This window comes from Bubalus bubalis, chromosome 3 (assembly GCF_019923935.1).
Source record: "Bubalus bubalis isolate 160015118507 breed Murrah chromosome 3, NDDB_SH_1, whole genome shotgun sequence".
NCBI lineage: Eukaryota > Metazoa > Chordata > Mammalia > Artiodactyla > Bovidae > Bubalus > Bubalus bubalis.
This window is the reverse complement of record NC_059159.1, coordinates 19,349,345-19,491,528: the sequence shown is the minus strand read 5'-3', so window position 1 is coordinate 19,491,528 and position 142,184 is coordinate 19,349,345. Positions and strand designations below refer to the sequence as shown.

The 142,184-nt window shown below is 48.3% G+C and overlaps 4 protein-coding genes across 6 annotated transcripts; 1 reads left to right on the top strand and 3 right to left on the bottom strand.

Annotated features, from left to right (window-relative positions):
- Positions 1-65,989: 65,989 nt before the first annotated feature.
- On the bottom strand, positions 65,990-71,675 carry SOST (sclerostin). The gene is made up of 2 exons (XM_006046841.4): positions 70,627-71,675; positions 65,990-67,993 (listed from the first exon to the last, which is right to left on the bottom strand). The coding sequence occupies exons 1-2, from the start codon at positions 70,841-70,843 to the stop codon at positions 67,572-67,574; spliced, it is 639 nt and encodes a 212-aa protein (XP_006046903.1). The 5' UTR covers positions 70,844-71,675; the 3' UTR covers positions 65,990-67,571.
- A 7,812-nt stretch (positions 71,676-79,487) lies between these two features.
- On the bottom strand, positions 79,488-92,838 carry DUSP3 (dual specificity phosphatase 3). The gene is made up of 3 exons (XM_006046842.4): positions 92,627-92,838; positions 89,221-89,447; positions 79,488-83,176 (listed from the first exon to the last, which is right to left on the bottom strand). Exons 1-3 carry the CDS (start codon positions 92,749-92,751, stop codon positions 82,971-82,973), a joined length of 558 nt encoding a protein of 185 aa, XP_006046904.1. The 5' UTR covers positions 92,752-92,838; the 3' UTR covers positions 79,488-82,970.
- Positions 92,839-94,198: 1,360 nt separating this feature from the next.
- On the top strand, positions 94,199-97,959 carry CFAP97D1 (CFAP97 domain containing 1). Its single transcript, XM_006046843.4, has 6 exons — positions 94,199-94,443; positions 94,995-95,065; positions 95,324-95,442; positions 96,382-96,505; positions 97,009-97,065; positions 97,572-97,959. Exons 1-5 carry the CDS (start codon positions 94,320-94,322, stop codon positions 97,063-97,065), a joined length of 495 nt encoding a protein of 164 aa, XP_006046905.1. The 5' UTR covers positions 94,199-94,319; the 3' UTR covers positions 97,572-97,959.
- A 9,866-nt stretch (positions 97,960-107,825) lies between these two features.
- MPP3 (MAGUK p55 scaffold protein 3) lies at positions 107,826-135,879 on the bottom strand. Of its 3 annotated transcripts, none has more exons than XM_025280052.3 (20): positions 135,726-135,879; positions 135,334-135,418; positions 134,461-134,517; positions 134,098-134,216; positions 133,853-133,930; positions 132,552-132,632; positions 132,170-132,307; positions 128,271-128,352; positions 126,678-126,763; positions 124,862-124,936; positions 121,380-121,576; positions 119,271-119,335; positions 117,633-117,653; positions 117,024-117,065; positions 115,418-115,582; positions 115,242-115,322; positions 113,794-113,887; positions 113,153-113,261; positions 111,401-111,523; positions 107,826-109,274 (listed from the first exon to the last, which is right to left on the bottom strand). In XM_025280052.3, the coding sequence occupies exons 3-20, from the start codon at positions 134,483-134,485 to the stop codon at positions 109,098-109,100; spliced, it is 1,758 nt and encodes a 585-aa protein (XP_025135837.3). In that variant the 5' UTR covers positions 134,486-134,517; positions 135,334-135,418; positions 135,726-135,879; the 3' UTR covers positions 107,826-109,097. The 3 variants fall into 3 exon arrangements, with proteins under 3 accessions (XP_025135837.3, XP_044794841.2, XP_044794842.2); XM_044938906.2 differs by having other exon boundaries at positions 135,334-135,410; positions 135,726-135,844; XM_044938907.2 differs by lacking the exon at positions 135,334-135,418 and having other exon boundaries at positions 135,726-135,821.
- Between the last annotated feature and the right edge of the window lie 6,305 nt (positions 135,880-142,184).

The following is a 142,184-nucleotide window of genomic DNA, read 5'->3' as shown; positions in this document are numbered from 1 at the left end:
AGCACACAGTGACGCATGTCCTCAGCCTTTGAATTCCTTTTGTTGGTTTCATTTTCAGACAGTAACACCACTCATCTTCTCTGTCAGCTTAACCCACAGCCCAACTCCCACGTTCGGCACACAAATAGTTAATGTCCCAGTTCTTAGACCTTCAAAACATCTCACACTCGGGTCAAAGGGTCCTGCCTTATAATCTCTAGAGGAGCTTATACCTACAAGGAAAGGAAGTTAAAAAAAAACTGGTTCAAGGGCTTTACAAGGTTGAAAGATTTTCGCAGAGGAACGAACTCTGGTCATTACGGCGCCATCTGGTGGTTATAAGCAGAACTGCAGGGCATTCTATAAGGTTCGCTCAGTCGTGTCAGACGCTATATGGGCTGTAGTTCGCCAGGCTCCTCTGTCCATGGGATTTCTTGGGCAAGAATACTGGAGTGGGTTGCCATGCCCTCCTCTAGGGGATCTTCCTGTCCCAGGGAGGGAACCTGCATCTCCTGCATTGCAGGCAGATTCTTTACCTCGGAGCCACCAAAGAAGCCCCGTTCTACAATGGTGGTCGTGGTTTAGTCGTGTCCCACTCCTGTACCCTCTGGACTGTAGCCTGCCAGGCCCCTTTGTCCATGGGATTCTCCAGGCAAGAATATTGGAATGGATTGCCATTTCCTTCTCCACAGGATCTTCCCAACCCAGGAATTGAATCTGGGTCTCCTGCCTTGCACTCAGATTCTTTACCAACTGGACGATGAGGGAAGATCATTCTATGCAATGAGCTCAAGCTTAAGCTTTAACCTCTTCCAGAGTGTAAGGACCTGCTTTTGACCCTAGATTGGTGCGAGAGGGTTGGGATGTCAAGTGCCTATGGTCCCTGTGGTGTCTGTGGCCCCATAGCTGCATAGAGACAGGGAGTATGGGAAGACAGCTCCCCGTGGGTTACTGAACCTCTCCCCTTCAAAGCACCCCAGGCTTGTGTAGGTCCCAGCTTCTGTTTTCTGGATTTTAAATGGAAGGTATATGAAAGCCAGTGGGCTGGACAGTTGTCCACTCTACAGGCCCACAGTGTCCCCTTCCAGTGGCAGAGTTGGGAGGCAGGCGCGCTCAGGGCCTGAGTCTGCCTTGTTCACCTGCCCAGGCCCAGCAAAGCACCTGGCCCAGCACCTGCCTCGGGTGGGGTCTCTAACATGGAGCAAAGAATTCGCATCCTACTAGGTTCCAGGGCCAGGTGGGGGTGGGGCAGGGGACAGGCAGGACTCTGGGAGCCACCAAGGGGCTGTAAGGACAGGAGTGGCACAGTCAGATCTCTGTGTTGGAAAAACCCCTTTTGGTGCTGTTGCCGAGAGCGGTTCCATGCAGCAAGGTGATGATAACCATCACGCTGCAGTTCAGTGTTCTGTGTCAGGGTGTGGAATTCTCAGGACCTGATTCAACTAAGAATCTGAAACGATCAAATAGCTCATCACCCAGATGGTCAGCACGTCGGGGCAAGTGTGGGTAGTGCAGGCAGCGTGCACAGGCCGCCAGACCGGGAGCCGGGTTGGCCTGTGTGCAAGTGCTTGGCCTGCCTCAGGCAAGCCACCTGAACTTGGGTTTGTAGTTTAGTCTACTTAAGGTCAGTTTTCTTGTCTAGTGAATGGGGATAACGGCTAAAACCTAGATTAGATCATGTGGGTAAAAGTGCTCTGCCAACTGTACAATTATGAAGCCTTTTTTCCTATTTAAAGGTGTTTATTTGTTACTAGAGTTTTCCTTAGATCTTATCAACCGCCAGGTACAGACATGGGTTAAGCTAACAATTTCTCGCCGCGTTTCACAGGCTCTGGTCCCTACTGGCCACACAGGCTTCGAGCAGGGTGTCACTCTAGCTGTCCCTGAAAGTCCACGGGGAATGTCCTAAACTTTGGGCTTGCTCTGCTTTTACTCGGGAAGGCATTTGAGGGCTTGTATTGTCTTACAACACTTTAGCCACCTGATGCAAAGAACTGACTCATTGGAAAGACCCTGATACTGGGAGATATTGAAGGCAGGAGGAGAAAGGGATGAGAGAGGATGGATGGCATCACCAGCTAGATGGACATGAGTTTGAGCAAGCTCTGGGAGTTGGTGATGGACAGGGAGGCCTGGCGTGCTGCAGTCCATGGGGTCGCAAAGAGTTGGACATGACTGAGCGACTGAACTGACTGATCATCTTACAAAGGGGTGGGTAGGGATGATCTTTCCTAAAAGGTGACATATGAGCAGAGACCTGATGGAAATGAGAAGGGGAGAGAGGGTTTTGAATCCAGGAGAAGAGCAATCTGGGGCAAGAGAACAGCCTGTGCAAATGCCCTGAGGCAGAGGAGCACAGAGAGAGCTCAAGGAATGGTAAGAAGGCTGGAACACAGTGAGCAAGGTGGAGAAATGTAGTCAGGGACATAGCTGGTGGAAAGGAGCACACAGGGCAGGCCACTAGACATCGGGACCTGTCTTGTTCCAAAATGGAAATCAAGGCTGCTCTGGGTATTCTCCATGGAGAAGCTGCCAGGGACTAGGTACCACCTTGAACACTTGATGATACAAAATGATTAGCCTGGTCCCTCCGACTGTCTGCCACGAAGTCTGATTTCAGGGATGAGACATATACATCTAAAGCAATAACAAAGGATATAAGACACACAAGTATATAAGACACACACTAAACAGTGTGGCATCCATAGGCATTGGATGCCTGGTAGGTCATTTGGTCCTGGAGTGGTCCCGGAAGTCATCATGGAGGTATGAGCCCGGCATGGCCATATGGAGGAGAGGGAAGAGGGCAATCAGGAGCGGGTACAGTCCTGGCAAAGGATGGCAGGGGATAGGAAGTGTCATTCCAAGAGTAAACATGCCACGTTTCAGGAACAATGGTGTCCTGATCATTTATTTAACATGTATTTATTGAGCCATGCCCTGTTCCTGAGTTGAGCCACTTATTGAGTAGGTGACCCATGGCAAGTCCCCAAATCTCTCTGAACCTTAAGGCAGTGTGGTAGCTACACCACCATCAAAACCAAGTGCACACATGGGGCCCACAGTGATGGCCCAGGGGTTGTGGTGAGGGTAAGGAGGCTCGCCTGGAAGGAGTTCATAGTCCAGAGGAGGGAAGGTGGCAGCTCTGTTAAGTGCAGATTATGCCTTAACTCAGTCTCTGGTGGAGACTGAGACTTGCTGCTGAGAATGGGTGACCAGAGTGGGCCTTATGGAAGGACAAATGGCCTAGCAGGACAGGGCTAGCAGGACACACTCAGGATGAAGGGCCTGCCTCTCCTGAAACACATTTTCGAAGCAGACTTGTGCCTCCAAAAATTCAGGAGTGAAAATTTCAGAGAACCTAGCTCATTCTCCCTGTGTTGCTCAGAGAAGACTGTAAATGAGAGAAGACTTGTCAATCCACAGACAGGCGCTGAGCACCTCCCTAGGAGATCAGAGAAGAGAACCTGGCCTGGGAGCTCCTGCAGGGGGTTCTTGGGGGGTCCAGCCAGGTCTTGAGGAAGAAGAGCCAAGGGGGTGAAGGAAAGGGTGCCGGGACCCTTGTTCAGAGGAGAGAGGTCTCGGGGCAGGGCTGGCCTGGGAAGGTGAAGGGAGTCTGGGGTTGGAGTGGGACAGGAGGGAGGTGTAGGACTCGGGAGGCTCGGAGGAGGGAGGCAAGTGTGTGAGCAGGAAGCGGTGGAGCTGCCTGTCAGGAGGGACAGGAAAGAACAAACAAGAATACGCACTGGGCATCCTATAGTCAGGGCAACAGGGAACAGGAACAAACCGGAAGGGAAGGTTCTGGTGGAAAACAAGGAGAGAGAATGGTGGAAGAGTCTCTGAGAGTCAGAATGGAGAATTCGGGGTGGGGTGGGAGGAGGAGTCAGAGGGCGCATAAGGTGCTGAAGTTGCACACATGTGTGTGTGTGTGTGTGTGTGTGTGTCAGAGTGGGGGGCATGATGGGGGGGCTATGGTGGAATCCAGGCGGTGGGTGGTGGCAGGAGCAGGAAGGGATGGCAGCGGGGAGGCCAGTGTCCTTTCACGCTCCCACGGGAAGCAGCTCTGGCTTCGGTGGATCTCTGGGATTTGCTGCTGGAACTCTCCTCTGGCTGCAATAAGCTCCTTGAATGAGTGCCTCAGGCCCCCGCCCCCGTCTGGGGTCTCATAAATTCAGTGGTGGGGCACACCTGTGTTTGTGGGGAGCAGCCCAGCCCCCCTTGCCTTTTGTCACTGAACAGGTCACTGAACTTGCAGAGCAATCAGACCCCAGGCAGGAGGGGCTGGAGGGCAGAGCAGACCCTCCTTCCACCACCACCCCAAGGATGGGTGTCTGCCTGGTGCTTCTCTGGATGCAGCTAATGTGTCTGCTTTTCTTTCGTCACTTGGGGATCAGAAAAGAAGGTTCGAGGCCTGGCTTTGCCCCCTTGCTGCTCTGGGACGGGGGTCACCTCGGAGCCTCCTAGCTCCTGTAAGCCCGCCATTCGAGGAAGCAGCTGGTAACATTACCTTCAGGGCGCTGATTTCTCTGGTTTAAAATCCTTTCTCCTCTGACAGGGACCCCCACCCCTTGTCCCCCTGTACTCATTTTCACCTCAGAGAGGTCAGACTGGGGTGAAAGGTCATGGTGAGAGGTCATGAGACCTGCTGCTTCCCTGGGGTGAACAGGATTCCCAGGGGCTTCTTCCACCCCCCCTGACTCCAGGGAGGCTCTGAAGCCCCAGGCAGCCCGTGCAGAGCTGCCCCAGGGCTCGGTGGGGGACGTTTGTGCTCTTCCCTCACCAAAGGAGGGCATAGCGATGACTGCTCTCAGGTCCCAGGCTACAACGAGGTCCCTCCAGCTCCCACCACCGTGCACTTGGCCTCTTCCAGGTCCCTGTCCCTGCCCTGAAGAGAGTTTGCACCAAGAGTCCCTCCTTGATCAGGGGAGGCTGGTCAAAGTCACAGCCACGGGGGCCCTTGCCACCGTGTCCCAAGCACTCTGACTTTTTTTTTCCAGAGGAAGCAGAACCTATGAGGCCTCACCCTTCAGCCCCATTTCATTCTTAGAATAAAGCCCTGTTTCCGGTAATTACGTTTGATGGCTTTGGCGGGGGAGGAGTGGGGAGGATACAGAATACCAAGCTAGGGTAGACTCGTGACAATTTCTCCTTAGGGAGAGAGGAGTAAGCTGGGCACGAAACACTGGCAGGACTGGAGAGCTAGAAGGGAAGGCTGACCACTAACACCAGCCCTCCCGCCTCAACTCCCATCGACTGTGAGTTGACATTTATCAAAGGAGCTGCATGTACTCGCATTTAATTTCTTCTCCTGTATTGATCACTGGGGACCTTTCCTAGTTCGGGATCACAGAAAGCACCAGTGTCTGCCAGGTGGTCAGCCCTTGGCACGTGGGTCACTCTGGGCAACTGTCTAGAGGGTAGATGAACCTCTTCCACTGGGTTTTCTGAGATAGCTGAGGACAAGTGCCCTCCCCTTCACACACACTGCCTTCTGGGATTCAGGGATCTCAGGTGTGCTAACCCTGCGATTTCACAGATCTGGAAACAGAGGAAATACTCAGCCTTTCCACCAACTGGGACCAGATCTCTGGAGGCAGGCACAGGGAAGAGATCCTGTTTTCCGCCTTGGCCTGAGCGCCGTGGCGCTGTCCAGGGACTCCCAGGTTCCCTGAAGCAAGAGAAATGCCCTGGCAATGTTTGGCCCCCACCTGCCCACAAATTTTGGCTCCAAGGAGCCTTGAAGGGAGAGGACCCGCCGGTCCCGTTGGTCCAGGGCTCTGGGGGCTGAAAGCCTACGCCTGGTCCCAGTGCAGCCTCGCCGGCCGCCCACGGGCTCCGTACTCCCCCTGCTGACCAATCCCAGAACTACATCATCCGCTTTGCTGCGTGCAAACCCCTCAGAAAGCAGCGGGAAGTGCCCACTGGTACCAGGAGAACCAACCTCTGTCTCACTATGGAAACTGGCCTGTTTTGGTTTCCTTCCTTTAATTTACTGATTATTCTGGGGGGGGTTTAAGGTGAAAGGAGGGCATGAGTCCAACAAGGTTGGTTACAAACGCTTCTCTCCTTCCAGGGAGGATTTGAAGACCAGTCCTCTCTATTTTTAGAAGGGCAACTGTCTGTCTCAGGTCTTCCCTTGTGGCTCAGCAATAAAGAATCTGCCTGCAATGGAGGAGAGGTGGGTTCAATCCCTGGGTCAGGAAGATCCCCTGGAGAAGGAAATGGCAACTCACTCCAGTATTCTTGCCTGGAGAATCCAATGGACCGAGGAGCCTGGCAGGTTACAATACATGGGGTCGCAAAGGGTCGGACACAACTGAGTAAAACTAAACAAAAACAACAGCTGTCTGTAGCTAGTGATTTAGATTTGACTTTTAATGGGCCATCAAGATATATCATGAAGGAAAAGTGAAGGCGAGTTTTTTTCTGTGAAGGACCGAGCAAGTGTAAGGTGGGATCCCAGGGGCGAGTGAGGGGAAGAGTAAGCAAGGGGATGATAGGGGACCCCAGATTTAGGGACAAATCTGGGGAAGGGGTTCATGAAGCTCCTGAGTCAGGAAGTGCTGCTGAGTGGACAGTGAAAAGGGTCATTGAGGACACTGTCTACCAGAGTCATCATCAGCCAATGCCCACAGCAGAGACAGCCCCACAGTCTGTGCCCAGGGACCTGCCATTGGATCACCAAGGCTGCACCCAGGATGGGAAGTTACTCTATCTCCACCCCATTACCTGGACCCCTGGAGTGCTAAAGGAAGTCTCTGGACCCCTAGGCAGGTGTGGAGAAGAGTTCTCACGCTTGTACTTGGGAGGGAGTTTAAGGGGAACACAGGGAACCCCCGACAAGAATCTGCTTGCAATGCAAGCAATCCTGGTTCGATCCCTGGGTTGTGAAGACCCCCTGGAGAAGGGAAAGGCTACCCACTTCAGTATTCTGGTCTGGAGAATTCCATGGAATGTTTAGTCCATGGGGTTGCAAAGAGTCAGACACAACTGAGCGACTTTCACTTTTTTCACTTCACAGGGAAGCCCCTTATACACAAGATCTTCTGGAGGGTCTTGTTCAAGAACTGAGCCCCCTGGGATGGAGGGGTCATGCCTTCATTTGAACTGCTCCACAAGTGGTCACACCCCAGGGAGGGCCTGGAGGGTGAGGGGGAGTAGCTGGGTGAGGCTGGGGGAAGTGGAGAGGGGAAGAAGGAGGAAAAAAGGGAGGGAAGGGGGAGGGGATTTATGTTAATCCTTGGCAGAGAGTTGAGGGGTCTAGAGGTGGGGGGGGGGGGGTTGCAAGGCAATTTGCTGCTCCACGAGGGTTTCCCTAGCTCTGGGTGTGTTGAAGGCCAGATGGCCCAAGGTTGGGTCACACCAGAGTGGCCTTACTGCCCCTCCTCTGTATTTCTCAGCATTGCTGGTCCAAAGAGACTCTCCTTCAGAGAAGAACATGGCTGGCAGAAGGCGAAAGATACTGCAGAGGGAAGGAAGCGCAGCCCTGCTGCCCTGAGTATTAATATGATTTAGTAGATACACAGGTCACCCTCTCATGACTGAAAGCCATCCTGGAATGCAGGTTTGCAGCCATTTCTAGGCAAAATGGTGTGATGAGATGAAATAGCTCAACTCCTGACCATTAAGTCACGAAGGCCGTGGCCGTCGTAAATCTCAGTGTCTGCAGCCTTCTCTATCCTGCATGGAAGCACAGCACAGCCAGTGCCAGCTGCCTTGGTGGGATTCTTATGGTCCTGGCAGTGTCTCTGAAGACTGGGCAGGCTTCAGAACCAAGGACTACGAGGGGACTTGAAAGCCACACTGAAAGTTAATTATTTTTCCTGGGTGATCTGGAGTTTTTCCTGATCTGTACTAGCTCAAATCCTCTACAACTCACATCAGACAAGCTGGCCCTGCCACTTAGATATCTGATCACTTTGGGCAGGTAAGCTTATCTCCTTGAATCTTTATTTCCTCATATTAAAGGGTGAGCAAGGTAGTTTTTGAGTGTGAAATGATATAATAATCATAGTGTGCATCCTGGTGCAAAATATGCTTTGTATCCTTTTCTTACAAAGCCTGGCTCATTTCTGTCCCCTCTTCCAGGGGTTTCTTTCCCCTGTTGTCTTCCTGGCTAATTTTTAATCCATCCTTAAGGCCCCCCTCCGCAGGAGGTCCTTCCAACTCAAACAGAGCTGATAGCCTGCTTCCTTCTGTGACTGTATTTAGGGCCGTTTCACATGGTGGTTTTAAGATTTAGAGGCAAGATAACTGAAGCACAGAAACGGCTGGATTTGCTCTGTGTTTAAGGAACTAGAAAAAGGGAGATGGATTAAAGAAGGTAATGGTTGAGGAAAACTTCAGACTAATGGGTTTGGGATTAAGGGAGATGCAATTATTGGAGTTAGGAATATAGTTCCTCCCCCTGGCTAGTGGATGGAGGAAGAACGTGCCTTGTCGCTCCCAGATACTAGGCCTGTAATTCCACTGGTGGCCACAAGGTGTCAGTGGTGTCCCTAGGATTGCTTGAGTGTTGAGCGAGGCTTCCTCTTAGCACTCCTCCAATCCCGTAATAACGAAGTCAGAGCTGCAATTCTTGCTACTCCTGCCCTGCCACACCTTGTGATGACATTTACTGGCATCCCTAAGAATCTACCTCAAGGACTATGAAGAGCAAGTTCAGTTCTTCACAGACTTAGGTACTTTAGAACTAGAAATATGGCACCTATGACATACTTCAAGATGGTGTGTGGTGACAATGTAGTTGAAAAGCACTGGGCTAGAAATACTGAGAAGCAAAAACCCCAGGGAGGAGGTTGTCCCTGTTGAGATTTTCCTGGTATCTTTTCAGAGAGGCAGCAGAGGGGAGTTATTAAAAGCATGACTCTGGAGCCAAACTGCCAAAGCCTGTCTCCACCACTTATCAGCTCTGAGAACTGAAGCAAGATTTACCTTCTCTTTGCCTCAGTTTCCTCATCTGTGAAATGGGAGTCCTACTAGACCAATCTCTTCTGGTTGTTGGGAAGATTAAATGAGTTAATACAATGCCAAGTGCTGAATCAGTGTCTGCCACATGGCAAGGCCTGAGCAAGTATTAGCTCTTAGTATTATTAGAAGAGGCCCCAACTTACCCAGTTGCATCAGATATTAGGTCAGAGTGTTGTTCTTTTAGGATCAGACACGGGAGATTTCCTTGGTGGTACGGTGGATAAGAATCTGTCTGCCAATGCAGGGGACATGGGTTTGATTCCTGGTCTGGGAAGATTCCACATGCCACAGGGCAACTAAGCCCACGTGCTGCAACCAGTGAAGCCCACACGCCTGGAGCCTGTGCTCCACAGCAAGAGAAGCAAGCCACTGCAATGAGAAGCCCGAGCACCGCAACTACCGAGGAGCCCCTGCTTCCTACAACTAGAGAAAGCCCACGTGCAGCAACGAAGACCCAGAACAGCTGGGTCTTTTTAAATAAATAATAAAAAATAGAAATAAGAAAAATGTAAAAGAAAGATCAGACATGGAGAGATGGTAGGAAAGAGTTGATCGAAATACAACTCTCATCCCAGCAGACAGGGCTTCATGGGTGGGCCCTGCCTTAAAAGGGCCTCGACTTCTCGTTTCAAGCTCTTCTGTTGCTGTCTTGATAGTCTTAGTCAAGCATGAAGAAAGGACCTTGCATTTTCATTTTGCATTGATCTTGCAAATAACAGAGTGATTCCTGCAAGCAGCTTCCTTTGAATGCAGAAAGCCCTTGCCCTCCTCTTCCTCTTCTCACACCAATTTCTTTCTCCTCCCATCACAGGCAGACCCCTTACCTGGGGAAGATTTGCCTCAGACTGAGCCTTTTTCCCCCTGCAACATTTTAAAGAAAAGGTCTCAAGAATCTAGCAATGCTGAAAGAATTTTAGAGTGAACACTCGGAACCTGCCACCAAGAGCATTTCCTCTGTTTGCTTCATTATCTCTTGCTAACCGTGCTAAAGCTTCTAGCTTTTAGTCTGGACCAAGAAAGGCCTCTTGGGCTTCGGGGTCAGAGGATGGCCTGCAGGAAAGGACACTGGGGGTGAGAGGGGAAAGCGTTGGGGGTTCTGGAGAATCTCCTGGGGAAAGGCCCTGTGGAAAGGAGGTGCAGCAGCAATTAGGGCAAGTTCTAGAAAAGCAAAAAGCAGCCATGTACTCACTCGTGTCCCTTTGCAGCCCCATGGACTGTAGCCTGCCAGTCTCCTCTGCTCAGGGGATTTCCCATGCAAGAATACTGGTGTGGGGTGCCATTTCCTCCTCCAGGGGATCTTCCCAACCCAGGGATCAAACCCCGTGTCTCTTGCGTCTACAGCATTGGCAGATGGTTTCTTTACCACTAGCACCACCTGGGAGGTTAGAAAGGCAAGGAAGGTGTCATTCTGGAGTTTGTGGACTGAGATTTCCCACTTGTGGCCATAGTTCTGGTTAGTTCATTGTATAGTTTCTTCCACCTTCCATGCTCTTCCAAGTGTTTCTCACAACGAGGTCTGGTGGGCAGACCCTGGCAGCCCTGGGAGTGGGCAGGGAGGAGAGTCTTCTCCCCACATTGCAGATGGGGAGACTGAGCCTCAGGAGTTCCTGGCATCACCTGCCCAAGGCTCTAAGAGGCACCCTGGGAACCACGCCCAGGTCCTCAGACCCAACGATGGGTCTCTTTCCTTTGATCCCATGGAGGTGGGGGGCGGACAGCAGCAGCATCACATTCCCCTGTGTAATTTGAGGGGAAAATCCCCAAACTTTCTCTCTTGAAAATAGAGGGTGTCTGAGCTGTGATTTACCTTTGAGAGTGTAGTTGGGCCGGGAGAGATCCCATTTCAAAGGGCTTCTCTGGACAGTGCCGGCTTTTCCCTGCCTGCCCCAGCTCCCCACCCCCCTCCTGAGTGCCACAGGCGGGTGAGACCTGTATTATTGCTAAGGGTTAAAAAGCCCCCGAATCAATAAAACCCATTAACGAGTGTTGGTACCTCGAAGGCTACAGATAAACCCCTTCTGCTCGGTGAGTTCAATCCCATAAAACAGCTCTCCCCTTTCGATCCTGGCATTCATTTGATAGAAAATGTGGAGAAATTTTTAAAAGGTGACTTACTAATTGCCTGTAAAATAAAAGGCAGATGGAAGCTTTATTACAGTTGAAGGAAGTCGGGAATATTAAGGTAAAATGTCAAATAACAATTGATTTTCTTCAGACATAAAGGGACGATTTATGGCTTCCTAGTTACTACAAATGAGAAATTATTTGAAGTTCTAAAAAGTATGAGGCGAAATAAAGATTAAGTAGAAGATGAAATCATAGGAATTTCTCGGGGAGGTGACTTCAATGCCCCTGGGACTAGGATTCATGTGGCTAGGGCCCCAGGCAGCCGGGGCTTCACGTGGTAGTTTCAAGATTTGGAGGCAAGATGTCTCTAAGGAGTGTTTGCTTTGTTGGAGGAAGTAAGAAAGGAGATGGGGCAAGAGACAGTGCTGGTTAAGGGTAATTTCAGATGGAGGGGGTTTGGCATCCAGAGAGATGGGATTATTGGAATTGGGAGTATAGCTCAGCTCGCTGGCAGGCAGATGCTCAGATCTAAGAAAGGATAGTGTGGGGACTACAGTGGCTTTCTTCCGGCCAGCCCCTCCTTGTTCTTCCAGGCCACAGCACAGCCCAAGGCCCTGCACTGACTTTTTCTGGTCTGGTCTAACCTGATCTCCACACTGAGAGCCAAGGAGAATTCACTTCCTGGCTGCCAGACCCTATTCTAGGGCTCATCTCCACCTGGAGTCCCCCAGAGACTCCTTGCCAGTAGAATAAGGGCAAGTTGTTTATTTGAGAGTTGTGTGTGTATGTGTATGTTAGTCGTTCAGTTATGTCCCACTTTTTCCGACCCCATAGACCATAGCCTGCCAGGCTCCTCTGTCCATAGAATTCTCCAGGCAGGAATACTGGAGTGGGTAACCATTCCCTTCTCCAGAGAATCTTCCCAACCCAGGGACCGAACCTAGGTCTCCTGAGTTGCAAGCAGATTTACCGTCTGAGCTACCAGGGAAGCCGTTATTTGAGAGGTGGTCACAGCCAACTCCAGCAGGAGAGTGGGAAAGAGAGGCAGGGAAGGGAAGGCAGCTTACGAGGGCTGTGTTATCAACCTGGAGAATGTTATCACGCTGTGGATGATGGGGGTTTAATCTCTCTGGGGGACTCAGGGAGCCAGTGGGGGAGCCATACCTCAGAACGATCTGCCTGAAGGACGAGGGAGCTGGATTTATTTATACACCAAGTCCATTCTGTCCTTGGATGAGTGTGCTGAGGGAGCTGGGAGCATTCATGCTGTGGCACTTCTGGGCCCTCAGACAGTCACAAGTTAGGTCTTTTGGGGCTTCCCTGGTGGTTCAATGACAAAGAGTCAGCCTGCTGATGCAGGAGACATGGGATCGATCCCTGGTCCTGGAAGACTCCACGTGCCTTGGAGCACCTAAGCCCATGAGTCACAACTTTTGAGCCTGTGCCCTAGAGCCCACGTATTGCAACTACTGAAGCCCTCGTGCCTTGATTACTTACTGCTCCGAAACAAGAGGGACCACTGCGATGAGAAGTGCATCTAGCCACCAGCCACAGCAACTAGCCGGTACAACAACGAAGACCTAGCACAGCCTAAAACAAATACTTTTTTTTTTTTTCAAGTTTTCTAAAAATTGTTAGGTCCTTTGGGCTCCAAGATGATGGGACCCCGAGGCATATGGGCAGGGTACCCACAGACTCTGCCTCTGTGCTTTATGTGTGTATATCAATCTTCAGCACTCCCATTATGTGCAAATCAGAACCCCCACTTTATGGCAGGGACACGGGTGGTGTGGGGAGGTCGCATGACTTCCCCAAACTGGTAGGGCTCAGCCTGGAGTGGCTGAGCTCACACCTTTTCCTTAATAAAAGAGAAGAGTCCAGGAATATGTGCCTCAATAAGCTGCCAGACAGGCTAGGCAGGCCACCAGCTAGACTTCGAGAATGACCGCCACAGCCACTGCCCGCCTCTTTTTCACAAATTTTCACTTTCCCTCTTCTCCTCAATTTGGATCTGTTTCCCGGGAGCTCTCCTGGGAGCTCCCTGAGCCACCTCCCTGTCCCTGAGGACCCAGGATGGAGAGAAGAGTCACTAGACTGGAGCAGGACCTCAAAGAGCCATTGGGAAGAAGCCTTCCGGCTCTGTGGCTCCTGAAGCCAGAAGGGGTGGCAGGGGCTGGTGGCTGAGAACAGGAGACTCTGCAGGGGTGGGGGTGCATTTTAGGGGAGGGGGGATGCCCTGGAAACCATTTCCTTAGTTTCTCAGAAAAGAGGAGGGGATGGGGGGCATGTAGTGACAACCCTTGGAGGAGAGTGGCTTCTTCTCCTAAGACTGGGGTGGGTTTGTGATTGCTGTTGTTCGGTCACTCAGTTGTAAAGAATCTGCCTGCAATGCAGGAGACGCAGGAGATGTGAGTTCAATCCCTGGGTAGGAAGATCCCCTGAAAGAGGAAATGGCAACCCACTGCAGTATTCCTGCCTGGGAAATGCCATAAACAGAGGAGCCTGGCAGGCATAGTCCACAGGGTCGCAAAGAGTCAGACACAACTGAGCAACTGAGCTCGCATGGAGAACGACAAAGGCATAGAATGGAATCCCCAGTCAACCCCATGATGATCACATACCATGAGTGAGAAATAAATCTTGGTTATTAAAAAGAAAAAAGAAAAAAAAGCCCTTACTCCCTCACCTTTTCTGGCTTCTAGAAGCCACTGCACTATTCTAACCTCTTTTCTGTTCTTAGTTCTCTTGACTCTCCTGCCTCCCTCTTTCATTTACAAAGATCCTTTGGATATTGCACCCAATGAGGATAATCTCCCCATCCTTTGTTTAATCACACCTGGAAAGTCTCTCTTCCCATGTAGTAAGTAACATATTCTCATTAGGGCAATGAAGGGATTAGAGCATCTTTTGAACTTCATTTTTTTTTTCAGCCACCCATACTGCTTGCATGGGGAAGCCTGATGTGAAGAACTGACTCATTGGAAAAGGCCCTGATGCTGGGAAAGATTGAAGGCAGAAGGAGAAGGGGATGATAGAGGATGGATGGCATCACCGACGCGAGGGACATGAATTTGAATAAGCTCTAGGAATTGGTGATGGACAGGAAAGCCTGGCGTGCTGCAGTCCATGGGGTTACAAAGAGTCAGACACGACTGAGTGACCGAACTGAACTGATGTGGCTTGCATGTTTCCCAACATGATCTTAGTTTCCCAACCAGGAATTGAACCCGCACCCTTGGCAGTGAAAGAGTGGAGTCCTAACCTCTGGACGGCCAGTGGTTAGTCCCTAGGACGTGGACATCTTTTAGGGGTTGGAATAAAGACCAGAGTTTCTTGTCTCATTTATTGGCCTTGGGCCGATTTTGGTGACTGTGACCATGAGTAAGGCATGTCCCCTGTCTGGGCCTTGGTTTCCCCACTTGATTGCAATGAAGATGGACCTCTCCAGCTCCTTCAATCTGATTTTTTCGCTGGGGGAGTACCTTGGGTGCCGGGGTATAGTCATTCTATTTTAAGACCCGCCAAAGGCCCACAGCGGTGTGTGCTATGCCATGTGTGTATATGTTTAATTTTTTATATTTGGATGTGGTCCTAATCCAATAAATGCTTAGGAGGTTTCTACAGAAGAGATTAATTTTTACTAGAAAAAATATAATTGGTGGATGTTAAGGCGACTGCCCTGACAAATCCGCCTTGGCCATATATCTGAGAAAGTAAAAGACCCGATACGCTTGCACATAAATATGCCATCCTCCCCGCAGGCCCCGGTGAAGCACTCCGGGGAGGTTTCCCTCGGTGATTTATTCTTCATTAATAAGCTCAATGCTATATTAGGATCAGATTTATGACTCTGCCTTTCCAATATTTCTGACACTTCATCAGCCAAGAATTACAAATGAAATCTTGAAACTTTGTCGCTTCTCCCAGCTGGTGTCCAGGATGGGGAGGTCTGAGGAGCAGGGCACAGAGGCAAGTTTTAGAAGGAGGGACAGTCAGCTTGACTTTGGATGACTTTATTTGGTTTTAATTAATTGGTTTTTGGCTGTGTTGAGTCTTCACTGCTGCGCGTGGGCTTTCTCTAGTTGCGGCGAGCAGGGGCTCCTCCTGATCACAGTACACGGGCTTCTCGTTGTCTTGGCTTCTCTTGTTGCGGAGCATGCGCTCTAGGATGCAGGTTCAGTCACTGTGGCGCATGGGCTTAGTTGCCCCGCAGCATGTGGAATCTTCCCTGACCAGGGATCAAACCCATGCCCCCTGCATTAGCTGGCAGATTCTTAACCACTGGCCTACCAGGGAAGTCCTGGGTGGCTTCAGGATTGGATGCAGCTCGAGACGCGAGCAGTTCAGGCTGGAAAGTTGTGACCAACCACAGCAGCTGCAGTGACGCCGGTGACATTTAGCGGAGTCCAGCCTTGGTGCCAGGCACAGTGATTCATTCATCCATTCGACAAATATTTATCAGGCCTTTACTGTGCCAAGTGCTATGTGAGTTGCTTGATGACTGGGATCCAGCAAAAGACAAAATGAAGCAAAGACAAAGATCCTGGCCCTGATGTGGACGATGCCTAGCAGAGGTAGGGGAAGCTAATCAAAGTGTGAACTTGATACATCTGAAAATATATAGTATGTTTGCAGATGATAAGGGCTTTGCCATAAAGCAGAGTAAAGGGAGCCAAGCATGCCGATCATAGTGTTAGTTAAGGAAGCGCTTCAACTCATCGACTCAGGGGACTGCGATCATTCCCATTTCACAGATGAGGAAAGAAGTGGCTCAGGTGGACAAGGAGCCACACAGGGAGATGTAGGGACAGTTTGCAAAATGCTGTCTCAGTCTTCAGTGTCCATTCTTCCCTTGGCTGCACACCAGAATCCCCTGGCAACCTGAAATATACTGTCAGCTGGGTCCCACCTACAGAGGGTCTGGGTGCAGAGTGGGACTTGGAAGTGTTTAAAGGGCCCACCCGTGATGCTATTGCACCATGAGGACTGAGAAGCACCAGCCTGAGGGCCAAGTTCAGGTGTTAAAGGCAGAAGGGACTGCCATAGAATTTCATTGCTGCCCCTCCACCCTCCATTTTCTCACCTGTAAGACGCAAGATGTGGGTTTAAATATTTGGTTCCAGGACGTCCCTGGCGGTCCAGTGGTTAAGACATCACACTTCCATTGCATGGGGCGTGTGTTTGATCCCTGGTCAGGGAACTAGGATACTGCATGTTTCAGGGTGCAGCCAAAAAAGAAAAACCTTACGTTCCTGCCCTGAGGATGGCAGGAGAGTGGCATGTGGCCACAGTGCTCCAGTCCCCTTGGCCCCTCCTCCATGTCAGCCTTCCACTCAAGCTGGCCCTCCTGACCCTAGAGGGACTCTGTTATTTCACTCCAGGAGCCAGAAAGCAGACCCGGGGTCACTCCATCGTGCTGACCAGTGAACGCCTTTAGTGGTCACAGTAGCCTGCAGTGATTTCTGCGGATGCCCCCCAGCATGTAAGGTGGCAGGACGGGGGCTGTCAGTCACCCCCATTCTGTTCATAAATTCATAGTGGGTTCCAGCATGGATGGTGGCAGTCTCTTATCTACCCACCCCCTCCTGTGACAGAAGGGATGAACAGAAATATCTCAAAAAGTTTAAGGTGCTGGGCAGAAAGGGCAAAATGGTGGGTATATGTGTGAGGTATGTGTAGGGAAGGCAGTGAGAGTCTGTGACTGTGCTCCTGGACAGTGGATATTCAACCAAGGCCGGGGAGGCTTCCTGGAGAAGGAGGTTCTGGCAGAGGCTAAAGAAGTGAGGCCAGCTGTGGAGGTTTGCAGGGTGTTGTGAAGGGGACCCACCGCCAGCATCCCCCACCCCGAAGAGGACTCCTTCTATTCCTCCCCTCGTTCTTTTCCCTCCAAGGGGTGCTCGCTCTGCAGGGGAACAGCTCGAATACCAGCAGGGAGGCGGGGAGGGTAAGATAGATCCCAGATGGGAAGAGCCAGGAGATACAGGTGGAGAGAGAAGATGGTTCCAGGCTTGGTGGGCCTGGATACCAGGCCTGTGTGCACTTGAACTTGCTGGGGAGCCAGAGAAGCTTCCTGAATGGGGAAAGGGCAGGATGACAGCCCGACTAGGGGGCGAGGGGGGAACTGAGTGGCAGCAGGTCACATGAGGACCCTACACAGATGCTCCTGTCAACGCGCTTTGTGGCTTGAGGTGTCATACCCGCCCAAGCCTCAGACCCAGGCTTATTTGTTTAAAGGGACGTTATGGTGATTGGGAAGAATGATTAGGTAAATAACATGAAAAGTGCTTTGGAAAGCATAAACCACAGTGTGAGTTCTGTTGCTAGTGTTTGAGGGACTCATTGAGCTAGTCTCTGCTGGCTGAGAACCACTGCAGTAAAACAGAAAGAAAAAAAAGATGTTTGTATCTTCTGCTCCTGGACTAAAATTCATTGACATTGATCTAAAATGACCAATTCCATATGAACATTTTCTTTATTAGCTGCCATTATATATATATATATATATATATATTATACACAGACACACATATATGTATATATAATATATTATATTATATATATATATACACACACATATTTGACTGCAGCAGGTTTCTTAGTTGGGGCATGTGGGACCTAGTTCCCTGACCAGGGATCAAACCCAGGCCCCCTGCATTGGGAGTGCAGAGCCTAACCCACTGGACCAATAGGAAGTGCCTATTAGCTGCCATTTTATTTCCTAATCATGGACTCAATGGACACAAGTTTGAGCAAACTCCAGGCGACAGTGAAGGACAGGGAAGCCTGGCGCGCTGCAGTCCATGAGGTCCCAAAGAGTCGGACATGACAGCAACTGAACAACAACAACAACAAATCAAATTTAAGGTGCAGGTAGATTTACTCCAGTACTCTTGCCTGGAAAATCCCATGGACGGAGGAGCCTGGAAGCCTGCAGTCCATGGGGTTGCTGAGGGTCGGGCACGACTGAGTGACTTCACTTTCACTTTTCACTTTCATGCATTGGAGAAGGAAATGGCAACCCACTCCAGTGTCCTTGCCTGGAGAATCCCAGGGATGGCGGAGCCTGGTGGGCTGCCATCTATGGGGTCGCACAGAGTCGGACACGACTGAAGCGACTTAGCAGCAGCAGCAGCAGATTTACTTTTGTAAATAGGACCTAATGGATTTAGTTTTGCCAGCAGCCTAAAAAGTTCCACTGGTTCAGATAGGAGTGAGACACCAGTTGGAGGTGCTGCAATGGACAAGGTCTTCTGACCAGCACTCTGGCACCTGTTTCTCAGCTAGACTGCTGTAGAATTTCCTGAGCCTAAAAACCAGATTCCCCCCTCTCTTACCTTGAGCTTATGTTTCTCTAAGTCTGGTATGAGGCCCTGAAGCCTGTGTTTTAAAAACTTAACAAATATCTTAGATGACCACCTAAGTCTAATATTTATAGTATTTCCCCCTCATTCTTCATTGTCCTCTTAAACCACCCTGGAAATGGTCCTGCTGGGGCGCAGTTCTAAAACTGGACACAAGATGTCGCTTTTCAGCCACAATTCCCCAGTGTGACCGGGCAGGGAGGCAGGTGCCTTCTGCGGAGAAATGGTGGCCTTCCCCGAAGGACCAAGGCCTCGATGTCCTGGTTCCTTCTCGAAGTACAGCTTCTCCATGGATGTGAACTGTCTTCGCTGCCAGCCTGCCCTGCCTCAAACATAGACTCTCAACAGACAAGAGCTGGGAGCAACCAACCAAGCTATTACTAGTTCCTTGTGTTTGTTTGGGCTGGAGAAAGGAATGGCAACCCACTCAAGTATTCTTGCCTGGAGAATTCCATGGACAGAGGAGCCTGGTGGGCTACAGTCCATGGGGTGGCAAAGAGTCGATCATGACTGAGTGACTAACACTTCACTTCACTTCATCGTGTTTGGGGCTTCCCTAGTGGTTTGGTGGTAAAGAATCCACCTGCCAGTGCAAGACTCTTGGGTTCGATCCCTGGGTCGGGACGGTCCCCTGAGAAGGGCATGGCAACCCATGCCAGTATTCTTGCTTGGGAAATCCCATGGACAGAGGAGCCTGGTAGGCTACAGTGCATAGAGTCGCAAAAAAGTCAGACACAATGACTAACAAGAACAAAATTGTGTTCGGAGCCACCAAAGACAGAAATATTAGAGCTAAAAGGGACCTCAGAGCAGTGCAGTGGGTTTTGAACTTAAAACAAAAGATGTGGTCTTGAATAATATACTTGGTTGTATATTGTTGTATCTCTGCCTCAATTTCCTCTGTAAAATGGGATAAGAATATACACTGTGTGTATAGTCGATACGAGGCCAAAGAGAATGATGCATGTAAAGCACACGGTCATGGCCTCCATCAGTGGACGCTTCTGTTCTCACTATAGTTTTACATAGGGGTTCCCTGAAGCTCCATGAAGGGAGGTGACTTGCCCAAGGTAATAGAGTCAGGGCGTGCTGGATCCGGGGGCTCCAGCTCAGAATTCCTGTTTCTCATTCTACCACTACTCTCAGTGCTCTGATTCTTCCTTTAGGGAAAAGTCAAAACCCCAGAAGATCATGATTCTTTGCCACCCCATGGACTGTAGCCTGCCAGGTTCCTCTGTCCATGGGATTCTCCAGGCAAAAATACTGGAGCATGTAGCCATTCCCTTCTCCAGGGGATCTTCCAGACCCAGGGATCGAACCTGCATCTCTTGCATCTCCTGCATTGGCAGGCAGGTTCTTTACCACCGAGCCACCAGGGAAGCCCAGAAGATAGCACAAAGGCTAATAAAAGATGGCTTTTGAGGCAGTTGAGTTCTACCTGAAGAGGGGAAACGCCCTGATCATGGCTTGAGGACAGAGTGGTGAGTTCCCCTCTGGCCTTTCTCTGGTTTGTGGATAAGAATGAATCTCCATCCCTGGGACCATGAGAAGCACAGGATCAGACCAGAACATCAGAAAGACTGGTCAACGTTCAGTGTGATCACAGAGCCACTGACCCTTCCCCTGCACCGCTGCCCCATCCCTAAGAGAGGTGGACCCTCTCAGGAGGCCATGAACCCAAGACATGGCACCAAACTGGGATCCCAGAGCCCTCAGCCTAAGTCTGGTTCTACTGCAATTTGCTTTTTGTCAAATCACTTCCTTGTTTGTCAACTGGAGGAGTTGAATGAAATTATTTGGGGGGTTTCCTTCTGGCTCTCGTAATCCCTACGTGCTCACCATGTCCTCTTCAATTTAGTCCAAGAAACAGTCCAAGAAAAGGTTAAGCCGTGGCAGTCCCCTCCCAGTGGTGGCAGCCCCTCTCCCTCTTTGGGCAGGAAGGTCAAGGGTGAGGCCAATACAAGAGGCGGCCACTGTTGCCGGAAATGATAACACAGACTCCCTAGACTCACACTTGTTCCCTCTGCCTGAAACCTTGCCTGTGGCACCCTCATGAAGACGTTGGCCAGGCACAGGAGAGCGTCTCAGCCCTTCTCTGAAATGGATACGCTGGTCGCATCCACGCCAGGCTGGTCTCATTTGCCTTCTTCATTTTTAGACACATTCCAAACTTTTCAGCAAATTACAGTGTTTGCCAACTGGCCGTCTGGAGCCCAGGAGAGATGCTATTTATAGGGCACTGGGACGCCATCCCAGAGCAGCCTGTAAGAAATTGAGCCAGAGTGGCTGGGGGTGGTGTCCTGCACCCTGGGGACAGGCTGGGGCTCTTGGAGCAGACTGGCAAAGCTGAGAAGCCTATAGCAAGGCCCACCGGCACAAGTCCATACCAGGGCCCTGGGGTCTGCCCGTTGTGCCCTGCACATCCGAGGCTCTTTGGAGAGTCCTGAGAGCCTCGGAGAGACAGAGGTACTGCTATGACTGCTGAGCAAAGTCAAGGTTAAATCTCATTATGGATCCACTCTTGTTCATGCTGATCGCTACCCCATTTCACTCCATTCACTCCCTCTCTCCCCCATCCCTCAGGGCCTGGGCGTCAGCTCCGTCACCACCTGGGAGCATCAGGTCACCTTGGTGAGCCTTGATTTTCCCCATCGGTGCAGAAGGTGGATCTGAGCTCCAAGGGTCATTCTAGCTATCAGTGTGAGACCCCAGCAGGTGTCTAGTACACAGCAGGTGCATAATAAATGTGTTGGTGTTCCCACCCTCTCCAGTGCTGGGCATAAGGGCACACAGAGAAGAAATATGAATAAATGTGGTCGTTGTCCTTGAGAGGTGGGGCACAGGTCAGCTGGACACGCGCAGGACAGAGCAGCCCTCATGTTTGTCCTGGACGTTGCGATTCACAGAGGACTTTGTGGCACGTGCCACTCCCTATGAAGTGTGGCCATGCCCTTTCTTGCTTTCCTTCTTTGGCTGCATCGGGTCTTAGTTGTGGTATTCGAGATCTTTGTTGCAGAGTACAGACTCTTTAGCTGCGGCACGTGGGGGCCATGCCCAGTTTCACGGGAAGCACTGCATCTCAGAGAGGGTGAGGATTGGCAAGTGTGGAGGTAAGTGGGGAAGGGGCTGAGGCCTCCTGGTGCTTTTTTGGGGCTCTGTGTCTATTTTAACATACTCTCTTGGAACTTCTGGATGCTGGGTCTCGCCTCTGCAGGACTCCCCGCTTTCCAACAAGAACTCAATTTTCTTATGCTCTTTCTTCTCTCTTCTCACCCTTGGAAAACTCTTCCTGCTACCAGAAAAGGATTTGGTTTGGTTGTTTGCACCATAGCTCACGCCCAAATTACTGTGGGGTCCGAGGTGTTCAAGAGACTCGGCGTGGTGCTGGAGAAGACCCTTGAGAGTCCCTTGGACAGCAGAGAGATCAAACCTAAAGGAGATCCTAAAGGAGATCAACTCTGAATATTCACTGGAAAGACTGATGCTGAAGCTGAAGCTCCAATACTTTGGTCACCTGATGCGGAGAGCCAACTAATTGGGAAGACCCTGATGCTGGGAAAGATTGAGGGCAGGAGGAGAAGGGAGTGACAGAGGATGAGATGGTTGGATGGTATCACTGACTTAATGGAAATGAGTCTGAGCAAACTCTGGGAGATGGTGAGGGACAGGCAAGCCTGGTGTGCTGCAGTCCATGGGGTCTCAGAGTCAGATACGACTGAGTGACTAAACAACAACCCAGGTGCTGGGTCCATTTCCCACTGGGGAAATCGAGGCTCTTCTCTGCTAGGAAGGGGTGTGGAAAGGCAACTGTTAAAGATTTCTTTTTTGTTCCAGATAATCTGATATTTTTTTTTTAACCACACCATGTGGCATGTGGGATCTTAGTTCCCTGACCAAGGATCAAACCCATGCCCCCTGCATTAGGAGCCTGGGTCTTAACCACCAGAATGCCAGGGAATTCAACATCTATTTTAAAGGGAAGCTTTAACTATTCTTACATTATAAGATTTTTTTCTTTTATCTTTTCTGTGTTTTCCATTTTTCCACGATGAGTATGCATTATTTATTTTGCCAACAAACTTGACAACTTAATTAAGCTGAATGATATCAAAGACAAATTATAAAAATTAACTCAAAGAATAACATCTGAATAGCCTAATATCAATTAAAGAAATTGAATCAGTAACTAAAAACTCTGAAACAAAGTAAAAGCATGCATTACTTTTACAATTAAAAAGGAAATTTTCATCTAAAAGAACAATCAGACTCAAGGCAAGATATGCTTAAGTGCCAAGCAGCCAAGTGGCAGGAGAAGCCACTTGGTCACTAAGGCTCTGAGTGGCCCCACCTGGAGGGAGGGGTGGGAACGAAAAGATAGGGGAAGGTGGTGGGGGCTTCCTGGGGGGCTCCAGGGGCTGTAGGCTCCAAGAAGAAAGAGGTGGATTATGCTGGGTACCCCTCTGCTCCTCAGCACCCTGGACAGTGCCTTGCACACAGTAGGCCCTCAGTAAATACCTGTTGCATTCAAGGCAAGGCGAAGACAGAGGTGAAAATGTTCTGGAGGTCATGGTAAAGGAGAGGGTCCCATTAGGCTGGAGGGGAGGGTCTACCCAGGGAACAAAGGTGACCTGAGACCCAACTGGAGAGGCTATTCAGTGCTGGTCCGAGGAGAGTTTCTCCATCTCCAGGAGAGAGCAGCCACCCAAGGTGGGGGCTAAGGAGTGACATTTTGAAATTGGCATTTTATCAAAATGGAACCGGTGGTCCAGGGGTGCTGACCTGTGAACTTGAATGGACTCCAGGGGTGGGAGGGGATCTACGGATCTCCTAGGTCTCAGACAGTCTCTGAGAGCCTCTCCCCTGGGGATGGCCTCAGTTTAGGCCAAGTCTGGAGTGTGAGGCTTCCTTGAGGGACATGGCTAAGTAGGGAGCTCTTGATGGAATGCCCAGGGTCCCAGAGAGAAGATGGGGTTGGACAGCTGGGAGTCATTCCCACCTTGAGAGCTGACTGAGGGGAGGAGGAAGTGGAGGGGTGGGTGTTGGGAAGGCCCAGTGAAGGGCTGGGGGAGCAGAGAAGGCACTGGGGGTGTTGGAGACGTCGGAGGGGAGTAATCGTAGGGCAGGGTCACTGAGGCAAAGGGTAGGGAGAGCCTAACAGAAAAGCAGGAAGATGAAGCTGGGAAAAGGCCCCCGGACACTGGCTGGATTGTGGCCTACAATGGTCCTTTCCTTGCAGGTTCAAAGCACGGGGCTCAGCCAGTGACTTCCCCAACCCTTCTGCCTTTGCACATGTTCTCGAGCTCTTTCATCAGACAGCTTATGAGTTATACTAGATGATGAGAATAAAAGTCCACATCCTTCCCACAGGGTCTGGCCCCAGCACCCTTCCTGAGCCGTCTTGTGTCACCCCCACTCTGCCCTTCCGTTGGCTCCTGCTCCTCCAGCCTCAGACTTGCTCCTCCAGGAAGCTCATTCCTGCCTCGGGACCTATGCACTTGCCATTTCCTATGACTGAAATTCCCTCCCCTAGATAAAGCCACATGACTCATCCCCACATCCTTCCCCCAGCCCCCTTATCAAAGAGCCTTCTCTGGCTGCCCTAGCTCCGTGGCACCCACTGCCCTTTCCCTCTTCTCCAGCTTTCCTTTTCTTCCTGTCTCTATGACCCCCTGACACAGTGCATTTACATGTTGGCTGGTTTCTATTGTTGCTGCCCATCTTAGTCAGCTATTACTGAAGCAATGCTGTGTAACAAACCACCCCAGTACTCAGGGGCTTAAAACAACAGCATTTCTTTTGCTTATTCGTGAGTCTGTGGGGCCGCTGGGCAGCACAACTCCAGGTTGTAGCTCCAGTGCAGATTCAAGTAATTCTTCATTGTCCTTGGACCAGTGGGACTTAGCCTTTCCATGACGGCAAATGGCAGGAACTTAAAAGCCAAGTTAAATGTCACAGCATATTTAAGGATGCTCACAGTACTGTTGTTCAGTTGCTTAGTCATGTCTGACTCTTTGCAACTCCATGGACTGCAGCACACCAGGCTTCCCTGTCCTTCACTATCTCCCGGAGCTTGCTCAAACTCATGTCCATTGTTCTGATGATGCCATCCAACCATCTCATCCTCCGTCACCCCCTTCTTCTGCCCTCAGTCTTTCCCAGCATCTTTTCCAATGAGTCAGCTCTTTGCATCAGATGGCCAAAATATTGGGGCTTCAGCTTCAGCATCAGTCCTTCCAATGAATAGTCAGGGTTGATTTCCTTTAGGATCGACTGGTTTGATCTCCTTGCTGTCTAAGGGATGGACTCTCAAGAGTATTCTCTAGCACCACAGTTAGAAAGCATCAATTCTTTGGCACTCAGCCTTCTTTATGGTCCAACTCTCACATCCATACATGACCACTGGAAAAACTGTAGCTTTGACTATATGGACCTTTGTTGGCAAAGTGATCTCTCTGCTTTTTAATACGCTGTCTAGGTTGGTCATAGCTTTTCTTCCAAGGAGCAAGCTGCTAACATTCTACTGGCTAAAGAAACATCACGGGTAAGTCTAATATCAGCAAAGTGAGGAAATATATACCCCTCACAACAAATCTGTGGATGTATGGTTGTGGCGGGTGGGGGTGGGCGGGAGGGGAGTGACTCTTTCCATAACCTCAGTCCAAACTATCACATCCCCCGAGGAACTTCCCTGGTGGTCCACTGGCTAAGACTCCAAGCTCCCAGTGCACGGGGCCCGGGTTTGATCCCTGGTCAAGGAACTAGATCCTGTATGCCACAATAAAGATCCCATGGGCCGCAACTAAGACCACTGCAGGCAAATAAATAAATATATTTTAAAAACTCCTAAACTGTCACATCTTTCAATAGAATATAAACAGGGGCTGGAGCTGGGGCCCAATCCAAGTTTTATCCCCAGCATATAGAATAGTTCTCGGCACATAGCGAGGGTGCAATAAACACTTGTTGAAGCAATGTATAAACTATCCGTTTAGCGTTCAGATGACAAAGCTGTCCATCTCCTCCCAGCTCCTGTGCCTAAATGTTGGTTGTCTCCCTATCTCCCTAACACAGCTCCCCTCCCCCCTCCCCCGCCTACCTGGGCCCAGGGATTGGTGCTTTCACAGGAGACATGAGAGCCTCCTGTCTCCCTTAGGCTCCCAATACCTTTGAGAACCAGTATTCTCCTTCCCCAACGTACCTGGACTCCATCCTCCGGGATCCCCTGGAAGAAGCTTTCAGGGCTCCCCAAGTTTAGCCAGATCTTAACATCTGGCCCCACTTGTCCTCCCGAGCTTGGCCTTGTTTACTGATCATAGCTTCGTTCCTCCTGTATGGACTGCCGGTCCTGGCCAGCCGTGAGGCAAGGGGCAAAGGGGATCTGTTTCCTGGGTCTTTGACTATTGAAGAGTTTGTTCAGCTGGATTGAAACAAAGAGCTGCTATAAAGGATGGTATTGAACAATCAGTGGAATTAGAAAATGGACTGGAAATTAGATCATAGTATTGTGTTAGTATTCAACTTCTTGAGATTGAGCATTTTCCTGTAGGGATGTAGGAAAATGTCCTTGTAGTATTTGAGGAAGGGGCAGATCATGATCTCTGCAACTTACTCTTAAATGGTTTCACAAAATAAAAGACTAAGAAGAATAGCAGTGTATTTTATTATATTAGATATATATATGCACAGCAAGAAAGAACAAAAGCAAATATGGAAAAATGCTAAAAATGGGAAAATTTAGGTGACAGGCGTTTGGATGTTTTACAACATTCTTGCAACTTTTCTGTAGGACTGAACATTTTCAAAATAAGTTTGATAATAAAAACAAAAGCTGACAGGTGGAGCCTTTCAAACATTCTCTGAGGGAGCTGCTTCCCCCTTTTTCTGTCCTGTCCTTTTCTCTCAAGCATCCCTACTCCCCACCCAAGGGCCCAGCATTTTGTTTACTAAACAACTCAGCAATGAGCTCTCACCCCCTGATTCCATCAATTATAAATGTGCTTGCAACTCACCACAGGGCAATTTGTGATGGACTGTGGTTTGTGGTGAGGGTAGCACCATCCAAGTTCACCGCAGCCTCGGGTAGAGGCGAGGGCTGGGGCCAGACACAGGGCTGTGGGGGCGGCAGGGGCAACCAGGCAGCCCTGCCACCTTCCTGTTTGTCGGCCGAGAGAGGCTGAGGAGGGCAGTGTGCAAGTGGGTCGCTGCTCAGGCTGGCTACTGCTGCCAGGCCAGTCTGGGCAGGTCTGTGCCACCAGAGCCAGAGGCTTCTCCAGAACCTTCTGAGGTGTCCTGGCTCCTGGGAACCACGGAAACACTCCCTCCTTCATGTATCAATCCGTTTAATCTGCACAACAAACCTAGGAAGAGCTATTGTTATTATACCCATTTTGCTGATGAGGAAACTGAGGCATAGAGAAGTTAAGAAACTTCCTCAAAGTCATTGGTAAGTGACAAAACCAGGTTTTATTCTCTTAGCCATTATGCCATATTACTAAGTGGTTTGCATTAATAGATACTATGTATGTTTAACTGACACCTAATGATTCTAAGTCATGAGTAGCAATAATTTCACTGCTGCTATTCATGATTTATAATAAGGAGGGACTCACCTTCCTGCTGATAATGTCTTTTCCCTGGGTCAAAGCACCTATTAGCTCCTATGCTATGCTAAGTCACTTCAGTCGTGTCCGACTCTGTGTAACCCCATAGACGGCAGCCCCCCAGGCTCCGCCGTCCCTGGGGTTCTCCAGGCAAGAACACTGGAGTGGGTTGCCATTTCCTTCTCTAATGCATGAAAGTGAAAAGTGAAAGTGAAGTCGCTCAGCCGTGTCCGATTCTTCCCGATCCCATGGACTGCAGCCTACCAGGCTCCCCTGCCCAAGGGATTTTCCAGGCAAGAGTACTGGAGTGGGGTGCCATTGTCTTTTTCACTATTAGCTCCTACTGTCTCTTTATAAAGTAGAAATCCATGATCTGTCATACAAAGTCCTCTTTCCTATCGAATTTCCTATTTCTTCTTTCCCCTTTCTGGTAATAGCCTTTTCCCCGCCAGCCTTACAGGGAGTTTAAAGGAAGCTGACCCTGCTTTGCCATGCCACAGACCAATCACGTGACCAGGCTTGGCCAATCAGGTCACAGAATCCCCCAGCCCTAGTGGCTGGTGTAGGGAGGGACACATGACCCGCCAGAGCCAATGAGGGTCTATTCTGGGACTTCTCTCTGAACTCTTAGGAAGGGAAAAGATGGGGGGTCTGGGAGACTGAATGTGAGCCAAGAGCTCCCACAGCCACTGTCTGTTTCAACCTCCAAACAGTTTTCACTCTTTTGAACAATTCCAGATCTTAGTTTTCCCCTACATTCTTCCTTTCACCAATACTGTCATGGCACTGAAGGGCTTATGTGGTTTCTCAGAGTTTCACCCTCTGGCTTCCCTGGTCACAGTGACGGTCTGAGCCCTGCTTGCTTTCTGCAGATGGTGGAGAAGGATTTAGCCCGCCTGCCCTTCTTCCTCGGTTAGTTCTCAGACTGCAGTGCTCTGCCTTGCTCTTCTCCCACACAGGTAACAAAAGAGAGAGTCAGATCATGGCCCTAAATATTCCAGAGGCTGGTGGTGAGGCAGAGAGAGTCCAAAATTGGGGCTAGAAGACTTTGGTTCAAGTCTAAACTTTGTGATTTATGAACAGAGTGTTATTATGCATGATAGTTAATCTCTCTGAGGCTCAGTTTTCCCATCAGTAAAATGGGTAGTGCTAAAGGTTGAAGGAGATGTGGTCTTTTGAAGTATTCTCTAAACTACAGGGCACTATGTTTCTTGATTGTTGCCTCAATAGGATAGAGTTGGGGTTCCCTTACCCTGGGTGTTTTTGCACTTCTGGTCATTGTGAGATGCGTGACTGAGCACAGGTCTTTGAACACCCAGTTGAGGCTGTCTTCTGTGTTTCTGGAGCATTCCCAGCCAGTGCCAACCACATATGGACCCTGGATCAGAGTTTGCAGAATGAGTGAGTATGTGAGAATGTGTCAGAAGACAAATGTAGACACTGTCTTATTTTCGTTAACATTACTCCAAGGGGCCATTCCTGCTACAGTAATATTGCACAGAACCCAGAAATTCCAGCATGTAAACTGAGATTATGTTTGTGACTTAAAGTGACCTTAGAATTCTCTCTTACCTAAGAGTGGACAGAAAAATCATGGGCCTGCAGGTTTTTCATTCAGAAAGAAGGGAGATTCTCTCATGAGAGAAAATTGAAAGGAAAATGAGGGACAAAAATCAAGTCGTGTTTTGATGATACTAGGAATTGTGCTTGTTCAGTGTGCCATTTACACCTGCCATTACAGAAGTTAGGAGGGCACCTGGGAGTCTAAAAATTATATTCATAAAAGCCTCTGAGGCCACGGGAGCAGGAGGTGAGGGGGTCCCTTGGCTAAAATTGTGTCTGAAACCCCAAGAGTCTTCCCAGCCTCTCAGCCCCTATCTCTAGGGACCCTGTCCTTCAATCTCACTGCTGGAAGTCTGAATTGGTCCCCACAACCCCCTCTCCCAGGGCCCAGCTGTGGAAAGGGGAACCCCCAAGCAGTAGGCCAAGCCCTATTCGGCCTGGACCCAGATTCCCATCCATGGGGTGGTCTTGGCAGTGGCCAGCCCAAGTGGTAATTACTGCCAAGGTACAGGGAGCTAAGGTGGATCCCCCAGGCCCCCACCTCCATGTGGGCAGTGAATGGCCCTGGCCCCGGATAAGACGGTGTCAGCAGGTGCCTGCCCAAACCCTGCTGGGTTCCCAGGCCCCTGGAGCCCTCTTGTAATAGGAGCCATTTGCCCCATAACCAGTGGGTGACCAGGTTTTTAATCTTGGAGGCCCCTTGCATCTCAGCTGGGAAGTGGATTTGTCATTCGGGGAGGGGAGAGCCCGTCTGGGAATGCCAGAGGGCTTCTCAGCAGAAGGGGGTCGTCCTGGAGCATTATGTCTCCATTCCAGACCAGTCCCCCCGCATCCCTCCAACCTCCTCCAAACCCAGAAGATGGCTCTGCACCTCCTTGGTGTCTCTGACACACCCAGCAAATGCCTGAATTCAAAATCAGGGAGGCTTATTTTGTACTAACTCTGATACATGTCAGATTGGGCTGCCTCTTGGCTAAATCCTCATTCTCCCTTCCTTGAAACTCTCTCTGACCTTCTGTCTGTCAGCAATTCCCCTGTAAAGACCCTCTCCTGGGCCACTGAGAAGCTGCCTCCAGGCTGTCAGGAAAGGTGAGAAGAACACCAGGCCAAAACCTGCCTACTCTCTGCTACAACTTGCTGTGTGATCTTGGGCAAGTCACGTCCCCTCTCTGGGCCTAAGTTTTTAAAAGTAGGGGGACAGGGACTTTCTTGGTGGTATAGTGGATAAGAATTCACCTGCCAATCCAGGAGACACGGGTTCGATGCCTGGTCCAGGAAGATTCTACATGACATGGGCAACTAAAACCTGGGTGCCGCAACGACTGGAGCCCGTGTTCTAGAGCCTGCACTCCATAACAAGAGAAGCCACAGCAATGAGAATCCCATGCACTGCAACGAAGAATAGCCCCACTCGCTGCGACTAGAGAAAGCCCAAGAGCAGCAACACAAACCCAGCTCAGCAAGAAGTAAATAAACAATTTTTTAAAAAATACGGGGACAGACTTGGAACTTCTTAAGTGTCCAGTATATACCATGTTCTCGACATGCATGATCCCGCACAAGCCCTTGCCAGTGGCCTTGTGACAAAGCCTTCTTGTTCTCAGTTTATAGGGGAGTGGATGCTGCCTGGCAGAGATGAAGCAGTGTTCACGGGCCACACAGCTAGTTGGGCGGTGAGGGCCAGGATCTGAAGCCAGGTCTTTCAGACTCCACTGCCTGAGCACTTTTTCCTCCTCAGTGACCTCCAGGTGATCCTGAGGACACCTTCCAGCTGAGATTTTAGCACCTCGGGTCTTCGCCACCTCTCCGTGGCCTTTGCAGTTTGACTACCTAGTTCCTTTTCACTAAGAAATTGCTCCTCCCATCTCATTTTTCCCAAATTTGGGGGGATGTCCAAGCCACCCAGGGTTTCACCTCTAAGCCTCCGTTTCCTAATCTGTAAACTCAGCTTTCTAGGAAGCGTTGATAACCTCAGATACCACCTCCTCAGTGAGGTTTTCCCTGACTATACCGTGTGAACCCAACCCATCATTCTTGCAGGGATGAGATTGTTTTATATTTATTTGCTCCCCACCAGCTGTCTTCTCACTACAATGGAAGTTACACAAGGGCAGCAGTTTGACCTGGTACTTTCACTGTTATTTCCTGTGTGTGTGTGTTTGTGTGCTCAGATGTGTCTGACTGTCTGCAACTCCATGAACTGTAGCCTGCCAGGCTCCTCTGTCCATGGGCTTTTACAGGCAAGAATACTGGAGCAGGTTGCCATTTCCTATTCCAGGGGAATCTTCCTGTTCCAGGGATCGAACCCAAGTCTCTTGCATCTCCAGCATAGGCAGGTGGATTCTTTACCACTGCACCACCTGGGAAGACCCGTTATATGCTATATCAGCACCTAAACCATGCCTGGTACCTACAGAGCTCAGCATGTATGTGTTGAGTGGACAAATTAATGAATTTATAATAATACACCTACCAGTTCTGGAAGGTTTACTATGTGCCAGATGCCAGTCTTCACAACAACTCCATAAGGAAGGTCAATTATACCCATTTTAAAGATCTTGAACCTGAGTCACTCAGAGGGTAAATAACTTGCCCCACATCCTATGGTCTGGCTTTGAACCTCTGCATGTCTGACTCTAGTGCTCATCAGGTTGCTTTGTCAACTCAAAAATGCCCTAAAACTCAAGTGACTTATATCGACAGAGCTTCCCTCAGCCTTGCTAAGACCTGGACCTCTGATATCCGTGGAACCCTGTGTGTACCTGGCTCTCTGCTAGGCCTCTTGCTCTTGCCAGAGGAATAAGCACTGAGGCCCCACAGAAGTCCCGAGTACAGCGACCTGGATCTTTTCCTCTCATGGGCAATGGTCCAAAATTGAAAACAAACACTTTAAAATACAAGCCATATTAAAAAACAACCTCAAATTTCTGCCTTAAAATATGGTGAGCCAGGGGGCAATTAGCAATTATGCTGTATTTTATTATGAGAAGATGAAATTCTAATTGGACTGATTTGAATTCCACACACCTCCACAGATTGTTTTGGGAATTAAGGTATCAGTTGTATCGGTAATTATGGTTTACCATTAAATTACCCCCCCATAGAAAACTGTTAAATTGTCTGTGACAGGGTTTAAATTTAGCCCAGACCCATGTCCAATGAAGACTGCGCGAGTCAATACAAGCCACCCGGAAACCACTGGGTGCCCTGTGCCAGGCGGTAATTAAGGGTTGAGGTTTCCAAAGTTTTACCTGAGACAGCAGGGACAAGCCCTGGGCTGCAGGACACTCACGTGGAGGGCTTGGCCACCCCCCAGAGCAATGTTCTAGGAGCCTGCCAAGCTCTGCAGGGCCAATGCCTGAGCTGCAGTAGGCATTCTGGAAAGCAATGTAGTTTCAGCTAATGGGTAATATCGATACTTTGGTGAGGTATACCAGCACAGAAGGAGCCCAGGGGCAGTGGAGGACAGTGTATGGCACAGAGACATTGCAATCAGACACTCTAGCGTTGAGTCCCTGCTCTACCTTTTAGGGAGGAAACTCAGGCTAGCCACTTCATCTCTTTGAGCCTCTGTTTCTTCATCTGTCTAATGGGTATACTCCCCTGCCTCATGCATGGGTTATTATGGAGATTAACTGAGAATAGCATGGTGACAACAACCATCTATGGTCCCCTTGTGATGTGCCAGCCATGTGCATTCATCTTTAATCTGTATGAAAAATCTCTGAATTGGATAAAAGTGCTGTGTTAGAAGGACTGTTTGACTGAAAGTCATTGACCTGGGATCCAGCGAACTTAAACAAACTAGAAACTTATTGGAAGGGCAAAAGGGAGTTCATAGAATGGAGAGGGAAGTTGGAGAAGAGGCTCTGAGTAGTCAGACCCAGTGAGTGCCATGGGTCTCAGGACCTGGAATTGCTCATTATATTCTCCTGAGTGCCCTAAAGGAACCAAAAACTCTGGTTGCCTCCCCCATCCCTGGGCTCCAATTCAAGATCCTAGTTGAGCTGTAGAGGCCCCTTGGCTCTATGGGGTGGGGGGCAGAAAGAGGAAGTTCCCAAAGGGCAGGCACCTGGCTGGGTCTCCTACTCCTTAAGAAAATACAATGAGTGTGAGGGCACACTGGGATGCTGGGAAATGGATACTGGGCACAAATCTTACCATCCCCATTTTATAGACACGGAAACCAAGGCTCAGAGCTGTGAAGCCACTTGCTTAAGTTCACATGAAGAGTGAGCAGAAGAGTGGAGACTTAGATCCACGGCTTTCCTAGGAAATGGCTTCCTCCCTTCAGTCCCCAGTCTGGACTTTTCCAGGGCAGGACTGGACATTAGCGTCTTTATACGGTGCTGTGAAGTCTCATGCAGATGTCAGCCTGGGTGAGAAAGCCTCAGGATGGAGGGGCTGCTACCCTCACCCAACTCATAAGACCAGCCTGTCAATGAAAGAAACTTCTCTGATCTTTCTATGTTCAAACACACGGCTGTCAGGAAGCATCAGGAAGAAAGAGATTTAGAGGCTTTCAGATGATCAGGACTTATTTTGAGGTGCAAAAGGGCTCTCCCCTCTCTTATCTCCAGCCCTTGACATCTGCTGTTTCTTCCACCTGAACTGATGTTTCCCCATCAGAATTTTACAGTCCTACATGTTCTTGAAAGCTGGGCCCAAATTCTACTTTATCGAAGAAATTTTCCTGATTCCTCAACCAGAGCAGACCTGTCCTTCTTCTGGCCCTTACAGATTTGCTCTCACAGCTCTGGCCATGCTCTGCACAGAGGTAACAACACTGGATGTGCATTAAATTGTACTGAGTCTGTTCCATATTCTGTTCTATAAATGAGGAAATTGGGGCACAAAGGTTAACTCCACTTGCCTACGGTCATGATACTATTAAATGAGCTGGCTGGGTTAGCACAAAACCAGCACTCCAGTACTCTTGCTTGGAAAATCCCATGGACGGAGGAGACTGTTAAGCTGCAATCCATGGGGTCACTAAGAGTCGGACACGACTGAGCGACTTCACTTTCACTTTTCACTTTCATGCATTGGAGAAGGAAATGGCAGCCCACTCCAGTGCTCTTGCCTGGAGAATCCCAGGGACGGGGGAGCCTGGTGGGCTGCCGTCTATGGGGTCGCACAGAGTCGGACACGACTGAAGTGACTTAGCATAGCATAGCATAGCATAGCATGATAGATGCCCTCTGCATCTGTCCCTCTGTCTGGAAGTCTACCTACTGTATCTTAGACCCAGCTAGATGGTAGCTTCTCTGTGATGCTGTCGTAACAACTTGGCCAACCTACTGCTCCTTTGACCCTTAGTCCCTTTAGTTGAGCTCTGACCACAGTGAAGATTAAATGGGATGAGAAAGCCCGTGGACAGTGCCTGGCATGGAGTGGGTGCTCATAAATGACTAACAGATCTGGGATTGCTTTCCCAGCAGCCTCCCTGCCTGGCTGGTGCCTGGCTTCCTCATGTCCATATTCCAGCACCAGAGTAACACTTGGCAGGTTCTCAGTAACTTGAAGTGAAAGCTACTCAGTCATGTCTGATTCTGTGTGACCCTGAGGACTATACAGTCCATGGAATTCTCCAGGCCAGAACACTGGACTGGGTAGCCTTTCCTTTCTCCAGGGGATCTTCCCAACCCAGGGGATCAAACCAAGTCTCCCACATTGCAGGCGGATTCTTTACCAGCTGAGCCACAGGGAAGCCCTTAGTGACTTAGACATTTGTCATTTGGTGTGCTGCTCAGCATCCCACATTGGTGGGTGGAGTCTCCTATGGAGTAGGCCTGGTAGGGTGAATCGGGGATCCCACCCCAGAAACTGGGGAGACCACATCCCCCTACTTCTGTCTGGGGTTGAACATGTGACCCAGGTTTAGCCAGTCCAACCCCCTCTGACCCGCCATCTTGCCCAGAATTCACACTTGGCAGTGATTTCCATAGTGGTGACAGGAGTGGCCAGTAGGGGTGGTAACTGGGCAGTACCCTCCTAACCCCAGGTTCCTGAGGTGTGATGCTGGCTTGCTTCCTCTGGCCTCCCTTGCCCGTTCTCTCCTGGTATCCAGCCTTCCTGAGCCTCCTGTGCTCACTAATAACCTTCCAATTAACTCCTTTGCTGCTTCTTAGCCAGTATCAGTTTCTATCACTTGCAACCAAGACCCAGGTCAGGTTTAGGAGATGGACACACAATTGAAATGGATCGATGTGCGTTTTTGTGCATGCTCCAAGAGGCAGGCCCTGGGCTGGGGAGCACCATGTTCAAGTGATGCGTAAGACACGGGCAGCACCCCAGGGGTCCTGATGTCCCAGGGAGACAGATGATGCACGAGACCGCGAACAAGGTGATGAAGTGAAGCTGGGTTTCACTGGGCCTTTCAGACATTTGGAGGAGGGACGTGGAGTCCTCATCAGGTGGTGCCATCACAGAGTACAAAATGAGTTAGACTGTGAGAACTGGAGGCACTGGGACAATGTTCCAGGTTAGGGACTTGAGCTGAAGGGACTGAAAACAGCTGAGTAAGATGGAGGGGGAGGGGTGCCTGCTAGCAGGCGGTGCTTGTGGGAAAACAGGCCACAGCAGGAAAGGACTGACCTAAGAGTGAGCACCCAGGTCCCCTATTTACACCCATTTTCACCCAGCAGGGACTAAGGGTGAGCCCATTACCAGTCTATAGAGTCCACCTCTCTGTGAGCTTCTGCTTTACTGAGGATCATCAGGGAAGGAGCCGTGGTGGGATCCCATGAGGTACCAGCACCGTGATCTCCAGGCAGCTGGAATAATAATAGTTTCCCTCTGTCCTCTCAGGCAGGGCAGCCCATGAGCATGAACTTCACCTGAGGAGATGGGGATCAGAGGCACAGCTGGATCTCGGCATCCTGGGATGGAGAAATGTAATTCTGAGTGTGACACCCTCTGGGATAATGTGGTGACTTTCCAGCGGTCCTTCAGGAAGCAGGTCCTGAAGACAAGAGCTGTGGACCTGCAGGGTCAGAGCAAAGCACAGCATTACCTGGATCTGGGCTCTCCCTGGCAGGTAACAGTGTATCCCAGGAGTTTTCTGACTCCCTGTCCTGCCCTCTCCCTCCCCCGTCAGGTGTTCAGATCTGTGTCACTTCCAAGCCTCTGCCTCACTGTCACCTCAGGGTCCCTCCCTCCTGCCAGGACCACCTTTTGTCCACTTCTCCATGGTGCAGCCATGGGAGGAAGATGTGGGAGCATAAACAATACTTTGTCAAGAATTTTAGGGTTTTAAGGACAGTAACGATGTGGCTGATCCATCCAGAATTTGGTCTTGGTCTTGTTATAAAAGTTGGGACCTGCGTTCTCTGAGTGGCTTGTCCCAAGAAAACATGGGTTACTACAGAGGAGAAGAAATCAAGTCTGTCTTCCCTTTGTCCAACTGGCCCCTACAAGTGCCTTCTTCTCACAGTGTTGCCAGGAATGTAACTAAACAGTGCGAGGATGTCAGGTGGGGTGACACCAAAAGCGACTGTGGGAGAATTGACTTCAGTAAATCGGAGAGTTGGGGTGGAGACAACATGTTTTGTCTTCCTCTCTTCGTCTTTGTAAACACAGAAGATTCCACCATCACTGAACCCAGCAAGGACCTGGATGGACCGTAAGATAGGAGGTTTCTCCTACAAATTCCCGCTGTGCGCCCCCTCCCACCCCAGACTGTCACAGAGGCGTTAGCTCTGCATCATAGAAAACAAAGATGCCAAGAAGCCAAAGGTGCAAACAGCTCCCATCTCATGATAAAGCTGGCTCAGCAAATCATGCTGATTCAGGGCTGAAACTGGGCCAGTTCCCAGGTGGCCCTGGCAGGAAGAACTCTGAGGATGGACACTGAGGTGCGGGCTTGGGAGTGACAGCTCTGAACAACCGACAGAGGGAACAGACAAAGCAGGAGAGAAGGTCCAAAATCCAGGAAGCCTGCCCTTCCTGAAATTACCGACACTCGGTGAGGCTCTCCTACCCCTCACTCCTCACCTGTACTTCTACCCCACCCCCACCTGCAGCTGCCCCTAGGGACCTGCTTCCTGACCCTCAAGGTCATGTCCTTTGTATGTGGCTAAGGAAGCACAGTGTACACCTTTGGTGAGCCCCTCCTTTTGAACTTGTAAATCATCAGACACAACCCTTTTGGAAATCAATTTGGCAATAACATCAAGTGACATAAAAATGTTCATCGCCTTTGGCCCAATAATCTTCCTCCTGGGAATTAAGCCTAAGGAAATAATTCACCAGGAAGCGAGAACAAATCTGTATCTACAGAGACATTTACTGTGACATTATTTATGATAGAGAAAATTGGCGCCAACATAGGGGGATGGTGCTATAAATTATGTCGCATCCATCCACTGAAATATTCTGCTACCAGTAAGGATGGTACACTGAAAAATTGTGTAACCACAAGAAGCAGTGTTTAGAAATGAAAAGCAGGTGGGGAAAAGAGCATAGGATTGTATACATGCCATGATTATTCCAAAGCCGACAAGTGTATATGTAGGGGTGAAGATTCGCCCCAAGCTACACATTACAGTAGCTGTTGAGGGACTTCCCTGGTGGCTAAGACTCGGTGCTCTCAATACAGAGGGCCCTGATTTCATCCCTGGTCAGGGAACTAGATCTCAAAGAAGGCAACTAAGAGTTCTCTGGCTGCAACCAAAGATCCCGCGTGTGCAGCTAAGACAAGTGCAGCCAAATAAATAAGTAAACATTAAATAAATTAATATTTTATTTAGTTTTAGTAGCCGTTGTGGTGCATATAGGGGAGGGGACGGCAGGTGTAACGGTACTTCCATTGCCCCCTTCCATGGATGTAGAGTCCTACTGAGAAGTCATTTTTGGAAAAATTGTCATTTGTCACTTCGGGTTTTGGCTTTCTTTCTTTCCTCATGGGAGGTAGTCGAAGAGCCCCATCTCAGACCAAGTCTTGTTTCCCGGCCCTTCTTCCTCCATCCCCCTTTCCTCCCCCAAAGGAAGATTTTGTAGCCGCCCCCACCACCCCAAGTCTCCGTTTGCAGAGTCTCCCACTTTGCTCTGAGTTGTCGGTGGCAGACAGAGCCTCGAGGCACTTTTTCATGATCATAATTCAAATTACCCGTTTAAGTCGGTCAAATGAAAAAATAGCCGCTCCGCCCGCACGCGGGCCCCGGCGGGGGCGCAGGGAGCGCCGGGGCGGCTGCAGCGCGCTCCCCGCGGCGGCCCGGCCCTGAGCTCATTTCCTGGGGCGCGCGCGCCGGGCTATTTCAGCCTGGCGCTGTGCAAACAGGACAATTTACTGCGGCCAAAAGGCGCCCAAATTACAATCGTATCACAGACAAATATCCGCCACGCCAGGCCTCCAGAAGCCAGGAGGGGCCTCTCTCCCAGCGCGGGGGCCGGGGAGGTGGGGGTAGGCGGGGGGTCAAGCGGGTCCGCGGGGCTCAGCCGGGCCCGGACCGTGGTCCCTACTGCGCCCTGGTAACATTCGCCAGCAAGTGGGCCCCCTCTCTGGCGGCAGGAAAGGAGACCCGGAGAGATCGTTCCTACCTGGGCTCCAGTACAGAAAACCTTGCCTCGTGTGTGTGTGTGTGTGTGTGTGTGTGTGTGTGTTTGTGTGTGTGTTGGGGGGAAGGTTGTTCTCCCTGATTTAGGTCAGCTTTTTCGGCTGCTTCTCTGCGCTTAGGATGAAAGCGTCCTTCCATCCAGCCACACGAAGGTTCAAAATCGTATCTGCAGGACTTCCTTGGTAATGCAGTGGTTACGGCTCTGCGCTTCCACTGCAGGGGGCACATGTTCAATCCCTGGATAGGGAAGTAAGATCCCGGATGCCACACAGCACAGCCCCCAAATCAAAACGAAAATCGTTATTTCCTTGCTCAGTACCTCTCTAACACCCTTGGAGAAAAGTTCCAAATCTCTATCGTGATGGTCAAAGAGCATCCCTGTCCCCTGCCCAGATCACCTATGCAGTTAGCAACCCCCGTGCCCTCCCCCGCCACACACACAGCAGGCTTTCCCACAATCCCATGCCTTGTCATTTGCCTTTCCACTCCGCCAAATGTTTCCTGTTTTCTCTGCCAGGTGAACTCTTGCACATTCTTCAAGATCCAGCTCATAGGTCACCTCCTCCAGGAAGTTTTCCTTGCCCTCCAGGCAGAGTCAGCCCCTTTCCCTTGCTAGCTGTGTAGAAGTATACGCTACTTCTCCCAGCCTGTAATTATCTGCTTGCTGGCCTGGGCTCCACCGTCCTGTTGTTCACAGATATTCCCTCCTCCTTTCTGGAGAAGGAAACTACTTCCCTGACTCACTGGCCTCACTCAGGCTTGACCATGTGACTTGCCCTGGGCTGTGAAGTGGGACTCATGAGTCAGTGAGGAACAGAAGCTTCCAAGGCTAAGTATGGTTCACCATGCTCTCTTTTCCCTTTGCTGCAAAGGATGGCAATGCCCCATCCAGAAACCGCGCTGCCAGCCTGGCACTGGAGTAAAGGAAAGTGGAACTGACTCATGACATACATGAAGCATGAGAGAGAAATGAACTTGACTGTGATGCATGAGGCCTCTGGGACCATGGAATCATGTGTTACTGCAGCATAAACCAGCTGATCTTGGCTTCTCCAACCTTTGCCTCTCTGCCCTGGCTTTACCAGCACAAAATCAGGAATCTCATCTTACTCACATTACAGGGCAGACCTTCAGCCCATGTTCTTTGAGTGGCTGATAATATTAATAGGTCAGGTTTGTTGAGCACTGATCGGGTGCTCGGCACTGTGCTGTCCTCTTGCCAAATGTCACCCCATTTCATCCTTTCAATAGCACTAGGTAACTACTCTTACATAGAATTTGCAAAAGAGAAAAGGGGTGGGACTTCCCTGGAGGTCTCGTGGTTAAGAGTCAGACCTTTCAGATGTGGATGAACCTAGAGTCTGTCACACAGAGTGAAGTAAGTCAGAAAGAGAAAAACAAATATCGCATATTAATGCATATATGTGGAATCTAGAAAAATGATACTGACAAAACCTCTATGCAGGGCAGAAATAGAGACGCAGACATAGAGAAGAGACTTGTGGACAGAGAGTGGGAAGAGGAGGGTGGGGCGAATAGGGGAATAGCACTGACATATATACACTATCATGTGTGAAATAGACAGCCAGTGGGAAGCCGCTGTATACAGCACACTGTATATAGCACAGCTCAGCACAGGGAGCTCAGCTCGCTGCTCAGTGATGACCTACAGGGGTGAGATGGGGGTGGGAGCGGGAGGGAGGTTCAAGAGGAAGGAGATATTTGTTTACATATAGCTGATTTATGATGTTGTGCAGTAGAAACTAACACAACAGTGTAAAGAAAGCAATTATACTGCAATTTAAAAAAAGAAAAATGCTGCAAAAAAAAAGGACTTCAATGCAGGGGGCACCCATTCAATCCTTGGTCAGGGAACTAACAGCCCTCATGCCACGGGGCACAGTGGGATCTAAGAGTCCAAGGTGCACGATTTAATCCATGGTAGGGTTCCAGTTTGCAGCCCCAATGGGAACCAATACCCAGAACACATTCCGTTCTCTCTTCTTCCCATGGGTACCACACCATACAATCCTTTGCTGAGATGTGACAGGGGAAACAGAATCATTGATGCAAACCCCCTGCTAGCTGCTGCAAAGTCCTGGCAGAAAGACAAGATTGGCCTCAGAACAAGAGGAGAACAACATGCGGCAGCTGGGCGGCAGCTGCCCCCTGAGATGGATGGGCATAACTTTAATTTATGGATGCAACTTGTTTGGAGAGTGTCTCCTGCCCTGTTGGCTGCCCCTACCCTCTACCTCTCCTCTTTGGCTAATAATGAATGACAAGCAGTGGACATTATTAATTAAACTGCCCCCAGTATCCACTGTAAAACCCAAGGCCACATGCAGAGGAGGCATTCAAAGTATTTTTGCTGCCCCTGCTCAGGGCACAGGCCACAGACTCGTTCCTGCCCTGGCTAGAGCAGGCCCTGGAGGCCGCAGCCTCTCACAACAGGACTTCTAGGAACTCTCTGGGCTCTGCTTGGTCAAATAGAAATCAGCAAGACAGGCCACACAGTAATTAAACTCTTGGCATTCTTTTGACAAAAATGATTTCTCTTGGGATATTCCCACAGGCCACTGAAGGACTGTCTGGGGCCTCCAAGCTCCCAGCTGATTACCAAGGGATTTTTGAAGTTGGCCTTGACTGGGGATCAAAAGCGGATGGGGAGTTCAGGCTGTGAATAGAGGGGTAGGAAATGCTTATAATTAAATTTGTCATCTGGTCATTCAGCTCAAAGCACCAGCTCCTGCTTTGCCAGGACCAAGATAAAAAAGAGGCCTTCAGGGCCCATTTATTTATACTCCTATTGTTTGTTCACTCATGTTTCCTTAGCACCTAAGAGCCTGGCATATAGTAGGTGTTCAATAAATACTTGTTGACTAATCAGCCAGTGATTTGTTGATGCCAAGTCTTCACAAAAGCAGCAATCAGGAGCAATTCATAATGAAGGTCCTAGAGCCGGTGGCTTCTGTGTTTGAAGCCACAAGATTATAAACGTGTAGAAGATGAGGCCTATGTCTTATTCAACTGGCTGTCCCCAGAACGAGGCATGATGCCCGGCCCAGGACTTGCATGCAGTTGCTTCTTTCTTTTTTTTAATTGTATTGAAGTATAGCTGATTTACAACAGTGTGTTTAATTTCTGCCATACAGCAAAGTGACTCAGTTTTGTATATTCTTTTTCATATTCTTTTCCATTATGGTTTATCACAGGATATTAAAGATAGTTCCCTGTGCTATATAGTGGGCCCTTGTTGTTTATCCATCCTATATATAATAGCTCGTATCTACTAATCGCAAACTCCCAGTCCTTCCCTCCCCCATACCCCCTCCACCTTGGTAGCCACAAGCCTGTTCTCTATATCTGTAAGTCTGTTTTTGTTTTGTAAATATGTTTGAGTCCACATTTAAAGTTCCCATATAAGTGCTATCATATGGTCTTGGTCTTTCTTGTTTTTTGAGGAACCTCCATATCATTTTCATAGTGGCACACAGTGGTTTCTTAACAGGATCTGTTGGCTGAAAGACTCACATTCCAGATCTGGTCCGGCAAAAGCCTGCTAGACATGCCCTGTGTTTCTCTGGGTAGTTCCTTGAGCTGTAGCAGCAGTGGCAGCTACAAAGTCAAGAAGTCTGGGAGGTCAGACCCATAGCAAATGTGATCGTTGGAAAGGCCCGAGACCTCAACCAGCTCCTGATTGAAGAGAAAGAAGAAATGAACTAGCTGTAATTGGGGGGGGGGGGGGGGAGGATGCTTCTAAAAAACACAACTTTATTTTCCTATATCTCTCTTTGAGAGCCCATCCCACCTGGTAGCAGCAAATTTAATTTACTTGTAATCAATTTCAGCTGAACTCAGAAATTTCAGATTTAAGTTTACCTATTCAGGATTTTCTCATCTGTCTCACCAGAGCTGCTCCTTAGTTCCAAGGGCTTCTGTGGCCTGGGACAGGGAGCTGGAGGACAGAGGGTGCTGAGCCATGGCCTTTGGTATCTGTCTCCATCAGCTCCGGGGGCATGGTCACTCCACCTCATTGCTGCTGCTGCTGCTGCTGCTAAGTCGCTTCAGTCGTGTCCGACTCTGTGCGACCCCATAGACAGCAGCCTATTAGGCTCCTCTGTCCCTGGGATTCTCCAGGCAAGAACACTGGAGTGGGTTGCCATTTCCTTCTCCAATACATGAAAGTAAAAAGTGAAAGTGAAGTCGCTCAGTAGTGTCCGACTCTTAGTGACCCCATGGACTGCAGCCTACCAGGCTCCCCCGTCCATGGATTTTCCAGGCAAGAGTACTGGAGTTGGGTGCCATTGCCTTCTCCGACTCCACCTCATTGGTGTCTGCTAAATCCACATCCTTTTTTCAGTGACCATCAGTCCATGAACTCAGCCGCCTCCTTACACTGCCCATAAGACTCTCCAGGACCACTGCCTTCCCCAGCATCTCCCATGGCCTCCTTGGGACCTTGGGAAAGCCAGGTGACCCCTTATTACCCCCAGGGCCCAGGGAGGCTCCCATTGCCTCTGGATGCCATGATAAAGCAGGGTTCCCAACAGACAGTGGATGCACAGTCCCCTCTGCTCTGGTGGTTTCCAAACTGGTTGGGGCCCACACTCCATTTTGACCTTTGTCCCTGTTGTGAGCTGTGGCTGCACATAAAGGCAGGGTCACCAGCAACAAAGAAGGGAAGAAGTTTGATCCTGTAGCCTTTTATACCCTGAATGTCACATGGGGAAATGGAAGATTTAAAAAGCGGAAGACTCACACTGATTCCCTGTAATGTGAGTGAGTAGCGGTATCAGGCCAAGATCCTGGGACTTGGTAAACCACTTGTGAACCCTCCTCCTGAACCAAGCCCCATCCCAGGTTCTATCACAAGCTACTGCAACTGACAGGATATGCACAATAGTCTTAAAACATGGCCGCAAATTCTTTGACATGCTTCCTCTTGCCATGTAGGGTCTATGTCTCTTTTCCTTGAATATTGGCAAGCTTGTGATTGCTTCAGCCAAGAGTATAGAGAAGCGATGCTATGTAACTCCCAAGTCTGGGTCATCACAAGCCATCAGCTTCTGGCTTGTTAACAGGGGAAGGGAACCCTTGTGTTTGCAGCCCTGAGACTTTGTGTAAGTTCAGTTATCCCAAGGCCACCATGTTGTGAGGAAGCCCAAATCATATAAAGAGGCCATGTGTAGACACTCTGACTGTCATCAATGAATCATCCTAGCCCAGGCACCAGACGTGTGAGAAAAGCCCCCAGATGACTTCAGACCTCAGACTTTCGAGCCACCTCCAGCCATTTGAGTCTTCCCAACTAAGGCCATTGGCATTGTCGAGCCAAGACAAGCCACCCCATTGGGCTGGAACCCAGTTCCTAACCCTCTGAATCTGTGAGCCTAATAAAATGGGTATTGCTTTATGCCACCAAGTTTGGGAGCTTTTGTATGTAGCCAAAGATAACTAGAGCACTGTAGGATCCCCTACTCTCTGATATCTATGCCTCTGCCTCCCATTAAGCCAGCCTGCAAGAAGGCCACTAAGAAGGTCATTGAGTGTGTGGTGGCGACCCTTGTATGGCTGGTAACAAAGGAATGTATATTCTAGACAGAATATATATTCTGGAGAAGAGACCCTGGCAGTGTCTTAGGGAAGTAAAGGAAAGGAATAATGACTGACTGACAACAAACTCCATTCCTGGTCCAGCCCATCCTCATATCATTTATTCAACAAGGGACAACTGCGAAGTGCTAGGCCCCTCTGGGCTCTACAATATGAACATAGACTGGAGCCTCACAGTTCTCATATCCAGCAAGAGACAAACATTAAACAATTATTTAATGCATGCACTTTGAGTGAGAAGTGTGGGGTGTCCTGAGAGTTGGGCAGAGATTTGTTTCATCCTCATAAAATCCTTCTGAAGTGCCTACTATCGTTTCTCTTTTGCAAAGGGAGGCTAAGGCTCAGAGAGGTTAAGTGACCTTCCAAAGGCTACTCAGCAAAGGAGATATCAGACTGAAGAGAAGCCTGAGTAAAGCCCTCAAGTGCAGCCAGAAAAGCACAGGCACAGATGACCAAGGCAACTGGCTAAGTGGGAGAGATCTGGGCCAGTGCCCTCAGACTGGCAACCCCTAAAGGAACAGCAATAACCCTGGGAAGGCAGGGGTGCCTCTGAAGCCAGCAGTCACTCCCATCTTCCCAACAGGAGGTGGTCTTCTACCATGAAGGATGGACAGGGGCTTCTAAATCACCTTCAGGTTCCTGGGCAGCCACGCTCATCACCTGTTAAATGGGGCAGGAATGGCAAGCTGAGGTATCACCATCCAGAGGCAACAACTGGGACCACTAACCCATGTCTTATTATCAAGAGATCAGGAGCCAAGGGAGAAGAATTGGAAGATGACACAGAACACCCAGAATCTCCTGGAGATACCGTGTGTGCTCAGTCATGTCCTATTCTTTGAAACCCCATGGCTCCTAGCCTGCCAGGCTCCTGTTCATGGGGTTATCCAGGTGAGAAGACTGTAGTGGGTTGCCATTTCCTCCTCCAGGGGATCTTCTAGACCCGGGGATCTTCTAGACCCAGGTATCAAACCCACATCTCTTGCGTCTCCTGCATTTGCAGGTAGATTCTTTACCACTGCACCACCCGGGAAGCCTGGAGATGCATAAAGAAGTGAGTTCCATTCCCTGGGGTATGGAAGAAGCATCTGGAGAACAGATCAAATGTTTGGCTCCCCATCCCTGCCCTTGCTGCTACTGAGAGATTTGAATTCAGTAGGCCTGGAGGGAAGCCCAGGCATCTAGATTTAAGTTCCTCCTGGTGTTCTGAAGCACAGCACACATACCCCAGCATTTGGGAACCACTGCCTTAGAGAATACTCTCCTGTGCCCTTGGCAGACAGAAGAGAAAACTGAAGCCAGAGAAGGGATCATCAGCACAGGCTTAAGGCTTCCCTCCGCTGGAGAGGGCAGATGGGAGGGTCTTGTATGGACATTTAGCCTCTGCCTCTGCCTCTGCCCCCGCCCCAACTCCAGCTTTGTCAGATTTCAGGGGGAATCCTGTCTTCCTCCTTTCATTGAAAGGGGAGCTTAAACTCATGGGCAGGGGGCTCAGACTGGCTGGGTGTGAGTCCCAACTCTGCTACTTCCCAGCAGTGGGACCCAGTAGCTTTGAAAAATAATCAGCAGACTATTTTTGAAATATATTCTGAGATGAATTTTTAATAAAGCCCTTAGAATACTCAAAGAACAGGGAGAACTAGGACACTCAAAGATGCATGCAGGTGATTAAGCAAATAAATCATTAGACAAATTGGTTTCAGGATAATGATCCCCCTCTATTCATGATATTGGGCAAATTACTGATCCATGCCAAACTTCAGTTTCCCCACCTGTAAAATGAGGTTAAGAAAACCTATTTCACAGTTTTGTTGTGAAAACATTGTAAGGAGATAAATGCCAGGTAAATAGTAAACGTTCAATAAATTTGACTTCCCTCCGTTCCTGAGCTTTTGGACCACACAGAGGCTGCCCCTGCCCTTGACTTTGGCTTTAAGGAGCCTGTGGTCACAGAGGATTTCATACTGGAAGTACATGCGTTCCAAATTGACACCTAACTGTATATTTTCTGGTGTAAACTATACGTCAACTCTAACTTTAGCCTGGGGGAGCGTTATTATTTGTTTCCCTTTCATGAAAGCTGTAATAGAGGGAGAGAAAACCCTGCCTCATACATTCCAGTTTCTAAAATACACAGTTTTCTGGGATATTATTTAAGTCTATTTTAGCTCTGGAGTCTCACCATCTCAGTGGGGTGCTTATTTAAGATTTGGGTGGGCTCTGGAAAGGCCTGGAATGTCTCAAAGATGGGGAAGAGATTCTTTCCATTCACTGACTAGAAGAGTCTGGGGTCTCTGCCAGTTCTAGAAGATTCTGGAAGCTTCCCTAACATCAGCTGAGCGATCCCAGCAGAGGGGCTGAACTGACACCGATTCCTACTTCTCGTGGCCTGAAACTTTGACATGACCCGGGCTTCTTCCTGTCTTTTCCAACTTCTGCTTTGGCTGAAGGCTCCAGCTTCCTCTCCTTCTTATGATGGACATAGGGCCCGGCTGGGCCTCCAGAAGGATAAACACCATCGGCCAAATGGTCAGTGTCTACCTCCTTCTACCTATTTCCTGCCCTCCAGTGCTGTTCTTGGGTCAAGATCATCCCAGGACCCTAAGAAGGTCCTGCCCTGCTAAACATCCTCCCTAGAGGACTTTTTTTTCTGACCCTGTGGCCAGGGCTGTCCTTAGCAGTGGAGGGTAGAATGGGGCAGCATGCTGGGGTTCTTCTCACTTGTTCTGATTACAAGTTGTAAACTCCTGTTCTGGAATGCCACACTAGGGTTCTCCAACTTCAGCGTGCAGAAGAATCAAGTGTGCTTTTATTTTATTTATTTGGCTGTGCCACCAGCTAATGGTGGGATCTTAGTTCCCCAACCAGGGACTGAACACAGGCCATGGCAGTGAAAGTGCTGCATACTAACCACTGAACCACCAGGGGAAGTGTACTCTTAAAAGCACCCCAAGGGATTCTGATGCAAGTAGACATTTGGAGAAACACTGGTTGATAAAGTTGCTAGAAAGATGTTCCAACTTTCTGGGTGTCTTTGAATTGTTCAAAGTGAAAACCAAGTAGGCACCCTTTATGAAGGCAGACTGGAGGATAGAAGAGCTGTTCCCAAGGAGTGTTGGCCTCTGAGCTCATTAACAGTAGCAGCCAGGGACTTGCCTGAAGATCCCATGGTTAGGATTCCAAATGTCCACTGCAGTGGCTGCAGGTTTGATCCCTGGTCAGGGAACTAAGATCCCACATGCTGCACGGTTTGAGGGGGCCTCCCCCCACCAAAAAGAAAACAAAAGAGCAGCTGACTCAGAACAGCACTGAGGGCCAGGCACTGTTCTCTGTGCTCGTGAACCACAGCCCAATGACGAAGGTACTGCTCTTGTCCTCATTGTATATGTGAGGAAACAGGCATAGAGAGGTTGAGAGCTGTACACAAGGGCACACAGCTCCCCAGGGGCCCACAGACACCAGCAGTCTGGCCTCAGAATCCCTGCTCTTCCCCACACTCCAGAACCAGCTCAGGAGCCAGTGCCTCTACTTCAAGAAGGGCCATTCGGACCCTGCAGGAGGGTGAGAGGGCGAGGGCAAGCAGAGCCGGGTAGGTGACGAGGAGGACTGTGTGGCTGCGCAGAGATTGGGAACGCTTCAAGACCAGGAGATGTAGTTGGCAGAGTAGTTCCCCTCCCTCAGAGGTCCACATCCTAACACCTGGAACCTGTGAATATGTTACCTTCCATAGCGAAAGGGACTTACAGATGTAAGGAAAGATCTAGAAATGTGGAGAGCATCCTGGGTTATCCAGGGAGCCCAAAGTGACCACAAGGTCCTTGAGTGTGTGGAAGAGGGAAGCAGAAGGGTGAGAGTCAAGGGTTGCAGTGTGAGAAATCTCACACGGCCATTGCCGACTTTGAAGAGGGAAGGGGCCACGAGTCAAGGAACATAGGCCACCTCTGGAAGCTGCAAAGGGCAAGCAAAGTGTTCACCTGCAGATAGGAATACAGCCTCGCTGGCACTTTTTAAAATTTTTCTTTATTTATTTTTTAATTAATTGATTCAACTTATTTATTTATTTGTGCCTGTGCACGGGCTTTCTCTAGTTGTGGTGCGCAGGCTTCTCATTGCAGCGGTTTCTGTTGTTGCGGAGCATAGGCTCAGTAGTCGTGGCGCACAGGCTTAGTTGCTCCAAAGCATGTGAAATCTTCCCAGACCAGGAATGGAACCCAGGTCCCTGCATTGGCAGGCGGATTCTTAACCATTGGACCACCAGGGAAGTTCCCCTGCTGGTATCCTGATCCATTGTGGACTCTGACCTCCAGAACTGTAAGGTTATAGATTTGTGTTATTTTACTCCACTAACTTTGTTACAACAGCCTTGGGATACTAATAACAGGAAGAAAAGGAGCTGTTAAGAGAGATTTAGCACTTTGCTTTGAACAGTGGCTGAAAATAGACAAGAAAACAGGAAGATGATACCCTAGAGTGGAAAGAGGGAGAGACAGTCTCCCCCAGGACTGGAAAAGAGTGGGGCTTCCAAACAACTCTGAGGAGTTTGTTTTATAATACCTTTCAAGAGAGAGTAGAAATAAATCAAATTTCTGTGCTGTGTCTTCATATAGAATATTTCTTGGGAAGATTTATAATGAGTCATTTGTATGTTTTCTGAATACTTGATTCTCTTGGTCTTCCAAATATCTGTTGGAAACCTGGGGTTCAAATCTCATTTAAAAGCTGACATCATTTACCTGGCACATTCTTTAAAATGTACACAAAATACCTAGGAAGACTTCATTATGACAGTTAACGGCAATCAATTGCTAATATGCAATGAGTGTTTGCTCTTTGCCAGATGCTGTTCCAGGCACTTTACGTATATGTTTCATTTTAGTTTTTAAAATGAAGGTTTATGAGAAGATGAACGACAGGATGAGTAACTGGGATTCTGGAAGAATAATCCAGCAGCAATGGAGACTGGCTACAGTCCCTGACTCCAAGGGCCCCTGGGCCATTCAGTTTCAACCATAACCTGTAATCCTGGGCACCAAAGATGAGAAAGAGCAGCCAGAGAGCATCCCTCATATATTGGTAGGATTGAAGCCATCTCAAAGTAGGCAGCCAAGGAGCTGCAGAAAATATTCCCTTCCGGGAACCAAAGGTCAGTTGGTTCTTCCTGGTTTACCCTCTGCAGACAATCAAGCATCTGGAGCCCCTTTTCTAAAGCTTCCTGTGCTCTCCAGCTTTTCTTTCCAGCAATAAACACTGGGAAATTGTATTTCGACATTTCTTCAACACCCCTGGTGCTGCGTGCTCTTTCTCTCTGGATCTGATTTAGCCTTCACTGAAGCCCTACCTGGGGTGATGACTTAATCCCTGGGCTGCCTGACTGGAGCCATGAAGTTCAGATGGATTTTGCAAGACAAAAACCTAAATCTATTTTGTGGTCGCCAATACACATTCTGACTTTACCACATCCGCGGTCATTCCAACCACAAACACAAAAGGTGCTATAAATTCTTTTCCATGCGGTATTTGATTGTCTCTGGTATTATTCACTTCTTGATAAGTCAGCCAGTCAAAACAACCAGTTCAGGTCAGTCATTAATCCCAAGAGCCCCATTGTGGTGTCCTTGATGCTGTTCCGTCTTAATTGTTAGCAGCAGTTTTTGTGTTTTTTCTCTCGTGAGCTCTGTTTTCTCATTGACTTTGATGAGGGGGAAAAGTTGAGAGAGATATTACTGAAAGAGTTTAATTGCACTCAAAGAACCAGCAGTCTCTTTTTTTAAAATACTTTTATCAAATAATGGGCTTTAGAGAAAAGAACACAGAGTACCTATAATTTCATGATGTTTTGGTGTGTTTTCTTCCAGTCTTTTTTTCTCTGCACACACAGATGCTGAAACTTAACTGGGATTATCTGTTACATGGTTTTATCCTTGGTTCCAGCAAGCAGCTTGAACTACTACTACTTTTCTTTTTTTTTTTTTGGCTGTGGCTGTGCCAAGTGGCATGGGAGATGGCTCCCTGACCAGGGATTAAACATGGGCCTCCACAGTGAAAGCAACGAATCCTAACCACTAGGCCACCAGGGAATTCCCTACATGGCTGTAAATTTTGTAGACATTCTTTTTTTTCTTTTGTGTAATTGAAATTTAATAGAACATTGACACAAGGGCAGAATTTAACTAAAAAGCAAAGCTTAGGAAGTTTTACAGACACTTCCATAGAAACACAAATCTCTACTGGGGAGCTGTGAAACTGCTTTCCACAATAACTGTGTTCACCCTTTTACATTCCAACCAGCAACGTGTGACAGTCTTAATTCCTCCACATCCTTGACAACACTTATTATTATGCAGCATAGCATCACCTGGGAGTTTGCTAGAAAATCTTTGGCCCCATTCCTGATGCAATGAATCAGAATCTCTGGGGCTGGGGTCCAGGAATCTGTTTCACCAACTCTCCAGGTGATTCTTTGATCACCAAAATTTGAGAGGCAGTGAAATTTTCCTGTAAAGAGTCAGAGAGGTCATCGATGGAATCAGAGTAAATATTTTGGGTTTTGTGGGCCTAGAGACAAAAATCAAGAATGTTATGTATGTACTTTCATAACAAGAGAGTAAACAAATTTTCCACAAATTTTTATTGACAAAATTTAAAATATAATCATAATATTCTGGAACAATTTTTTGTAGTACAGGTTTACTAATGAGAAGAATGGATTTTGAGGGGATAACTTTCACTGGATTGGAATTCATCAAATCAATTTCATATGTTCATCTGTATAAACCATTCGTAGCTCACAGGCTGTTAAAACAAAAAAAAAAGCAAAAAATAGGCAAAGGCTCAGATCTAGCCTGTGACCATACTTTGCCAACCCATCCTAGCACATGGTAATCTCCAGTGTGTTAGTAGTTTGGCTAGTATTGCTTGCTTTCATCCTAGTTTTAATTTTTTTAATTAATTAATTAATTTATTTTTGACTGCACTGTGTCTTCATTGCTGCACACAGGCTTCCTCTAGTTGCAGAGAGTAGCGGCTACTCTCTAGTTGCTATACTCGGGCTACTCATTGCAGCGGCTATTGTTGGAGAGTGCAGGCTTCAGTAGGTGTGGCTCCCAGGCTCTAGAAGGTGGGATCAGTAGCTGTGGCGCACGGGCTTAGTTGCTCCAAGGCAAGTGGGATCTTTCCAGACCAGGGATCGAACCGGTATCCCCTGAATTGCAAGGTGGATTCTTCACCACTGTACCACTAGGGAAGACTCCCTAGTTTTAATTAAAAAAATATATATTTTTATTTGGCTGTGCCAGCTCTTAGTTACAGTATGTGAGATCTTTAGTTGCAGCTTGGAAACTCTTAGTTGAGGCATGTGGGATCTAGTTCCCTGACCAGGGATTGAACCTGGTCCCCCTACATTGGGACCACAGAGTCTTAGCCACTGGACCACCAGGGAAGTCCTTCTAGTTTTATTTGAATAGTTACCTCGCTCTTGTTTCGTGGAATTCTGATGCGACTGTTGCCCCAGCTAAAGCAATCAGACTTGTACCCCAGGAATTTGAATCCGGAAGAAGTCATCAGTGGGGGAGAGCAGTGGCCACAGAAGCCTTCTGATGGCAGGGCCCTGAATTAATTCCTGCCAGGAGGATCACACTGCAACATCAAGGCCTTGTGGGATTTCTGAGAATAAAACCCCATCTGCCCCTGCTGTAAGACCTTTGAAGAGTGTGCCGTATCCATTTTATCGATTTCGTTTAGCAACATCTACTAATGACCTTTAAATCCTGTGCAAATGTGTTTGAAGTGGCCCCAGGGGTTACAAATCCAGATGTTCTCCCTCCAGCAACAGCGTGCTGCCCCACTGCCTTTGGGATTTTCCATTCTGCTTGCTATTAAAAATTTATTTATTGCATATTAATATGTGTCGGGACAGGGACATTTTTCTCGGTCTGTTTGGGTCATGGGATTGTAAACTGGTACCTGTCAGCTGGAAAGCAATCAGGCAATCTGTTAGGGAACCACTGAAAAGTCCCTCTCCTGGAAAAAAATAATCCTAAATAGAGAAAAACCCACCTGGGCAAAGATGTTCAATGTCCAAGGTGGGCACGACCACCTGCCTTGCATTCCCTCTGTCCTCTGAGTGGAGGACCCTTAACATAATCAGACTCTCTGATTATGGTGGATTCTCAAGGTATCACTGTAATGATTTATGATGTTAAAAGACTCTCTCTCTGGGACTTCCCTGGTGGTCCAGTGGTTAAGATTTCATCTTTCAATGCAGGGGGTGCAGGTTTGATCCCTGGTCGGTAAACTAAGATCCCACATACCTCCTGACCAAAAAAACACAACATAAGACAGAAGCAATATTGTAACAAATTCAATAATGACTTAAAAGCAATTTGTTTTAAAAAAACAAAAAAATAAGACTCAATCTCCAGTAGGGATGACGACAGAGAGGGGAAAGAGGCTGACAGGGCCAGAGAACCCCATCCACCATATTTATAATAATGAGAATATTATAAGCCATCAGATGTTCCAAATGCTGACTTGCACAGCCAAAGGTGTGACCCAGTACAGCATCCCAGGATCTGAGCCTCATGGGGGAGATACTCAATCAAAAAGGCATGAGATCTGAGGATGGATGCCATATCCAGCCTGAGAAGGTAGGTCAAAGGCAAGTTCTAGAGAAGCATTTTGAATTACCTTATTTTTTTTTTTAACTGTGTATGAGCATGGGGGCTGTCTGGAGAGCGGTTGTTGCAGGTCTAATATTCTCAATGAGTCTCAAATTTAGACTTCTGCTATTATTTTCAAATGCGGTTGCATGCTTAGTCCCAGAGAGCAACTGTGACAAGACTAAAAGAGGACATTTGTCACTTGGCCTTGATCTTGTCTTCCACCCCTGGACAGTCAGTACCACCTGTGATGCCTTATGGATTTGTACATTCCTTGTGAGTTTCATGACAGTGTCCCAGCATATTATTATCTGATAAAAGTATCAATCTGTTCAGTGTAAACATTAAAATAGTTGGCAATCTTTATAATCCTCTTGTGTCATAGCTTCTGTTTATAATATAGTAGCAGTCTCAAATGGATGAGAATTCAGGTTTTTCCAATCTTTGAGAAGGCATTCTCTGAGTTGTCGGTTCTGAGGGGTGAGTATGACATACCACCTGGGAGATAAAGGGAAAAGTCTCTAGCAGTGAGAATTCAGGAAGAGGTCAGAAAGTAAGGGACCAGATTGAGAGGACCAGGGTTTGGGGCTAGAAACAGATAGGACATTGTGACTAACGGGTGAGTCAGAGGACAATAGTCAATTTTTAAGGAAACCATTGCCCACCATCCCAGTGGTCTGGGCAGCCATTAGGAGTAACGGTTATGAAGACTATGCATTGGGACTTCGCTGGTGGCCCAGTGGCTAAGACTCCATGTTCCCTATGCAGGGGGCCCAGATTTAATCCTAGGTCAGGGAGCTGGATCCCGCATGCTGCAACTAAGTGTTCGCGTGCCACAGCTAAAGATCCCGCGTGTTGCAACTAAGACTCGGCTCAGCCAAATAAATAAATATTTTTTTAAAAAAGAAGACTCTGTAACAACATGGAAAATGCTTACGTTGTCATGAAGAATACATAACTTTATGGACCTGCAATCATACACACATATACACAAGAAGCAAGACTAAGGAATTACACCTGAATGCAAGCTGTGCTTGTGTTGACTGGGAGGAGTGGGGTTATTTGCTCTGTGTTTAATTTAATTTATTTATTTGCTGCTTCAGGCCTTAGTTGCATGATCTTTTGTTGCAGTTCACCCACTCTCTAGTTGTCCCACAGCATGTGAGATCTTAGTTCCCTGACCAGGGATCGAACCAGTGTCCCCTGCACTGGAAGGTGGATTCTTAACCACTGGCACCATCAGGGAAGTCCCTGCTCTGTATTTTAAATAAAATAATGGCCCAGGCTGGGAGATAACTGAGTCAGCATCCCATCCAGCAGCCCCCTGGAAGAAGCCAAGGACATGCCAAATTCCCACCACCTGGCTGAGAAGGTCTTGAAGGGCAGAGAGTCTCCTCCCCTTCTTCTGGGGCCCTGAGTCACTTTCTTTGAAGGACCAGGCAGCTGTTGAAGCTGGCAAGGCCCGGCTCTGTGGGAGCCAGCATGCTCTGGCTCCTGCCCTGGTGCCAGCTCCTTCACTGTCAATCTTCTGCAGCCTTGAGGCTGGCTGCCTCCACCCGGCACATGTCTGCATGCCCAGCCAACTGGACCCAAGGTGCCTCCGGGACACCAGATCTTTATTCCTGATGTGATGGGGAAAGAATTTACTTCCTGTCCCATCTCCCTGGGAGACCCGCAGAGGAGGTCCTCAGATCCTGTGCTGCTGAGCACGTGCTCTGGGCCCCACCCATGGGCCTGAGTCCACCCACCATCCCCTCAGCTTTTCTCCACTGATGCCTTCTCTGAATGTCTCAGCATGGGTTCCCAAGTCGGCAAGAAGATTTTCTTAGGGTCAAGATGTTGTTGGGCCTCTGTGCCCAGGCTGGGCCCCTGGTAGGGCTCCATACAAACTTTACATGTGTCCCCACCACCTTTTCCTTGGCGCTCCCATCTCCAACCCTTTAGGAAACATGGGAACTTTTAAATCATGTAGTCTGGCGTCAATGCTTTCAATGAAAGCTGAATGTGACCTGTAGGGATTTAGAAATGTTTTGACAGTAAGTGGCTTTTCTGGTGGCTCAGATGGTAAAGAATCTGCCTGCAATGCAGGAGACCCAGGTTCGATCCCTGGGGCAGGAAGATCTCCTGGAAAAGGGAATGGCAATCTACTTCAGTATCCTTGCCTGGAGAATCTCATGGACAGAGGAGACTGGCAGGCTACAGTCCATGGGGTCGCAAAGCTTTGGACACGATTGAGTAACTAACACATGCATTGTTAATAAATTCTGTAAAAGTCATTTATTTTTCTGTTACAAGAAACAGAACTTTCCTCTATAAAAAAATCAAACTTCTTTTTAAAAAAGAGCCCAGGGATGTCCCTGACAGTCCAGGGGTTAAGACTCTATGCTTCCACTGTAGGGGGCACAGGTTCAATTCCTGGTTGGGGAACTAAGATCCAATATGTGTTGCAGGATGTGGCCAAAAAGGAGGAAAAACAAAAAAGCTCAGCCCAAACAGAAAGAGTCAACCTCATGTGGTAGGACTGCCAACATCAGAATCACTCACCATGTTAGCTACAAAATGCAGGTTCCTGGGCCCAACTCCAGAGCTACCCAGTCAGAACTCAAGGAGGTGAGAACTGGGAACCTGAATTTTGAACAAGCTCCCCAGGTTACTCTGAAGCACAGCAAAATAAACCAGTGGCTGAGTGGCTTCTGTGCTGGGGTGCCCGGCTTCTCCCTGGAGCTCCCTCATACCCTACCCTGTGCTGGACACAGGCTCACACTGCAGGCTCCTTGTTCCTTAGATACTCAGTGACCTGGGATGAGAAAGACACTGCAGGCAATGGGAGGTGCAGTATGGGTTGGTCCCAATGTCCTCTGGGAGCCCAGAGGAGAGTAGGGATCTCAGAGAGGAAAACCTTCTCAGGGATCTTCAGATTCTGAAATCTACCTAGAGTGAACCAGCTCAAGAAGAGAGCAAGCATGGGCTTTGCAGATCAAGGCCACAGGAGGGGCAGGACACGATGGGGAAATGTAAATAGGGGCCAGGGCACCGAGGGGAGGTAAAGGAGAGGAAGCTGGAGAGATGAGGGGCAGATCCTTATGCTGGCTTGTATTACGGCAACTTGGTTAGTCTGGGAATGAATGACACTTTCCAGAATCCCTTTCTCCATATAGGTCTGGGGTAGAGTAGGTCAAAAGGGGAAATTTTGTGAGATTTGGAAAAGTGCAGTGAAGCTGCACTGACTCTCAGCACTGTGACTGTCAGAAACGAGAGGGACAGGTGTCCTCTGGTCCCTGGCCTTGTGGAGCCACGGCTCCCACGGACGTCCACACTAGATCGCATCAACAGCCCCTTTGGCGGCTGGACATGCTTGGTTTCTCAAGTTTCCCTGCAAGCTCAAACTTGTCAGCCACTCAAACTTGCCACAGTCTTGGTGGCAAGACTGGTGAGTGATATTTTCTCTGATTGTCCAATTTCCCTTTCAGAACGTCATTTCCCCAGCTCCTCCCACTGTGGGGTCTCAGGCCTATAATAAACCCCTTATTCCCATATATGCTGCTTCCTTGGCTGGATCCTGATCAATACAATCTTTATCATGAGTCCCTTTTTAGGAGCAAATAAGAGAAAAAATCTCCATAAGCATCTCCCCCAACACACACACACACACACACACACACACACACAGAGCTCACCTGGGATAGACCTCTTAATACCCAGGGCTAGAGAAGGAGTGGACCCTCTCACACTCAGATGATAGGAGAGCTGTGCCCTCCTCAGGCCACCTGCCAGGAGGAGGGGGAGATGGGTCCAGGCCCTCGGCTCCAGGTCTTCTTTACAGGTCTCAGAGGGCTGTCCCTTGGTTTGTCTTCCTGGAACGCAGTCATGCTGCTTGAAGACAAGAGCAGACCACAGGATGCCTGGGCCTCCACCTTTCCTGGGGATCTCAGGACTCTGATTCTGGGAGATCAGAGCCTCCTGGCTGGGCTCCCGAGGCAAACCTGGGTCAATTTTATATCCTTCCAGTTTGACTGTTCCTGCACGTCCGAGTCACAGGATTTTCAAATCAGGGTCTTCTCTGCAGCCCTGAGCAAGATAACCTGCCCCTGTCCTCATGAAGCTTCAAGTCTAACAGAGAAAATAAGCAGTAAATTGGCCATAAGAGGACACTATGCCAAGGGCACAAGAAGGGAAAGCATGATCTGCCCTGAGAATTCAGGGGAGGGTCCTGGCCCAGGTTGGGAAACTTGGTGGTGGGAGAACTTCTAGGAGAAAGTGATGTAAGCTGAGGCAACAGTGGCAGGTGCTGCAGGAAAACGCTTGTAGGTAAGCGACCAACTACTTAAAGGTCAGAGGTGTGAGAGGGTGTGGGTCCTATGGGAACTGAGAGGGGCCCAGCGAGGCACCTGGGAGGTTGCTGGGCTGTGGGAAGAGAAGGAGCTGGAACTGGGAGGTCTGATCAGTCTGGCCCAGGGCCTGCTGGGGTGAGGGCTCACCATCATGAGTGGTAAGTAGAGGAGGGGCAGGATCAGATTCCAAGCCTTTGAATAACTGACTTGGAGGAGGTTAAGGCCAGAGGCCTGGAAAACCTTGGTGGTGGGGACAGGGAGAGGGTGGCTAGAACAGGGGGTGGTACTGGAGAGAAATGAATGGATTCAAGGGCCATTAGGCCTAGAGAAGGAGGTAGAAACCACATACATGGTGGTCGTGGGTTGGATGGAGGGAATGAGGGGGTGGGGATGTCCCAGGTGTCTGGCTGCCGCTCCCGAGGGGCTGGAGGTGCCCAGCTGGTCAGCCAAGCGAAAGCTACAGAGTGAAGGAGCCCCACCCTGACTTCAGAGGGTACTCCTGGGTCTTCCCCAGACAACACACAGGACCAGGAGAACCATGAAATGGATTCTATGAATGGTATTGTTTTAAAATGAAGTCTGATGAAGGAGTGAGTACTGGGAATGGGGAAGGGAAATACAGTGATTAAGGGAAGGAAAGCATCTTGTGTTAAAGAAACAAAGGATGAGAAATAGAAAAGCTTAAAACATTTTTCCAGGTCTGGGTCTCTTACCTGCTCTCGGGGAGGAGGGCTGTGTGAGCTGACAGCAGCTCGGCTGTGACTGCGATCCAGTATTTAAACAATGCCTGCAATAGTCCTCTTAACATGGGTGGTAGAGGGTGTGTGCTGGCGGCCCCCTTGCCCCTTGCCAGTTCATTCATTGGCAAACATTTTCTGAGCCCTGCTGTGTGCCAGGCTCCTGGTCCCAGCATAGGACACGGCGGGGAGCAGGCCAACTCAGCCCCTGCCTGATAGAGCTTACAACTGGGCAGCCAAAGCAGACGCGACGTGACACTAATGTGAAATGACACATTGTGAGAAGGGTTTGGAAAGAGACCAGCAGAGTCCTGTTCCAGATGGGGAGGTCAGGGCAGGCCTCTGAGGAGGTGGCATCTGACCTGAGACTGGAGTGCAGAGAATTCAGGAAGAACATTCCAGGCAGAGGGAACAGCATTGTCATAAGCTACCAGCAGGTGCTTTTGAGGAATTCAGTGTGGGTGGAGTGGGGAGCCGGGTGGAGTGGGGAGCCAGGTGGAGGTGAGGGAGAGCTGGAGAGCAGATGGGAGCTGGCTGTGCAGGAATTGGAATATTTCTGCAAAGTCTGGACCAAATGATTTTTCAGGGCCTTTATTACCCAGGATTTCAGTGACATTTTTTTAAATTAATTTTTGCTGATGTATAGTTGCTTTACAATGTGTTAGCTTCTGCTGTACAGCAAAGGGAATCAGTTATACGTATACAAGCATCCCCTCTTTTTTAGATTCCCTTCCCATTAAAGTCATTGCAGAGTCAGTGACATTGTAGAGAACCATCCTGACCCCACTGGTCATAAAAGGCTTGGGAGTCTGTTTCCAACTCCAGCTCTTCTTTTAAGACAAAGACACCCAGGCTATCATGAACAGGTGACCCGGAAAACAACCCTTGGTGCCCTACAAAGTGTCCAGCAACATTTTTAGAAAATGTTCCCCTTTAGATCCAATTTCTCCTAGCCAAATTAAACAGGGAAAAATAAGTCCCTCCAAATAGCGATCACCAGCCAGCCAAGAGAGTCATTATCTTAAATTGAAGCTGGTTTCTAAGAAAAAGGGGGAAAAACACCCCAAATGCCACTCGGCCAAAACCTCACACCCCACCCACCCTCAGTGCATACGTGAGGACCGGTGGCCCCAGCATTCTCTTTGCAAGGACAGGGCTCAACACCAACCTCTGTGTGAAGGAAGGAAACAGGCAGAGGAAGGCAGGCCAGAGATTAGAGAAGCTGACAGATGTAAATAGCCTCAGAGGAGCCACGCTGTCCCGGCGTTCCTCCCCAGGGAGTCTTTTGTACCAAGGAATCTGGTTGCCTGAACGAAAAATGATATCATTTATTTCTTTAGTCAGAGCTGAGCTGTTTTCTTCAGACATAGAAATAACCTCACACCACAACACCAAATTGTTGGCCAAGTGATAGAGGTGTCTGTAATTTGCATGCTTGATAATTTCCTGGGTAAACAACCATGGCCTTGGTTCTCTTGGGAGGGGCCCTGCTGCCCCCAACAACATTGCAAAGCTACAGAACTTGAATGAAGGAAATGCTTTTGGAAAGGTTGTCCCAGAGCTCTTGCCTGCTGCTCAGCTGGAAAGATGCTGGAGTTTTCATTGCTGCTCAGATCGTGCCCTACTGTCCAAATATCCATTAATTCAATAAACAAGTATTAAGCATCAACTCTGGCCAAGCCTGTGCAAAGGCACTGGGGCTACAAATGTGCAAAGCCTGGGACCCTGCCCTCCGTAGACTCACATTTGATAGAAGAGGTAGCCAGGTTCAGCCCATGTGATGTTCTGTGATGAGGTGTGTATATGGCATGGTGGTCTGCCCCCATAAGGAGGCAGCGTTTGAGACTTGAGAGTCAAGAGGACTTTCTAGACCAGAGACGTGGAAGGAGAGTGTCCTAGGCACACTTACCAGCATGGGTGAAAGCCAGTGTTCTAGGAAAGGAGTTTGTAGTGGATGCTGCCACAGGAGTGTACCCCTTGATGGGAACAGTCTTGTCCAGTTTCGAGAAGTAAGAACAAATCTTTTGGAAAGGAATTAATTTCTAGACTCCTACTTCCCCTTCAGATCTCCATCCCCTGATCCAGGGTCTCAGAATAAACATGTATGCTTCTACACACATGTATATGTCTGGGTTAGAGCCAAGGCAGGAAAGAATAATCAACATTTACACGTCTGCATTTTCCCAAGCCCAGCCAGTCCTTGCTTTCAATCCCGGCTGAATTTTGTGGGCATCCACTAAAAGAAAGCTGAGGACTTTCTTATATATGAATTTCATAACATATGTGTGTCCTAGAAAGAAGGCATCTGTCCAGTGCCCACAACTTTAATCAAACCTATCTTGTGCTTTAAGAATAAAGGCTTGAATAGTTAATTAATTAATAGTTAATTTTAAAAGATTTTTTGTGGACCATCTTAAAAATCTTTATTAAATTTGTTACAATATTGGTTCTGTTCTCGGTTTTGACTTTTTGGCCGCTAGGCATGTGGGATCTTAGCCTTCCTGACCAGGAATTGAACCCATAACCCCTGCGTTGAAAGGTGAAGTCTACCTGCTGGACTGCCAGGGAGGTCCCATATGTGTATGTGCTCAGTCACTCAGTCATGTCCAACTCTTTGTGACTCCATGGACTCTAGTCAGCCAGGCTTCTCTGTCCTTGGAATTTTCCAGGCAAGAATATCGGAGTGGGTTGCCTTTTCCTGCTCCAGAGGAATCTTCCCGGCCCAGGGATCGAGCCCGCATCTCTTGCATCTCTTGTATTGGCAGGCAGATTCTTTACCACTGCTCTACCTGGGAAGCTCAAACCGCTGGACCACCAGAGAATTCTCTACATAATTAATAATATGCAAATTATTCTTGACTGGGAGTCACTTGGTCTTTAACATACAGAGACAGGAGAACATACAAAGAGAGAGTCTCTCTTTTTTATACACACACAAACACACACACACACAACAACCCCCCCCACCCCGCTTCCTACTATAATTATAATTACCGTGCTGGCTTCCAGATCAGGGGTTAGCAGCCTTGGCATGGAGACGCCTGAAAGGCACCCAAGGCAATTAGTGGTGTCGCTCCTCCACCCCCTCCATACCTTCAGGGCCTTTGCACTTGCCGTTCCCCTCCAGGCACACACACCTCCCCCCCGCCCCACTCCATCCTTGTGTGGCTCACTCCCCCACTGCATTTGGGTTTCATCTCAAATACCACCTCTTCAGGGAGGCCTGGCCTGGCCACCTCCACGGTGCTCTGTCTACTCACCAGCTTTATTTTTCTTTACAGAACTTTTCACTCCTGGGCATCATGCTGTGTATTTCCTTGTTCTCTAACATCCACCTCCCTGCCAGTAGGGAGCTTTGAGAGGCTCCGTGATGGCGACCATGTGCCCAGAGCCTAGGGTGATGCCTGGTATGCTGCCGGTACCCAGTCAATTTCAGTGGAATGAATGAATGATTATTTCTCTTCTTTCCATGTCCATCTTCTCCTTTCTCCTACTTCCTCTTCTGTCCCCATCTCTCCTGCCTCGGCCTTCAAACTGCTGGCAGGATCAGCCCTCAGGAAGGTGTCAAGCAAGTGAGGTTTGTGGTCTGGGCTCCTCTTTTTCCATCTCTCTTTCCTACTGTCCCTCCTGGATACGAGTCTCCCACCTGCAGTTGCCCACTGCCAGCTCTGGCCTTCTCAATGGGCAGAACCCAAGCTCAGGCAACCCAGGCAATTGGAGGGAAATTGGGAACTGGGGCCAAGGGAGGTTGTAAGAAAGTCAGGACTTGGTCTCCAAAGCAGCACTGCCAGGCTGTGGAGAACAGAATATCACTTGGGGCACCCTTTGGCACCTGCGATTCAGCTCCTTGCCTTTCCCCCGGGAGTCAGTGCCACTTTTATGGGGACTCAGCCCCTCCGCCTTGCCAGTGGATGCCCCCTCTCTCCTGCCATGATAGACAGTATCTACCCCAGCCCCCACCCTTCTCTCCTTCCTGGCTTCTGCTTCCGTATGTAATAATCTTAGCTAGAGAGAGCCCACTGCGTGCCAGTTCCCATGCCAGCATCACCGCCTCTCCCCTCTCATCTCCTTTGGCTTCCACTGCCTCTCCTCTCTGAGTCCTCACAGCCTTCACAGCTCAGACGGAGCCCACCCCTGCCTTGTTTCTTCAAGCCCCCCACCCCATCCTGACTCTGCCACTCTGGTGGCAAATGGTCACATACTCCACAACGGTACCTAGTGCTCTCGTTTTCCACTTGACCCTGAGCAAGGTTAGAAACTGCTTGAGGGTAAGAGCTGTGTCTTATCCTCAGAAACCCAATATGAAATAACCTGGTCAAGCCTCTCCCTCCTCCCACCATCATCCATACATCCCAGTCCATTCCATCCACCTAATCTCATGCATGTGTGTAAGTCGCTCAGTCTTGCCTGACTCTTTGTTACTCTATAGACTTTAGCCCGCCAGGCTCCTCTGTCCATAGGGATTCTCCAGGCAAGGATACTGAAGTGGAAGACTATGGAAGACAATATAGAAATTCCTTAAAAAACTAGGAATAAAACCACCATATGACCCAGCAATCCCACTCCTAGGCATATACCCTGAGGAAACCAAAACTGAAAAAGACTCATGTATCCCATTTTTCACTGGTTACAATAGCTAGAATATGGAAGCAACCTAGATGTCCATTGACAGATGAATGGATACAGAAGTTGTGGTACATATACACAATGGAATATTACTCAACCATAAAAAAGTGCATTTGAGTCAGTTCTAATGAGGTGGATGAACCTAGAACCTATTATCCAGAGTGAAGTAAGTCAGAAAGAGGAAGATAAATATCATATACTAACTAAATATATACGGAATCTAGAAAAATGGTACTGAAGAATTTATTTGCAGGGCAGCAATGGAGGAACGGACATAGGGAATAGACTTACGGACATAGGGAGAGGGGAGGAGAGGGTGAGATAAGGAGAGAGTAACATGGAAACTTACCTTACAGTATGCAAAAAAGATAGCCAGTGGGAATTTGCTGTATATCTCAGGAAACTCAAACAATGGCTCTGTGTCAACTTAGAGAGGTGGGATGGGGAGGGAGATGGGAGGGAGGTTCAAAAGGGAGGGAATATATATATACCTATGGCTGATTCATGTTGAGATTTAACAGAAAACAACAAAATTCTGTAAAGCAATTATCCTTCAATTAAAAAAAAAAAATTCTGGAGTTGGTTGCCATGTCCTCCTCCAGGGGATCTTCCAGACCCAGGGATCGAACTCGCATGCTCTTAGGTCTCTTGCATTGGCAAGCAGATTCTTTACCATTAGCACCACCTGGGAAGCTCACCTGATCTCATGAGGAAAGAAATCCTATAGAAACTGAACAACGACTATGCAACCATGATGCATATGAGGTGCCTACTGCATGCTGGGTACTGGGGGTGCCCTGGGGAGCAGCCCAGGCAAGGGACCAGCATTTAGAAATGGGTAACCCCAGGCACTCCATAGAAAGTTGTGTCTCTTAATAGCAGGGGAGCCATATAGTTTATTGTCCAAATCAGGATATTTTTGAGACTAAAAGGGGGAGCTATTAATAATTACATTGAGCCCATAGGTGTCCTGGACAAACCAGGCACATGATTGCATTAAGAGCAACAGTCCCCCTGCCTTCTACCCCTCTGGCCACTAAAGGCACTTCGGCTACTGGTCAAAGCTGCCAGATCCGACCCCCTCTGCCTGCCCTTGGACGAGGGAGAACACAGAGGATGCGCTCCAGGAAGCGGCAGAGGCGAGCAGGAAGGACTGCAGGCCCCAGAGCTCAGTGATCAAGAACTAGGGCAAGCCTGAGTCTGGGATCAGGTAGGAGGGGTATGGGATACGGCACCACTCCAGCTGCCACGTCTGGGAGCTCAGCTCACACGCAGGTGGCTTTTGCAGGTTCTCCACCCTCCCCAGCTGCCCAGGTCCTGCCTGCTTCAAGGAAAATGGGTTCCTGTGACTTCTTTGAGTCTTCTGCTCTACCCCCTTGTGCAAAGGTCGTCTGGTCTGTACCTATGATATAGGTAGAGCAAGAAATGTGTGTGTCTGAGAGACGAAGACAGAGAGACCTATTAATATTTCCCTCTGTCCCTCTGTCTGTCTGACTCTCAGACTATTAATACAAGCCCCATGTCTGGCTGCACCCCTAGAACATAGCACTCCCACAGCACAACGCTGCCCTCCCAACTGACCCTGTTGTCTGTTCCGTTTCTGATCGGCGCCAGGCTCGTAGACCCCATGTAGGTAGAATATAACTTTCCATAAATAACCCTTAACCCGACCTACAATTTAGCCTTTGGGTTTTTTTTTCCCCCTCATGGTAATGGGATTATAGCCTGGGTCATCCCTCCCAAATCTTCGGGTCCCAGAAGCAGACCCTAGGTGTTAACTCGGGGTTAGGGGGTTGGTTTGAATTCTCTGTTCCCCCACACTGCCTCGCACATGACAAGGACTCAGTACACATTAAGGAATTGAGTCTCCTCCGCCCGTGAACCTTCAGCCTCAGTGTCTTGGCTGGGGCCGTGCCCTCTGCCTAGAATGTCCATGCTCCCTTCTTTACCTGATGCTGCTGCTAAGTCGCTTCAGTAGTGTCCAACTCTGTGCGACCCCAGAGAGAGCAGCCCACTAGGCTCCCCGTCCCTGGGATTCTCCAGGCAAGAACACTGGAGTGGGTTGCCATTTCCTTCTCCAATGCATGAAAGTGAAAAGTGAAAGTGAAGTCGCTCAGTCGTGTCCGACTCTTCACAACCCCATGGACTGCAGCTTACCAGGGTCCTCCGTCCATAGGATTTTCCAGGCAAGAGTACTGGAGTTGGGTGCCAATGCCTTCTCTCCCTTCTCTACCTGGTAAACTGCTAATCCACCTCTCTGAAACCCTCCCTAAGCTTGATCCCTCATTCCCACCCACCACAGAGCAAACTACTGCCATCCTTGGTCCCTGTAACACTTTGTACAGAACAGTGTGACCTGATTATTTGCCCACGTGCCCACCAGGCTCTGAGCAGCTTGAGTGGGTGTAAGGGTAAGGATCTGAGCCCACGGCTGGCTATGGGCAAACCATTTAACCCCTTGGTGCCTCCGTGTCCTCATATTCAAACACCAACCTGGCTCCAGAGCCCATTGCCCACCCAACCGTGCCACATCACCTCTGGGGGGCTGAACGATGTATCCATCTCCCACCTGAGCCTGTGTTCTGGGCCCTGGGACTCTCCTCACTATGCATGGATTCTCTGCAGGGTCTCACTGAGGTCTCCTTGGGGCCTGGAGGCAGCAACATCCACTGACACCTATCAAAGGCTTGCGGATGATGATAATGGGTTTAGGAGGGCTTATTGGGAGTTAAGGGGGAAAAGTACAGAGAAGATCTTGGGGTGGGGTTACCCCAAGATGGGCTGGATTCAATCCTTTGCAAAGGGTCATCTTATGGCAAAGGGAGAGTATTTCTTGAGCCTCTGTTAGTGCCTAGCACTATGAAGTGAAACAAGGGTTTTGAAAAAAGCCCAAGTCATGGTCCTTGCTTGTGAAGAGTTTACATTTTCATCACGGAGGCATTAGATTTACATTTCGGAAAAAGCTTGACTGAGCTCCTGTGAGCTGGTCCTGACACTTGACTTTGTGTCTATTCTGGTACTAAACATGGCTTGGCTGGGTGGGACAGGTGACCCATGAAGGAATGCTAAATGGAAGACATAGATTCAGAAGTCAAAGGAGTAACAGGGACAAAGGGGCTGGACATCTGGGGAGAGGGGATCAGCAGGAGTTGGAATATTTCTGGAAGGTTCAGGGAAGAGGTGACAAGGAACATGAACCCCAAAGAAAGAGCAGGAGTTGTTGGGGGTGGTAAACGAGGGCAGTAAACTACAGGTTGGGACAGTCTGGGGCCACTTGGGAGTCATTAAAGGAGTTTGGGAGAGTGGGGGATGGGGATCAAGCAGTCTTCCATGTCAGACTGAGAAGCCTGAACTTGATCCTGGATAGGAGGAGCTATTGGAGGATTTAAAATATTTGTATTTATTTGGCTGCACTACTGAAGCGACTTAGCAGCAGCAACAGCAGCAGGTCTTAGTTGCGACATGTGGGATCTTTGATCGTCATTGTGTCACTCGGGATCTTCCGTTATGGAATGCGAACTCTAAGTTGTAGCATGTGGGATCTAGTTCCCTGGCCAGGGATTGAACCCGGTCACCTTGCACTGGGAGCAGAAGTCTTAACCACTGGACCACCGGGAAAGTCCCGAGGAGTTTTTGAACAGAGGTATGACACGAGGAGAACAGTGTTTTTGGAAGACAGTGTGGGGCCAGGTTGTCCAGAAGGGAGACTAGGCTGAGGTTAATACAATGGTCAAGGTGAAGGGATGAAGTCTAGGTTTGGAAAGGAAGGGATGAACATGACCTTTCAAAGGAAGGATGTAATTGCCACAAGGGCCACCATAACACTGTCAAAGGTGCCTCCCAGGTTTGAGCTCTAGTGACCAAGAGAAGAATGTTAACGTTGACAGAAATGACCACATGTGGTTGACAAAACAAGACCACATCCTCTCCGCAACAATTGGTTGTCTTTATTAACAATGCTTCTGGATTCTGAAAGAACAGACTGGTATTTCATAAAGCAATATTAACGTTGTCATTCTCTACAAGAAAAGTTTTTGCATAAATAACTTAAGTGAGAAAATAAATATGTAACTTAACTCTTTAGAAAAAAACACAAAAACTGCTACTTTCATTCTTGTGGACAAATTCCACTTGAAAAGATTGCAAAAACAACCAGCTGGGCAGGCTTTCACATGGCATGTGCTTCTGTTTAAAAAAAAACTTTTTTTTAAGCAATTAAAAACTGCATAGAAAGTAAGTGGTGCCTGGAAATGATTTTCCAAAAGATTTTTGGATGGCAGCTATTAAGCTTTGCGGTTTCTCAGCATATATACAGCACTTGTAAGTTTTTCCCCAATAATATTATTTTAATGTAAGCTATGCCATCACACGTAACAGCAGTAAGATGCTCTTTTCCAAACAGAAATGTGTCCTTGAGTGGTAGGCAGGAGGAGGGTCTTGAAAGGGACCCTCTGGTCTTTGAACCAGTGGTGGCTGCTCCCTTGGGCCCACAAGCCCAGTGTGCTGTGACCTTGGGCTTCTCTACAGAAGGTGACCTTAAATAAAATTTGGCCATGATGGGTGCGGGTTGGGGGCGAGGATGCGTGGTGCTCTTTGAGTACAGAGAGTAATCTCTGTGCCTCCTGCCACCCTTGGGACCTTCCTCTCTATTCCAAAGGATGACGCTGTTTCTGTGTCCTTTGTGATGGAAAGTGGAGGTAGCGAAACATCTGGGATCCCAGGCTGGGACACACCACAGCTTCTCCCACGAGTCTGTCAGCCATAAATAGACTCTTTTCCTTTTTTCATCTTTGGCTGTCAGATCAGAGGATTACAACTCCGAATTCTGGAAGCGACCCCATAAATGATTCAATCCAAACTCTCTCTCCTCTGCCCATTCAAAGGGCACCCGAGTCCATGGAATCACGTAACAGCAGATCGCTCCAGATGCTTATCCCACCCCACTTCCAATTTACAAAGAGGAACTCGAAGTCCAGGAAGACAAGAGCGTAATATCCGAGATCACCTGGCACCCTGGGGGCAGGGGCAGGACTAGAAACCCCATCTAGGGACCCAGTCTTGTATTCTGGGCACAACAAGGCACTCAAGGCTTTTTTGCCTGGCAGAGAGGTGGGGGAGGGGGAATCCTATCGAACTCTCTTAAGCAGTTCCTGGGCTTCCCTCCACTGCTCCCTTAAAATTCCAGGGCAATGAAATGCTTCCTTTTCTGCCTCCGCTCAAGTGGAACCATCAAAAGTAGGCGGCCCCAGCGGGGCGGGGCTGCGTGGCTCAGTGTCTGTGACTCTCAGCGACCTCCCCTGCCCCCGGGACCCCCTCGGCGCGGGCGGGAGGTGGGATGGTTGCTGACCCCGGGATCCACAAGGCCTGCAGCCAGGAAGGTCTCAGCACCCCGCCCCGGCCCCGGGTTGCAGGTATTAAAAATGAAACCCAACCGATCAAACCGCGTGCAGGGGTCGGAAACCTGGGGCGCCTGGGTTGGGGGCCGCCCGCGAGGCGGCGGGCCAGCTCTAATAGGCGTTCTCCAGCTCGGCCCGGTTGGCTTTGGTGCCCCGGGCGCGGGGCCGCAGCTTCCGGCCCGTTTGCGGCCGCGCGGCCTCGGGCCCGAAGTCCTTGAGCTCGGACTGGTTGTGGAAGCGAGTGAGGCGCTTGCACTTGCACGAGGCCACCAGGCGCACCTTGCGCGCGCGCGGCGCCGCGCCGCCAGGACACAACAGCTGCACCCGCTGCGCTCGGTAGTGGTCGGGGATGCAGCGGAAGTCGGGCCCGCTCGGGCGCCACCACTTGCCGCGGCCGATGGCGTTGGGCAGCAGGCGCGCCGGGCCGCACTGGCCCGAGCACACCAGCTCGGTGACCGGCTTGGCGCTGCGGCACGGCCCATCGGTCACGTAGCGGGTGAAGTGCAGCTCCCGGCAGCTGTACTCGGAGGCGTCTGCGGAGAGAGGCGCGCGTGAGGGCGGCCACCCGGCCAGGCTCCCCGCAAACCACCCCTGCCCGTCATTTCCAAACCTGCCTCTCCCCAGACGCTTTTGCCCCTGGAGGTCTATTATGGGAGGGGCCCAGATATTCTGGAGCTGGTGGAAAAATCACTGGTCCACCCTCTCGCCCTAAAACTTTGGAGCCAAGTGACTGCTTCAGTTCGAATATCAGTTCCATGACTGTGTGACCTTGGACAAGTTGCTTAACCTCTGTGTGCTTCTTATCTGTAAAATGGGTTGTCTTGAAGATTCAGTGAGCCAATCCTTTACATATATAATTCAGGGGACGCTGCCTGGAACATAGTAAGACTGGAAGTGTTGGTGTTATTACAGTTATTATTCCTCTCCAAAGGGGCCCTCTTCACCAGACTTAAGTCACATCTGTCCCACAGGGCCCCTGGCCTCAGCAGGGTAGTTATTAGCCACACCTTCTGAATGGCTCTGACTTCTCCCAAATTCCTTTTCTAGCAGGTTGGGAGGGGTGACAGGGTGCAGAGGGGATGGAGAAAGGAGTAGGGGTTAATTGACGGTAATAAATCAGAGCAGCTACTGAGGAGGAGAGGGATGGAAGGAGAGGTGGAGAGGAGACTGAAGTCCTTAGACTTGAAAGGAGCCGATGGCAGCACCTCCAACCCCCTCATTAACACTGAGGCCCAGAGAAGGAAAAGCTCTTTCCCGAAAGGCAGAGCTGGTCTCCTGACTGCGCCTCTGAGGCCCCTGCACCTCCAGGCTCCCGCAAAGTGGAAGTTGTGTGCCTGGGCACCATGGGATGTTGGGCGAAGGGGTGAGGGGGGCCAAAGGGCTGCCTTTTACTACTTTTACCACTGTTCCTTCCCTATCAGGGGGCTGAGATCTGACTGAAAACCTAAAGCTTCAGTTGCCACAAACATTTATTAAGTACCTGGTGTGTACCAGGCACTGCGCTGGGCACAGCTCTTCTTCTGTGCTATTCTGTGGACACCCAATGGTGGCATAGACCTGCTCCCTGGGCAGGGGAAGATTGGGCTCTAAGGTCTGGCTTGATGCCTGAAGATACCTTGATCATGTCTCCTACTATGGACTTAGACTGGTAGGAGCTTTTTTAAACAGCTGGTCCTCATGTGAGCACCTGTCCATCTCCAAGGGTCTCATAGGGACAGTTTCAATGTGACACAAAGAGATGAAAAATAGTCCTATGACCAAAACCAGAGAGGAGACAGAGAAGGCCAGCCCCCCACGCCCCTACCTTGGAGAACAAGCACAGTAGCGGGGGGTGTGCGGGGTTCCCTTCCTCCCCTGGCTGGCCTTTTGGTTTCTGGTCTGGTTTGGCACTCTTGCCCCTCCCTGCTCCTAGGCCCGCAGGGGTGGTGTGTGGGGGCGGCCTGTTTGCCCAGGGAAGGAGGCTTAGGGCTTTCCAAGAATAGTACCCCTAGGTCAGGTGCTTCCTCTGCACAGGGTGACTCTGGAGCACGTGGCTTCCTCTGCGCCTGTGGCTTTCATGGGAACCCAGAGAGGTGGACGTCTTAGGTTCCTTACAGCCCATCTCTTGAGTTTACTTGATCTTCCCTGGGCAGGAGCAGGGGAGAGGCATGGCTCCTCTGGGGTACCCTCTGCAAAGCCCCCATTCCCCGCTGGTTGGGAGGTGGGGCAGAATGGGATCCCAGGGCTGGGGCCGTGGACTCCTCTCCCACCTGGACTGTGGCCAGAGGGCCTTCCTCTGAAGCATCATTCCGGCCCCCGCCCCCAGCCATTCCTGCCAGCTGCAGAGCCAGCTGCGCATGCTGCCCTGCAGGCTTCTCTGTGCAGACCCAGCCAGGGACCCAGGTGGGGTCTCTGGCCTTCCACTAGGGTCAGGCTCCCTCCCAGGAAGGAGGCAAGGCTGGGTCTAGGGTGGGGATTCAGGACAGAGCGTGCCACCTGTATCCATGCCCAGCCTCAAGGATGCTGCTTCCCCTCCAGGGCCCCCACCCAGGTAGCTGCAGCGCCCATTCCTTCAAGGGGTAGATCGTAGGTGGTGGGGCTGAAGGGATGCCCCTCTGGCGTCCCTTTCTCACTGCTTTGCCAGGATTTGCTGTGACTTTTGGCCTCCAACATCCCCCACGCAGTCCCCCGCCAGGGCTGTCTTGTAATTGGATCAAACTGGCTTCAAATCTCAGCTGGCTTAACAAGCCACTTGATCTCTGAAGCCTCTTGGGGAGGAGGACCTTGGGAGTTCCCTGGGGTACGCTCCGGGCATAGTCCATGTAGCGTCTGCATCTAGCGGGTGCTCACAGACGCGAAGCTCCATTGCCTTGTCCCCTCCCCAGTGGTGTCAGCAGTTGGACCCTACTCCTCTCTTCGCAGGAGGGGATTCTTTGAAATCTCCTTTCTGAGCCCCTGAGCCTGTCCCAGTGCTGCACTCACCACCGCAGCCTCCTTCCTGCTCTGGGCTTTCACTCCCAGGACCCTGTCAGCCCCACACCCTCGCACTTGAGTTCCAAGGATACAGCTGACATGCCATCTTTCCCTGGCCTCCTGGCAAAGTTGTCTGTCCACTGGTGCTGGTAACAGTCCCAAAGAGAACCTTCCCAGGACCCTTATGCTAAAAATACTCTCCTGTGTCACATACCTTTGGTCTCAAAGGGGTGGTGGGGAGGTCTCCCTCCGTTCTCCGCCCGGTTCATGGTCTTGTTGTTCAGCTCTGGCAGAGGCTCAGGGTACTCGCCCAGCTCAGGGATGATTTCTGTGGCATCATTCTTGAAGGCCTGCCACCCCTGGCCCTCTACCACGCGGAAGGCTGCATGCACCAGCAGGCAGATGAGACACAGGGCAAGAGAGAGCTGCATAGTGCCAGCTGGAGGAGGGCACTCAGCCTTCCTAGTAGCACAGGCTCCGGTCCCCAGCCTGGACACGTTTGCCTTTTTAAAGCCCCCTCGGCCTCATGCCAGCCAATGAGGACAGGCTGGGGCAGGGCTGGTCCCATGCTTCCCTCAGCCCAGGAGGAGGGAACGGGGTGTGCTCCAGGCAAGCCCTCCCCAAAGACTCCTCCTTGAGCTCAGAAATCTCCCAAATTGCTGCTGGTGCTCCCAGGTGACCAACGGTGAGGGGGGCGTGTGAGGCAAGCCTGCTCTCAGCGCCTCCCACGTGCAGGCGGCTGCAGTTTTCGGATATCAAAATGAGCTCCAGCTCCTCATCTCTACCTCCCTGGGCCCCTCGGGCTTTCTCAAAACAAACTCGGCACTAGCTTAATGAAGCAAACTACAGCTCTGAGTCCTCTGCAGGTCTTACCCCTGCTGATCCCATCTCTCAGGCCAAGTTCATTTGTCACCCCACCAAAATGAAACAGCCCCTAGCAGTGTCTATTTGGCCCCCACAGACCCAGGTAGAGGCAGAAGGCAGCTTTTTAAGAACTCTCATTGGTCTACATATGGCTCAGCATCAATTATCCTGACCAAGAAGGCCCCTCTTGTCATCCCTCTGGAAGGCAAGAGGGAAATCTGGAGGGTCACAGCAGGGGCTTCTACTTCCGAGGGGGCAGGGATTCTGGTTTCCAGGCCAGGGTGAGAGGTCAACAGCCTCTGGTGATGGAGACAAGGAGGAAACCTCGGCTCAGGCTCCTTGGGGATCTTGTGCTTGGTGACAGGCACTTCTTGGCAGGCTGATGTGCCAAAGGCAGTTATTTCCCAGGCCAGGCTGTGGGTAGAAGTGGAGAGCACAAAATCCCTTTTCTTAGCAGAAGTGGAAGCCAGCATTTTTAGTGCTGACATTTTTTTTTTCTTGTTTCCTAGACCATTACATTTTTTAAAACCAGCTTTGAGTCCTATGTGGAAAACCTTATTGGTGCAGAGCATGGGATGGATGCATTCGGTGAAGCAGTACCAAGTCCAGCTAGCCACAGAGAACTCAGAAGGAATTGCTACGTTTCCCTGGTGGCTCAGATAGTAAAGAATCTGCCCACAATGTGGGAGACCTGGGTTTGATCCCTGGGTTGGGAAGATCCCTTGGAGGAAGGTATGGCAACCCATTTCAGTATTCTTGGTCTCCCCTGGTGGCTCAGACAATAAAGAATCTGCCTGCAATGCTGGAGACCTGGGTTCGATCCCTGGGTTGGGAAGATCCCCTGGAGGAAGGTATGGCAACCCACTCCAGTATTCTTGCCTGGAGAGTCCCATGGACAGAGGAGCCTGGCAGGCTACAGTCCATAAGGTTGCAAAGAGTTGGACACGACTGAGCGACTGAGCACACACATACACCCTGGAAAAGAAAGAGGGCCCGGGGAGGAGGAGGAAGATTCACACCTGAGGTGCAGGAAAAGAAAGGAGCACCCGCGAAAGTGTTCATTGCAGACGGATTGTTTGAGGAGGCACACTCGCTCCAGGCTTCGAAGAAGGCTGGGAAGTGGACTGTGGTATTTGGTATTTTCACTGGGCAATGAATCAGCACACCCCACCTGCAGAGCCTCTGCCACCTGCCTCAACTTGTAAGTCACTGTCCATCTGCGGCCGTCTGTCCCTCCTTTCCATCGTCCATCACTCGACACATAAATGCAGCTGCTCTGACAGTTTTACAAGCCAGACAGAAGCCCCTGCAGGAAGGGCCCCCTCTGATACCTGCTTCCTAAGTCAGTTTCCTTCAGGGCAGACGAAAACAGCTGTGGCCATTGTTGCGGGTGATCTATCTCTCCCAACAGAGCTGGCCGTGTTGTGAGAAGGGGGCCCTCCGAACCCTCTCCCCTTGTCTGTGACCTTCCAGCCTCCTTTTCCCTGACTCTGGAATGTGGACCGTTAACCCTATTGTGGCCAGACTTCTTGCTCTGGAGTTCTGAGAGGGCAGTTCTGATGTCCGGATTCCTTGAACTGGAGGGACTTGATGCTGGAGCGCCACCTGCTGTTGGGATCTGAAGCTCATTCCTAGGAAATGGAGACCGAGGGGACCATCCTTGTAACACTTCTGCCATCTGCTGGAGACGGAAGGAGGAGCCAGCGATCAGAGAATGGCGAGGCTCAGGATTTCATCATTTGAAACAGAAGTAATGTTTTAGAGAGAGTGAGAGGGAGAGAAAAGGAGAAGGAAGAGAAGGATCCAGTGGACTTGAACCTGTAAATTAGCTCCATTCTTTGAAGTACTCTCCGCCAAGGTACAGCCATGCTTTTCACAGGATGGCTCAGCGAGAACCTGCTGTGATGCCATCTGCTTTTTCACTGAACACTGATTCAGTTTTATATTTATTCAGTCCACAGACCTGTCATCGTTCAGAGCTAGACAGTACTCCCCAGAGTTAAACCCTCAGGGTTTTAGCTGACTTCTGTCGTTGGCAGTTTAGGTTATTTCTGATGTTCCTCTATCCTCAGCAGGGATGCTATAACATCCTTGGACAAAGTCATTTTTTGAGTTAAATTTTTTATTTTGGAGTCATGGTAAATTCACATGCACTTGTAAGAATATAGAGAAAATTTCCTGTCCCCTCTGCCCATTTTCTCTTGATGATAACATCTTGCAAAAGCCAGCATACTGACACTGATACAGTTTACCAGTCTTATTCAGATTTCCCCAGTTTTACTTGTATGTGTGTGTGTGTGTGTGTGTGTGTGTGTGTTAGTTCTATGCAACTTTATCATGTATTGGTTCAAGTAACAACCATCATGGTCAAGACAAAGAACAACTCTGACTACAAAGATGCCTCTCATTGCCCTTTTATAATCATGCCCTTCTCCTTCACTTCTAACCCTATGGCACCACGAATCTATTCCCCATTTCTACAATTTTGTCATTTCAGGTATATAAATAGAATCAGTCAGGATGTAACCTTTTAGGACTGGATTTTTTCACTGAGCCTCATTCCCTGGAGATTCATCTGAGCTGTTGCATGTATCAACAATCTGGTCCTCTTTATTGCTGAGTAGTCAATCCTAAAGGAAATCAGTCCTGAATATTCATTGGAAGGACTGATGCTGATACTGAAACTCCAATACTTTGGACACCTAATGAGAAGAACTGACTCATTGGAAAAGACCCTGATGCTGGGAAAGACTGAAGGCAGGAGGAGAAGGGGACAACAGAGGATAAGATGGTTGGATGGCATCACTGATTTGATGGACATGAGTTTGAGCAAGCTCTGGGAGTCGGTGACGGACAGGGAAGCCTGGTGTGCTATAATCCATGGGGTTGCAGAGTCAGACATGGCCAAGCAACTGAACTGACTGATTCCATCAAGTATTTTTTTACCTGTAGGGTTATTTCTGAAGTGAATGCTGGGTCTGAGAGAGTAAACAGTCCCCAGTCTCAATAATGATATACAAATGGACATGTGTCTAGTTTGCTAGCGCTGCTGAAACAAAGTACCAGAGACTGAGTGGCTTAAACAACGGAAATTTATTGTCTTATAGTTTCTGGATGCCAAAGTCTGAGATTAAAGCATTAGCAAGGTTGGTTCCTTCCAAGGGCTTCAAAGAAGAGCCTGTTCTGTGCCTATCCCCTCATTTCTGGGGGCTCACTGGCAGTCTTTGACATTTCTTGGTTTTGCAGAAGCTTTGCCCCAATCTCTGTCTTCATCTTCACATGCTATTCTCCCCGTGTGTGTGCATATGTCCTAATTCCCCCTTTTTATAAGGGCATCAGTCATGTTGGATTATCACCCACCCTGATGACCTCATCTCAACTAATTATATCTGCAACAACCCTACTTCCAAATAAGGTCACATTCTGAGGTCTTTGGATTCAACATATGAATTTTGGATTCATAGTCAATCAACAATTCAATACATAACAGCATGTTTCTCCACAAGGCTGCCATCCCTGAGTGTGGGCTGTTAAATTTTTTTTAATTGAATTTATTTATTTGGCCACATCACGCAGCATGTGAGATCTTAGTTCCCTGACCAGGGATTGAACCTGTGCCCCTTCAGTGGAAGGGCGGAGTCTTAACCATCAGACTGTCAGGGAAATCCCTTAAATTGAATTTAATAATTTAAATTCAATTATTAGTAGTTGAATTTCTGTCAAGGCTGTTTTTCTACATGATGATTTAGTGGTTTTTGTTTCTATCAAGCTGCCTATTCTTAAGTTCACTTGTCAAACATTTAATGAAGCAAGACTTCAGGCACAATGAACTGATACATACTCCCCACCCGGGAACTCCAGTATCAGGGAAGGAATAAATTCTTCATCCACATAACCCCAATACCAAGTAGAAAGTGATTGGTGCCACTAAGGAAAGGTCCAGATACATTCTTTTAAAAGGACAAAGTGTTTGGGGCCTTTAGAGAAAAGAACAACCTCTTCTTGTTGGGGTGGATCTGGGAAGATGTGGCATTTGGACCAGACTTTGAAGGACAGGCCAGATCTGGAAAGTAAGTTATGCTCCTCTGACTCCTCAGGCTTGTAGAATGTTTAATCCAAAAGTGTTGGCAAAGCTAAGTTAGTTTCAGTCTCTACTTGGTTCCCAAGCCCCGTCTCTATGCATTTTTATTTATATTTTAAAAAATATTTTTTCCTTATCTGTGTTTCTCTAGTCTTCTAAAAAATATTTATTTTGATATATTTGGTTGATCTGGGTCTTAGTTGTGGCATGTGGGACCTTTGATCTCTGTTCCTGGTTGTGGGATCTTTAATTGCGGCATGCGAACTCTTAAGTTGCGGCATGTGGGATCTAGTTCCTCGACCAGGGATCAAACCTGGGCCTGCTGCATTAGGAACATGGAGTCTTAGACACTGAGAAGTCCCTTGGCTGCATTTTTTAAACAGATTTTGCTGCCACTGCTGCTGCTAAGTCGCTTCAGTCGTGTCTGACTCTGTGTGACCCCATAAACGGAAGCCCACCAGGCTCCCCCGTCCCTGGGATTCTCAAGGCAAGAACACTGCAGTGGGTTGCCATTTCCTTCTCTAATGTTTGAAAGTGAAAAGTGAAAGTGAAGTCACTCAGTCGTGTCTGACTCTTAGCGACCCAATGGACTGAGCCTACCAGGCTCCTCTGTCCATGGGATTTAGCCACCGCCATTTTGGACTCTTTTTTCCTATTCTACCTACCTAACATTCCCCCCTCAAGAATTCCCAATTCTTTGGGAATAGGGGCGTCGAGGTCTTTCTGGCTACTTCCTGCTGAACTGGGATGGTGAGGGGTATTGGGCCTCCCCCTCTTGCTAGTCTCAATCTTCAGAGTCCTTATAGCAGTGTCCAAGGGTGTGTGATATTTTCTGTGGTCAGTTGTAGTTTTATATCTTTGTTGAACTGGCACTGCATGTTGTAGCTGGTTGACCTGGTGGCAGAGGTTTAGCCTCTGTGGTCTCAAAATTGGAGATTACTGCATACCCGGCTCAGATCAGTGCCACAGATGTGCTGCCACAGATCAGTGGTAAAAATGGAGGATCTGGATTAGGAGGGCAATCTCTGTTTATAGACAGTGTCTGCCCTGAGGGAAGTCCAAATCACCCTGTCTTTATTCACAGTTGAGAAATCATTCTCTGTAGAGGGCAGGGTCTCAGGACAGGTGGAAATCTACTTGTTGGTTCCGCAGCTCCTGAGGGATGGCACTAAAGAGCCCGTGTCATTCACCCTCCTGCTTAGAACAGGCCAATGGCTCCCCAGCCCCAACATGACTAAACCTCCACTTCCTTCTGCCTGGCAGACCAGGCTGTTTAAGGTGGGGCCCTGACTCATCCCCAGAACCTAACTGCCACCCTTTGCCTGCAGGAAGGCCCCTCTCTGTAAATCCTTGTTTCAAATGATAAATAAGGGACTTTCCTAATGGTCCAGAGGTTAAGAATCTGAGTGCCAGTGCAGGGGACTCAGTCCAATCCCTGGTCTGGGAAAATCCCATGGAATTAAGCCCATGCGCCACAACTACTGAACCCACGTGCCACAGCTACTGAAGCCTGCGTGCCTAGAGCCCGTACACAAGAGAAGCCACTGCAATGAGAAACCCGCACACTGCAACTCCAGAGTAGCTCCCACTCGCTGCAACTAGAGAAAGACCATGCGTAGCAACGAAGATCCAGCACAGCCAAAAAAAAGGAAGAAAGGTAAAGACGGAGTGGGAGACCATCATAATAGGTATAGATAGGGACCACAGCAATGGGGTTATGTAGTGGGGAAGACAGATTGGACTTAACTCTGAATATAACAAGGAAAGTGGCAATTCATAGCCAAACAGCAGGGTAGGGGGGGTCAGTGAATGGAAAATTACCAACAGGACACATCGGGGGTGAGGGAGGTTTCTGGCAAAAGGAACCTAATGAGATTCTTGCTGAAGGCAGGCCGGGGTGGTCAGACATCACCTGGGGATGCTGGGGGGTGAGACACCTGATCAGGTATTGAAGGTGACCAGATATAGAGGATGGGGAATTCAGGCTAAACTGAGTTGGCAGGATTCTTGCTAAAATGAAATAATACAGAGATGACCATAAAAGTCTAAAAGACAAGGAAGGCCTAGCTGCAGAAGAGTTCAGCGGGGCCTGACTAATAAAGTTGACCAAAGAAGACTGTCACCCTTTGCATTCAGAAACGTCTATCCCCTCAGAAGCGATTCTTTCCCTTCTTTCTGCCCTCCTCCTCCTCCTCAGAGTGGCCCCCCAGGCGCGATATGCAGTCTTCTGGTTCATGGGCCTTCAAACTAGATCCCCCAGAACCCCAGCTTCCACAGAGATGGTTCATGGCTTAAAAACCATGTACATTTTAATTAGTTAAAAATATAATAGGGAATTCTCTGGTGGTCCAGTGGTTAGGAATTGGTGCTTTCACTGCCAAGGGCTCAGGCTCAATCCCCAATTTGGGAACTAAGATCCCACAAGCCCCATGGCCAGCCTAAGTACATAAATAAAAACATAATAAATACACACATTATAACAATGTGGTATGCATATGCTTTGAATGAATTGGAGATGACCCACTCATGGTATTGCCTGCAAATTAACTCATTTTGATGTAGACTTAAAAACTGCAGTCTTCGTGCATTTGAACCTCTTATAAATGGGATCATCAATTCAGGAAGCCATAGCTCAGAGACGTCTTTTTTAAAAAGTTAGCTTGGACATTTCCACACCCATGAAATTACACAAGGGAGCACAGAACATCCGTCCTTAGTTCTGAGTAGCAGGCTGTGCCTGACACTGTTCCACCCCAATGGACAACAGAAATTAACCAGATACAAAGCAGATAAAACACTGTGATTATCATTCATGAGTCTCATTTTATATTTGGTGCTCATTAAAGCAGACTGGACCTTGAAAATAACAGTATACAGAAATCACAGTTTGTCCATACACAATGGATGCTAGGTAGCTGATAAAATGAATGGGAATATAAGAAACAGAGGGTACAATATATTGTTTAGCAAAAAAAAATCAAAGTGTAGAACATTTTCCATTTATGGGTTAAAGGATATCTGCATACACACATGTACTTCCCTGGTGGCTCAGTGGTGAAGAATCCACCTGCCGATGGAGGAGACTCGGGTTCAATCCCTGGGTTGGGAAGATTCCCTGGAGAAGGAAATGGCAACCCACTCCAGTATTCTTGCCTGGGAAATCCCATGGGCAGAGGAGCCTGGCAGGCTACAGTCTATGGGGTTGCAAGAGTCAGACACAACTTAGTTGACGAAACAATAACAACATACACACACGTATCCAAACATGTGCGCTTACACATGCATGGCACTTTTCTAAAAGGATATACTTAGAACTGGCTTCCTCTGAGGGAGAGGTATTGAAGGTTTGGGGTAAGGTTTACTAAACCTTTTTGTATTGTTTGAATTTATTACTGTTCCTATACAGTATTTCCTTTTTAATTAAAATGTTTAAGTTCCACTTTAAAAACATTACCCATTTTATACATCAGTGCTTTTGTATCAAAATATGAAGATTAGGTTGCCAAAGAGGTTTGATTATACTGAGCTAGTCTAATTGCCTCCTGCTGTAGATGAGCTGGAGACCAGGAGGCTCTTTTTCCTCCCAGGCTCTTTCTGTCTGGAGGAAAGTCACTCGGTTTTCTCTCAGTTTTTTATTCAGAGGGGGAAAAAAGCAATGCTTCTTATAAAAGAGTTAGTGCTAATAGAGGAACTTATAAAACATCTAGGGGCAGGAGATGTTTAGGGACTGCCCGTTTGCAGGATTACTCAACTCCTAAAATGCCACACAGTCATCTTCATGGGAGGTGACCCTGAGACTCACCCCATCCCCCCTTTCTTAGGAACATAAATCTTATCTGCCTCATTGGCAGTGGTGGGCCACTCCAATCAAGAATATTCCAACCAGTTACACAATCATAAAGCTGGAATTTTAAAAAATTAAATAAAAAGATTATTCCTAAGCCAGGAATTTTCTGGTACTGGAGAGATGTTCAATAAATATTTACTACATGACTATAATCATCACAGAACCTATAACTAGATCAGGAGGCTGAATTTTTAAATGATGATCATTAGAAAAAGCAAACATAAAAGCTAAGCATAAAAGTATAAAAGAAAATCAACTATGATAAGAAGGACAAAAAAGACCATTTCTTCATAATATAAGACATTTATTTTGGTTACAGTTTTAGTGTTTTAACACTGATTTGTGATATGACAGACATTAAACTTATTTTTTTAAAACCAGTTTAATACCTTTCCCTTTTCTGTCCAGAAAATTGATGCTTTCACAGTCAAATTACCCTAAAAGCTGACAGCAGTAAGTTAAGCTTCCAACCAATCTATTCTCTCAACCGGAGATGGCCTCCCTTTCCAATCAGGATAAAATCTGGACTTGGAAGGACCATCGTTGTCAGCTCTTCAGTGATTCTTGATGCCGGTTTTATGACAGAAAATTTCCTACGAAAAAAGCTAACATCTTCATATTTTAAGATCAGTGCTTATTTCGATTAAAACATTAGCATCTTAACATTGTGACACAAAAGGCACCAACATTTTCCCAAGCATCCATCACCATGAGTGGAACACAGCGCCACCTGCTGGTCATCATGTTGTTACACACCCTATAATTTCCAGGTGGCGGTCCAAGTCAATGGGGATTCTCCTAACAACGCAATGGTGTCAGAGCCAAAAGGGACCTTAGAGGTCTTCAAGTTTAGTCCCCTTGTTTGAAAAATGGTGATTTCTGCTCTCCAGCTAACTTGGAGTGGCAGGGAAACAGACAAGCCAGTGGAAGATGTACTGCTTCAGAACTGAGAAGAAAACCATTTGGTGCTCTCATCTGGTCTAGATGGGGGTCTCCCAGTCAAAGAAAGAGACCAGGTCACAGGAGGGGATAGAGGCACCCTGAGTTCCTATTCCATCACTTTCCGGTGGCAGAGGGGGAAGCTGTCCAGATGAGCATGTGTTGGGTCTTACACAACAGAAGTTGATTTTCTTTTTACTCAAAGTAGGAGCCACATCTCGTGAAGGAAATATAGGGTTTCTGGGACTAAAGACTGAAGAAATCCCAAGTTATCAGCAGAAAAGTAGCCCCAAAGTGATGGCAGTAGTTCTCCCCATGGCCTTTTCTCCAACATGTCCCCACACAAAGAGGCTTTTCAAGAGGTCCTGTCAGCAGACCTAAGTAGCTGAGGCTGTCTCGTGTGAGGACCACCGCCTGGGCGTGGGAGAGGGACCCAGCCCCAGCTCTCGAGCCTCTTCCGCAAGTGGAGCAGAAAGCTCTGACTTAGGGATGCTACGTGTTTCCGAGAAGAGCCACACATCCTAACCCAATTGGGGACCCACACTTCTTATTTTTCCTGCAGCAGGCCCCCCTCCCCTCCCCCAGCACTATGGCTTGAACTGTTGTCCTCTGGCTACAAAGCTAACTGGCCTCGTGCACAGGGGCTGGGTCAACAGCATGCGCAGCGCACTGAGACCTTCCCGAGGGCTCATTTCTTGAGGAGGAGTGTAGTAGGAGAGGAAGAATTCAGCTTCAGAGAGCAGTCAACCTGCAGTTTCACCTCAGCTCTGCCTTTGAGCTAGGAAGCCCTGAGCACCCCACCCCTAATCACTCTGAACCCCAGTTCCTTTTCTTAAAGGTACCAATACATGAATGAGCCCAACACCAAGTTAATAAGGTTATTGTGAGGATCAAGTTAGATGAAGTGGAAGAGTTATCTGGCCTCTGTGAGGGACACAGTGGGGGAAAAGGCCGTTTCACTTGGGTGGGTCTATGGGGGCAGCCTGGTATCTGAAAAAGACAGATTCTAGTCTGTTCGGGGCTGCTACGGTCACAGAGCAAAGGGGACATCCAGGCTGGGCGGTGCTGCTTCTGTCAAGATAGAGATCATTACCCCTGGGTGTAAGGCATACCTGCCTCTCCTCCACCTAGCTGGAAGCTTCTGGTCAATTCTCGAAAAGGCACATTTCCACCTCCACATGGTCAGAACCACTGCCTGAACTGAAACTTAAAACTGAATTTTAAATATTCAACAAAAGTCCCTGATATTTCATTTCAGGTAAGACTCCTTTGCAAATCCTTGCAAGGGATCCTACCACCAAGTCAGGCTTCTGGGAGCTTGGTAGACCCACCAGAACAATGCCTTGCATATATTTGGTGCTCAAGAAAAGAAAAAAAAAGTTTAATTCCACAAACTTTTATCAAACATCTATGTGCTAAGTGCCAGGGGGCAGAGCTGAGGACCACCTCTCTGCCATTAGGGAACCTGAAGACGACGGCACCGCATCGCTTGCCCTGATGACAATTATGCCAAGTGCTAACAAGACTGTGTTCAAAACAAAACTCCTCTATTCTGACAAATGTGTACACACGTGTGAGTGTGAGTGTTCATGGCTTCCAACATCATCCTAAAAAGTCCTTGCAAAGGCTGTTTCTTTTTGTTTCTTTGCTCTACCATCAATAAAGGCGCCATTTGGACATTCCGTCATGTTTCCTTTCTGCCTGGCTGAATCATTTTTGCTCCCAAGGCTCCAGAACCTTTTCTGGCAGCAGAGAGCTGTAAGAACTACCTGTGAGTGGGCAGGGTGTGAGCCTGGGCCCGTTCAACCCCCCGTTTGTCCAGCCACTGGCTATGTTGCTCTCTCACACACACGCAACACATGCGCTATAATTGGCCAATTTCCTCCTCCTGTTCTTGGAATAGCAACTGAGACAAAAAGCAGTGAGCACGAGTGGCTTGGGCCCGCCAACACTATAATTTAGGACAAAACCCTTGTAATTCTCCAAATGGTGGGGTTTTTAAATAGGCTGGACTTCAACACCCTGTTTTCTAAAAAAGAAAAATAAAACCCTGCCTAAGGAACTACTCTTCTAACGGACCAAGGGACTGAGAGCTGAGTATCCCTAAAAGGCGGATTCTGAACTCAAGCCTTCTAAGGAGTCACATTTTTCAAACTATTGATCTAGGAGAGTCCTTCAAGAAGGGGGATGTGTCTGCCCACACAAGGGCTTCTTTGTTTCGATATCTTTAATCCTAAGGAAATCATCAAATGCAGTTACTTGATGAGCATTTCCACCCACGGACAACTGACCCCAGCCAGCTTCAGACCTCATGACGTGTCTCTGTGAGCAGGGCGTGGACGGCTGTGAGGATTCAGGGGAGACAGACACAGTGGGGGGAGAGGGGCCCACATTTGCATAGTTCCTTTACAGAGCCCCATTCAGGAAAGGGCCCAGGGGTGGGGGCTCGGAATAGGGGGCGGGGGAGGTCAGGAGGGCCCCCGTGAGCATCTCAGGCCTTGCACTTCCACAAACCTCTTGCCCTGGGTCGTCCAGGAGAAGCACACCTGTCACAGGCCTTCCCCCTCTGGGCCCCCACCTCAGGGTGAGGACGTCACAAACTGCAGGCGCAGGACACGCCAGGGAGCAGGACGCCCTCCTCAGCAAACTTCTTTATATGCTCCCCAGGGGAAAAGCGGCCCAGGGCCATGTTGGGACAGACGTGTGGGCAAGTGCCTGGTGATGCTGGGAGCAGGGTACACTGTTTTCTAAACATGGCAGCCTGTGACATCACAACCAGGGACCCCCACCCCCGTCTGACCTCTAGAGACGAGGCAGTGGGGGCACCCTAGAGTTTCAATTTTCCCTCCTTGACGAGTCTGTCATTGAGCTGGCAGAGCTGGGCCAGGAAACCGTCGTTGGGGCCGATCTCACGGTTCTGCCTGACGATGCTCAGGGCGGACTTGACATCCATCTTCTGACGCATCATGAGGTACGCGATGACGAGGGTCGGGGAGCGGCTGTAACCCTCACGGCAGTGGACCAGCACTCGGCCTGTGAGAGACGGGGACGTGATGAGCTGGGGCTGGCCCACCACACCTCAACTCCAGTCAAAACTATTCCCAGGACATGCACATGCAAATTACGCTGCCAGGCCATCCTGGGCCCACCAGAATGGCTAAGATGGCAAAGATAAATATAAAACACACAAAGCACTGTCAGGGATGTGGAGCATAGCTAGGACTTTGATCTGTGGCTGGGGCAAGTGAAAAAGAAAAGTCAGAGTTGCTCAGTCATATCTGACGCTTTGCTAGGACTTTGATCTGTGGCTGGGGAAAGTGAAAAAGAGTGACAGTTGCCCAGTCATGTCCAACTCTTTGTGACCCCATGGACTATTCAGTTCATGGAATTCTCCAGGCCAGAATACTGGAGTGGGTAGCCATTCCCTTCTCCAGGGGGTCTTCCCAACCCAGGGATCGAACCCAGGTCTCCCACATTGCAGGCAGATTCTTTACCAGCTAAGCCACCAGGGAGGAACAAGAATACTGCAGCCTATCCCTTCTCCAACAGCTGAGCTACTGTGGTTAGGGGAGGGGATGTACCAGCCCAAGAATATTGCAGTGGGTAGTCTATCCCTTCTCCAACAGATCTTCTCGACCCAGGAATTGAACCAGGGTCTCCTGCATTGCAGGTGGATTCTTTACCAGCTGAGCTACCATGTTTGGGGAGGGGATCATGGCTTCAGGAAACCATGTGGTGGTATCTACTCAAGCTGACCATGTGCATCCCCCAGGGCCTGGCAATTCCATCCCAGACCCACACCAGATAGGACTGCATACACATGTCTGCTACAAGAATCCCACCAGGATGTCATAGGCAGCACTAGTCACAACAGCCCCAAACTGGAAACTCCCAAAGGCTGGTCAACAGAAGAGTAGATAAATACTAAGTCTGAACAGTCTACAACTTCCCAGATACAAATTGGATGAAACGCACAAACACGATGTGTATGATCCCACAGAGTAGAAGTGTCAGGGGAATTTACTGGTGGTCCAATGGTTAGGACACGGGGCTTCTACTACAGGGGGCATGGGTTCAATCCCTGGTTAGGGGACTAGATCACATATGCTGCGAGGTGTGGCCAAGACAAAACTGAAAAAAAAAAAAAAAGGCCAGCAAAACTGAGCTGTGCGTTTAGAAGTTTGGATAGTGGTGTGGAGGTGGGAGATGCGACACTGGGAGGAACATGTGGGGGTTCTGGGGTGCTGGTCAGGTTTAGTTTCTTGATCTGGGGGCTGATAGTGAAGGACAGGGAAGTCTGGCATGCTGTCCATGGGGTCGCAAAGAGTCAGATACAACTTAGCAACCGAACAACAAAACACGGGTGGTGTGCAGCGCACTGATCTACACTCTGCGATCCGGTACTAACCTACATGAATTTTCTATTTCAAGCAAAAGCAAAATAGGAAAACCACCCAAATGTCCATCAACAGGTAAATGGATAAACAAACTATGGAACTTCCATCCAACAGAACACTACTCAGCATTACAAAGGCATTCCTGCTACCTGCAACAGGACTGAAGAAACAAAAGAATTATGCTGAGCGAAAGAGGCCAGACGGAAAAAGCATACATATTGTGCAACTCCATTTACACGAAACTCTACAAAATGTACACTAATGTCTAGTGATACAAAGCAGATCAGTGGTTACTTGGGAGTGGAGGAGAGAGAGGAGCGGAAAGGAGAGGTCATAAAGGGAGGTGAAGGAAATCTGTGGGGTACATATGTCAAAACTCACCAAACTCTGTGTAGTTTGGGGAATGTCAATTAATGCCTCAACAAAACCATTTCAAAATAAAAGGACCATGAATGTCAAACACAAACACAGAGAATCAAAACAATGTATGTACGTGTTGTTCAGCTGTGTTCCACTCTTTGCGACCCCAAGGACTGCAGCCTGCCAGGCTCCTCTGTCCATGGAATTCCCCAGGCAAGAATAGTGGAGTGGGTTGCCATGCCCTCCTCCAGGGGATCTTCCTGAACCAGGGATCAAATGTAGGAGACCAATGTACATTGCAGACAGCTTCTTTACGGTATGAGCCACCAGGGAAATTACTAAATCCACCCCCTCCCCAACTTTGACATCATCTCCTCGTTCCCCTTCTCCCTGCAATCCAGCCAGCCAGCCCCTTGGCCTGCAAAAAGTGAACGTATTAGTTGCTCAGGCCTGTCTGACTCTTTGTGACCCCACAGACTGGAGCCTGCCTGCAACACCTCTTTTCACAGGTGTCTGCTCCAGTGTCCTAGGAAGGTGTTTCCTGCCCACCTTCTAAAGAGCCACAGGCCCACTCTATACCCCGTCATCCCCTTGCTCCCTGCTTTAGTCATCCCCATTCCCTGGGGTCCACACATCTTTTTCACTTGTTTACTGTCATCTTCCCCCAAAATGTAAGCTCCTCGAGGGCAGGGATGCCTGTCTGTTTTGCTCCCTGTTGTATCCCCAGCATTGGATGAAGGAAGGAAGGGATGGTCAGGAGAGGCCAGAGCATCATCAACAAGATTCCCCCAATCTTTTATTAAAGTGGGAAGGCCCTTGAGCAAGAAGCCTTGGCTTCTCTTATCCCTACTCTCTCCTCACACAGAGTGCTCAGTTCAGGTCTTCATCATCTCTCACCTCTGCCCCTTCACCTCCAAACTGAGCTTTCCCTCCACCCTCACCCTCCACCAACCTACACAACAGCTGGAGGGAGCTTTCTCCAATATAAATGGGACCTGTCACCATTAGTCGGGTAGGCTAGCCACCAAAGCGTTACTTACCAGGCTAACCGCCCGCGGCCCCGACACCTTTCCAGGCTATTTCTCACCTCTGTGCCTTCACTCATATTGTTCCTCCTACCTGGAACACCCTCTCTCTCCTCAACCTGGCAAACTCCTATTCATCCTTAAGACCCCAGCTCAACTATTTCCTTTGTCGGCATAAGGATGGAGAATCCCAATCCTTGAAGTCATGGGAATCTGGGTTTAAATTTTAACTTGCTGGTTGTGATGGTTAAATGTGTCAACTTGGCTTGTCTATGACACCCAATTGCTTGGTCAAACACTAGTCTACAAGAGATTTTGTAGATGTAATGAACACCTCCCATCAGTTGACTTTAAGTAAAGGAGATCACCCTTGATAAGGTGGGTGGACCTCATCCAATCAGCTAAAGATCTTAAGAGCAAAGAACTGAGGTTTCCTGGAGAAGAAAGAATTCTATCTGCAAAGTCCTGCCTCAGTTTCCAGTCTGCCTGACAGGTTTCAGATTTGCCAGCCCCATGATCATGTGAGCCAATCCCCTAAAATAAATAATATATGTATATTTTATTGGTTCTGTTTTCCTGGAGAACCTGGGCCAATACCCTGGTTATCACTCTATGACCCACCTAAGAATATCGTGCCTCACTTTCCTCATCTGAGCTAATATACCCATGGCCCAAGATGGCTGAAGATTCAGGGAAGAGATATATAAAAGCCTCAGACTAGCGCCTGGCAGACATGAACGTTCAATAAATAAATATGAGCCAACACTACGAGTCTTCTCCTGGCACGTGGTGCATCCTCTTCTGTAGCAATCCAGCCCTGTGTTTCTGTTGGTCACACACAGACCAACCCTCCTCTGCCAGAGTGTGAGTTCCTTAAGGGTAAGGACTATAGGGTATTGATTCTGGATACCCTACAATTCCCAGCATACATTAAGTGTTCAATAAATATTTGCTGATCAGCTGAGTGAATGATTCCCCACCAACACCTCTGCATGGGCATTACTGTGAAGGAAACTTTGCTGACCCAGAGTCAAACAGTCTGTTCTATTCCCATGACCCTAGCCCCAAAACATAACCTTATTTTTCCCAATGCTCTCAGGGTAGAAATGGGGAGTTCTCCACTTCTCTGCCCAGTCACTCTCTGGCCAATGGATCCAAAGTATTCAGAGTAGGACTTTCCCTGCTCCCATCCTGGCAATGGGACCCTCTGCAGAGCAGCTGCCTCATTATCTAGAACCTGGAACATACTCAGCATGCACAGAACTCATAGAGCCAATAAGCAAGGGGAGAGGTCAAAGTCCATCCTTACAGGCCTCACCCATACACTACCTCCTCCAGGAAGTCTCCCTTGATCTTCCCAGCTAGAAATGACTGCTTCCTTCTCTGAGGGTCCCTGGCCAATTCCCCCACCCCAAGGTGATGGGCCCCCAGCTCCCTTGAGCCCTGTACAGTGTTAGAGGCCAGTGTATTTCTGTTGGCTCACTTGACCAATCAATCCTATAAGTATTTCCACTGGGCATTAGAACCCATGGAATTTTTTCCTGTCACTGGTTCAGTATTCCAGTGTACCTGCTACATGCCCAAACTATGTCAGATGCTAGGGAGACAGACAGTGGACACAGTGGACTCAGACCGCGGGCAGGCTTCATGGATGAATGGACACTACGTCTAGGGCTCAAGCATGAGGCAGGGTCTGCCAGAGGATGGGTCAGGAAGATGCAGAGAGCTCCCTCCAGACCCAACCCACATGGGCTAAGGCAGGAGGTCACCCAGTTGCATGGAAAGAGGAAACTGTCAGGGAGCTCTAAGTTCCCTGAATGAATGACCAATGGATATACAGGAAGAGCAAAATCCATCCCCTTCACTGGGCCCCTCATTCTTGTCTACAGCGGAGCTCAGTATAGCTGGAGAGGAGGCACGTGATTTGTACGAGGCTGGGGAGGACCACAGAGGGCCTGATGATAAAGACTGCAGATATCCCAGGCAATCAAACCTCCCTCCTGGGCCCCAATTGTGTGATAACCAGAGGCTAGTAAATTGTCTGCTGGCAATCATTGCTGTGGGGAGGCTGCTGGGACAAGCAGCATCAGGGCAGCAGAGACAGGCTAGAATCAGGGGGACAGGGCTGATTATACCTCAGTGGGAGTCGCTCCCCCTGGCCAGGTTTGGGTGAGGAAGAAGAAAGGGGCTGGAGGAAGCAGCAGGAAGGTAAAGGCAGTTGCTGACAGAATCAAGCTAAAAGCAGAAAGGGCAAGCGGCCCAGCCTGCTCAGCTGCTGTCTGCCCTCTGGCCTTCTAGGATTTCTCTCTGGCATGCCTCACCTGACAGCCAGCATTCCAGCAGTTTTGCTTCGGTCCTGCCTTATATTTTGGACCTGAAGGAAGCATTTAAAAACTGGGCCAAAGTTTGCTGACTCCCAGCCTAAGCCAATCGGGGCTGCCCCCCTCCCCTAGCCAGGTAATGCATGTGACCCAGCTCTCACCAGTGAGGTGAGGGGGACTCCACTGGGTGGTTTCTAGGGGCTGTTTTATTTGTTCTTAAGAAAAGAGAAGGGGCATCCCTGGTGGCCCAGTGGCTAGGACTCTGTGCTCCCAAAGCACAGGGTCCAGGTTCCATCCCTGGTCAGGGAACAAGATCCCACATGTTGCAACTAAAGACCCCACATAGAAGACTGAAGATCCTACATGCTGCAACTATGACCCGGCGAAGACAAATAAGGTAGTAAATATTTAAAAAAAAAAGAAGAAGAAGAACAGAGAGAAACATGAGGAAAAGATGGTGGCCTCATCCATCGCTGCACTTTATCCTGTTGGGAGGTGGTAACCAGATCTACCATAGCCGTCTTGGGACCATCAGGGGAGTCCCCAACACTGAGGGTGGCAGAAGAGTCCTGAAGCCACCAGAGAGCTACTGCATCAACTGGCCCTGGAGCTGGTCACCTCGGGATTTCTTATCACAGAAAATAATAAATTTTCACTATTGCAGCTATCTGAATAGGGGAGCAGGGCTGGCAATCAACCCTCAGCCAAAGTCAATGCAAACACAAGGGCGCCGAGGCCTTGTGTCATGTGTGGTCACTTAACAGGCAGCCAGGTGAGCAGAGAGAGACCCAAAGCTCTCAGCCTTTCACACAAGAGCCAGAAAACATCAGCTTTTCCAAGAAAAGGCCTGTCATGTGCTTGTTTTCTAAAAAAGTCAAGTTCAACCTGCCTCCCAGTAAAGCAACTCTACTCCAATAAAAATTGATTTTAAAAAAAGCAGCCTCCCACCGTTTCCAGGGTGGCAGGTCCCTTACCATTCTTCTGAGCCAGAGCCTGGTCGATGAAGTCTGCTGCCTTTTCAAAGTAGGCGCTGAGGTTGAACTCCTGTGTGTCATTGGCCTTGATGCCCAGGTAGGTGATCCCGGAGTCCTTGTAGAAGTTGGCATTGGTGTTGACGTGCATGAAGGACCTGCCCTCAGCCGCATTCAGGACATGGGTGATGCCCAGCTTCTGCAGCTTGGGGATGTCTTGAGCCACAGACCTGGACAGGAAACAGCAGCAGGGGAGGATCAACTGACTACCTGGCAGCCCTCAGGGGAGGAAGATGGAGAAGACCCTAAGCCTCTTGGCTCAGAAAGGAACCTTCCATGCTCTGGCCCCTGCTGGCTTCTCCAGCCTCAGCTTATGACCCTCTGCCCTCACTCCAGCCAGCTCCAATTACCTGCCACAAATAGCCTGGGTGCTTTCATGCCCACACTATTCCCGCTACCTGGAATGTCCTTCTCCACCTTCTTCATAAAGGTGCACCCTCTCATATCTCACCTCCCTTGGCAGCATTTCCTGATCTCCCCTTCATCCAGCATCGTGCTCTCGATCCTGTGGTGGTGATATCACCAAGAGGCTAAAAATGGAGCCATACTCCAGACAGCCCTGTCACTTACTAAGCTTGAACAAGTCACTTAACCTTTCCATGCCTCAGTTTCCCTATCTGTAAAATGAGGATGATAACAGTATCTATTCCTGGGGCTGCTGTTAGTGTTAAATGAGCTGTTCTATAGACAGAGCCTGACACCGTGATCAGGGCCACTATCCTAATGCTTGATCGTGCTTATCTGTTTAGATGTCCAGGCTATGAGCTCCTTGATGGAGGAACCATGTCTGCTTCATGTCCGTATGCCCTGCACGTGCTCTAGTACCTGGCACACACAGTAGGTACTGAAGGAGTATGTGGTGAATCAGTGAAGAATGAAATCAGCACAGCCCAGCAGCCTTCTTCCTAGGATTATAGAGTGCAGCAGCCCCCTTCCATCCCCTAGAGGGATCCTTCCTGCCATAGTCTACTAGCCACGTCTCTGAAGCTATCCTGGGTGAGTAAGCACTTGCGGAGCCAGTAGAGGTTACAAAACATTCGATCTGAATAGTCAAAGGGCTGCTTTATTTCATCTCACAACAACGTCCCAATTCAAACAGCAGTTTACACTTTACACAAGGCCTTCTCCTGCATGATCTTGTTTGCCTGTCACATCAGCCCTGGGAGGAAGGAAGGACAGAGCTTCAACTCTGGCCCAACAGGACAGACGAAGGACGTGCATATGCTCTCAAGGGCTGCTGCATGGCAGGGCTGGGAGGAGGCCTCTTTTCTCCCGACACAAGGCCTGCTCTATCTTCCCCCTCACTCGGCTTCTCATGCCCACATCAACCACAAATCTCACGAGGCAGAAAACGGGGCTCCTCCAGGTTTCACTCTGCCCTGTGAGCCCTGATCAGGGGCCCTGATTTTGTTAAAGCACTTCTGACTGCAAGGGGTAGGGGAGAAATAGGTACTCAGTCAGTCTTCCCTGTGGAGCACTCCCCATGCCCCTGTCTGTGTCAAGGTCAGATTTGCTTAAAGGCAAGGGATGTGTTTTCTACAGTGGCCATTGGCATGTGCCACCCTTGACCACCATCAGATGTTCACATCTTTGGTTTCCACCTTGGAAGTAGTGACAGCTGACTGAGCCAAACTGCCCGAGAGAGCAGGGTTTCCAAGAGTGCCAAGGCCCCTTGCTGCTTGGGTGGATGGAAAAGGGCTTATTCTCAGAACTCGGCAATTACTGAGGACTCTGGATGAGATTCTGGTACCCTTTGTTAGCTATCAGCACACTGCACACAACTGTAAAGTTGCTCATTAAAAAGGATCTAAAATAACTAACTTTGAAGAGTCACTGCCATTCCTCTTCCTTCTCAAATACTAAGTCAACATTCAACAACTTTATCATCACTACTGTGAATGATGGCTTGTCTGGTGGCTCAGACGGTAAAGAATCTGCTTGCAATGCGGGAGACCCAGGTTTGATCCCTGGGTTGGGAAGATCCCCAGGTTGGGAAGATCCCCTGGGGAAGGGCATGGCTACCGACTCCAGCATTCTTGCCTGGGAAATTACACGGACAAAGGAGGCTGGCGGGCTACAGTCCATAGGTGCGCTGAGTCAGACACGACTGAGCAATTAACACACACACTGTGAATGAACTTTGTTCAGTGCCTGACACCAGTGATGCTCCATATGGTGAATGAGTGATAGATGGACGAGATTGGCCCCCATGAAGCTGGGACCTGACTTCTAGACCCCCTAGTGCTGTGATGACCCCATTTTTGCAGCAGTCCTTGGCAAAGTAAGCATCAGGTCCTAGTCCAGGACCTGGGATACAGACATGAACAAGATATTGACCCTAACCTCACAAGCCCTCACCTGCTCTGGGCCACCATTTATTCCTGTGAAAAAGGAGAAAACCGGGTTAGACTTGCGGTCTCTGGGCCCACGGAGGTTAGGGCCTCAGGGTCTCATGAAAATCCAACCCAAACTCCTGTGCCCTCCGGAGGCTACACAGGCATGGGAATCTATTTTTTACTTTTGGCTGAGATTTCAACACCTCTCAGAATGGCTATCACTAGTTCTCTCCTGCTACTGAGAAATTCTTACTAGTAGTTTGACTATGAGAAAATGAGAAAGTTGATTTGGTAAGAACTCCTAAATGATAAATAATAAATGCATTTCCTGGTGGCGAGAAGGTCGGCAGCCTTTGCTAAGTGATGGCTCAGGTCCTCAGGGGGTTTATCATTGGGTCGTTCTAGAATTCTAGATAAATCAAACCCTAAGTGGAAGGTAGGGGGAGGAGCGAGGAAACCTGGCCCCAGATCTCTGAACCCCCAAGTTTGGGATATGTCAATTCTCCGATCTAAGCCTGCCTCGCCGGGAAAATTCCACGCCCGAATTGTGACGTCAGCCCGTTGCCATGGCAGCGAAGACAGACATTCCGCGGTGACCTCACTGCAGAACCAGGCAGCTGTCACATGACGCGCGGGCCGGAGACCGGTCGGGCGACAGAGGGCCACCTGTTAAGTGAACCTGGTCGCCCCGACACCGCCCAAGGCCGGGAGCACCTAGAGGGTGGAGGCCCCGGGCCGGACGCCGGCTGCCCGAGCGGCCCCGGGTCTCCACCACCCAGGGAAGGGAAGGACAGAGCGGGGACGGGGCGGGGTCCAGCCCCTCCGCCCCACGCACGAAGGGTGGGCGGTGACTCCAGCCCCCGCCCAGCCCCGGCCCCGGCTTCCGGAGGAGCGACCCCGCCCCGGCTCCCCCCACCCGCTCCCGCCGACGCCCCCACCCCAGCCCTCGGGTGGGCGGGGCGCCCCGGGGAGGGGTCGGAGGGGCGTCTCGGGGCCCGGGAGAGGCGACTCACGCGTTGCCCACGTAGATCCTGGGGGTGACCTCGTTGCAGGGCTGGCTCGGGAGGCTGTAGCAGCCGCTGCCATCCGAGAGCAGGTCGTTGAGATCCTGCACGGAGAGCTCAAACGGGCCCGACATGGCGGCGGCAGGGCCCTGCACGCCCGGGCAGCCGCGAGCGAGGGGAGAGCGGCCGGGTCAGCTGGGCGGGGGCTCCGGAGCCGGGACCCGCCCCGTCCCGCCCCGGAGGCGGGCCCGCAAGGCGCGGGAAGCGGCGAAGCGCGGGCGCCCAGGCGCGCTCAGCTCCGGGAAGTATGCGTGCCGCTTGGTTCCCGGGGAACGCGGGGAAAGACTTCGGGGCCTGAGTCCGGGGCGGAAATGCTGCCACCCTGGAGTTTCGGAGAGTCCTCTTCCCGCCCCCCGCTGAAGCATGGACGTGCAGTAACTACACTGGACTAAATGCAGGGCGCAATAAAAGTTTTTCTTGACCAGGGATACACCCAAGTGTCGCTTAATTTTCTCAGGATTACAGGGACACCCGGGTTCCGATTGTGAGCTCTGACTGCCTGTTGCGGACCCGCAGCGTTGGCTTCACCCGGGAGCTGATCAGAAATGTAAAATCTCCCCCGACCCCCCACCCCGCCCAGCTCAGACCTGCTGAATGAGGATGTGCATTTTACAAGCCCTGCTGGGGATCCCTACGAAGGTTAAAGGCTGAGAAGCCCAACTCTAGGGCTCATTTCTTCCAGCCTTCAGTGAGAGTCGGCATCCTGCCTAAAGCTTGGGCTCTATGCAAACAAGCATGGCATTCTGGTCCTGGGCAGTGACTTAACCTCTCTGAGCCTGTTTTTTGGGGGGAAAAAATGGGGGTAATAAAAACACCTAACTCCTAGGGCCTTTTGAAAGATTCAATATAACATTCCAGGAAAGCGCCCAGCTTTACATAGTGAGCACTAGGTAGGGGTTCTCCCTCTCCATCAGCAAACGTGTAGCGCACCCACTAGGCGCTACACCTCCTAGAGCAGCTGCCAGCCCACTACAAGCCACATGATGTCAGCAACTCATCATTTACTGAGGTCCGGCTACCAGCAAATGACCATCCTCCTCCACTGGCATGAAATGGCAGATCTCCCCACCCTCCAAAGAGCAAATGTGGTGCTGGGAATTCAGGAAACCCACATCCGGAGCCCAGTTCTGCCGCTAACTTTCTCTAGAGCAGTTTGGTTGTTGCTCTGGACTTCAGTTTCCTCATCTGCAAAATGACATTAAATCAAATTATCATTAAGGGTCTTGTATTGATATCTCCAACAGCTGTAGTCTCACACCTTCAGGGAAACCACTGCAGTGGAGACTAAACTTACAGCCCATGGTGTGTAACCAAGGCTGGTTTTCTCCAACCTCCCACCCCCACCCCATGCCTTCCCACCCCTTCCAGACAACACACTTTTTCCTGCTGCCCTTGGTGGCACCTGCATTCCAGGTAGGTGGGAAATCTTCTGAGCCTCAGTCCTCATCTTGACTGGGACATAGGTTAACTTTCAAAAGAGAAGCCCAGGGACAACCGGGCATGCTCCACTGCTCCTCTTTCTTCCCCGGGGACCTGTCCCTGATGTCATAACTGAGTAACTATGACAACCCATCATGGACAGCTAAGTACCTCACAGAGGAGCCTGGGTGCCTCATTTCAGAAGTGAGACTAGGAAGAGAAGATGAACAATTCCCTGGATTATCTGGCCTACCCTGTAATTGTCTCTAATCACAGACAGAGCACATCCTTCAGGAAGAAGCTGGACTTTGGCCACTACGCATTTCATAAGAATAGAATACAAATAGGTATGTGGGGCAATTTAAACTGGACACTATGACTAGGATTCTGAAAGGGCTCACCTTAAGAGATATTGATGGTAAACCAGAGCAGTACACAGCTTTGCAATGATATGGCCTTATCTGCTGAGTCTGGTCAAGAGGGCATTAGCATCAGTGACAAAATTTATCTTCCATCAGGGAGTTCCTTTGATGGAAATACTCATTTAAGCTCTTTAGAGCCAAAAAGCTAGACAGAGGATGAGACGGCAGCATCCAGTAGCCAGGATAGTCATATTGGGAAAGGGTGGGAGAAAGGCTCTTTCATTAGCTTCAAGGAACATTTATGTCTGTAAATTTTATTTTTCTCAGCCCTCATCATGCTTTCATGTCTGCTCAAAACTCTTCAAAAGATGTCAGTTTGGGAAAGTCAACTGAACCAGAATCCCTGAACTGAATTGGTTCAGAATTCAAACTTGTAATGTTTTAATCAGTGTCATTGTGTAGAATGTGAGCAGAGTCCCTAAGGCTACTAAGAGGATACCTGTGATGTAACATTGCTCTCTTTCCTTCCTCTCCAGTGAAGCCTACTGTTGATACCAAACCTCCAGCAGCGCACACACATCACATCTTAAAATTGAGCAAACTGCAGGTATTTGTTCTTGCCATCTGCAAATGTACCTTATCTATGTCCCAAAGAGGTCCAGTTTCCCAGAGCCTTCTAAATACCCACCACTTCCTCCTCCTGTCCATACACCACCCCTGGATTCCTCAGCCCTGCTCCCAGTCTCCACTGTAGCCCCCAGTTTGCCCCTTTCCCATAATCCCACAGGAGGGGGATGCTCACCGTTGTGAGAGGGAGCATGATGTAGTAATGATGTCACCATGGTGGGGTGGGGTTTCTCACCAGGGTGAACAAAAGAGAATCGACAAAATTGAATACGAAAACAAGCAACTGTGTCAAAAAATCGCCAATGCCCACCGAGGCCCCGCCAAGGTGGATTGCTGGAACGAATATTTTTCCAAGAGGTAGTATTATTTCTCTTCATTTTCTGAAAGTCAAAACTGACTTCCCCCTTGTTGGGCTTTAGTACTAGAGGCATACTGAAGGAAAGTTATCCTGAGGGATAACCAAAGAGACCATGTTAAGGAGAAAGAAAACCACCCCAAACAAGAACCTTTCTCTAACGTTAGAGAGCTAACTTTTATTCCCTAAGAGACTCCTTGGAGTCCTATTTAGAGTTTGTCACAGGAAAGCACTTTTTAAAAATGGTGATGATAACTGGGATTTTAATATAACATTCTTAAAATTGTTTCTGCAAATATTTGCTGAGCAACTACTATGTGCTGAGCACCAGGGATACAGAGGTGAAATGAGATGTATATTTCCTAACCTCAAAACACAAGGTCAGAAAGAGGGGACATTTATGCAAATAATTATGCGGTCTGATCAGGGCTACAAAAGGAATGTATGCGAGGAAAATGAGTGTGTATCTGTGTGTCAGTGTGTAGGGGAGAGTGTCAAGATGTCTTTCCTGATCCTTGTGTATTTAAAACTGGGTTGAAAGCTGAGGGGAGTAAGGTGAACCAAAACTGTTACCAGCTATTTGTGATTTCTGGGTAGACAAGACCTTCATCACCTAAACCAGAGAGTCTCAATCCTGGTTTCATATAATAATGCCTGGGGAGCTATTGCAAAATGCTAATCCCCAAGCTCCATCCCAGACCAATAAAATAGAATCTTCTAGTAGGCTGCAGGGCTGAGAACCACTGGCCTTACCCTAAAAAAGCTTTGCATGTTTCCCAGAATGCGGTCTGGTTCAATAGGTTCTCAGGGCTCTGTGGAACAGCAGGCTCCCTGCACTCAGGCAGCCTGAATTTCTGACATCATAACTTCATCTTCCCCACTCCAATCTGGAAGGAGAATTTTATTCTTCACCTATTTTAGGATTTTTTTTTTTTTCCCAGCTTAAACAGAGAAACAAGGAACCGGGAGCTAGTGAGAATCACTGTGGAAAACCAGGGCATTCTGAAGAGGCTTGGTGATCGCAAACCACACTATGACCGCAAGTCGTCGGAGTTAGATTGGCAGGCACGTGGATACTCTGTGATAGCTTTATTCACTCACAGAATCTGGCTGTGTTCAGAGGAGAGTCAATCTCAGGAGAGACCCCTGATTGTTGGAGGACAAAATCATAAGGAATGTAACTATCTGTAAGAGAAAAACTGCCCAGAGCCTACAAAGCTAACAACAGGAGCAAACCCTTCACCAGCTAAGGACATCCCCTTGGTAGCAAAGCCATTATGTGACAGCTTCAGAAAATATCTGGTAACATCTTCCCTCATCCCTTAATTCATTTAGGTTGAATGAGCAAGCAAAGAAGATGAAGGGTATACAATTCAGTATGTGGTTGATTTGTTTCATGTAGGGACAATCCTGCAAGAGGGGGGAAAAAGCCATCTGCAGTGTTTTTATAAACTTCCACTCTCTGGCTTTGGTCTGTAAGCGTTTTCTAAGACCCATAGGATTTAGAACTTCAACTTTCACACCAGCACCTGGGCATTGACATAAATCTGATTTTTTTTTCCTTCAAGAATTCAAGACGCTATATCAGAAATACAACCAGATATCTTCTCTCCCGAGATAAATAGGTATGTTTCCACATGGCTGCTCTTTATCAGAGAACATGGTGATCACAATTCATGGCAAAGCCCTAAAACCCATGTAGATGGAGAACGAGGGGCCCAACCAAGGGGTGAATTTTGCTCTTCCGTAATATTGATTGGCCATCCATTCGGGGACTAGAGTTCCGTTTTTGTTTCCTCTCTCCATATAAGTAGGAAATGATTGCCTTTTGTCACCAGCTTTGAGGCTTTATGTGAGTCTAAGGGGAAGTGATTTGTTTTAGTAAGACATAAACAGGAGGTCTCGTGGCTTTAATGTTATGTTGAAGTTACATTACAGGTCTCTGTCACTGTTCAAAAGTACTATTGTGTTGGCATTTCATATTATTTCATATTATTAGTAATGACTAAGTTCCCCTGCCCTGCTGCTGCCCCTAGGGAGAAGGATAAATGGACACGCAGGCTTTTCAAAGAATAATTCTGTATAATTGATGGCTCTCCATTTCTCTCCCTCTCCTCTCCTTGAATGCAAGGTTACTCACCATGGATAAGACAAGAGAAGGCCCTAGGATTTCTTAGCTGCTTAGGATTTCAAGGCACTCCTAAGTGGCTGAATGCTCAATCTTAGGATGCTACAATAAAGCTTGGAACATAAAATGAGTAAGTTACATGTAAAATACCCAAAGGCATTAAGTTCCATCCCCAAATGGAGACAGAATGAGGCAGGCAGAAGGAAAGATCCAACAAGCACTTTTATTGGGGGCTATGAAAAGTCTTAATGAGAGAGAGAAAGTGACAGCTTTTTAAAGCATACACCATTTGCACCACCCCAAGCAGGAAGAATAGGCTGGGTGAGATGATTCAACCACAAGCTCAGCTCTGTGGAAATGGAAAACAAAAAGCACATGAGGAAATTAAAGTTCAGACAACACAGAGGAAAAACACCATTAGCTTCTCTGTGAATACCCAGGATTGGAAAAGAATGCTTCAGTGAGATTTTCATGGACTCTGTTCATTTGTAGGGAGAAGCAAGATTGAAAATGTCAAAAATATCTCAAAACACATGACAAGACAATGTTGCATGGCTTCTGGGATTGGTCATGCTGGTTTTGAGCCTTTTTAAATGGTTTATTTGGAAGGAGAGGAGATCTTATATGTTCTTATCAGAAATAAATGTTTTATTTTAAAATAGATTTACGGGAAGTTACAAACAAATGTATGGTGAGGCCTCCTGCACCCTTCTCACCCAGCTTCTCCCAATGTTAACATCTAAATACAGTATGGTGTCTCTCCAGGAAAGTTGACATTGGTACAATCTATAGCGCATACACAAATTTCACCACTTACACATGCACTCATTTGTTATGTGTGTGTATAACTCCATGCTGTTTTTATCACAAGTGTGGTTTTGTATTAATACAAACACTTTCAAGACAGTTAACTGTACCATTATGGAAAATACCTTACCACCCTTTTTGGCCACAGCCAGCCTCTGCCTCCCAGCCCTAAACCCCGGCAATTACTAATCTGTTTTCCATTTCTATAATTATGCTGTTTCATGAATGTTACATAAATGGAATCATGCAGTATGTATTCATTCTTTTCAGACTATTTTTTTCCACTCCATATAATTTCCTTGAGGTTCATCCAGGTTGCATGTGTTGATAGTTCATTCCTTTTTATTGCTAAGTGGTATTCCATGGGATGAATGTACCACAGTTTTACCCATTGCAGGATATTGGGGTAATTTCTAGTTTTTTGACCATTATGAATAAAGCTGCTATCCACTATTATGCACAAGTTTCTGCATGAAAATAAGTTTGATTTCTCTGGGATAAATGCCCAGGAGTGTACTTATGGGATTATATGATAAGTCCATTTTAAGAGAAATTACAAAACCATTTTCAGAGTGGTTATACCATTTATATTCCTACCAGCAATGAGTAAGCCAGCTTTTTCATATCCTCATCAGCATTTGATGTTATCGCCATTTTTAGTTTTGCTGGGAGGGATTGGGGGCAAGAGGAGAAGGGGACGACAGAGGATGAGATGGCTGGATGGCATCACTGACTCAATGGACATGAGTCTGAGTGAACTCCGGGAGTTGGTGATGGACAGGGAGGCCTGGCGTGCTGCGATTCATGGGGGTTGCAAAGAGTCAGACATGACTGAGTGACTGAACTGATCTGATCTGATTATAATATGTGCAGTAACATCTCATGTGGTTTTAACTTGCATTTTTCTAATAATTAATGATGTTGAACATCTTTCATATGTTTATTTGCTCTCTGCATATGCTCTTTGGTGAAATATTGGTACATTTGCCATTTTCTAATTGGATTGCTCTCTTTAACATTGAATTTTGAGTTTTCTTTACACATTCTACACCCAAGTCCTTGGTGTTGGATATGGGATCTGCAAAATATTTTCTCTGTAATTTGTCTTTTCATCTTTCACAGTGTAAAGCATTTAAATTTCGCTGTCATTCAGTTCATCAATCATGAGCTTGTTCTGTATCTTGGCTCTGTCATGCCCATCTCCTGGCTGTGATACTGTGTGTAGTTTTGCCAAGGGCTACCACCTGGGGAAACTGAGTAAATGGTACACAGGATCTCTCTGTATTCTTTCTTTCACACATGTCAATTACCTCAAAATAAAAAGTTTAAAGAAAAAAATTAGTGTGTGCAAATACAAATTCAATTTTAAATGGATTCCAGTTCATCTCATTTTGAGGAGTCATTCTTCTAGACATCCTGGTGAGAAGCCTGGCAGTCATCCTTTACTCCCTCTCTTTCATCCCTTCCTCTCCCCTGCCTATTTTAAATCTACCCATCCTCTCAGTCTTTGAATGTACTACTGCCCATTTCAGGCATTTGTGATTTACAACTGGTATTATTAATGGGAAAATGCCCATATCACTTTCTAGCTTCACACCTTCAATGATTTGCCATTCCTTCCAGAATGAGCCACACGTTTCAATGCGGCATACACAATATGGGCCCCTCACGATCTTGTTCCTTCTGTCTCAGAACCCTCTATCAACAGGAATTTTTATTTCAAGCAATGTAAATTGACGTCTGATTTTAGTGAAAAAAATGTATAATTTATTGAATGAAATAGCTAACAGTATTTGCCAGAAAACTGCAGGACTGAGCTTCAAGCGGCACATTCAAGGAACAATGCCCCAGGTCTTGGTGTAGAATTGGTCTGCGGTGCTGTAGCTCACACAGTTGCCCCTGTTCTACCTGGAATGGAACTGGATCTTCCTTCCTAAGTTCTCACTGATCTGAAGTCTTTGTGTCACTAGCTCTAAACTCCAAGTCAGTGAAGGTGTATCTAATTGATGTAACTTAGATCATATGTACCCATTCCTTATCTGCAAGGGAGATTGGAAGGGTATTTGCATTTTTCCAATTCTGAACATGGGTTCTGCTTCTCATTCTCACCAGAATAGGGAATTTCCCCCTAGTTACAATAAGGTTCGGATACCAGAATTTCACAAAAATGACAAATGCCTGCACCCTTCAGTTCAGTTCAGTGGCTCAGTCATGTCCAACTCTTTGCGACCCCATGAACCGCAGCACGCCAGGGCTCCCTGTCCGTCACCAACTCCCAGAGTTCACCCAAACCCATGTCTGTCGAGTTGGTGATGCCATCCAACCATCTCATCCTCTGTCGTCCCCTTCTCCTCCTGCCCTCAATCTTTCCCAGCATCGGGGTCTTTCAAATGAGTCAGCTCTTCACATCAGGTGGCCAAAGTATTGGAGTTTCAGCTTCAACATCAGTCCTTCCAATGAACACCCAGGACCAACCTCCTTTATGATGGACTGGTTGAACCTCCTTGCAGTCCAAGGGACTCTCAAGAGTCTTCTCCAACACCACAGTTCAAAAGCATCAATTATTTGGCACTCAGCTTTCTTTATAGTCCAACTCTCACATCCATACATGACCACTGGAAAAACCACAGCCTTGACAAGACTTTGTTGGCAAAGTAATGTCTCTGCTTTTGAATATGCTATCTAGGTTGGTCATAACTTTCCTTCCAAGGAGTAAGCGTCTTTTAATTTCATGGCTGCAATCACCATCTGCAGTGATTTTGGAGCCCAGAAAAACTGTTTCCCCATCTATTTGCCATGAAGTGATGGGACTGGATGCCATGATTAGCCTGCAACCTTATGTCTGATCATTCCTTGCCTTTTTCAACTAACAGAAGACATGTTTTCTTCTCATCCCATTCATCTGTTTTCCCCTCTAGCCAGAAAATCCATAGTTCTATGTCTTTATCTGGATAACACCTATACATTATTTATACAAGAGAGTGGTCCATTCTCCAGGAAGTTTCCATGAACTTTTAAGGTTATATCAGGTATTCTTTCAAATGATTTGGAGATTTTCCTATTGTCTTTCTGTGACTGAATTTGAGTCCATTATGGTCAGAGGACATACCCTAGATTTCCAATTCTCTTAAATTTGTAAATATGGCCTACCTAGGTAAATATTTCACGGGCATTTGAAAAGACTGTATATTGTGCTGCCATTGAGGGGAGTGTTTTATAAATGTCAATTAGATCCTCTTAGTTGATGGTGTTCAGTTCTTTTATGCCCTAGATAACTTTCTGTTCTAATCCTATCAGTTGCTGAGAGTAGAGTGTTGACTCCCCCAATTATATCCGTAGAGTTGTCTATTTCTTCTTTTAGCTCTGTCATTTTTTTTTCTCCTTTTTGGCTGCACTGGGTCCTCACTGCGGTGCATGTGGGCTTTTTTTGCTGTGGTGTGCAAGGGTTTCTCTTGTTTAGGTGTGCGGGTTTCTCTTGCCGCAGTATGTGGGCTAAGTTGCCCCGCAACATGTGGGATCTTAGTTCTCTGACCAGGGATCGAACCCATGTCCCCTGCATTGGAAGGTGAATCACCAGGGAAGTCCTTAGCTATGTCAGTTTTTGCTTCATGTATTTTAAAGCTCTGGTGTTTGTTGCACACACATTTAGGATTGCTCTATCTACTTGATGGAGTGATCCTTTTACCATTATATAATGTTCTTCTTTGTCCTTAGTAATTTTCTTTCTCTGAAGTCTACTTTATCTGATAATAATATAGCCTTTTTAAATTATGCTTTTAAAAAAATTGTTTGCATATGTTTCCATCCTTTCCAACTACTTTTGTATACTTGTAGATGACATATCAGATCAGATCAGTCGCTCAGTCGTGTCCGACTCTCTGCGACCCCATGAATTGCAGCACGCCAGGCCTCCCTGTCCATCACCAACTCCCGAAGTTCACTCAAACTCACGTCCATCGAGTCAGTGATGCCATCCGGCCATCTCATCCTCTGTCATCCCCTTCTCCTCTTGCCCCCAGTCCCTCCCAGCATCAGAGTCTTTTCCAATGAGTCAACTCTTTGCACGAGGTGGCCAAAGTACTGGAGTTTCAGCTTTAGCATCATTCCTTCCAAAGAAAGCCCAGGGCTGATCTCCTTCAGAATGGACTGGTTGGATCTCCTTGCAGTCCAAGGGACTCTCAAGAGTCTTCTCCAACACCACAGTTCAAAAGCATCAATTCTTCGGCACTCAGCCTTCTTCACAGTCCAACTCTCACATCCATACATGACCACTGGAAAAACCATAGCCTTGACTAGACAGACCTTTGGTGGCAAAGTAATGTCTCTGCTTTTGAATATGCTATCTAGGTTGGACATAACTATCCTTCCAAGGAGTAAGCGTCTTTTATATAGTTGGTTCATTTATTTATTTATTTATTTTTGGCTGCTCTGGGTCTTCATTGCTTTGTGCAGACTTTCTCTAGTTGTTTTCTCTAGAACAGGGGCTACTCTTTGTTGTGGTGCAAGGGCTTCTCATTGTGGTGTCTTCTCTTGTTGTGGGTCCCAGGCTCCAGAGGTGGAGCTTCAGTAGTTGAGGCTCCTGGACTCTGGATTTCTGGCTCAGTAGTTGTGGTGCATGGGTTTAGTTGCTCCACAGCATATAGAATCTTCCTGGGGCCAGGGATTGAACCTGTGTCCCCTGCATTGGCAGGTGGATTCTTATCCATTGTACCACCAGGGAAGTTCAGGTCATGTTTTCTTTTAATCCACTCTGCCAATATCTTCCTCACTTTTAGAATATAATTATCTTATGTATTTCCTCTATATACACTGAACACTGTATCAGATGGTGACATAACTTTTGTTATCCAGAAAATATGGGTAAAGAAAGTCAAGAGGTGAAGAATAACCTATTTACTTCTAGCTTTACATATTCAGTTGTTTTTTTCCTTTCTGAATGTCCCAGCCTTCTGCCAATTTGTTAATCATTTTTTAAGAGTTAGTCTCAAGAAATTATGTTAGTTTCCCTTTACTGGAGAATGTCTTTATTTCCTCTTCATTCCTGAGGGATAGTTTCATCACATTTAGGATTCAAGACTGAGAGTCTTTGCTGTCAGCACTTGATAAATGTCATGTCACTTTTTCAAGCCTGCACAGTTTCCTTTAAAGTAATATTAAAATAGAATTTGTGTTGGTGTTCCTTCCTGTTGTTTCTCCCGGTTCTTAAGTTTTTGGTTTTGGGGTTTTTCTTTAGTCTTTAGTTTTCAGGAGATTAATTATGATGTATCTTGGTATGGATTTCTTTGGGCTTATCCTATTTTGAGCTTATCAGCTTCTTGAATCTGTAGATTTATATCTTTCACTAAACTGGGGGAATTTTTGGCTGTTATTTCTTTGAGTACTTTCTGGCACCACAGTTTCTCCTTATGGGATTCTGATGATACCAGTGTTAACTTTTTTGTCTGTAATGCTTTTTTCCAGTTATTTGTTCACATTGCATAAATTTTATTGATCTGTCCTCAAGTACCCTGATTTGATCTTCTGTCACTTCTACTCTACTACTGAGTCCATCTGAGTTTTCAATTTTTCAATAACTTTATGTTTATATCATTTCCATATAGTTATTTTTCATAACTTCTATTTCTTTGTAAGATTATCTGTTTTTAAAATTTTTTCTAGAATTTGTTATTTATTGTTAAAGCATTTTTATTACAATTGTTTTAAATTCTTATTAGATAAATTCTAACATCTGAATCATATCATACTGGTATTGGTTGATTGGAGTTTTCTTGGTTTGTATTATGATGAGTAATATCTCATCACATTTCTCTCTCATATCCTGGATATTTGGGTGATTATCTTAGGGGTCTCTTAATCCTATTTAAATCTTCTATTATAGCAGATAGTAGTCCAGTTTAGGTGTTGGTATAAATTTCTGCTTCTTTTATGTGTCTTATTTTCAATGAAGTATGGTTTTCTGAGCCTTTGCAATACTATTCTTGTCTGCTTGTTCTTTGGGTACTGCCAGGACTCCCACTCAGTCCCTTCTGGTGTCTTCTGCAGTGTGGGAATGTGCTTCCCTGGGCTGCAGTGTTGCTGGGTTACCTTCTGCAGAGGGGGTGGGCAGGCATTGCTGGGCCTGGGTCTTCTTTTGTCACTGGGTGGAAGGCAGGGAGACATAAGGCTTCACTCCTGCTATGAATGAACTGGGCCACCTGCTGGTACCCTGGTGTGGAGCTAGGGCTGGGGCTCCCTGGTAGGTCTCTTCCAGGCTTCTTTGCCCTTTCCTGTCCTTTGGCAGAAAAAGCAAACTTTTTTTCCTTTCTTCCTGCCTCACTCCCCCCTTCTTTCTCTTCCTTCCTTCCTCCATTTTTTCCATAATTTTTCCTTCCCTGTCTCTGCTATTGGTGGTTCTGGGTTGTAGGCCTTTTCATATCTCAGTTGGGTGTGGGAGATGAAAAGAAAGCCCAGGAAAGTCACCACATTGTTTGTTCCTCAAATCTTGAGTTTCCCTACTCAACCCATTTTCTTTCCATCTTTCAGAGTCCTTTTATCAATAAATTCCTAAGATTTTAAGTTGTATTTGGAGTTGTGGTGGTGGTATGTACACACGTGTGTGCTCTGTAGTATCCAACTCTTTGCAACCCCATGGAATGTAGCATGCCAGACTCCTCTGTCCATGGAATTTTCCAGGCAAGAATACTGGAGTGGGTTGCCATTTCCTCCTTCAAGGGATCTTCCCAACCCAGGGATCAGAGCCAAGTCTCTTGTGTCTCCTGCATTGGCAAGTGGGTTCTTTACCACTATGCCACCTGGGAAGCCATTTAGAGGTGAAAGTGAAAGTGTAAGTCACTCAGTCATGTCCAACTCTTTGTGACCCCATGGACCATACAGTCCATGGAATTCTCCAGGCTTAAATACTGGAGTGGGTAGACATTCCCTTCTCCAGGGGATCTTCCCAACCCAGAAACTGAAACCAGGTCTCCTGCATTGCAGGCAGATTCTTTACCAGCTGAGTCACAGGGAAGCCCAAGAATACTGGAGTGGGTAGCCTATCCCTTCTTCAGCAGATCTTCCCGACCCAGGAATCGAACCAGGGTCTCCTGCATTGCAGATGGATTCTTTACCAACTGAGCTACCAGGGAAGCCAGATTTAGAATTGAGGAGGAGGGAAAAAATGATTCTACATCATCTTGCTCTGAAACCATAAGCCTGACTTTTAAAGGAAGCAATGGTTGGAGACTGTATTCAGAGGACAGGAAAAAAAAAATAGATTCATATTGACTCCGCCAGATAGAAAAATGCTGCTTATTGTTTCTAAACTATATGATTCAAGAGGGCTTTGTGCATATGCTGGTCAGTAGTTAATAAAAAAGTCAACAAATGCTTTCTTTTTTTTTCACACGTGATCCTGTGACTGGTGGCATAAATGGTGTAACTCTGTATAAGTGGATGTAAAACTGTGATGAGTCACATGCCTTAAAGCATGTATGTATTCAATGGTAAAAGCACAATCGGCCAGTGTTTAACATAGCTAAGCATTGTCTGTGAAGGACAGATGGTTGTAATTTTTAAAAATCCACTTCCTGCAGGGAGTGGAGTGGATGACAGAGAAGGTTAAAATTCCTGCATCAAAGATGGCAAACAAGATTAATTCACTTGCCAGTTCTGCTCAATTGAGACCAGATACTATATCCTGAAATATCCAAAAGCAATATCTACATTCAGCAAGAGAGTGCTATGATCAATTAGTGATGTCTGTCGTGGGTGTAAGAGTGGGTGGTGGCAGCTTATTGGCCCTGCCCGTCTAACATCCTTGACCTAGAAAAAAGCCCCCCAGAGCTCACCACATTCTCTCTGGTTGGAGACACAAGCAGAAACCTTACCAGCCATTGAGGGCCCAAGTGGGAGAAAAGGGACATATTGGAAGGTATAAAATAAGTAGATTTCTTGGTGTGAGGCCGAGAAAGACAAACATGCAGAAATTTTGCCCAGAGGCTCGGAACGTATGTGCTATTGGCTAGAATGGGACTAGGAACTGAATTTATATATATTCCACCAATATATATTTGTAAACAGGTTTGTGGTTTTTTTAAAAAAACAACAGCTTTATTTTTGCAAACAGCAAAAACACTTTACAAATGACCTGTCTCTGGGGCCCTATCCATTCTGCTCTCACAGATTTTGTAGCAGCCAAGCAGTTGTCAACACAGTTTGCCTTCGGGGTGAGGAGGTTGCTTAGACAGGAAATAAAGCAGGCATCACATTTTAATGCCTTGCTTCACAATACACATGAAGAGAAAGATGAAAAGATGAAATAGTCATCTGAAAATCATTAAGAAAATATTAAAAATAAGAAAATGCTGAGTTGTTTGAAATTAAAAAAAAAAAAATCTGTTATTCAACCACTGTGCTCCTACAATGGGGGAAAAACCACCCAGTTGGGCTTTGCTAAGAGTTGGTTAGGATCTCCACCAAGGGGCCACGCTAGAGGACTTTTCAAGAGTAATTTTGACTTACATGTTTTTTGCCTGAGGGCTGATTTTAATCCTTCTCTCCTGTATAATGGGGCTTCCCTGCTGGCTCAGAGGTAAAGAATCTGCCTGCGATGTGGGAGACTCGAGTTTGATCCTTGGGTCAGAAGATTCCCTGGAGAAGGGAATGGCTACCCACTTCAGTATTCTTGCCTGGAGAATGCCATGAACAGAGGAGCCTGGCGGGCTACAGTCCACGGGGTCACAAAGAGTCGGACATGACTAAGCGACTAGCATGTTCACTTTTTTCTTTCTCCTGTACAATACACACAACTTGGTATGTGCCACTCAGCTTCAAAGAGCAGCTGCCTTCCCCACCTGGTTCTATGTGGAACAGCTAAGACTAATTTAACTTGGTAAGAATCCAGTGCTTTGTAAATACAAAGAGGTCCTCATCCTTTTGCTAGAAAGGTCTGAAGAATGTGATCCTGTTCCGTGGACCTACCAGGTTCATGAGCTATGTGGGTTGACCAAAAAGTTTGTTTGGGTTTTTCTGCAACATTGTAATGGAAAAACCTGAACCAACATTTTGGCCAATCCAATAAAAAGTGGAAAAGGTATCCTTGTGTAAGAAGGCAAAATGGAAATTTCTAAACAGGCAGCAGATCTTCTTCCTGGTGCTTTGCACTTTACCTCGCCTCCTTTTTTTCTCATGAGGAAGAGTTCTTTCAAGAGCTTTAAGCAGCCTCTTTCAAGTCTTAGAAGTTGCAGCCATACTGCATATTATTGTAAATTCTAGCTGAGAGCACATTCCTCACTTCTAAGTCAATGGCTTAACAGACAGCCTCAGTTATGGGGCCACAAAAGAGAGGCAGTATAGTGGTTAATGACAATCACTGGTATTAGAGTTGGACTCTAATATTATGACTCTGCCATTTTTTTAAAGCTGTGTGAACTTGAACACATTATTTAAACTTTCTTAGCCTTGTTTTTCTCATTTGTATAATAGGGATGATAAGAATCCTACATCAAGGAATTCCCTGGCAGTCCAGTGGTTAGGACTCTCATTGACAACAGTACCAGTTCAATCCCTGGTTGGGGAACTAAGATCTCACAAGCCATGGTGTGTGGCCAAAAAGAAAAAGAACACTACATCACAGGCTTGGTGCATTTGTCAAAGTCATGTAGGTAAAGGCCTTAGCGTAGATTCCTGGCACAGAATAAAGGTTTATATACATTGGCTATTAAAAAGAAATACAATTCTCTGAAGCTAAGATGTATCACAAATCTGTTGTGATATTAAACACTTTTGCTCAGAGACAACCCATCAAGCCCACACTCAGAGTCTACATACTTAGATTTTGACGGTCAGGACTGATTTATTGTGGTTTAGACATAGATTTGATGGGGGTGTGGGGTGGAGGTGTGGGGATCATCTGTTTTTCCATGACCTGGCATGTCAGGAGCTCCTATAATCTGAAGGAAGGGACAGGTGAGAACCAGGGCAACGGTCAGTAACAAGAGAGACAAGTGACAGAACAGAATAAATCAAAGCAAGCAAGGGTAAAGCTTTGGAGTCTGAGGATATATAGAAAAGGCACAAGCAGCCTTACATTCCACGAGTCCCTGAAAACACCACCGTATCATAGATAGTACAATAACTCATGGTGACAGGGAAGCATACCTTAGTCTGTCAAAAAAGTTTGTGAATGCTCACTATTCAAGAGGGCAGAGAACCACATTTTCCATTGCCAGGCAAACACAAACTTTCAAAACCTTTAAAAAGATCAACATTTTAGTGCCTGTCGACAGGCGAACTTCAATTGCATGTTAAGTCCTCTTGGGTAAAACAACTCAACTCTGGACAAAGCCCGATAAATGAAGTGTCAGTCTGTTTATAAAGCTTAAATTACCTCTGCAAATTGGTACTGCATACATTCACCACCACCTCCCCTGCCAAAAGACAGTGGCTACTCAACTTTGGTACAGAGAATCAGGGTCAACTTGCCTGTGATACTTTAATGAATGACATGTGTTATATTGTGATATATACCCCCTTTTGACTAATGTTTTCTGCTCCAAAGGAGTGCAGTGAAAAGCAATGGACAAAAACCAATGACAAACAAGACTTCCCACAGAGACTCTTCTTGAGGATGGAGTTTATGGAAAATTCTGCCCCTCTCACTTGAGATTCCTTGATGGTAGCATGGGGTAGGCCAGGCCAGGTGGTCTTCCAGGTCCCCTCCAACCTGGATGTTCTAGGATACAGTTACCTGACCCAACTAATAGGTACCCAGTGAGTGTCCTTGCTCAGCCTCTCTAAGAGCACTCTGAGCTGGCTGTACGCACTCTGGAGGTCCTCCTTTACCAGTACAGCATCCACCAGGTGCCCGTAATGCTGGTCTATGAAGGAGGCAGAGGCGGCCATCTCTTGCTGCTGCTCATCCTGCAAGGAAAAGGGGTAGTTACGGAACAAGTGGGTTGTTATCCCCCTGACAAGTAATGGACCTACAACCTTTGTCTTGGGCAGTGTTGCAACCTCTAATTTTTAGGCGATAAGTGGATGAATATGGCCCTTGAATAACCAACTGGGTACACAAGAACAGGGCGTAGTGATGCTAGCCTATTCAACGTCCAAGAAAAGTTCATGAATTATAGCCATAATCACTGTTCAGTCATTCAAAAGATATCTACTGAGGACGTGTTAGCTGATATGAAGTGCTTTGGGTAGATGCTGAGTCTATATCTGTGTGTATATATATGTCACTATCACACTTCCTGTCTGAAGGTATTTCCAAAATAGTACAATTATGGTGCATGGCAATTTGGTTAAAATAATTACAGGGAAGAACCATAAATAGTATTCACTATACAAAAGCCAAGCAAGCATTTCTGGAATCAATGAGGGTAAAAAGGAAAAGAAGTAATTTGAATGCCCTCAGAGGATACCGTAATTCACCCTGTAGAACTCAGTTCTTCTTTTCATTTCCTCAAACCAGAGCCAACCACTTGCATAGTAGACAAAGGAGAGTTATTTAAGAAAGTCTGGGACAACCCTGACCCAATGCCCCATTTCCTTAGGATACCTGACTTCCATCAGATTGCTTTCCTGACACCTAACACTAAGGCATAGACAGCCAATGAACCCTCCTTCCCCCAACCTATGCAAGTGTCTGCATCTTCATTCAGAAATACCTCTAGTAAGTAAAATTCCAAGCAGGTAGTTCACTGACAATGAACTTGGGTTTTGGAAGACAGGAAAGTGGCAGGATCCACTCTTAAGTAAAACTGCAAAGTGAAATTTATCACCGGCATTCACCCACCTCCCTTTCTATCTCCTTCCAATCCTCTGTTGCCTTCTCTCCTCTGCTTCTAGGGCTCAGTGTTTTTATTCTGTCACGGAAGGGAGTGAGCTGTCTCCCCCCAGAAGGATATTCCAGAATATTCCCTCCTCCTCTTCTGTCACCAATCAAAACCAGATTCCTTCTTTAGTGACAGTGTCCGTACTTTCAGAAAATATGTTCTAAAGCGCTAGGAAACAGTTTTTGCCTGCTACCGCAAAGATAGTAGACATCTACAGGAAGGCTGAGATGATTTCTTCTCCTTACTTCTAACCCCCTAGGAGGGGAAAAAAAAACTATTGAGTTGGCCCAAAAGTTCGTTCAGATTTTTCCATAACATCTTACACAAAAACCCAAACTAACTTTTTTGCCAACCCAATAGATTAAATTGGGCCAAGCTTCCCAATTCTTTATGGTATCTTGCAGGGCTCTTCTCCTACTCACAAGCGCCCTGCAGCATCCCACTGCTGCCCTTGGATCTAACATCCTGCTTTTCCCACCCTCTTACATACACACATCCTATAGACCTGTCCACAACTTCTGGAGTTTCCTCTCCCCCGGGCACCCTCACAGTTCATCCTGGAAGCATGTATCTATTCAAGAAATTATAGAAGGGACTTTTTTTTGGGGGGGGGCCTAAATCCCTCTATCTTCCTAATAAATATCTGTCTCTTGAAAGAACTCAAGTAAATCTGTAATGGAGTAAAACGTGTGACATTTTTTTTGCAGCCGTCAATCCCTTGAACCCTTTTCCTGATCTGTAAAGGTGGAACTCAACCACCTGTGGCTTCAGCAAGAGAGCCTCAGCCCTGAGCAGCATGTAGGGAAGACTCCCCCTGCTGCCCCTTGCCTCCATCTTGGATTAGCTTTCTGGACCTGAAGTTGGTATTTCAATTAAAAATTATTCGGGTTTGACTTAGGAGTTCAACAAATTATTGTGGTTTGTCACACTCAGATCAGGTCCCTGAAAGGGGTCAGTCCCTTATTTTCTGAGAGGATGCTCATGTGAGGGGGTGGAGGGTGGGAAACCCTGGTTAAGCCGCCCCTGTGTGAATCAGGTGGCACTTCCAGCTGCCCCAACTTAAGGCTTCCAATCATCACATGATATCTGAGTCCGGGCAACAGGCAAAAATGGAAAGATGGTCTCATGCAGAAGGTACGTCTGCCCACATGCAGCTATAACAGGCCCTTTTAGGCCTTGGGAGATGAAATGATCAACTTGAAAACTTACAAGTGGGGCTGCTGCATCCTCACAAGCTGGAGACATGGGTGGCGTCTTCCTTTTTTCCTGAACTGCAGGCTTTACAAATATAACATAGGGTTTAAACTCTGAGGTCCTCAGTTGTTGCAGTGCCTGAAAAAGAAAGTTCAGGAATGTTATATACTTCGAGAATATTTTATTGTGAAATGTATTTCTCAAATGCTCAATAACGATGTGCTTCATCACATCACATCACATCACCCCAATGGCAGGGTCCTGACTATATGGTCATATGACAACTGACTTCAACCACACAGACCACCTGCTCATTTTCCCACTCTTCACTATGACACTGGGCTCAGCTGGGCCCTGGAGGCTCACTTGTTGAGAACAGAGGTTCCAAAGCCTCAGTTCCAAGAGCTGCCATCTCTCTTAGCTCTGCCCACCCTCCCCCAAGCTCTAATTAGCCTTCATACACCCTTCTTTGCCTGCCTACTCCTGAAGGAAGAACCAGCAGGATTCAATGTGTGTATCTATTTAGTCAGACGTCATCAATTTGGACTAATGCAAAATCTGTGCTATCACACGGGCCTCCTCATGATATTCAAAGAAGAAAAAGTTTGTTAAGCAAATGAAGAGACTAAGAGATCCCTTGAAGTAAACTGTAAAGACTTGAAAAGGTTTTCCATATGCAAATTGTCCTGTTATTTAGCTCACTATATTTATGATGTGAGGGCCTCTATTTGGACACACTGGTATTAAACTGCTATATATACAGTTTGCATCCCCCCACCCAAATCATAAAATCACTTCTCAAAAAATTTTTGAAATTCAGACAATTTTAATTTCAACTACCAACTCCCAGGAAGTCCAAATTAGTGAGGATTTTCCTTTCTGGACATAAGGTGCTTTGGGGAATCTGTTTCAAGTCTAGCTCTGTAAAATAAAACCTACAGTTTATGTGATAAAATCAGAACTCTGTTTCCACACAGAGGGGAAAAAAATGCCCAGACTGATTTCAAAGCTTAGAAGTTTTTCTCAAAGACAAGGTGAAAAAGATGGTTAAGCCCCTGCGGGGTGTGCGGGACTGGAAATGTTTCTGAAATACTTCACAAGGTCAAGTCTGCCCTTTTCCCGTTTCAAATTGCTCTCCTGACTGCCTCCCTCAGTGGTCCTCTAAGCCACTGACTTCAATTGTCCTAGTTGGGAAGGGGGTGGCCCAGCTTTCACTGGTGCATTTATATCTAACTGACTGTCCAGAAGAGCCTGGCAGGCTACAAACCACGGGGTCACAAAGAGCCGGACATGGCTTCACAACTAAACAACAACCCTGACTTGTCACATCTAATGGACCAGTTGGTGTCATCATCTGCTGCATGATTTACTGCATGCAGTCTATCCCAGTTCTGTGGGCCACCAAGAGGGTCCCTCCAATTAAGGAAGTTTCTGCATAGAGGTGCACATTTTGGGGTACAAAAGCTTTCATTAGTCAAAGGGATACCCAAGGAGATGTTTGGGGTTTTGTTTGCTTTAGTTGCACCATGCAGCATGCAGGATCTTAGCTCCCCAATCAGGGATCAAACCTGCACCCCCTGCAGTGGAAGCACGGAGTCTTAACCACTGGATCCAAGGGAAGTTCCAAGGAGACCCAAAGAGATGTTAATATTTACTGCTCTGGAATAAAAAGCCCCTGCACTGAGGTTGAATGTTCTGTAAAATGTATAGCCCCCTAGTTTACAAATTCCATTAATGGGAAATTCCTAACTGGCCCCAGGAACTCACATCTGGCTCCACATCCACCAAACAAACTTTGTTTTTGGCCATCACAACCCGAATGGCTTCCAAGCTGGTTCCGTAGAGGTTTTCCTTATATTCACCATGCTCCAGGAACCTAGAACACCAATCACCACAGGGGAAAAAAAAGCTTTCAGCTCCCGAGCTCGCTTGAGTTCGCACCGAAGGTAAATGTGAAGTGAAAGTCGCCCAGTCGTGTCTGACTCTGCAATCTCCTATGGACTATACGGTCCATGGAATTCTCCAGGTCAGAATACTGGAGTGGGTAGCCTTTCCCTTCTCCAGGGAATCTTCCCAACCCAGGGATCGAACCCAAGCCTCACGCATTGCAAGCAGATTCTTTACCAGCTGAGCCACAAGGGAATCCCAAGAATACTGGAGTGGGTAGCCTATCCCTTCTCCAGCAGATCTTCCTGACCCAGGAATCAAACCAGGGTCTCCTGCACTGCAGGTGGATTCTTTATCAACTGAGATATCAATGGCCCGCCACGATTACCACCCTCACCCGCCCCTGCCCCACTTCCTCTGCCTTTTCCAGGAAGCATTCCCAGGAGGTCAAGTGGAAGATTGGCCAGATGAAGAGACAAACAGCTGCACAGAGGCCCCACTGGCCCATCAAGATGACATACTTGTTGTGATGCAAGTCGGCCTCAAATGTTTGCTTAGAGACAAAGTGATACTCTACTCCTTCCTTCTCATGGCTCTTCCGGGGCCTGGTGGTATCTGTGGAAGACAGAAGGACCACTGGGCAGAGATGTCACGTCACAGCGAGGCTGTGCTCTCCTTCCTTTCAGAGGTTCATCGCTGATTTGTGCACAAACACCCACTTCCCTTCACCAAGGGTCCCTGTGTGCAGGTATGCCATTGATCTGCACAGCTCTGTGATGTAGGCAAAAGGAGGCCCCAGTTTTGCAGGTGAGGAAACTAAGAGGTGCAGAGGTTAAGCCCTGTTCTGAGGTCCAAAGGCTGGCAGGGAGCAAAGCCAGGCTGAACACACTCTGTCTCAGGCCAAGTGTATGCCCCTAACCACTCAGCAAAACTGCCTCACTGATGCTGCAGGTTTTAAAGAATTGCTAAAGGAATTCCTAGTCCTCTAAGTTTTAATTTCCCGATTGTTCCTCTTCTTAAAAATATTTTTAATTTATTTATTTGGCTGCACCAGGTCTTAGTTGTGGCACACAGGATCTTCTATCTTCACTTCAGCGTGCGAATTCTCAGTTGCAGCATGTGGGATCTAGTTCCCTGACCAGGGATCAAACCCAGCCCCATGCATCAGGAGCTCAAAGTCTTAGCCATTGGAGCATCAGAGAAGTCCCTCCTAATTGTTTTTCTTTTTGAGAGCCAAAGAGGCAAAAACTCAGATGACCCTGCTGTATGCTTTTAATTCTTTATTCAATTATTTTTCATTTTGAGAGGAAAAGAGACATGAAGACAGACAGTCCCCTTATGGACTGGATGTTTCTGCACAGCTGGCTCTTACACAGTTTTAAAGCACATAGTGTTTTCCTCTGATTTCCATAATAGAATCAAGGTGCACACCTCTGGGGAAAATCAGATTCCCCATAGAACAAGGAACACACTCAAAGCAGTACACAGCTTTTTCTAGAGCATTCTGAAAGAAAAGAAGGGGTCTCAGAGGGCAGCCACCCAGGGGATGCCCTGCACTTTAATGTGTGACCTCTTTGTCCAACCTCTGGCAAAGCTGCTAGGGTCACTTGTGATCATGTCCTTGCGTTAATACTTTTATTCACTCACTGATTACATTCCAAACACCTTAGATGAGTATATGAGACCCTCTTGATCAACCCAGCCTCCCATTCAGCTTCATACACCACCAGTCACCCACACTAAGCTCCTCACTCCCTCACACTGCTACTCTGGGTCACACCTTCAAACCTTTGCATTTGTTCTCTTGATATAGAGAACTTGTCCTTCTCTGCCTGAAAAACTCCTATTTACTCTTCAAAACCCAGCATAAAAGTCACTGCTGCTGGAGTCAAGGCCCCAAGAAATCTTCGTGTGCACACACATGTGCATGCATGAACATACACACAAACACACACTCGGACCCTCTTACGTGGAATGGCAACACCAAAGTGCTGAGGGTTCTCTGCCACCACCTTCTGCTTCAGCTCGTGTAGTCGGGCTCCCAGAGACCCTGAGAAACAAGAGGAAGGCTGCCAGGTTCCAGCTGGGCTCCCTCCCTTCCCCGCCAGGGAGGAAACCAGCCCATTCTCTGGAGATGTCACCTACCGATCAGAACCACCAGGCGGGGCCGCTCGCCAGGCTGGTGCTGGTACCTGGTCACCTCCTCGTAAGTCGGCAGCTCCGGAGACTCGGCCACTGCAGACGTCTTTCCTTCCTGTGGGCTTCCCAGTCTCTCTCTGCGGCCCAGCCGGAAGCTCCTCCGAAGACCAGCTTGGAGAGAAGGGCAGGGGGACACCGTGGTATTTGTCCCAGCATCTCCCTATAGACTTTCTCCACCTGGTAAGACCTGGAGGTGCGATTGAGACCCACTGGCCTCTCCCAACCACCTCCTGCTGCAGGATACACAGCAATATGATGAAAAGGGGACCACTGGCACCCAAAATTAGGGTTCAAGGCTACTATCTTACTTGGCATGTGACTGACCTCAGGCAAGTCATCACCCCTCTGAGCCTCAGTTCCCCTATCCATGAAAGGAGACACAAATCTACAAAAGCAATGGGTGCTCCTAGATTGGATCTGGGTCAGGGGAAATGCTCTAAAGGACATTACTAGGACAATGGCGAAAATGTTGATATGAACAGCATAAATTAAAAAAATATATATATAAAAGAAATTCCCAGAATTGATAATAGCCCTGGATTATAAGAAAATGTTCTTGTCCTTAGAGAACACATGCTGAGCTATTTAGGGGTGAAGGGACATGCTGGCCACAACTAACTCTCACATGACTCAGGGTGGAGGATTAAATGTGTATATGCGGGACTTCCTTGGTGGTGCAGTGGTTAAGAATCTGCCTGCCAAGGCAGGGGACATGGGTTCAGTCCCTGGTCCGGGAAGATCCTATATGCCTCGGGGCAACTAAGCCCACGCACCACAACTACTGAAGCCCATGCACCTAGAGCCTATGCTCCACAACAGGATAAGCCACTGCATGAAAAGCCCTCGCACCACAACTACAGAGTAGCCTCTGCTTGCCGCAACTAGAGCAAGCCTGTGTGTAGCAATGAAGACCCAGGGCAGCCAAAAATAAATACCCTTTTTTTTAAAAAAAGAAAAAGACTTAATAGTCTTAAAAATGTGTATATGCAGAAAAAGAGAATGATAGAGACAACACGGCAAAGTGTTAACATCTGGTGAACCGAGGTGTAGAGTATATGGGAGTTCTTTGCACAATTCTCACTGCTTTTCAGTAAGCTTGAAGTTACTCCTGAATGAAAGGTTAAAAACCCTTCGCCTGTCTCTAAAGGCCTTTGAAAAGATTTACCGAAATAAAAGAAGCAAAGTTACTTCGGAGACTGGTCAAAGGTGCCACTGCCGTATGGGGGTGGAAGAAACACTAAATAAACTACAATTGGAGTTATGGTAATAATAAAATTGGTATTAAGGTAGGGGTCCTTGTCCAGGGCGCTGCTCCCAGTGGCTGGGTGAAAGTTGGGGGCAGGCTGGGGACCCCGGGGCCAGGGCAGGCTCAGCTTGGCCTCTGGCTAACAGAGACTGAAGGGAAATGTGGGTCCCACAGACTCAGCTGCTCTTGAGGGGCTCCTGGGTCTCAGTCACCTCTCCCTGACCCAAGAGCCCGCGATGGGCTAAGTTATGCACGGGTAGGGGAAGGGTGTTAAGGCAGGGGCGGAGGAGAGCCCCCATTACTTACCCACGTAGTGTCCTTTGAAATACCCCTCACAGTCACAGGTCTCTGGGAACCAAACAGAGAGAGGGAGGCCAGTGAGCCAGGCTGGACACATGCCCCAGCCCAGAGGCACCCAGCCGCAGGTGACCAGGCAGGACCCTCTGGGATGGAGTCTCAGAGGGGCTTGGGACAAATGCCATGTTCCAGTCAGCCCTAGGTTAACAAATTCCCCTGTTTCACCCAGTGCTCCATGCTTAGGCCACAAACAGCCCTTCTAGACCTGGTAGGGTTCGGGGTCAGCAGGCCCCATTCCAGCCTCTCTGAGTTAGGGCCCGTGAGGATAAGGAGGGGAGATATACTCGCCAAGCCCTGCCGTCCTATCTCCTGCCCGCTGCCCAGGCAGGTCACGTGACCAGCCCAGCCGGAGTCCGGGGAGGGCTGGGCCCATGTCCCCACCAGCTCTGCATGCCTGAAGGAGCATATTGGTCCAGCTGGCAGAGCCGGGAGAGAGGTGCCAGGAGGGGTGCCTGAGGGGCACCGCCCCCCCAGGAGGAGGCGGTGAAGGGGCTTGTTCAGACAGTCTACAGAAAAGGGACCTTGTCCATGCGCACAGGGGACAAACACCAGGCCTACCTTTGTCACAGGGCTCATCATCTGCGGTTTGCACAAAAGACAGATGGAGCAGCATTAGCAGAGGGGAACCGGGAGGCCCTGCCACCAAGAGGCAGCCGCAGCCTCGGGTCCTCAGGAGCCCTCCATCTGTCCCCTCTTTCTCTCCTCCAACAAACCTGTGATCTGAGCTGTGGTGCATTATTAAACCAAGACTTGCTCTAATTAGTCTTCCTGTGTGTTTCTCATTAGCGGCCCAAAGAAAGCCTGCTCATTACTGGCGTAAGTAAGCAGCCTCAAGGCCAATGTACTCAACAGCCCCTCCGACTTGAGAGCAAGTCTGAAAAGGCAGCCACACAGCCCAGGGAGCAGCTCGCTGAAGAGTGTCTGCGGCGGACCGGGACCTGCTCCCGCTTTTCTGGGGTTTGAGACTCGCCCGGGCGAGCACAGATGCAGGTGATGGCAGAGCACGGAGCAGGGCAGCCGGCCAGCTGCGCTCCAGTCACCTGGTGTGGTTCTAACCCCCCAACTTGGTTCCGAGCCCCACTCTCGAGCCCCGGCTAGAGAGGCCATCCCTGACGTTTCTTCACCACCAGGGGCTCTAACCTGGGGGCTCTGGAACCCTGTTCCCAACCCCACTTCCTTGACCTCATGAGCCTCTGTTTAACTATCTTGGAAAAAAGGATGACCCTGACTCCACTGTGAACCAGAGCTGTTGTAACAATTACAAGGCAAGAAGGTAAGTGAAAGTGTTTTGTAAAAGGTAAGGGCTGCACAGAGTAAAATTCCCAGGTAAAATTCAAGACACTAAGTTAAATGTGAATTTCAGATAAACAATAAATAATTCCTTAGTATAAGTATGTCCCAAACTACTTTCTTTGTTTTTCCAAGCTTTAAAGTTTTTATTTTGTTTTGGGGTCTAGCCGATTAACAATGTTGTGGTAGTTTCAGGTAAACAGCGAAGGGACTCAGCCATACATATACATGTAGCCATTCTCCCCCAAACTCCCCCACCACCGCATCCAGGCTGCCACATAATTTTAAGCAGAGTTCCATGTGCTATGTAACAGGTCCTTGTTGGTTAACCATTTTAAATGTAGCCGTGTTTACATGAGAATGTCCCAAATATTGCATGGGATATACTTATATTAAAAACTGATTCATTGTTTATCTGAAATTTGAATTTAACTGGGAGTCCTTTTCTTTTATTTACCAAATCTGGCTGCTAACACAGAGGCGTGAGATCACTCACAGCCATCTCTAACCCCTTCCAGCATCAGTGGTTCTTATGTTGTCAGGGTTAGGGGGCCCCTTGGGGATCTAAGGAAAGCCGTGGAGCCTATCACAGACACAACACAACACCCACCTACAGTCTGCACACGATTCTGGAAGCGGCATCATCATGCCCTGCAGTGTTATCTATGGGCCCCCAATATAGTAGCTCCTCTCCAGGGAATAGCTTCTCGCCACTTACCCCCATTTCTCCTCCTGACCCCTCTCCCCAGCCCCTCCTCCCTCAGCAGGCCTGAGAGCTCAGACAGGAGTACCCGCTCCAGCCCAGTGCTTGCTTCTTCCCCACATGACGTCCCAGGGTCCTAGGGTCCTAACCCCAGCTCCTCCCTGAACTGCTTCCCTGAAGTGCCATCCTGCCGGACTACTCACAGGGGGGCTTCTTGAGGCTCTGGGGACTCGGCAGGGTGCCTGTGGCTCTCCGGTAGTTCAGTCGCCTATGGGGACAAAAGGAGATGGGCAGGCCAATGAGCTGGACGAGAGAACCAGTCAGAGTGAACCTTCTGGAAAACTCAGGGAAACCAAGGCCTAGATCCCACAGTGCGGTACAGCCTGGCACTCCAAGGGCCTCCTGGCTTCACACTGAGTTCCAGTGCAGAGGGACATTTGCACGGGTGCTCACAGGTTCGTGAGGAAAAAACTAAGTTTCTTGCTCTGAGAGATGCTTGCCCAGTCTAAGATGGTCATTCACACACAGAGGGGGCAGAGCCCAGTATCCATGGTCAGTGGTTGGTTGTTACTTTCCCAAAGCTGATTCTCAAGGAAAGGAAGCCCCTTCTCCATAGTCACCCGGCCTCCCCATCTCTGAGGAAGCCGGAAAAGAGCAGAATGACTCTTAGGAGAAGTCAAGGGTGAAAGTGACTCTAATTTAATGCCCTAACCACCCTCTCCCCAGCCCAGTGGAGAGCTCAGCCTGGCACTTTAGAAGCAGCTTCCAAGGCCTCATCTCTGAGCTGACACCCAGGGCTCCTGGAGGTATCTAGATTTCCACAATTAAATGCAGCTAGAGCACCTTCCCCCACAACCTGTGAAGCCAAAGACGCAGATGGGTCTGAGGCTGCCCTGAGGAAACAGAGCAGCAGTCTTCAAACTCCAGCCCCTCAGAATCACCTGGAATATCTGTTAGAACGTAGAGCTCAGACTCTGGCCCTGGGGTCTCTGATTTAGCAGATCTGGGGCAGGGCCCAGGCAGGGACTGGCTTTTCTAACAAATTCCTAGGGAATGCTAATACGACTGGGGACCACACCAGGAGAGCCACTGAAATGGATGAATCCTGAGGTTTGTAGATACAGCGTCATTCCACACCCCTAAAATGGAAGAGAGCTACAAATCTCAGGAGAGGCATTGCAGGCATAAATGCCACACCCTCAGGGTTTACACTTTTGGAAATATAGCCTAAGGAATCAATTTGAAATGTGAGGACCAGACTATATGCAAGATAATTATTACAGCCTTGTAGCAGTGAAACATTGAAGACAGCTTCAAAGTACAGCTACACGGAAGAAGAGAAATCACTTGAGGTATGACCTTTCTTCCCTGAAGCCTTTCATGCTGGCCCTGACTAGGGCCAGTCCTCCTGCTAAGACCTGGTATCCTCCACCCTCACACCCATCACATTTATATGAAGTGTTCGCCTGAACCACTTGTGACTTTTCAGCTAAACTGTCAGCTCCTGCAGGGCAGAAACCATAGTTGCTGCCTGTGAATAAATAGTACATCTCCTGATGAAATATTATATTACCATTAATTAATATTATATTGCAATTAATTGGGCTTCCCTGGTGGCTCAGATGGTAAAGAATCCACCTGCAATGTGGGAGACCTGGGTTTGATCCCTGGGTTGGGAAGATCCCCTGGAGAAGGGAATGGCAATTCCAGTATTCTTGCCTAGAGAATTCCATGGACAGAGGAGCCTGGCAGGCTACATAGTCCACGGGGTCTCAAAGAGTCGGATACAACTGAGTGACTTTCACTTTGACACTCTTCACTATTAATTAATAGTATAGAATAAATACTATTATTCTATAGTAATGTTAGAAATGCTCATGTCAAAATGTTAAGTTACCCAAAAAAAGAAAAGGCGAGACCTCAAATTCTATACACACCACTCACATTACAGGCACAAGAAAGAAATAAATTATGCTGTTTAGATAGTAGTGAGACTGGGTAATTTTCTTTTCCTTATCCTCCTATCCTGTATTTTTACATTTTATTTTTCAACTTGCCCAAGTAGGCATTATAAAATATACATTAATTTAATATAGTACAGATTTATATACACTGACTAAAATCTCAAATAGCCATCACTACCGATGACGAGAGAAGAACCAACACGGGCACAATTGGTACTTTGTTTACAGAAGGACACTCCGTGGGCACCCCCACCCCGGGTTTGCTAGCAGAGATTTGGGGCTCTGCCATGTACTTACACCTCTGGCCACTCTAGAACCACACCCTCTTACAACACGCCCCAGACCCACCTTTCCTGGAACTGCTTGGAAGGGATGAGGCCAGCTCGAAGGTTGGTGTCCCCCACTCGCTTGGCCTGCCACCACGTGGGATCATCCTGACTCACCACCTCCAGGACCTGCCTGCGCTGGAAGGGCAGTCCTGCCTCCTGGCAGGGAATGGCCCGGTCTTCCCGTGGGTTGTAGTGGAAGAGGGCCCTCATGAACACCTGCAGGGGAGGAGCTAGGTGAGACGGCCTGAAAGCACTGACATGTCTATGCCACATGGAAGGCTGAAGAAGGCTGTTCACAATTAGGAAGAACAAGCAGTGTCAAGAATAGAAGGCTAATCAGAAACCCACCACACCTATTTTCTTACTGTTCTTCAACATTTTTAAGGGAAATCCATCAAAAATCAAAAAAATGGGGACTTCCTTGGTGGTAAAGTGGTTAAGACCCCACTCTCCCAAATGCAAGGGGCCCGGGTTCGATCCCTGGTCGGGGAACTAGATTCTCCACGCTGCAACTAAGAGTTCACCTGCCACAACTAAAGTTCCTGCATGAGGTTGCAGAGAGGAAGGAGGATCCCGATCGCTGCAGTTGGGACCCGGTGCAATCAAATAAATAAATAAATGCTTTAAAAAACATCAACTTGCTAAGCTATTTAAAAAAGAAAGAATCAGAAAATGATTCACGGATTTCCCTTTCCAACCTAAACATCTCCTTATTAACCTTACAATAGCCTCTCAGCCTACACAAAGCAACCATTAGTTTTGGGAGCAAAAAAGCAAAGGCAAGCACAATTTCTAACTCAAATGTTATTTCTGATATGCTAACTGCCCCTAATGATGTCAGCAGCCATCTGTTAAATAAGCAGTCTAGATGTTTTGATAAGAACATAAATATCAATGAAACTACTGTTACCGATTCTTCATCATCACTTTTCAGTGGGTAATGGACAGTCGTGTCTTTGACAGCTCAGCCCTGCCTCATCAGTCACATACTTGGCCAACCCCCAGCTCTCTTCTGTACCAGAAGCCATCCCTCTAGAGAACAGGATGGGAACAGCATTTGGTCCCATTTCTTCATTCTCTTCTATAATTCAGTGGCATGGATTTATTTATTCCTACTTCCAAATCATTATGGCCCAATTGCTTCAACAGCAAATAGGGGGGAAAAAAGGCCAGAGGTTTTCCTTAGACAAATCCAAATCCTTTAGGTGCCAAGCAAAAGAGATTCAGTTAGACAACAGTATGAATTTTCTGGCCATATATTAATATTATGAGGACAGGGACCCTCATTTAGCCATACATGCCACCAGGCTCCCAGGCACTCAAAAGGCAGCCAGCCCTGACCAAGCGTCTAGCTAAAAGAAAAATATTCAGAAAGGATGGACTAAGAGATAGGCTACCCATTTTGTCCTCCAGGAAAAACAAATCCTCTTCCTGTACCAAGTTATAACCTGCAGAAGCTGCATATGGAGACCATACCAGCTTGTCCCAGGAAGAACAACCTTCCATCAGGTATTATGTGTGCCCTGGGATTCAACTGAAGGCGCAAATAAGAAATCGTCATATGAAGATGATTTCTTCATTTGCGTAAAAAAAAAAAAACCATCAAAGACATTGTCTGCTATTAATTGCCATTCATCAAAATATTTATTGACATCTACTCTATGCCAAGTGTTTTCATGCCCTATCTTTCCTGCTCCTGGTTCTGGGAGGTAGGGGTGAAAAATTAGTTTTCTTGAAAAATCAGCATGCTTCCTTCCATCTTCCATGAGAAGTATGTAATTCATTATGTTCTCCTTTTTGCCTTGGCTGCCAGAAAGTTCAGATCCAAGTTTACTGGGAAGTCAGAGTAATGCCTCTTCCATCCTCCCTACCACCACGTCAGCTCAGGGCTTAACAATCTCTCACCTGGGCTTTTACAACAGACTCCTACCAGGTGCCCTGAACCCCATCTCCACCCTCCTCCACTCACTGCCCTAGAGAGCTTTGTAAAACACAAATGTGATTTCCATCGCTTCCCTCTCAGAACCAAACAAGCAAAGAACACCAAAAAACTAAATACCTTTAGGAGCTTCTCACTGCCTCTGAGGCTGTCACTTGGCTTGTGGGGTGCCTTCCCATATTCCCCAGGGGCCTCACCTTTTCAGTGAACCCCACCCCGACTGCCTAACGACTTCCTCCAGCCACTGGGATCTGCTCTCCCCTAATCCAGCAGAGAGGAACTGCTGGGAATTAACCCCTGGGGTACAGCTTGGTGAGAGCCAGTATCTAGATTCCCCACCACCCCAGCTCTCCCAGCTGTTAGGAGGAATGGAGGAGGCATGGTCTACAGGGGATGCCGAATTCTGAAGCAGGATTAAGCTCTGGTTGTCTGTGGTGGTAACTTGCTGAGAAGATACCCTTTGTTGCACTAGCTGCCTTCCCTTCCCCAACCCTGTTCTGGTGTTTCCTGGGGTCACTGGCAAATGCCAAAACTCTGAACAAAGCATTCAAGACCATTCAGACAGAGCCTTAACCCACCTCACCAGCACACCCCCATCCTCCTCCTGGAGCCCCACACAATGCACTTTCTCATGGACCTCATACTCCTCTGCCATGTCTGTGAGCAGCCGCTTATGCGGACCTTTCTGCCCGCCCTTCTCTTCTCCCTCTTCTTCTAGGCTCACTGCCAACCCTCCTATTATGTGCCACCTTCCAAAGTGCCTAGGGACTTCCCTGGTGGTCCAGTGGTTAAGAATCCACCTGCCAATGCAGGGACACGGGTTCAATCCCCGGTCTGGGAAGCCCATGTGCCACAACTACTGAGCCCTAAAGCCTCATGCTCTGCAACAAGAGAAACCATTGCAATGAGAAGTTCGTGAACACAACTAGGGAGTAGCCCCTGCTCACTGCAACCAGAGAAAGCCCACATGCAGCAACGAAGACCCAGTGAAGGGAAAAAAGAAAGTGCCTAGAACTCTGCTGCAGTCCATGGGTCACAAAGAGTCAAACACAACTGAGCGACTGAACTGAGAACTCTGCACAGAATTTTCCTGAAGCACTTATCACGTAACAAGGAGACACTGGGTCCCCGGCCTCCCCTACTGAACCAGGAAACCTCTAAGCTACTAATCATCCTGGTCTCCAGCATCTGGCAGGGCGCTTGGCACAGAGCAGGTGCCCACCAAAGGTAGGCTCCACTAGGAATTAAACAAATGGCAGTTACTTAATTGGGCCTGAAGCCGGAACATTTGGTATCTTCTCCTCCTCTTCATGGCCTGGCTTTTCTACTTCAATTAGAAGAATCTTGTCTTTTATTAGTAAGCTACGTCAAATCCTGTTTAGAAGAGATGGGGTACAAACAAATGAATCACTTGGTGACTGAATTCCAGGTTTCTACTGAGCACTTGCTCCGAGGACCAGATGGATGATCTCTTCCTGAGTGACTGTTTCAAAGACAGGGCTGGAGTCCCACCACCCCCACCACCCACCTTGCCCACTCCCTTGCCTTCAGCTCCCCCATACCTTGCTGTCCTTTAGGCGGTCTTCCTCCTGGGTGGCTGGGATGATTTTCAGGGTGATGGATCCCTGGGATTGCGCCTGAAAGGAGACAGCACATGACCATATCATCTCCCAGGTCTAACCCTCCAGGACATCACATGTTACCTCCCAGATCTGGAAACTCACATGCAGAAGGAAAGTTGGACGTGCAGCCTCCCCTATGACCCGCCCTTCAGTGGTGGCACCCAGATGAATTAACTCAAGCATTTTTATGGGACAAAGGGACAGAACACTTTTCTCTTTTTTTTTTGGCCATACCACGCAGCTTGCAATATCTTAGTTCCCTGACCAGGGATTGAACCTTGGCCCTGGAGAATTGAAGGCATGGAGTCCTAACCACTGGAGCACTAGGAAAGTCCCCAGAAGATTTTAAATGAGAACTTGAGAACAATGCATACAACAAATACAGCTCACCTGACCTCTAGTGCCCCCAAGCACTGCCCTTCTTTTCTCTTGGGTTATTTTCATATCATCGTTCAATTTCATTTTCCTCTTTCCTGCCTGATTTGGGGCTGGTTCCCAACCAGCACTTCCCTGTTGACCTGCATCTTCCCCAGTCTCAGGCCACTCCATCTTCCCCAATCTCGGGTCCCCCTCCCTTCTACCAGAGACAGATGCTGCACCCCACGTGGGGGCCCATTAAAGCACATCTCACCCAGTGCTCTCCCTGATCCCGCCTCACTCTGGAATATGGGAGGCTGGTGCCCAGAACCAGGGGAAAAGGAGAGGGGGCAGAAAGACTGAAGGGTCTGCCTGCAACCAGGGTCCCCTATAGCAGGGGCCTTAAAGAGTGGGCCTCCAAACTTGAGATCTCATCCCATTTTTGCCCCCCCAAACCATTAAAAGTTAGCAAACAGTGTCATGCTGGAAGAGGATGCCTGAGGATTACAGAGGTCAAAACTATGACAGGGGCTTTTTATAATTTCAGTTTTGACTTCCATTCCCAGAATGGACTGAGAAGGTTGTTTCCATCCCAGCACTGGCTACCCTAGAATCCGCTCGCAGTTGTGAAGTGCAATGCCCTCTTCCAGATGTTTACATCCTAACAATAACTATGCCTTGGTTGAGAAACCATTCCTACCCTGATTGTACAGGGAAGGAAATCAAAACTTGATGATTTGATGACTTGTCCATCAAGGTTACACAAGACACCCCTGGTGGCTCAGTTAGTAAAGAATCTGCCTGCCAATGCAAGAGACCTGGGTTTAATCCCTGGGTCGGGAAGATCCTCTGGAGAAGGAAATGGCAACCCACTCTAGTATTCTTGCCTGGGAAATCCCATGGACAGAGGAGCCTGGCGGGCTACAGTCCATGGGGTCACAAAAGAATCAGACACAACTTAACGACTAAACCACCACCACCACGAAGGTTGCACAATTGTAACGTGATGGAGACAAGATTCTAACCCAGGACCAGCTGACCCCAAAGCCCTTGCTCTCCTGCACTAGAGCCTTTTACTCCATATTCCTCAGCTCTTTGGAAGAGGGGACCCTTTCAAGAGGGTCTTCTAGAAGGGTCCTCAGGAAACAAGGCTGGGGGTAGGGAGGATGGCTGTGCTGAAGACAGGGTCTGAGAGAGGCAGATGGTCTGGGCACTCCCCTCCTCCTGTCCCCGACACCCCCCACCCCCGCCCCAGTGCAGGGCACACTGTAAGGTCACCAGGCTTGCAGTCTCCCCATGAAAACAGGGAGACTGGGCTAGATCAGCCCTGGCTCCAGGAAGCGCCCTGCTCTGGGTCTCTGAAGAACCACCGCACCCCCGGCTCATGCACGGCACGGACCAGAATCTGGCTGATCTCGTCGGGCCGCTTGTGCAGGACTGTGATCCCGTTCACTTCCCGGAGCTCATCTCCAACGTGGACCAGGCCTAGGAGACACAGGGGCTGACCGTCAGCACAGCAAGGGGTCCAAGGTTCCCAGAGCGCAAAGTTTTAGGCACCTCTGGCACCTGCCTACAGAACCCAAGCAGGGGAGATTCAAGGCTTAAAGGTAGTGGATGGGACTGGGATGAACTTATCCCCAGGTGTGCTGGGTGGCTCACCTCGAATCACAGCCTCACAGCAGCCTGGCAAAACCCCCCAGTTTACAAACAGTCAGCTGAGATTCAGAAAAGCGATGCAGCTTGCCCAAGGCCACACTGCTAAGAAATAATGGAGCCAGTGCACAGACGCAGTTACGTGGCTATAGAAAGCCTATGTTCTTTCTGCTGTCACCTCTGCTTCTTTAAAAATATCATTAACTCTTCCCCTTCCTGGGTGTACAGACATAACTCCAAGGACATCCTTCTCCAATTTTACATGCAAACTGAAGGGCACCAGAGAAGATGGAGTCAAGAGTGTTAGACACACCTGCCTGTTGGCCTCCGCTTTAATGACAAGCAACTCTGCATATGGGGCCCTATTTGCCACTCAACATGGACACTGGTCCAGAAGCAGCAGCATCACCCAGGACGCAGGAAGGGCTGCAGAAGTCTTGGGCCCACCCAAGACCTGCTGAGTCAGAATCTGGATTTTAACAAGACACTCGGGCCATTTCCGTGCTTGTTAATGGGAGGCACTGGTCTTAGGGTTCCCACCACAATGGTCCCCAGACTTTTGGGGGCAACACTCCCCTACACCAGGAGATCTGCCTCCCAACTTAGTTCCTCCACACACCAAAGATTCTTTTTCTTTTAATTTTTTATTTTATATTGGAGTATAGTTGATTAACAATGTTGTCAGTTTCAGGTGTACAGCAAAGTGATTCAGTTACATACATACATGTATCTATTCTTTTTCAAATTCTTTTCCCGTGTAGGATATTCCAGAGTACTGAGCAGAGTTTCCTGTGCTATATTCAGTAGGTCCTTGTTGGTTATCCATTTTAAATACAGCAGTGTTTACATGTCAATCCCAGACTTCCTATCCCCTCTCCCGCCCATCCTCTTGGGTAACCATAAGTTTGTTCTCTAAATCTGTGAGTCTGTTTCACAACAGTGATTCTTAACTTGTTTTCTACTCAAACAAATCTGGGCCATGAACACCCTCCCCATAGTAACTGAGGCTGGCTAAGGTAGCTGGGGTGTCAGGAAAGGGTGTCTTGCTCCCTAGTTAGGATTTACCTACCAAGCTCAACTACCGCAATCCTCAGGCTAAGCCAATGCACAAACCCTCCTGATCACCCTCAAAGGACTCCGTGCCTGACCTATTTTCAAACAAATAAATTTTCTACTGGGCTTAGGAAGGAGAAGAGAATTCCAGTCCGACTCCCAGAAAGTAAAGCACATCCCGAACAGGTGAGCCAATGGGAGAAGGAAAGGAGACCCATGACCAAAGGAGGAAGGCTGGGGGGACCATGGCCATGACCGTGGCCAGGCCGGCACTGATGCCACTCACCGCTCCGGTCTGCTGCGCCCCCTCGCATGATCCTGGCCACCACGACAGCCCCTGAGTGCTCATCCCGCCGGATGGTGGCCCCCTGCATCAGAGACAGAGCAGGCAGGCCCCTAAGAAGCAGCCTCAAATCTCAGACTCTGACTCTCTGGACCAGAGAGAGCCTCCCCCTCCCACCCCTGTTCCTCCCTCTGCCACCCCAGGGGGGACAGCCCAGCAGGCACCTTGCCATGTTGAGGACAAAATAAAACCAACATCTCAAATTAGTATAGCACAGCACTTCAAACAAAGCACGACTGTAATGCTGCCATAGCCTCATGTGACAGGTAAGCGACAGGGGCACAGAGAAGGTAAGCACCTTCAAGGTCACCCAGCTTTCTGGGATGCCAAATGCAGTGTTTTCTCTATCACATCACAGCCCTTGCCTCTTGCAAAGACATTTAATCATGAGGAGAATACGTGCCAGCAAATTCTCAACCTGCCTTGAGCCAATCACGGGGTTACCAGGCCTTCTGTTGTTGCCAAGGGGAACCAACTATGCCCCAGGCAGAGCTTTGGGACCAGGACTTGGCCCCCAAAACACGGCAGACATGATGTCTAGGATGAGAAGGGCACTAACAAGCTCTCGTGCACCAGGCAGGTTGGGCTGTGGCAGGGCAGGGCAGCAGTCAGGAGTTGAATGGCCCTGGGTTTGAATGCACTCTGTCATTTACTAAGAACAATGGCCTTCCGTTAGCAAGGAAGCCCCTCATCTTCTCTGCGACTGTTTCCTCTGGGGTGTGGGAAAGCATTTGACTCTTGGGGTTGTTGCAAGGTTAACATTAGATATCGCAGGCCAGGCACTTAGTACACAGTAAGCGCTCAATATGGGCTTCCCTAGTCGCTCAGCTGGTAAAAAACCTGCCTGCAATGCAGGAGACCTTGGTTCAATTCCTGGATTGAGAAAATCCCCTGGAGAAGGGACAGGGTATCCACTCCAGTATTCATGGGCTTCCCTCATGGCTCAGACGGTAAAAAATCTGCCTGCAAGGCAGGAGACCTGGGTTCGATCCTGGGTCAAGAAGATCCCCTGAATGCGACCCACTCCAGTATTCTTGCCTGGAGAATCCCAATGGACAGAGGTGCTTGGCGGGCTACAGTCCGTGGGGTTGCAAAGAGTCAGACACAACTGAGCGACTAAGCACAAGTGTTCAATACATGCTGCTGCCGCTGCTAAGTCACTTCAGTCGTGTCCGACTCTGTGCGACCCCAGAGACTGCAGCCCACCAGGCTCCCCCGTCCCTGGAATTCTCCAGACAAGAACACTGGAGTGGGTTGCCATTTCCTTCTCCAATGTATGAAAGTGAAAAGTGAAAGTGAAGTCGCTCAGTCGTGTCTGCCTCCTAACGACCCCACGGACTACAGCCCACCAGGCTCCTCCGTCCATGGGATTCTCCAGGCAAGACATGCTAACCACTAATTATTGGCTGTAAGTGCAAACACACTGGCACGCTTAATCATTGACTTCATTTGAAGTCCATAAAATGAATGTTGCTGGAAAGAGAGACCAGCAACTAAGAACCCTGTGGCTTCTTGCCCCTCAGACCATCAAACTTGCCAGCATCTCTGTCCACCCTCTCCTCCTCTTCCCCAAGTCAGAGGAGGGGACCCTCCTGGCTAGGCTGGTCCCTCCATCTCCCTCCCTCCCTCTCCTGCATTCTCAATGCCCCCTCCCCAGTGGCTCCTTCTCCTGGTCCTAAAAATATTATCAAGCCTGTCCTATCATTAAAAATGTGGCAGCCCCATCCAGTGGATGCCAGTCTCCATTCCTTCAGAGCAAGCTTCTCAAAGAGGCAGCGTGCATCTGCTCTGACTCACTCCCTGCCCACCTCAAGTGCACCAGCAAAAGGAGCAGCGACCCGCGAGCTGCCATCTCAGTCGCCACGCTCAGTCTCCTCTCTCTGATCTTCTGATTCGCCCTTTCCCTGGAATGCTCTCTTAGCCTGGGCCCTGGTGACACCTCTCTCACGGTACTTCTCAGTGACCAGCTGGTCTCCTTGGCTGAGTCTTCCTATATCTGTCTTTTAAATGTTGATTAAAGGGCCAGCACTTGGCCCGTGTCCTCTCCTTGTCTCTTTCCATACACGCTTCACCCAGGTGGTTTCAGCCTCTCAGATGGGATTGTAACCCCTTCTGGATGCTGGCAGCTACCAAGTCCGCATCTCTACACACCCAAGCCTTTATCCCCTGGACATCTCCACTTGCGGGCACCCACGCCTCTTGAATTCAATGGATCCTAAGTTTCTCTTTATTCCCCCTTTTGAATCATGGTCCCACTGCCCACCTGTCATTCCAGCTGGACACCTTCACTTTATATCCAAGATGCCTCCTCAGATTCCTGCCCAAACTGGGGCAGTCACAAAGTGACATTAATTTTATTTCTGATGTATTTCTTGGATTCCTCTTCCCTCTTCCCACAAACCAAGGTCAAGCTCTGTCTCTGAACCATATGTATTTGGCCCCCACTCTCAAATAAGTCCTCTGTTTCCCCCTCCAGGTGACTTTCTACTTCATAGCCAAGATGATCTTTCAAACTGAAAATCTGACCATTTTATTTCTTACTTAAAACCCTTCAGTGGCTCCCCACTACCTTCAGAGTCCAGGCAAGCAACTGTGGGTGACAATCCAGTCTTTACGCTCTCCTAATGATCTGGCCTCACCTCTGTCACACTTGACCTCCAACTTGGCCAGTTCCCTGAATCTACCATGCCGTTCACCTTCCCATGGCTCTGCTTATGCAGTTCTACTGGTAGAATGCCCTTCTTCTCCCCCTTCCCTCTGGAAAAATTCTGTTCTTTTTAAAAAAAAATTTAGCATGGGCATCACCTCTTCCAGGACACCCCAGTTACTACCTTCTGTAAACTCTCAGAGGGTGATGACTAAGTCTGTTAATTTTTTTGGCTTTGCCATGGAGCACGTAGGCTCTTAGTTCCCCAACCAGGGATTGAACCTGCAGCCCCTGCATTGGAAGGACGGAGTCTTAATCACTGGGCCACCGGGGAACCCCATGGAAGTCTTAACCCTCTCTGAACTGCCTGCACCTAACATGGTGCCTGGCACACAGGAGGGTTCACGGTGTGTTTCCCGAGTAGATGGATGACTGCCCCCATTTTGAAAGTAAAGAATCAAAAGCAGAGGAGAACTCTGGCCAGTTTGCAGAAGCGGTTCATCTGAGGTCACTTGGTGAAAGTTGACAGTGAAGAAGGCCAGCTGTGGTATTCTCTAGGGCATGCCCTCAATTCTCTGGACTGCTGCTACTTCCCTCCATCTAATAAACAAACCTGTCCCTTAGCTCGGTAAATCAATGCTGAACCGGGACCAATGATAACAATCTGTCAGCTGCAAAGAAGAATGGCTGCTACCCTGGGTTTCCTCAGAATTCAGAATAGAGGTTGGCCAACTTTTTCTGGAAAGGATCAAGTGTAAATGTTTTATGCTTTGCAGGCAACACGGATTCCGTTGAGTTTGCCGTTGCCATGTAAAGGCGGGGCCCCTAGACATGTAAATGAACTGGATGGCCAGGCACCAAAAAAACTTCATTTACAAACACTGACTGGCTTGGGTTTGGCTGTTGCATCATAGTTTGCCAACCTCTTGTTCAGAGCATGATGATGAGGGCTGCCCTGAACAGTTGTACAGGTTCTCGACTGCACAAAGGAGCTTGGCCACAGCAAAAGGAGGCTGAATCTACCCAGAGAAAGAAGTACTCTGCACACAGTGGTGTCACAGGGACTAATGGCAGCCTTGACAAAGCTGCCATCACTTACTCCAAAGACTGCAGTTGGGGGGCTCCCTTCCTGGGTTTCTCAGTGGGTGGGTGGGAAACAAGGAGAGCATGGGGAAGAGAGGTGAGGACCACATACCAAGGGTTCCTTGTTTTTCACCAGGCGGACAATCTTCACTGATTCTTCATCAAAATCCTCGTCGATATTATCAGGCAGAGGGGGAAGAACGGGGTCAAAATTCTTCTGAGCGACTGTGTCGTGTACCATGAGCATGGCCTATCATGAAAGCAAGACAACAGAAGGGCTAGCCTCCAAAGCACATGGGGGTCCAGGGGACCTAGCCGGGGGCAGTGGTTCAGGGTCCCAGATCTCATGCCAGAGAGATGACCTCCCCAGACACTTAGGCTGAGGAACCCTAACTCAGAAATCTCCTTTCCTCAGTTTCACGACCAAGCACTCCTCCTATCCCCATCCCAGGAGACACAAATGCGTGGGTAGGCAGGGACTGTGGCGTGACTACCCTGAGGTGGGGGGTGGACAGCAGCTGGAGCAGCTCCCTCTCGTCGCTGTGCACGGAGGCGGCCTGCAGCTCCTCCATCACCTGCGGAGGAAGGAGAAAGAAGGCCACAGATGGCTGCAGGTGCTGCGAGCCTCCTGGGAGTCACCCAAGGGGAAACCCTGCTCCCTGGGCCCCCCAGCCACGACTACAGCACCAGGGGGCATTGGACCCTCAGTCACTCCAGGTCTGTGGCTCCCAGGGAAGTCATTCCAGGGATCAGAGAGCATGAGAAGCCTCTACAGACTAATCCTAATGGGAGCTAATTTATGAAGGCTTTCCTGGGTGCTGTTTGCCTCACGTGGATTAACTCTCACAACAAACTAGATGGAGCAGGCACTATTATTTGGCCATTTCACTGGTGAGAAGTAAATGAGAGAGATTAAATATTCTGCCCAAGGTCCCCAAGGTAGTGAATGGCACCACCAGGACTTGAACCTGGGCTTATCTAGCTCTGTTGTCTCTACCCGCACCATATTTTCCAGATGAGGAAATTGGGGCTCAGAGAGGTTGAGTGACTTGTTTAGGGTCACAGAGCTAATATTAGAGGCAGTGCTGGGCCTAGGAGACTGGCAACCTAACCTGCTCCTAATAGCATCTCACAGGCAAGAAAGGCAGAGAATCTGCCCCCATCCCTCGCTAGGCTATCTGCTGGGGTGACATGATTTTATTCAGAAACTGGCTTCAGTAATCAACTAGGACAGGTCCACAAGAAATAAGGAACGATTCCTTTAAAAAACAAGAAGCCTAGGAATTCCTTGGCAGTTCAGTGGCTAGGACCCGGCATTTTCACTGCCTGGGGCCCAGCGATCAAGGCCCAGGGTTCAATCCCTGGTGGACCCCACAAACCACAAAGGAGCAGCCAAAACAACAACAAAAAACAAGAAGCTGCAAGTCCCTGGACCCAGGACTTCACATCCGGCCTCACAAAGCACAGATATGCAGTGTGCATGTTTGACCTATTCTTGTCGCCAGCCCTCAACTGTTTGGGAACTGCTCTTATCACAGCTGGGAAAACAGACTTTCTCGGGAACACACAGTAAGTGGGTGTCACCATGTCGCCATGGCCCCTGGCCCTGTCCAAGGCTCACCAGTTTCTCCCTGCCTACTAGGAGGCCCAGGGAAGAGGTGAAGGGGAGGAGACGTTCTTCACCTTGGGGCTCCTGAGCCCTGATGGTCCCTTGTTAAGCAATGGCAAGCAGGCCAGATGAAGGAGCTAGGGGTGGGAGAGGGGCTGAGGCCAGAAGGAGAAACTGGGGGCTTACATCCTCGGCGAGGGCCACAGCGCTGTGCAGGACGGGGGTTGGACTTTGCCTCTCGTAATAGCGAAGCTTCTCGTGAATCTGCAAACACAGCCGAACTCAGGCTGGGGTCTCCCAAGACAACTGTCCAGATGTACCCTGGATGTCACACAACCCACCCACGGCTGTGAGGATGCCTAGGGCTGCAGACCAGGTCATTCAGAGGGCAGCATAAGGCAAAGACCTTCCTGGGGCAGAAAGGACTTTACCTTCATTAAATAACTGAGGCTTTTTTCACTGAAAACATCCCTCAGAAAGCCCATCTCTTCCTTGTGGTTGGAGTCAGGTCTCAGCTGAGAGGTCAGTAGTGCCAGGGTTTCATGCAAACCTGAAGACGGAGTGAGAAAAACACAGTAGAGCCAATGCAGTGGCTACTTCCTGCCCCACGGGACCCCGAGCAGATCTTCCAACAGTATGTCAGCCCTGCCGGGGGCACATTTTCTCCCTCCCCGGCTCGCATTCCCAGGGCTCCGAGCCAACACCGGTAGCAGCTGCTTTCTTTGCTGCCCCGGGTTGCTGGGCAGGCTCTTGTCTTCAGGACTGTGGCAGGCCCGGCCCCAGGAGACACTCACCGGAGTCCTCAGACAGCACCGGCATGTCTGTGCCGCTTAGATCTCTGTCTGTGGATTCTGGGAGAAAAAGAGGGGATGGGGTGGGATGTGAAACTCTGGCAAGCTTATTCAATCAACAAACAGTGATTATACGTGTACTGTGACTGTCCATGACCAATTCGGGGACAGAAGGGATGGGAACAAATTCTCCACTCAGCTTTTTCAGAGAGGAAGGAAAGAAAACCAAGCTTGCTTTGTGCTCCCAATGTGTCAAGCACTGTCCTGGCGATTTCATATGACATTTTTCTTAATCTCTTCAAAGCCCTGAGGAACGGACATTAATATTTCCATTCACCTGATGAAGAAACAGAGGCTGTGGGGAGGGCCGTTCAGTAAATTGTAGATCAGAATCTAGACTCCATTGGCCCTTCCAGGCGGGTATCAGGCGAGAAGTGGTCCCTGCCTGACAGCGGGTGCTGTCCTCCACAGCTCCCCCCTCCTCTGTGGCCTTCTAAGGGGCTTCTCTCAAGTCTCCTGACTGTCAACAAGTACCCAGCTGGGCCTACAAGCCCCTCCTTTACCACCATTCCCAAGCCCCAACCAGAAGCGATCCTGCCCCCAAAATAGAGCGTAGAGAGGAGGTGGAGAGAGGAGAGTCGTGTCTACTATGCCGGCGGGGGGAGCCCTATCTCGGCAGGCCCCCCAACGTGTTTTGCAGCACGTGGATCTCAAAAAGTCCTCCTTCAGAAGGGGATAAGGAAGAGTAATGATTCATTCATTCCGCAAACATGGAGCCAGCCCCACAGCGCCCGCCCGAGTCCCGCGGACACCAAGACGCAGAAGAATGGTCCCCGGCCCTTCAGCCACCGCCCCGCCCCCCTACGCCAGACTCACCCTCTGGCTCCTTCGAGCTGTGCCCCCAACTCCCCCAGGCAGCCAAGCACAGACTCCGGCTCGCTTTGGGAAGGAACCTGTGGGACTAACAAGGAGCGCGGCTGGGAGAAGGCGAGGCAGGACCTGGGGGACGCTGGGGGCTGTCTCGGAGGATGCGGGCCGGCAGGAAAGGAGCGGTGCGCACGGAGGAGGGGGTGGGCGCGGAGAGGAGGCCAGGGACGGAGGGGCGGGGACTGAGTCCCCCACACCCCCGCTCTCACTAAGCTGGGGCGGGGGGGTTCCCTGGGCCGCGAGGCTGCCTGTGCAGGAGAGGCGGGTCTTAGCCCATCCTCCCCTCCTTACGGGCCCCTCCGGCTCTGAGTCCGTGGTCCATCGCTCGCGCCGGTTCCTACCTGGGCGAGCCGGGATCTCAGCTCCAAACCCGGAGCCGCGCGGGTGCCTGGAGCCTCGGCGGCCGCTGGCTCCGCCTTCCCGGCCCCTCCCTGCTGCGGCCGCGCGGGCGGGGGTGGCGGATCCGGAGGAGGCGAGGCTTGGGGAGGAGGAGGAAGGGGGCGCGCGGGGGGAGGGGGAGGGGCGGAGGGCGCCCGCCGCGTCTGGCACCGCCAGTCCCCTGCCGGCCCGGGCTTCGCTCTCCTGCGTTGTACCCCCTCCTCCGTATCCTCCCACCCGAGCCTCGAGGAGCTCCCTGCCTTGTGTCCCCAACCAGGGCACACAGCCAGCCTTCCCTCCTCCCCCGTCACCCGCACATTACCCACCCCCGCTCCCCCCACCGCCGACACACACACACACAGCGAGTGCTGAAAGGTGGACGCTTGCTTAACACAGATTTCGATTTTGCAAACATTTATTGCGCGCCTTCCAAGTGCCAGGCGCTGTGCCAGGGGCTGGGGGTTCCGCGAGCACCCAGGCAGGGATACTGGATTTGAGAGACTCCCAGGCCCGGAAAGGAGGACCAGTCAGACGCGAGGGCAACTCGCTGTAACAATACAACGATGCTGGGAAAGATTTATCGGTGCGCGGGGCCCTGGGGGAGCGGAGAAAGGAGAGAGGAGAAGTCGAGTCGGGAAGACTGCAAGGCTCGATTCTGCCCCGCTGTAGTAGGCGGGGGTGGATCTGCCGGGAAACGGCGGCTTGTGTGCAGGGGCTTCTCCTGGGGGACCTGCTCTGAAATACCCTGACGATCACTGACTTTTATTGTGCTGTCTCTGTGCCCGAGATACTCCTCAAACCACTTCGAATCGCATTAACTCCTGAGCTAGAGACCATTATTATTTCTGCTATGTGATTGAGGAAAACTGAGGCTCAGGGAAAAGGACGTGTCTGGAGGAGAGGGTAGGAGCTGCGGGATGAGTGAACAGGTGGTTGTGGGTATTCGAGAGTGAGGAGTGGGCCATTGAGCCCCCTCCCCGCGCCCCCAGCACGCAGCACGTACCTCCAGCGTGGACCCAGGGGTTAAGCATAGGAGTCCGTCTAGCGCTTCATCATGGAAAGGAAATGGATCCACAGGCCCCCACAGCCCGCGGTGCCTGGGGAGGCTGTCAGTGGCAGAATATGTCATGATCACATTTCCCCTCCTTCCTCAAAAATTATCTACACCAGTGCTTCTCAAAATGTAATGTGATTACAAATCATCTGGGGGTTGTGTAGGGCTGGCGTGGCGCCAGATGCTGCATTTCTAACAAGCTCCCAGGTGATGTGATGCTTCTTGTCTTAGGACCTCACTTTGAGTATGGAAAGACTACTTGAGACACGTTTTTACCAGGGATGCTTAGTCAGAGAGATATCAGGAGCAGTCTGATATAGGGTCAGCTGACTTTTGACATGAGCACCAAAAAATGTGCCAGAAAAATCTAGATATTCTGGGATGGAGGAGTCAAGCCCAACCTCACACCATGTACAAAGTTCAATTTGAGAGGGACCATAGGCATAAACATAAACTAAATTGAGAAAACTTCTAGAAGAACACATAGAAGGATATCTTCTCAATCTTTTGGAAGCCGATGATTTCCTAGAAAGGACATGAAAAGCACAGACTCAAATCTGACAATCAAAATTTTGAATTTCTGTTCATCAAAAAAACACTGTCAAGAAAATAAATAGGCAAGCAGCAGACTACTCATAATTTATATATGACAAAGGATTTGTACGCTGAACAAAGAACTCCTGCAACTCCATGATAAAAAGGACAAAAAACCCAACGAAAAATCAGGCAAAAGATATAAACACACGCTTCACGAAAGATGATGTATAAACAGCCAATAAGCAAACATATGAGAAAGTGCTCAACCAACATTATTTGTCTTCAGGGAAATGCAGAGTAATCCACAAGTAGATACCACTTTGCGTACACTGGAGGGTTAGAATGAGGAACACGTGAGGACGGGGAGAATTTAAAACCCAAACTGCTATGTTACAAGTATTTCACAGTACCGTCACTTCCAAAAGCTGTTTGGCAACTTCTTCAAAAAGTTAAACATACATCTCTCCCATGATCCAGCAATTCCACTTCGAGATATGTGTCTGAGAGAAATAAAATCTCTGTCTACAACACCTGTACTAGAATCTTCAGTACATCTTTATTCAGAATAGCCAAAAAAGGGAAACAATTAAGGATGTCCATCAACAAGTGCCTGGATAAATAGTGGTACATCCTACAGTGGTTTATTGCCTCATCAGTGAAAAGAGACTATCAACATTATTCAAAGATTATCCCCACAGTGCAACAACATGGGTGACTGCCAAGCAAATTATACTGGGTGAAAGAAGGAAGACATGAAAAATACATACTGTTTGATTCTTGTGGGGTTGTGATCTTGATGTTGTCACTGCACTCAGAGGCTTTGACTTGGCTGGCCCAGAAACTCAGTTTACTATTATTATTATTTTATTATACAAATTACCCCCAGAAATACTAACAGACTGACTTTAAGAGGAGGTGTCAAAGAATTGTTCCCTCAAGAAGCACCAGATAATTCTGCAGAAGAACTCTACCAAACATTTAAGGAACAGTTATCCTGAACTCTTCTAGAACATAGAAATAGAAGGAAATCTTCAAAATTCTTTTTATGAAGTGAGCATAGCATTGATACCAAAACCTGCCAAAGAAAGCAATACACACATACATCAACCCTAGACACCAGTCTTATTTATTAAAAAAAAAAAATCCTAAAAACTATATTGGGCTTCCCTGGGGGCTCAGACGGTAAAGAATCTGCCTGCTATGCAGGTTCAACCTCTGGGTTGGGAAGATCTCCTGGAGAAGGGAATGGGTACCCACTCCAATGTTCTTGCCTAGAGAACTCCATGAACAGAGGAGCCTGGTGGGCTGCAGTCCATGGGGTCACAAAGAGTTGGACATGACTGAGCAACTAACTTAAAAACTGTATTAGCTGATAATGTCACCAAAACACCAGAAGAATAATACAAAAGCTCAAGTAGAGTATATTCTAAAAATGTTTTAATACTTGGAAATTAAATGGCTTAATATCTGGAAAATCTGTTAACTCCATATAAGGTAATCCATTAATAGAATAAAAAGTGAAATTTTCATATTATTATGTCCATAGATTCTGCAAAGGCAATCATATATGATTTTCAAATATATCTTTCAGGGAATTCCCTCACGGTCCAGTGGTTGCGAGTCTGCTCTCTCGCTGCCAAGGGCCTGGGTTTAATCTTTGGCCGGGGAACTTAGATCCCACAAGGTGTGTGGCAAGGTAAGCAAACAAACAAAAACTTTCAATAATATATATCCTCTCCTACATATATACCCAAGAGAAATTAAAACACAAAAACTTATATAAGAATGTTGAAGCAGTATTATTCATCATAGCCAAAGGTCCATCAATTGATAAAGGGATAAAGAAAATGTGGTATAACCATACAATGGAATATTATTTAGCAATAAAAGGAAATTAAGGGACTTTCCTGGTGGTCCAGTGGGGACCACCAGAATCCACCTTGCAATGCAGGGGACACCGGTTTGATCCCTGGTCCAGCAAGATTCCATATGCTGTGGAGCAGCTAAATCCGTGCACCTGTGCTCCTGAGCTGCTCCACAGCAAGAGAAGCCACAGTAATGAGAAGCTCACACACCACAACAATGAGTAGGCCCTGCTGGCAACAACTAGAGAAAGCCTGCATGCAACAAAGACCCAGCACACCCCAAAATAAAATTCATTAATTACTTTTTAAAAAAGGAAGTGAAGTATATGTGCCACAACATGGAAGAACCTCAAAACATAATGCAAAGTGAAAGAGGCCTGTCCCAAAAGACCACATATTGTATGGTTTCAATAATATGAAAATTCCAAAATGGGCAAATCTATAGAGGCAGAAAGTTGGGAGGATAGAGGTTGGGAGGGATTGATAATGGGTGTGAAGTTTCTTCCTAAGATAATGACAATGTTTTAATTAGATTTATAGTGATTGTTTTACAACTGTGAATATAAAAAAACATTGAATTGTACACTTTAAACGCATGAAATTTATGGTATGTAAATTATATCTCAAAGTTGTTTTTGTAAAAAGTAAATGGTCTATATCCTCCAAATAAAGGACAGAGACTGTCAAGATAGATTTAGAAAGACTTAACCAAATGTTAGCTAGCAGAAACTCACTTTAAACACAAAGACACACATGTTAAAAGAAAATGAATAAAAAAAGACTTAGCTGGGAAGTGCTGAAAACTGAATAAGGAGTAAGAAAGCTGAAGTGACTATATTAATATAAGGCAAAGTGTTAGGCGCTCATTTGTGTCCGACTCTTTTCAACCCCATGGACTGTAGCCCACCAGCCTCCTCCATGGGATTTTCTAGGCAAGAATACTGGAGTGGGTTGCCATTTCCTTCTCTAGGGTCTCTTCCCCACTCAGGTGTCAAACCCATGTCTCCTGCATTTGCAGGTGGATTCTTTACCACTGCATCACCTGGGAAGCCCCAATATAAAGTAAAGTGGACCTCAAAACAAGGACTACTGCCAGGGATAAAGGGATAAACTGATGAGGGATCAGTTAATCAAGAAAATATATCAACCCCAAATGTGTGTGACTGTAATAATCAAATCTCAAGGTGCCTAACCATCACCAGAGTAATTTAACATCACTCTTGGTATGTTGGCCAATATGGGTAAACGAGAAAAAGAAATAACAGGCATAAATACTATAAAGAAGGAGGCAGCACAGATGACACATGTTATGTGTAGAAAACCAAGGGAATTGACTAAAAGTAGAAATAGAAATGATGGAAAACACAATTGATATTAAAATTCAATGAGTTTTCTATGAACAAAAAGGATTATAATTCATAATGAAAGAAAAATTCCAAACTAAAATATGTAATCAACCAAGATTAGATTAAATACCAAGTTCTAAACTGCACAGGAAAAGTATTAATAAAAGACCTATTGCTATATGGTAAAGGACAGACACTACAAACTGCAGCTCAGGGAAAAGCACAGTTCGATACCATAAATACACCAACTCATTCCCAGATAGTCTCTAAACCCAGTGCAATCTCAGTTAGAATATAAAGAGAGTTTGCAGAAGGAACTCATTAAATGGTACAAAAATTCATCAGGAAAAATAAGCATTGGTGAATAGCAGGAAAATTCTGAAAAGGAGAAGTTATGGGACTGGACTTGGGGGTGGGAGTGGCACTAGCCCTTTCAGATACGAAACATTTCTGAGATGAAAACTATTTTTTAAAACTTTGTGCAGAAGAAACGATCAAAGGCTAGACAAATAGAACAGAATAGAAAGTACAGAAATAGTCCTCATGTATATGGTAATTTAACTTTTAAGAAAGATGACATTATAAATAAGTTGGGGGAGAGAAATTACTAAAAAAAAAAAATAATGTAACTACATGCAAAAGAATCAAACTGGACTACTTTCTCACACTAGATACAAAAATTAGCTCAAAATGGATTAAAGACAGATGAATCCATCAAACTCCCAGGAGAAAACCAAGGCAGCATACTCTTTGACATTGGTCTTTGCAATATTTTTTTGGATTTGTCTCCTCAAGCAAGGGAAGCAAAAGCAAAAATAAACAAATGGGGCTACATCACAATAAAAAGCTTTTGCACAGCAGAGGAAACTATCAATAAAAAGCTACCTACTGAATGGGAGACAACTTTTGCAAATGATACATCTGATAAGCAGTTAATATCCAAAATATATCAAAAATTCATACAACTCAACATCAAAAAAAAACCTCAATTAAAAAATGGGCAGAGAACTAGAATAAACATGTTTCCAAAAACAAGATGTAGATGACCACAGGCACAGGAAAACAGACTCTACATCACTAATCATCAGCAAAATGAAAGTCAAAACCACAATGAGACACAACCTCACACCTGTGAGAATGGCTACTATAAAAAAAACAACAAATAAATGGTGGCAAGGATGAAGAGAAAAGGGAAGCTTCATGCACTGTGAGTAAGAATGAAAATTAGGGCAGCCAGTATGGAAGACAGTAAGGGGGTTCCTCAAAAAGTTAAAAACAGAACTACCATACAATCCAGCAACTCTACTTCTAGGTATTTTTCTGAAGAAGAAAAAAACACTAATTCAAAAAGATATACACACCCCTATATTGAATGCAACATTATTTACAACAGCCAAGATATGGAAGCGATCTAAGTGTCCATTGATAGGTGAATGGACAAAGAAGATGTGGTATATATGTATATATATATAAAATATATAATGAAATATTACTCAGCCATAAAGAGAATAAAATCTTGCTATTTGCAACAACATGGATGGACCTAGAGGTATTACGCTAAGTTGAAGCCAGACAATGACAAGTACTATATGATTTCACTTGAATGTGAAATCTAAAAAG

Excerpts from the sequence above, each read along its gene's own strand:
- SOST (XM_006046841.4), bottom strand. The coding sequence starts at position 70,843 with ATGCAGCTCTCTCTTGCCCTGTGTCTCATCTGCCTGCTGGTGCATGCA. Across the intron at positions 67,994-70,626 it reads CCACCCCTTTGAGACCAAAG|ACGCCTCCGAGTACAGCTGC; the intron begins GTATGTGACACA and ends CTCTCTCCGCAG.
- DUSP3 (XM_006046842.4), bottom strand. The coding sequence starts at position 92,751 with ATGTCGGGCCCGTTTGAGCTCTCCGTGCAGGATCTCAACGACCTGCTC. Across the intron at positions 89,448-92,626 it reads AGGATCTACGTGGGCAACGC|GTCTGTGGCTCAAGACATCC; the intron begins GTGAGTCGCCTC and ends TTTCCTGTCCAG. Across the intron at positions 83,177-89,220 it reads GGCTCTGGCTCAGAAGAATG|GCCGAGTGCTGGTCCACTGC; the intron begins GTAAGGGACCTG and ends CGTCTCTCACAG.
- CFAP97D1 (XM_006046843.4), top strand. The coding sequence starts at position 94,320 with ATGAACAATTCCCTGGATTATCTGGCCTACCCTGTAATTGTCTCTAAT. Across the intron at positions 94,444-94,994 it reads TAAGAATAGAATACAAATAG|TGAAGCCTACTGTTGATACC; the intron begins GTATGTGGGGCA and ends CTTCCTCTCCAG. Across the intron at positions 96,506-97,008 it reads CGTCGGAGTTAGATTGGCAG|AATTCAAGACGCTATATCAG; the intron begins GCACGTGGATAC and ends TTTTCCTTCAAG.
- MPP3 (XM_025280052.3), bottom strand. The coding sequence starts at position 134,485 with ATGCCGGTGCTGTCTGAGGACTCCG. Across the intron at positions 133,931-134,097 it reads GCCTCAGTTATTTAATGAAG|ATTCACGAGAAGCTTCGCTA; the intron begins GTAAAGTCCTTT and ends CTGTGTTTGCAG. Across the intron at positions 124,937-126,677 it reads ACGAGATCAGCCAGATTCTG|GCGCAATCCCAGGGATCCAT; the intron begins GTCCGTGCCGTG and ends GTCTCCTTTCAG.